The 114,401-nt window shown below is 45.8% G+C and overlaps 1 protein-coding gene across 2 annotated transcripts; it reads right to left on the bottom strand.

The window, feature by feature from the left end:
• Positions 1-36,654: 36,654 nt before the first annotated feature.
• Positions 36,655-112,557, bottom strand: mmut (methylmalonyl CoA mutase). 2 transcript variants are annotated; one of them, XM_072499065.1, is made up of 13 exons: positions 112,135-112,557; positions 104,261-104,308; positions 91,640-92,007; positions 89,578-89,735; positions 82,967-83,138; positions 81,516-81,764; positions 71,215-71,326; positions 60,781-60,896; positions 60,264-60,379; positions 45,884-46,015; positions 43,893-44,040; positions 41,332-41,499; positions 36,655-37,149 (listed from the first exon to the last, which is right to left on the bottom strand). In XM_072499065.1, exons 1-13 carry the CDS (start codon positions 112,484-112,486, stop codon positions 37,021-37,023), a joined length of 2,268 nt encoding a protein of 755 aa, XP_072355166.1. In that variant the 5' UTR covers positions 112,487-112,557; the 3' UTR covers positions 36,655-37,020. The 2 variants fall into 2 exon arrangements, with proteins under 2 accessions (XP_072355166.1, XP_072355167.1); XM_072499066.1 differs by lacking the exon at positions 104,261-104,308 and having other exon boundaries at positions 112,135-112,556.
• Between the last annotated feature and the right edge of the window lie 1,844 nt (positions 112,558-114,401).

The following is a 114,401-nucleotide window of genomic DNA, read 5'->3' as shown; positions in this document are numbered from 1 at the left end:
GATTTATTTGTTCTTAAGGGCAGCACGGTAGCATTGTGCATAGCACAATTGCTTCACAGCTCCATGGTCCCAGGTTCGATTCCGGATTGGGTCATTGTCTGTGCGGAGTCTGCACGTCCTCCCCGTGTCTGCGTGGGTTTCCTCCGGGTGCTCCGGTTTCCTCCCACAGTCCAAAGATGTGCGGGTTAGGTGAATTGGCCAATGATAAATTGCCCTTAATGTCCAAATTGCCCTTGGTGTTGGGTGGAGGTGTTGAGTTTGGGTAGGGTGCTCTTTCCAAGACCCGGTGCAGACTCAAGGGGCCGAATGGCCTCCTTCTGCACTGTAAATTCAATGATAATCTATGATTAATCTAGGACAAAGGTTCGGCACAACATCGTGGGCCAAAGGCCTGTTCTGTGCTGCATTTTCTATGTTCTATGTTCTAAATGTGCATCCAGGATGACTAAAAACATGTGACCCATGAAAGGATCTGCAAAATCCACATGAAGTCTCGACCAAGGACAATCAGGCCACTCCCAAGGATGTAATAGTGCAAGTGCTGCCATCTTCTGGTTAGATTGACATGCAGAGCAGGATTTCACTTTGTTCTCTAAAGATCCTGGTCCATATTAGGAGACCAAACATTGGCTAGGCTTTTTATCTGAGAAGCATCTGGATGTGCCTTATGAATTTCATCCTTTACTTGCAAAGTACCAAGGGGTAGAACAACCACTCTTGAACCCCCCCCCCCAGAAGGACCGTGTTTCTGTAGTGTAGTTATTACATTTGCCTCACGCGAGTGGTCCGATGTTCAAAACAGTGCACTCATCCTGCACACTTAACTCGTCTCTGCGCCTCACATTTGCCTTTCAACCCACCGTTTATGCCAGATGGTCATGCTTGCATATGCAGTCTTTTAACTTGTAACAGAATAAGAACCACTGCTTAATTTGTTTAGCAGTCACTGGAGATTAGGCAAGTCTCTCGGGTAAGAAAATTATTTCAGTGCGACTCAATACCTGGGTTAGCATCGTCCTTCCCTGTCCTGTAACTGATGCTGTATTGATATGCTGACAATGTAAGCACCCAGTGCTGTATTCTTGCTGAGGTCATTGGGGGGGGGGGGGGGGGGGCGGAATACATTCTGACTTGCTATGAAGGCTCATCAACGACTTGTGGCCGGTACATATAGTGAATGAATGACCATAAAGATACTGATGGAATCTTTTTACTGCAAACATGATAGCTAGACCTTCTTTGTCCAACTGTGAATACCGATTTTCAACCTTTGTCAGCCTTCTAGATGCAAAACAAATGGTTTTTTGAGAAAGTATCACCTCCATCCCATAAGGTGAGGCATCATACAACTGAATATGTTCCCTATCTGGATCAAAATGGACCAGCAGATATGTCAATTGCTGCAGTGCTTTCACATCTTTGAAAGTTGTCTTCTGTGCAGATTCCCACTTCCATTTGGTTTCTTTGTGCAGAGGTAGATACACTGGAGCCAACATTGTAGACAGGTCTGGCAAAAACCTTCCACAATAGTTTATCGAACGTATAAATTACCTAAGCTCAGCCACATTTCTGAGCTCCGGATCTTCCTTAAATTGCTCGAACTTACTCTTCCACAGGAGACTCTGTGGCCTAGAAACTCTCCTCACTCTGCGACTGGATCCTGAACTTTCCAACCCATAGGCCACAATCAGTAAGGATAGGCAACAACACCTCCTCCACGACCATCCTCAACACCGGTGCCCCACAAGGCTGTGTCCTCAGCCCCCTACTATACTCCTTGTACACCTATAACTGTGTGGCCAAATTCCCCTCCAACTCTATTTTCAAATTTGCTGATGACACCACCGTAGTGTGTCGGATTTCAAACAATGACGAGACAGAGTACAGTAATGAGATAGAGAATCTGGTGAACTGCTGCAACAACAATAATCTCTCCCTCAATGTCAACAAAACGAAGGAGATTGTCATCGACTTCAGGAAGCGTAGTGGAGAACATGCCCCTTTCTACATCAATGGGAACGAAGTAGAAAGGGTCGAGAGCTTCAAGTTTTTAGGTGTACAGATCACCAACAACCTGTCCTGATCTCCCCATGCCAGCACTATAGTTAAGAAAGCCCACCAATGACTCTATTTTCTCAGAAGACTAAAGGAATTTGGCATGTCAGCTACGACCCTCACCCTCATTCTACGCCTTCTGATCCTATATCACTTCTTGGTATCGATTTAACTTCATTCCTTACAAACAATGCAACCCTGCCCCCTCTACCCATCTGCCTGTCCTTTCGATAGGACACATATCCTTGGATATTTAGATCCCAGCCTGGTCCTCTTGCAGCCATGTCTCTGTGATGCCCACAACATCATACCCGCCAATTTCAATGTGCGCAACAAACTCATTTACCTTGTTCCGTACACTGCGCGCATTTAGGCACAACACCCTCAGTCCTTTCTCATATGCCACGTTTTTTGCTCTGCCTGAGGTTTGTTGCTCTTTTTAGCCTTAGTTTATTAGCTCTGATTATGTCACCTTTGCTCACGAGTCGCCAGGTATCTTTCTGATACCGCCACGTGGTTCAAGCTCGAGTTATGCTTAATAAGTCAGCACACCGCTTAGTAAGAATTAAATCAACGGTCAATTATTATGTACAGCAATCAATACTTACACAATAATCCTACTATCTATATCAAAACCTACCACTACTGGCCAATACTTAACTTTAGGAGATGGCCCACCAGGTCAGGGAAACTAATGGTTTATCGAATTGGATCTGGCCTGCGGGATTCAAAAGGCTGATTGATACTTGTCGGTGGCTAGGAGTCTCTATCGGGTAACGATCGCTGGAGTCAAACTTACGGTTTCTTGTCGATGTTTCTTGCGAAGGTCGCGAGCAGGAGAAGAAGGGAGAGAGAGCGAGATCTGAACTTGGCCCCTCACTTTATAGGGCCCATGGGCTTCCCGCCTCTCGGGGCGGCCCTTGACCCTGAGTCCCAAGTGATTGGACCTGTTCCCAATCACTGGGTTCGAAATGCTCCAATAATGGGGCGATTCCTCGATCGGGGGGTGGTCGTTCACCTGTCTTTGTTTCGGCCACTGCAGGCGCCGACAGGTCTGGCCTGGCATTCAATTGCTAATATGTTGCAATTGTTCCCGGGGATAGCCGATTAAACTGCAGATGTCTGGGTTGATGTGCTGCTAATAGTCTTGAGTATCGATCTGGGCAGACTTCCCCAGAGCCGAATACGCGATTCTGTCTGCAGCTGTCCGTTTGTGTCCTGTTGGCTGCTTTTCCCTTCAGCCTTTTCGGTTAGCCATTTTAAATCGGGTTTTGGCCAAATTAATAGGGAATCAGCCATTTTAGGTGGCTACAGGTTAGATTTCTGCCACCTTCTATACTCTCTGTTCTATGACGGGTCTGGAAACTTTACTGAGCCCTCGGCTCCTTTAACTAGTTCAAAGTCCTCATCATTATCCTGCACTTCTACCCTCTCCTTTAATTTTGATTTTCTAGTTCTCCATACAACTGAACCCCCCTTATTTAGTTTAAAGCCCTATCTATAGCCCTAGTTATACGAATCGCCAGGGCTCTGGTCCCAGCCTGATTCAGATGAAGACCTTTGCATCGGAACAGGTCCGTTCTTCCCCAGTACTGGTGCTAATGTCACATGAATTCAAACCCATTCCTCCCACACCAATCTTTGAGCCACGCATTTACCTCCATAATCTTATTGATCCTGTGCCAATTAGCTTGTGGCTCAGGTAGTAATCCAGAGATTATTACCTTTTTGCTTCTGCTTTTTAATTTAGCTCCTAGCTGTTCGTACTCCGTCAGCAGAACCTCTGTCCATGTTCTACCTATGTCATTGGTACCTACAAGTTCCTCTGCAGCCGTGATGAGATATCCTGAACCCGAGCATCAGGTAGGCAATGCAACCTTTGGGATTCTCGATCCTGGTCACAGAGAACAGTGTCAATGCCCCTAAGTATACTATCCTGAATTACGACTACATTTCTTTTTTCTCCCCCAACTTGATCGGCTCCCTGCACCACGGTGCTCTGGTCAGTTTGCTCATCCTCCCTCCAGTCCCCGTTCCCGTCCACACAGTGGGCAGGATACTCAAACTGTTGGACAGGTTCTGGGACTGAGGCTCCTGCAACCCTACCTCCTGGATCCCTCTACCTGCCTCACTCACAGCCACATCCTCCTGTCCCTGACCACTGGATGAATTCAAGGTATTTAATCTAAGAGGTGTGAATGCCTTCTGGAACACAGCGTTCAGGTACCTCTCCTCCTCCCTGATGTGTCGCAGCATCCGAAGCTCAGAATCCAACTGAACAAGCCGGAGTTCCTCAAGCAACCAACACTTACTACAGACGTGCTGACTGGGAACCACAACAGGGTCAACCAGCTCCCACATCATGCATGAATAATGCATCGCCTGACCCTCCATCACTATTTGATTTAATTTGTTTTTAATTTTTAAAAAATTTACTTTTTATTTATTTTTCTCATTATTACCTCAGTCTCAATGCAATTTCTAACCAGTAATTTAAATGGATATTTAAATTTAGCACGAGGATTTCCGGTGGCGGCCATGGAGAGAGTGGTCGCTTATTTGGTTGCTCCCGCTCGTGGTGGACTCTTGGGACCTTTTTCCTGACTTACGGTGGATTTGATCGACAAAACAGGCAACTGGTGAAGTAGAGGAGAAGGATTCCCCACCAGTGTATGCATTCGTGGACCAGAAATTATCTGAAAAGGAGAGGTGGTTGATCGAAGACGGGAGTGGAGTCTGCAGCACAGGAGAATATGGCGGAGGGTCAGGGACCGAAACTGCCGGCCAAGTGGTCAACGGAGCAGCTGATGGTCTTTCTCCAGGAAAACTTTGCTCAACAAAGAAAGGAATACCTGGATCCATTTAAGACGGGGATTGATCATGTGGAGCAGAGATTGGAAGCCCAGGGCAGGCAATCCAGAAGGTGGAAGAGGCGTTTGCTGAGCACGATGACCTGCTAGCTGCGATGACGGTGGAGATGGAGCTGATGAAGGACCAGCAGAAGAGCCGACAAGGGAAAGTGGAGGATTTGTAGAACAATTCACGGAGGCAGAACCTGAGGATTGTTGGCCCTTTAGAGGGCAGCAAGGGATCGGACTAGGGTCATATGTGGTGCGTATATTCGAGAAGCTGTTGGGGGAAGGAGCGTTTGCTTAACCCTTGGAGGTGGACTGGGTGCACAGAGCGCTTATCAGAAAGCCGCTGAGGAACGAGCCGCTGAGGGCGATGGTGGTACGAATGCACCGGTTCCTGGACAAGGTACAGATCTTGAGATGGGCCAGGCAGATGGGAAGCTGCATATGGGAAGGCAACGAGCTGCGTATTTACCAGGACCTGGGTGCAGAACTGGCCAAAAGAAGGGCGAGTTTCAATAAGGTGAAATCGGCCCTCTTTGAGAAGGGGTGAAGTTCTGCATGCTGCGCGTTTGTGGGTCACTAATGAGGGCCAGGAACTTTATTTTGGATCGCCAGGTGACACGATGAATTTTGTTAAGGACAGCGAACTGGCGACTAATTGAACTTGGGAGTGAGTAGTTGTGTTCTTTATGTGCTGCTAAATTTCTTTTCTCTTTGGGTTTTGTATGTAATGTTTTGCACTAGATTTGGGGCCGTCACTCTGTTTTGTTTGCGGGTTAACTTTGTTCTTAATAGGGGATGGTGGCTGGAATTTTCTTCTTTGTGTTTGTTGGGGATTGTGATGTTTTGCATACGTATGTTTGAGCGGTGGGGAGGGATATCAGTGGGTAGGATGCTTGGCGTCATGGGCGGGGGCTACCAGACTAGCTGGGAGGGCTAGCTCAAGGAAGCACAGTGGGGGGCAAGCAGGTGATCAGTTTGTTGAGGGGGGTTGGGATTGTTATTTTGTTATGGGGAGGGAGGAAGGGGGGGGGGTGTTGATCTGCTGACAGGGGAGGGACCGGTGCTTGGAGACAGACTGGGGCTCGATGACGGTGGGGGCCTGAGGGCGGGCCTTAGGAAGCGCAGGACGTGGGCTGGAGGCTTATGGTTGATCAGCAGAATGGGGAGGGGGGAGCCAGGCTGATCACATGGAACGTGAGAGGGCTGAATGAGCTGGTCAAGAGAGCTTGTGTGTTCGCGCATTTGCAGAGTTTGAAGGTGGAAGTGGTAATGCGACAGGAGACACATCTGTGGGTAGTGGATCAGATTAGGCTGAGGAAGGGGTGGGTTGGACAGGTATTCATTTGGGGCTAGGCTCTAAAACTAAGTGGGGTAGTGATCTGGGGGGTAGGTACGCTATGGTGAGTGGGAAACTGGATGGGATGCCGGTGGTATGAGTGAATATCTATGCACCAAACTGGGACAGCGCGGAGTTTATGAAGTGGGTGTTGGGGAGGATCCCGGACTTGGACGCGCATAGGCTGATCAATACGGTTTTAGATCCGGGGTTGGATCAGTCAAGTTCTAGGGCAGGGAGGGTGCCAGCCGCGGCGAAGGAACTAAAGGAGTTTAATGGAACAGATGGGAGGGGTGGATCCATGGAGCTTCGGACGACCAATAGCGAAGGAGTTTTCGTTTTTCTCCCATGCACATAAAGTGTAATCCCGCATTGATTCTTTTCGTTTTGAACAGGGCTTTGCTGGCGGGGGTGGTGGATGCTGAGTATTCAGCGATTGTTGTGTCGGACCATGCCCCACACTGGGTGGATTTATGGGTGAGAGAGGAGGGGGGTCAGTGCCCGCAATGGAGATTGGATGTTAGCGGCTGAGGAGGTGTACGGGCGGGTGAGGGAGGCCATCCAGAATTATTTGGAGATAAATGACACAGAAGAGGTTTCGGCAGCAATGGTGTGGTAGGCACTGAAGGCAGTAGTTAGGGGGGAGCTGATTTTGGTGCGGGCTCATAGGGAGAAGGTGGAGCGGGTAGAGATGGATCGGCTAGTTAGGGAGATCCTCCAGGTGGATAGAAGTTACTTGGAAGCCCCAGAGGCAGGGTTGTTCAAGGAGCGGCAGAAGCTGCAGATGGACTTTGGTCTGATATCCACAGGGTAGGCCGGTGGGGCAGTTGAGGAAGGCGAAGGGAGCGGTATATAAGTATGGGGAGAAGGCCAGTAGGATGCTAACACACCAGCTCAGGAAAAGGGAGGTGACCAGGGAGATAGGAAGAGGAAGAGTGAAGGATAGAGGAGGGAACACAATTTTGGACCCAATGGGGGTGAACGGGGTGTTCAAGGAATTTTACAGTCAGCTGCATGAGTCGGAGCCCCCAGCTGGGGTGGAGGGGATCAGGCAATTCTTGGAGGGTTCGGACTTTCCGAAGGTGGAGGAAGGGTTGGTGGAGGGACTGGGAGCCCCGATCAGGATTGTGGAAGTAGTACAGAGATTGGAGGCCATGGAGTCGGGCAAAGCCCAGGACCGGACGGATACTCAGTGGAATTTTATAAGAGGTTTTCTGGGGTGCTGGATCTGCTGCTGGTGAGGGCATTTAATGAGACAAGGGAGCGGGGGGTTCTTCCCCCAACAATGTCACAGGCCTCGATTTCATTGAACCTGAAGCGGGAGAAGGACCCTGAACAATGTGGATCATAAAGACTAATCAATCTCCCTACTGAATATTGATGCCAAATTGCTGGCCAAGATTTTGGCCTCTAGAATAGAGGATTGTGTTCCAAGGAGTTTGGGGAGGACCAGACGGGATTTGTCAAAGGTAGGCAGTTAACGGCCAACATTAGAAGGCTCTTGAATGTCATCATGATGCCCTCTGAGGGGAGGGAGGTGGAGGTGGTGGTCGCTATGGACGCGGGGAAGTCCTTCGAACGGTGGAGTGGAAGTATTTGTGGAAGGTCCTGGGGCGGTTTGTGTTTGGGCAGGGCTTTGCAGACTGGGTCCAGTTACTGTACCAGGCGCCGGTGGCGAGTGTGAGGATGAAACGGGTGAGATTGGAATATTTCAGACTGAGCCAGGGGACGAGGCAGTGATGTCCACTGTCCCCACTGTTGTTTGCCTTGGCTATAGAGTAATTGGCGATGGTGCTGAGAGCGTCAAAGGACTGCAAGGGGCTTGTTCGGTGAGGGGGGGGGGGAGCACAAGGTCTCGTTATATGTGGACGACCTACTCCTGTATATTTCTGACCCATTAGGGGGGATGTGGATCATAGGGGAATTTGGCCGCTTCTCGGGGGAGAAACTGAATATGGGGAAAAATTAGGTTCGTGTGATCCAGGGGAGGGGGCAGGAGAGGAGGCTGGAGGAGTTGCCGTTCAAAGTGGTGGGAGGAAGTTTTCGATACTTGGGAATCCAGGTGACACGGGGATGGGAGCAACTACATAAATTTAATCTGGCCCGGTTAGTTGAACAAATGAAGGAGGATTTTCGGAGGTGGGACATGCTCCCGTTATCACTGACGTGGGGGGGTGGGGGTGGGGGTTTACAGACCGTAAAGATGACGGTTCTCCCGAGACTTTTTTTTTTTCCAGTCTCTCCCTATTTTTGTGCCAAAGGCCTTTTTTAAGCGGGTTAATGCGGTGTGGTGGCCATCATGGAAACTTGGATAGAAGAGGGGCAGAAATGGTTGTTGGAGGTTCCTGGTTATGGATGTTTCAATAAGATTAGGGAGGGTGGTAAAAGAGGTGGGGGGGTGGTATTGTTAATTAGAGATAGTATAACAGCTGCAGAAAGGCAGTTCAAGGATTATCTGCCTACTGAGGTAGTATGGGTTGAAGTCAGAAATAGGAAAGGAGCAGTCACCTTGTTGGGAGTTTTCTATAGGCCCCCCAATAGCAGCATAGATGTGGAGGAACAGATTGGGAAACAGATTTTGGAAAGGTGCACAAGTCACAGGGTAATAGTCATGGGTGACTTCAACTTCCTGGGCAGAATTCTCCCACCTCCCCACGCCGGGTGGGAGAATCGCCGGGGCGCCGCACGAGTCCCGCCACGCTGCCCCGAAACTCGCACGCGATTCTCCCAACCCCCCCATCAAACCGGCGGGGCGAGAATCACGGCTGGCAGCTGGGAGAATCGCCGCTTGCCGTTTGGAACGGGCGAGCGTTGATTCTCCGGCCCGGACGGGCCGAGCGGCCTGCCCAACACGACAGGTTCCCACCGGCGCCGTTCACACCTGGTCGCTGCCAGCAGGAACAGCGCAGAACACTGGGGGGGGGGGGAGCGGCCTATGGGGGTGGGGGGGTGGGGAGGGGGGTTCCTGCACCGAGGGGGGGGGGCTCAAAAGGGGTCTGGCCCGCGATCGGTGCCCACCGATCGGCAGGCCGGCCTCTCTGAAGGAGGACCTCCTTTCCTCCGCCACCCCACATGATCCATCCAACATCTACTTGCGGGGCAGCCGTGGGGAGGACGGCAACCGCGCATGCGCGGGTGACGTCATTTACGCGGCGCCGGCCGCGTCATTTAAGCGGCGTCGCTTTTACACGGCGCCAAGGCCCAGCGCGCATAAATGACGCGGCAGCGCTCCTAGTCCCCCGGGGGTGGGAGAATAGGGGGCTGCGAGCGGCCTCCGACGCCGGAGTGAAACGCTCCGGTTTTCACTCCGCGTCGGCACTTAGTCACCCGATGGGAGAATTGCGCCCCTGACCACAATTCTGTGACTTTCACTTTAGTAATGGAGAGGGATAGGGCAAGGTTTACATTTGGGGGAAGGGTAAATACGATGCTGTCAGACAAGAATTGAAGTGCATAAGTTGGGAACATAGGCTGTCGGGGAAGGACACAAGTGAAACGTGGAACTTGTTCAAGGAACAGGTACTACGTGTCCTTGATATGTATGTCCCTGTCAGACAGGGAAGAGATGGTCGAATGAGGGAACCATGGCTGACAAGAGAGGTTGAATGTCTTGTTAAGAGGAAGAAGGACACTTATGTAAGGCTGAGGAAACAAGGTTCAGACAGGGCACTGGAGGGATACAAGATAGCCAGGAGAGAACTGAAGAAAGGGAGAGCTAAGAGAGGGCATGAAAAATATTTGGCGGGTAGGATCAAGGAAAACCCCCAAGGCATTTTACACATATGTAAGAAATATGAGAATGACTAGAGCGAGGGTAGGTCCAATCAAGGACAGTAGCGGGAGATTTGTATTGAGTCTGAAGAGATAGGAGAGGTCTTGAACGAGTACTTTTCTTCAGTATTTACGAATGAGAGGGGCCATATTGTGAAACAACTGGTAAGCTCGAGGAGATACTTGTTAGGAAGGAAGATGTATTGGGCATTTTGAAAAACTTGAGGATAGACATGTCACCTGGGCCTGACAGGATATATCCAAGGATTCTATAGGAAGCAAGAGGTGAAATTGCAGAGCCGTTGGCAATGATCTTTTCGTCCTCACTGTCAACAGAGGTGGTACCAGGGGATTGGAGAGTGGCGAATGTCGTGCCCCTGTTCAAAAAAGGGAATAGGGATAACCCTGGGAATTACAGGCCAGTTAGTCATACTTCGGTGGTAGGCAAAGTAATGGAAAGGGTACTGAGGGATAAGATTGCTGAGCATAAGGTTCCCCATGGTAGGCTTATGCAGAAAGTAAGGAGGCATGGGATAGTGGGAAATTTGGCCAGTTGAATAATGAACTGGCTAACCGATAGAAGTCAGAGAGTGGTGGTGGATGGCAAATATTCAGCCTGAAGCCCAGTTACCAGTGGCGTACCGCAGGGATCAGTTCTGGGTCCTCTGCTGTTTGTGATTTTCATTAATGACTTGGATGAGGGAGTTGAAGGGTGGGTCAGTAAATTTGCAGACGATACAAAGATTGGTGGCGTTGTGGATAGTGAGGAGGGCTGTTGTCGGCTGCAAAGAGACAAAGATAGGATGCAGAGCTGGGCTGAGAAGTGGCAGATGGAGTTTAATCCTGAAAAGTGTGGGGTTGTCCATTTTGGAAGGACAAATATGAATGCGGAATACAGGGTTAACGGTAGAGTTCTTGGCAATGTGGAGGAGCAGAGAGATCTTGGGGTCTATATTCATAGATCTTTGAAAGTTGCCACCTAAGTGGATAGAGCTGTGAAGAAGGCCTATGGTGTGCTAGCGTTCATTAGCAGAGGGATTGAATTTAAGAGCCGTGAGGTGATGTTGAGCTGTACAAAACCTTGGTTTAAGGCCACATTTGGAGTACTGTGTGCAGATCTGGTCGCCTCATTTTAGGAAGGATGTGGAAGCTTTGGAAAAGGTGCAAAGGAGATTTACCAGGATGTTGCCTGGAATGGAGAGTAGGTCTTACGAGGAAAGGTTGAGGGTGCTCGAGGCCTTTTCTCATTAGAACGGAGAAGAACAAAGAACAAAGAACAAAGAAATGTACAGCACAGGAACAGGCCCTTCGGCCCTCCAAGCCCGTGCCGACCATGCTGCCCGACTAAACTACAATCTTCTACACTTCCTGGGTCCGTATCCTTCTATTCCCATCCTATTCATATATTTGTCAAGATGCCCCTTAAATGTCCCTATCGTCCCTGCTTCCACTACCTCCTCCGGTAGCGAGTTCCAGACACCCACTACCCTCTGCGTAATAAACTTGCCTCGTACATCTACTCTAAACCTTGCCCCTCTCACCTTAAACCTATGCCCCCTAGTAATTGACCCCTCTACCCTGGGGAAAAGCCTCTGACTATCCACTCTGTCTATGCCCCTCATAATTTTGTATACCTCTATCAGGTCTCCCCTCAACCTCCTTCGTTCCAGTGAGAACAAACCGAGTTTATTCAATCGCTCCTCATAGCTAATGCCCTCCATACCAGGCAACATTCTGGTAAATCTCTTCTGCACCCTCTCTAAAGCCTCCACATCCTTCTGGTAGTGTGGCGACCAGAATTGAACACTATACTCCAAGTGTGGCCTAACTAAGGTTCTATACAGCTGCAACATGACTTGCCAATTCTTATACTCAATGCCCCGGCCAATGAAGGCAAGCATGCCGTATGCCTTCTTGACTACCTTCTCCACCTGTATTGCCCCTTTCAATGACCTGTGGACCTGTACTCCTAGATCTCTTTGACTTTCAATACTCTTGAGGGTTCTACCATTCACTGTATATTCCCTACCTGCATTAGACCTTCCAAAATGCATTACCTCACATTTGTCCGGATTAAACTCCATCTGCCATCTCTCCGCCCAAGTCTCCAGACAATCTAAATCCTGCTGTATCCTCCGACAGTCCTCATCGCTATCCGCAATTCCACCAACCTTTGTGTCGTCTGGATGAGGGGTGACTTGATAGAGGTTTATAAGATGATCAGGGGAATAGATAGAGTAGACAGTCAGATACTTTTTCCCCGGGTGGAACAAACCATTACAAGGGGACATAAATTTAAGGTGAATGGTGGAAGATATAGGGGGGATGTCAGAGGTAGGTTCCTTACCCAGAGAGTAGTGGGGGCATGGAATGCACTGCCTGTGGAAGTAGTTGAGTCGGAAACATTAGGGACCTTCAAGCGGCTTTTGGATAGGTACATGGATTACGGTAGAATGATGGGGTATAGATTAATTTGTTCTTAATCTAGGACAAAAGTTCGGCACAACATCGTGGGCCGAAGGCCCTGTTCTGTGCTGTATTTTTCTATGTTCTATGTTCTATGATCAGGAAGTGGGTAGTGGGGGAGGGGTTGGTATGGGAGCGGATAGAGGCGGCATCCTGTACGGGCTTAAGTTTAGGAGCTCTGCTAACGGCACCTCTGCCATTCTCGCCAGCTCGGTACTCCACAAGCCCGGTGGCGGCTCTGAGAGTTTTGAGGACAGTGGCGGAAGCATATGGGAGTGGAGGGAGGATCGGTGGGGTCTCCAATTTGTGGTAATCACCGGTTTGTCCCGGGGAGGTTGGATGGGGGTTTCGGAGGCAGAGAGCAGGGATTGAGAGGCTGGGAGATCTGTTTATCGATGGGAGCTTTCCTTGTTTGGAGGATTTGGAGGAGGAGTTTGAATTGCCGTGTAGGAATTGTGTAAAGGTAGGTTTCGACCTTTCTGCTTCTACCGCCACAGGGGATAGAGGACAAGGTAGTTTCTAGAACGGGGGTGGGGGAGGGTAAGGTCTTGGAAATTTATAAAGAACTTATGGAGTGGGAGGGAACACAGATATGGGAAGTGAAGTGCAAGTGGGAAGATGAGCTGGGTAAGGAGCTAGAGGCAGGTCTGTGGGAGGATGCTCTGAGCAGAGTCAATACGTCCTCATCATGTGCCAGACTCAGCCTGATACAGTCCAAGGTGGTTCATCGGGCGCACATGATGGTGGCCCGGATGAGCAGGTTTTTTTGGGTAGAGGGCAGGTGTGTGAGGTGTGCAGGAGGGCCCGCAAATCATGTCCACATGTTTTGGGCATGTCTGAAGCTAAGGGGATTCTGGCAGGGATTTGCCGATGTCATGTCCACGGTGCTAAAAATGAGGGTGGTGCCGAGTCCAGAGGTGGCGATCATTGGAGTGTTGGAAGATCCGGGAGTCCAGGGGGCGAGAGAGGCTGATGTTTTAGCCTTTGCCTCCTTGGTAGCCCAGAGACGGATTTTCTTAGCGTGGAGGGACTCGAAGTGCCTGAAATCGGGGTTATGGGCTAGCGACATGGCTGGGACAGTTCGTCCTGAGAGGATCAATGTCAGGGTTTGTCCGGAGGCCGCAGCCGTTTATTGAACTTCTTCAGGGGAAACTAAACTGTGAGCAGATACAATAAAGAGGGGGGGGGGGGCGGGTAGGGAATGAGGGAGGTAGGGGGAGTTAGTTTTGTTTAGTTTAGGCGGGATTGGGAGAGGAAATGAAGGGGCTTGGGAATTTTGTGTAGAAGCTATGTTGGCAGGTTATGGTTGTTGGTTGGGGGGGGTTACTCTGCTTCTCCTGGTCACCTACCTCTCCCCACACAGCACTCTGCTTCTCCTGGTCACCTACCTCTCCCCACACAGCACTCTGCTTCTCCTGGTCACCTACCGTTCCCCATACAGCACTCTGCTTCTCCTGGTCACCTACCTCTCCCCACACAGCACTCTGCTTCTCCTGGTCACCTACCTTCCCCCATACAGCACTCTGCTTCTCCTGGTCACCTACCTCTCCCCACACAGCACTCTGCTTCTCCTGGTCACCTACCTCCCCCCCCCCCCCCCCCCTCCCCACCGCACTCTGCTTCTCCTGGTCACCTACCTTCCCCCGCACAGCATTCTGCTTCCCCTGGTCACCTACCTCTCCCAACACAGCACTCTGCTTCTCCTGGTCCCCTACCTCTCCCAACACAGCACTCTGCTTCTCCTGGTCACCTACCTCTCCCCACACAGCACTCTGCTTCTCCTGGTCACCTACCTTCCCCCATATAGCACTCTGCTTCTCCTGGTCACCTACCTCTCCCCACACAGCACTCTGCTTCTCCTGGTCACCTACCTCTCCCCACACAGCACTCTGCTTCTCCTGGTCACCTACCTTCCTCCCCCCCCCCCCTCCCCACCGCACTCTGCTTCTCCTGGTCACCTACCTTCCCCCGCACAGCATTCTGCTTCTCCTGGTCACCTACCTTCCGCCACACAGCACTCTGCTTCCCCTGGTCACCTACCTCTCCCAACACAGCACTCTGCTTCTCCTGGTCACTTACCTCTCCCCACACAGCACTCTGCTTCTCCTGGTCACCTACCCCCCCCCCCCCCCCCCCCCCCGCCCCCCCATCCCCCCACCGCACTCTGCTTCTCCTGGTCACCTACCTCTCCCCACACAGCACTCTGCTTCTCCTGGTCACCTACCCCCCCCCCCCCCCCCCCCCCCCCCCGCCCCCCCATCCCCCCACCGCACTCTGCTTCTCCTGGTCACCTACCTCTCCCCACACAGCACTCTGCTTCTCCTGGTCACCTACCTTCCCCCATACAGCACTCTGCTTCTCCTGGTCACCTACCTTCCCCCATACAGCACTCTGCTTCTCCTGGTCACCTACCTTCCCCCATACAGCACTCTGCTTCTCCTGGTCACCTACCTCTCCCCACACAGCACTCTGCTTCTCCTGGTCACCTACCTCTCCCCCCCCCCCCCCCCCCCCCCCCCTCCCCACCGCACTCTGCTTCTCCTGGTCACCTACCTCTCCCCATACAGCACTCTGCTTCTCCTGGTCACCTACCTTCCCCCATACAGCACTCTGCTTCTCCTGGTCACCTACCTTCCCCCATACAGCACTCTGCTTCTCCTGGTCACCTACCCCCCCCCCCATCCCCCCACCGCACTCTGCTTCTCCTGGTCACCTACCTTCCCACACACAGCACTCTGCTTCTCCTGGTCACCTACCTCTCCCCACACAGCACTCTGCTTCTCCTGGTCACCTACCCCCCCCCCCCCATCACCCCACCGCACTCTGCTTCTCCTGGTCACCTACCCCCCTCCCACCCCCCCCCCCCATCCCCCCACCGCACTCTGCTTCTCCTGGTCACCTACCCCCCCCATCCCCCCACCGCACTCTGCTTCTCCTGGTCACCTACCTCCCCCCCCCCCCCCCCCCCACCCTCCCCACCGCACTCTGCTTCTTCTGGTCACCTACCTCTCCCCACACAGCACTCTGCTTCTCCTGGTCACCTACCTCCCCCCCCCCCCTCCCCACCGCACTCTGCTTCTCCTGGTCACCTACCTCTCCCCACACAGCACTCTGCTTCTCCTGGTCACCTACCTTCCCCCATATAGCACTCTGCTTCTCCTGGTCACCTACCTCTCCCCACACAGCACTCTGCTTCTCCTGGTCACCTACCGTTCCCCACACAGCACTCTGCTTCTCCTGGTCACCTACCTCCCCCCCCCCCCTCCCCACCGCACTCTGCTTCTCCTGGTCACCTACCTCTCCCCACACAGCACTCTGCTTCTCCTGGTCACCTACCTTCCCCCATATAGCACTCTGCTTCTCCTGGTCACCTACCTCTCCCCACACAGCACTCTGCTTCTCCTGGTCACCTACCGTTCCCCATACAGCACTCTGCTTCTCCTGGTCACCTACCGTTCCCCATACAGCACTCTGCTTTTCCTGGTCACCTACCTCCCCCCCCCCCCCCCACCCTCCCCACCGCACTCTGCTTCTCCTGGTCACCTACCTTCCCCCACACAGCACTCTGCTTCTCCTGGTCACCTACCTTCCCCCACACAGCACTCTGTTTGTTCTGGTCACAGCTCCTGAAATAAGGTAGGTCTTTATATCACTTACCTTCCCAGGGATGCACACTGGATCTCTCATGCAGATTAACAGTTACAAATCAAGAGGAAAGAAAACAAAACAAAAAGGGAAAAAGCACCTCCTCCTACTGCTCCAAATTACAATGTTTCAATCCCCACTCTGGCTGCCATACTCACTCAGGCTATCTCCCACTTCATGTGCGCAAGGCTTACTGAGTGTGTTTTATGCCTCTGTCTTAAATAGAGCTCAGCTAAGATGAGATGACATTAGTTAGGCTTCAAACCGAAGAATGCAATTTACACCTTTTAGACAATAAGAGCATGAGACATAGGAGCAGAATTAGGCCACTCAGCCCATCGAATCTGCTCCGCCATTCAATCATGGCTAATATTTTCTCATCCACATTCTCCTGCCTCCTCCCCAAAACTTCTGATCCGCTTATTAATCAAGAACCTATCTGACTCTGTCTTAAAGACACTCAGTGATTTGGCCTCCACATCCTTCTGCGGCAAAGAGTTCCACAGATTCACCACCCTCTGGCTGAAGAGATTCCTCCTCATCTCAATCTTTTGCCTCTAATCAGGGCTTCAGGTGATTGACAGATAACTGCCACTCAGTAATTTAGGTGGGGAGGCAGCTCCTTTTTGGCAGCTAACTAAGCCACTAAATTTATAATTGAAAAAGAAACAGGAAAATTAGATTGACCATTTCCCTCTTTAATTACCACACTGCTCCAAATTACCAAGTTTCAGTCCCCACTCTGTCTGCCTCACTCACTCATGCTGTCTCCAACTTTAAGTGTGCAAAGCTTACAATTATACTTGAAAAACCTTTTACAACCCTTTATGCATGTGGATGGTGTCGTACTGCTTTGAATATTCCTCTAGCAAGAGTTATTGCTAGGCCTGGCTTATGTCCATTTTTGAAAAAGTCTTGCTTCCTGCAAGAAAACAGATCCTCTAGCCTCTGCCTCCATGTAGCATAAATAGGCTCTGCACGCTCCTCATTGATATTAAACATGTCATAATAGTTCTCCTCTGCCTGGTCTGAGCTTTCCAAGCAATGTGCCATTGACTGAGGCTTCCTTGCATTTGAAGTTCCCTGCTCAGCCTTCAACATTCACTTCGCACCTCGGCACGTTTTTCCCAAATGTCCCTTCTTGTGGCGCAATGGTTAGCATTGCTGCCTCACGGCGCCAAGGTCCCAGGTTCGATCCTGGCCCTGGATCACTGTCCGTGTGGAGTTTGCACAATCTCCCCGTGTTTGCAAGGGTTTCAGCCCACAACCCAAAAGATGTGCAGGATAGGTGAATTGGCCATGCTAAATTGTCCTTAATTCGAAAAAAATAAATTGGGTACTCTAAATTAATTTTTTTAACGTCCCTTCTTGTGACACTGGTGACAAACAGTGTCTGTAAACTTACAATGATTTACATAGTGACCCACCACACCTAAAACATTCCACTGTTTTCACCTTTTTACTTTGTTTCTTTATCTACTTAATGCAATGCACCTGCCTGCGTTCTGCCATTGTCGTTCTGAATATCTTTTGCATTATTGGCAGCGATTTCCATGCTCTGAAATACTTGAGCCTGCGTAAAAATAATTGTGGCTTCCCCCGGCAAATACCGCTGAATGCTATCCCTGTTAATGCCACCAACTAGTCTGTCCTGTAGCATCTCTTCCAAAAGGGGGCAGCACGGTAGCATTGTGGATAGCACAATTGCTTCACAGCTCCAGGGTCCCAGGTTCGATTCCGGCTTGGGTCACTGTCTGTGCGGAGTCTGCACATCCTCCCCGTGTGTGCGTGGGTTTCCTCCGGGTGTTCTGGTTTCCTCCCACAGTCCAAAGATGTGCAGGTTAGGTGGATTGGCCATGATAAATGGCCCTTAGTGTCCAAAATTGCCCTTAGTGTTGGGTGGGGATACTGTGTATTGGGGATAGGGTAGGGTGCTCTTTCCAAGAGCCGGTGAAGACTCGATGGGCCGAATGGCCTCCTTCTGCACTGTAAATTCTATGATAATCTATGAAAACTGCCCCAAACTCGCAATGTTCAGAGAATGGCGCAATTCAGCAACAAAATTAGCTATAGACTTCCATGTTCCAAAACTTACTATTGGATTGGAAACATTGTACAATTACTGAGAGCTTAGGATGCTGGTGATTCTGAACGAGTGTAACTAAATCTGCAAATGCAATGTATCCCAGTTTCTATGCTGTAGCTAAATTTATCACTAACCTGTAAGTTTTCCCTCCACACACTCTCACACAGGAGAACTGAGTGCTTTCTAGCTTTGACGTAATGCGATATTATTTGCCAAGAAAGTATTCCAACTTTTCCACATATTCAATCTAATTTTCTTCCAGTAACTCATTGATGGACCCAAACATAGCCACGGTGCTCCAAACTAGTCTGGTGTCCGCAAGCGGAGCAAAGCTTTGTATTGAACGTGCTGAAACTCAATTTTTTTTATTCTCGTCATCAAGAATGTGGTAACCTGCCGACTACAAGCTAGCCGAAACGCATTGTGAAAGTTAATCCTTAATATATAAAAATAACAAAGTTTAACAGTATGGACTCAAAAAGGCAGCAGTTAGGTAAACATAAAGTGACAGTAACTGAAGAGAATCAGAACTAGCAGCAGTTAAATGCGAATATACACAGGAAACAACAACAACTAATGACATCACAGCACTTGCTGATGGCATCAGCAATTGATTTAAATAAGATGCATAATAATAACTCTGTAGCAATCTTAGATCGGAAGATCAAAATGTAGTTTCAGTATGGGTTGCGCGAAGAAACAGAGCAAGAAGCAGCAAACATTGATGGGTGTTATTTATAGATCTCAAACAGTAATAGTAATGTGGCGCACAGTATAAATCAGAGAATTAGTGATGCATGTACCATGTAGGACTTCAATCTACATATAGACTGGATAAACCAAGTTAGTACTAATATTGTGAAGGACAAATTTCTGGAGTGTACACAGGATGGTTCCTCAACATACTGTTCGAGAAAACTAACTAGAAAATGGGCTATTTTAGATCTAGTATTGTGTAAAAAGAACAGGATAATTTAGAATCGCATTGTGAAGGAGCCTTTAGGGAAGAGGGACCCTTTAAGGAAGAGAGACCCTTTAAGGAAGAGGGACCATAATGTACTAGAATTGGTAGCAAGCTCCTCCCAGCCATTCAGGTCAATGCTACTGTGCTTCAAGGAGAGCTTCAGTGCACCTTTGAAGCATTTTCTTTGTCTCCCCTTGGAATGTTGGCCACTTGAAAGTTGAGAGAGCAGGACCTGGCGAGGGTAAAATTTTTAAAGACATTTGGACACATTAGCTTGTCAATCGGCAGGGGTTTTGCTTGAATGCCAGTGGAATTGGCTTCAAGATGGACACAAGCGTTTGTTCGACAGTCTTTCCACTGTATCTGGAAGATGTGACACAGACATTGCTCATGGAATTCCACTGCAGGTTTTATGTTATCACTGACCCAGTCCAGGTCTTGCTGAGGTATAGAAGCTGTGATGATAACAACTGCTCTTTACACAAAGACCTTTGTTGGCTTGCAGAGATTTTTGCTGCCAAACACTGTCTGCCGTGGTTTGTTGAAGACTGAAGGTGCAGCTGATCTCTTCATTAAAGGTGGCCTATCGAGGGGTGATGTCAAGGTGTGGGAAGTGCTCAATAGATCCCAGAGCATCTCCTTAAATGGGAGGTGGAATATTTGGATGGCCAGGTTCGAACTGCTCTATGAGCTTTGGTTTGACAATATGCATGGACAAGTAAGCAGAATTTTAGAGATCAAGAGTTGGCTGTTTCAGATCTCCCTCTCAAGACAGTTGCAGTCACATCATCATGAAGCAATAAAGACTGTGGTGAAGATTCTTGGGCATCTAAATTGTTGGAACACAATCCACAGAGCTTTGTGGTTTACTGAGTCAAATGCTTTGGTCAAGTTGATGAATGCAATGAAGGGTTCCCAGTGTTGTTCTTAACATTTTTCTTTCATTTGTCCAGCAAAAAAAGTCAGAAGTTCCTGTGTAAGGACTAAAGTCACACGGTGTCTCAGAAAATTTCCTCAGCCACAAGATGTAGGCAATTCAGGAACATGTATTTTGTCCCATGCATCTGAACACAAAATTTTGCAAAATCTACCATCTCCTTTTACGAATTTTGTTTGAACAGGCTGGGTTCTCCCTGAACTCCAGTGTTGATGAGGAAGCTTCAGATTATGGACAGGGCTGAGGTCAACCCTGACATGGGATTTGCAGCTGCAACTAGCATGCCATCCTTCTTCTGGTCCTCAAATCTACCAACCAGAAATTAGGTACACTCATCAGGGTTTGATTTTTCAACCAGCACATCTAAGATCTTGTGCAAATGATAGGTCTACCCCAAATTGCCGCTTTGGAGTTTATACTGTAAGATTGAATAATTAAGCACTTGGGGGAGGGGTGTGTGTGAAGTATATCAGGTTAATAATAATAGTTTTTATTATTGTCACAAGTAGGCTTACATTAACACTGCAATGAAGTTACTGTGAAAATCCCCAGTCACCATACTACTAATTATGAATTGTTAAAAAGCCGTTATGCAGCTTTATAGAGTTCTTCAAATAATTAACATGATTGAGAAAGGAAAAGGAGAATTGAAACACACGATAAAATTCTACCTAAGGATCTACAGCAATGTTAAATGATGAGGAATATATGTAACAAGTGGTGTGACACAGGAATCCTTGTTGGAGCCTCAACTTTAAAAAAAAAATTTAGCGTACCCAATTCATTTTTTCCAAATTAAGGGACAATTTAGCATGGCCAATCCACCTACCCTGCACATTTTTGGGTTGTGGGGGCGAGACCCATGCAAACACGGGGAGAATGTGCAAACTCTACATGGACAGTGACCCACAGTGGGGATCGGACGTGGGACCTCGGCGCCGTGAGGCAGCACTGCTAACCACTGCGTCACCGTGCTGCCCGGAGCCTCAACTCTTAACAATTTATATGAATGGCTTGGATGAAGGTATGATACACAAAAATAAGTAAGAAAGTAAGTTGTGAAGATGTCATAAGGAAGCTACAAAGGGATACAGATATGCTAAATTAGTGGAGATTTTGCAAATGGAGTATAATGTGGCAAAATGTGAGATTGTCCATTTGGTCAGAAAGAATTAAAAAAGCATATAAATGGTGAGGGAGTACCGAGCTCAGAGATGCAGAGGGAGGTAGGTGTCCTCATGCATGAATTGCAAAAGGCTAGTGTGCAGGTAAAGCAAGTTGTTAGGAAAACTAATAGAATGTTATGTTGTACAGGACATTGGTGAGGCCGTATCTGGAGTACGGTGTACAGTATTCGTCTCCTCATTTAAGGAAGGATGTAAATGTGTTGGAAGCAGTTCATAAAAGGTTTATTATACTAATATCAGGAATGGGTGGATTGCCTCATGAGCTAAGGTTGGACAGACTCGGCTTGTTTCTGCTGGAGTTTAGAAGAGTAAGAGGCAATTCTATTGAAACATACAAGATCCTGAGGAGCCTTGACAGGATGGATGTGGAAAGGATATTTCCTTTTATGGGATAATCTATAACCAGGGGTCACTGTTTAAAAATAAGGGGTTTGCCATTTCAGACAGATAGGTTTTTTACTCCGAGTAATGCTCTTTGGGAGGGTTTAAACTAGTTCAGCAGGGGATTGGGAACCTGAATTGTAGCTCCAGTACACAGGAGGTTGAGAATAGTGAGGTCATGAGTAAGGTTTCAAAGTTGCTGGAGTGTACCGGCAGGCAGGAAGGTGGTTTAAAGTGTGTTTTCTTCAATGCCAGGAGCATCCGGAATAAGGTGGGCGAACTTGTGGCATGGGTTGGTACCTGGGACTTCGATGTTGTGGCCATGGATAGAGCAGGGACAGGAATGGTTGTTGCAGGTGCCGGGGTTCAGTAAGCTCAGGGAAGGTGGTAAAAGAGGGGGAGGGGTGGCATTGTTAGTCAAGGACAGTATTACGGTGGCAGAAAGAACGTTTGAGGAGGACTCGTCTACTGAGGTAGTATGGGCTGGTGTTAGAAACAGGAAAGGAGAGGGCACCCTGTTGGGGTGTTCTATAGACTTCCGAAAAGTTCCAGAGATATAGAGGAAAGGATTGCAAAGATGTTTCCGGATAGGAGCGAAAGCAACAGGGTAGTTGTTATGGGGGACTTTAACTTTCCAAATATTGACTGGAAATGCTATAATTCGAGTATTTTAGATGGGTCTGTTTTTGTCCAATGTGTGCAGGAGGGTTTCCTGACACAGTATGTAGATAGGCCAACGAGAGGCGAGGCCATATTGGATTTGGTACTGGGTAATGAACCAGGACAGGTGTTAGATTTGGAGGGTGGTGATAGTGACCACAATTTGATTACGTTTACTTTAGTGATGGAAAGGGATAGGTATATACCGCAGGGCAAGGGTTATATCTGGGGGAAAGGCAATTATGATGCGGTGAGGCAAGACTTAGGATGCATCGGATGGAGAGGAAAACTGCAGGGGATGGACACAATGGAAATGTGGAGCTTGTTCAAGGAACAGCTACTGGATGTCCTTGATAAGTATGTACCTGTCAGGCAGGGAGGAAGTGATCGAGCGAGGGAACCGTAGTTTACTAAAGCAGTCGAAACACTTGTCAAGAGGACGGAGGCTTATGTAAAGATGAGACATGAAGGTTCAGTTAGGGCACTCGAAAGTTATAAGTTAGCTAGGAAAGACCTAAAGAGAGAGCTAAGAAGAGCCAGGAGGGGACATGAGAAGTCTTTGGCAGGTAGGATCAAGGATAACCCTAAAGCTTTCTATAGATATGTCAGGAATAAAAGAATGAGTAGGGTAAGAGTAGGGCCAGTCAAGGACAGTAGTGGGAAGTTGTGCGTGGAGTCCAAGGAGATAGGAGAGGTGCTAAATTAATATTTTTCATCAGTATTCACACAGGAAAAAGACAATGTTGTCGAGGAGAATTCTGGCTACTAGACTAGAAGGGCTTGAGGTTCATGAGGAGATGTTAGCAATTCTGGAAAATGTGAAAATAGATAAGTCCCCTGGGCTGGATGGGATTTATCCTAGGATTCTCTGGGAAGCTAGGGAGGAAATTGCTGAGCCTTTGGCTTTGATCTTTAAGTCATCTTTGTCTACAGGAATAGTGCCAGAAGACTGGAGGATAGCAAATGTTGTCCCCTTGTTCAAGAAGGGGAGTAGAGACAACCCCAGTAACAATAGACCAGTGAGCCTTACTTCTGTTGTGGGCAAGGTCTTGGAAAGGTTTATAAGAGATAGGATGTATAATCATCTGGAAAAGAATAATTTGATTAGAGACAGTCAACAGGGTTTTGTGAAGGGTAGGTCGTGCCTCACAAACCTTATTGAGTTCTTTGAGAAGTGTTGCTAACTTTTGGTTGCTTCAATTGGCTCTGTTTATAACCTTTGCTCTCGAGTAGCCAGGTATCTTTATGATACTGCCACGAGGTTCAAGTTTAAGTAATGATCAATAACTCAATACACCAATTAGTAAGATTCAAATCAAAGCACATTTATTATACACAGTAATCGCTGCTCATGCATAAATTATACTTCTAAGCTACTTCTACAACTAACAGGCATATACTTAGCTTCAGACTGGCCCACCAGGGGAACAAACGGCCTTTCATTCGGGTTCTGAGTCTACGGGATTCGAAGTTGGTATGGACTGGTAGCTAGGAGCGCCTATCTCGTAGCGAGCGTTGACTTAAGACTTCCTGGATCTCGGCGGCAGCTGAACCGGTCACTGTCAAGGGTTGGTTCGCGTTGCTGAGTGACCCGGTCAAGAAGAACGATTTGAACTTGGGGGCTTAACTTTATAGTCCCCAGGAGCTTCACGCCTTTCGGGGCGGACCCTGTACCTGGTTCCAAGTGATTGGACTTCGTTCCAATGGCTTGGTTCAATTTCTCCAATACTGGAGGGGTTCCCTGATCGATGGGCGGTCTTGAGGTCTCCGTTAACCTCTTTTGTGTTGGCTCCTGCTGGCGCCGGGGAGTCTGGCTTGGCTTTGTTTATCCCAAATGTTTTGATTGTACCCGGGGATCGCTCATTAGTATGTAGATAGCTGCTACATTATTATGTAGATGGCTGCTTGTATCGATGCTGTCTGGGCTTTTGCAGAGTTTAATACACAGTAACTTGCACCTGCTAGTTTCTGCCTCTGTTGCCTGAATTTCCCTGCAGCCTTTGCTGTTCTCCATTTTACGTCGGGAGTTGGCCAACCCAGGTGGCTACACTCCCTCCTTGTGATCCTGACGCGAAGCATGAAGGATCACATAACTGCGTTGTTTTTCATTCCCTGACCTGGCGAGCACTCTTCTATGGCCTCTACACTGACCATAACTATACAAAAAACATTTTTTAACTGACAATTCTGAGGGGCGCTATGTCAAACAGGGACATGCATTACAAAACAAGAAAATCGGAACCTCTAACCACCCTTAATAAACTACACTCACTCAAACATTTCATCACACTAACTTTCTAAACCATACAAACAAAATCATAGCAGTATTATACACATTTTTCTGGCTTGGCAATCAAGCTCAGGATTGTACAATTGCTCATGAACATTTCTTTATTTACAACAAATCACAAACGAATGCTCTTCATTATAGATCGCCGGGGTCGGGGGTCTGGTCATACCCAAAAATAGGGGATCCTATCCTATATACGGGGTGCGAGCGCGGTAGGCTCTCCTTCTCCATTTTCCCACACGAATAGTCTGCACGATGCAGCAGAGTATCGCCAATACTAGTAGGGATTCTATCAAGTAGGACAGGGAGTACCAGGTTATAAACCTGTCACACCAAGATGGTTTTTGTGTCGCTTGTGACTGGGCTCTGGGTACTGTGGGTAAGTGAATCATTAACGGCTGGGGGAAGTTGTGATCAGGGATCTCGTTCGCGCGCAACCAAATGTCCATTAGGGCGATGAACCACGTGGAGGGTGTCCTCATGGTTCTTCTTCTCTTTTTCTTTTCTCTTCCCTTCTCTTCTCTGGTCCTGGAGCTTCTGTGGGATCAAGCATAGTATCTGTACTATCTTGGTTTAATATCTCGTATGATAGCCTGTCTGTCCTTTAGTGCCAATTACTCCCTTTATAATTGGTCACTATGTGTGACTCCCTCATTTTTTTTCCCAAAAACCGAATTTCAGGACAAGACACACTTACAAATACTGAACCAGTGCGAGCCGTCTCGCAGGCTGTGCGGTTTAACATCCAAATGTTTGAGGATGTAAATAGCAGAGGGTTGGCAACCTAAGGGTCACCTGAAAACAAAACAAAACTTTTTGAACAAAACTTGCCGAAATGAGGTGCGTATGGGCCGCGACGGGTAAGATTTGGATGGAATCCCCGGGTAGGACGGCGACCAATGCCGTCTGTGCCCTACCCGAGCGTAGCTGACCAGAGGGGGGTTCCCAGGCAGGGCGGGTCCCAATGCCGTTTCTCCACTGCCTCAGCAACCGACAAGAACGGGCAAGAAATGTAGTCATCGTGGGGGGGTTGCCGTATTGGTTCTTCCTTCGAACCAGAAGGGCAGTTAGGAACGGGGGGTCTGTGTATCTGTCGACAGACTAGTTCCGCTGAACTGGCGCCTGGGACATTAAGAAGTCTCTGCGGACAAGTTCTCAGAGGTTTCGGACGAAAGGGCGTGGGGCTGTGGGATAAAGAAATTCCGGTCTAACATACGACATTTAACAGTATAAGTACAAACAACATCAAACATGCTGCAGGTTCCATCAGAAAGGACACCGTTTTCTCCCAAGCGGTTCCTTTTAAAACATCATCTGGACACCTCAGTTATCGGTTGCGAATAGGGTCGCAAAGGGGTTCTCGTTTTGGGAGTCAGACTCAAAGTCGTCATCTTCTCCCGGATGCCAAACTCTCGAGTGTATCAGGGCTAATAGGGCTGCTTGATGTGATTTTGGATCGCTCTCATTGTTCCGGACGAGTCTGTACGAATGATCTCGGTGCCAAAAGGTGGTGTCTAGTTCTGTGGGGACAGAATCGGGGTCGTCATTGTAGGTCAGTGGTCAGTGGTGGGGTTTGTTTCGAAAAGTGATCATGAAGGGATCACTCGAATCGTGGTCAGATTCGCTGGGTGTGGGTCCTGTTGCATGGGGATAGTAGGGAGGCGTGCTGTGGCCATTGACCGAGTCACAGTCGCTGTCGCTGCTGCTGCTGTCTGTGGGCGTTCGGGGCGGAGTGTATATTTGGGGGTGGAGTCGAGGTTGAGTCCGTGGCTGGGCTGGACGTCTTGGGGGAAGGGAAGGGAGACGTTGGCTGTGGGCGGGGCGTGGTCTGCTGCATCGAGCATGATGTGGTGTGCGTGGTTAGACTGTGTTCCATATGCCTTCAGCTGGTTGATATGGAACCACGCAGTCTTTCCATTGGGGTACTGTATTTTGTAGACGGAAGGGTTTACTTTGTCCGCAATGGAGTACGGACCCGAATACTTCGCTGACAGGAATGTGCTGGGGTTGTATACAGAGAGCATGACTTGCTGTCCTACACTGAACTCAGTCGTATGCACCGTCTTATCGAAACAGGCCTTGCTCTGTTTCTTTCTTGCGGCTGCTAGCTGAGCCATTTTAACATTCGCCACTAATTGTTCTGCTGCTTTCTCGTGTGTGAGGGCCATCACTTTGGGGCTGGTCAAATCTAATCCTAATAAAAAGTCTGTGCCTTTCATGGGGCGTCCGGTCATGAGAGTGTGTGGGGTGTAACCTGTGGATGTGAAAACTGTGTTTTGCAGAAACATCAGCGCAAAAGGGAGGACTGAATCCCAAGTGGTGTTGTTTTGCTGGACTATTTTTCTGAGGGTGGATTTTAGGGTCCTAATCATGCGCTCCACGATATCACTTGACTGAGGGTGGTATGCAATATGGAATTTTTGGGTAATGCCAAATATCGTGAGGACGTTCTTCATGACAGGTCCCGTAAAATGGGAACCTTGGTCGGATTCAGTGCTGCGGGGGAGTCCCCATCTCGTCAAGATGTGGTGGGTCAAAATCTTGGCTGTGGTCTTTGCCGTGTTTGTTCTGGATGGGAATGCTTCCACCCATTTTGTAAACGTGTCTATCACCATGAGTACATATTTATAACTATTCTTGCAAGGGGGCTATGGTCCAATATAATCAATCTGGAGGTTAGTCCAGGGGCCATTAACGGGTCGGGTGTGGCTGAGCTGAGCCTTTTTGGCATATCTGTCCGGATTATTCTGGGCGCAGATAAGTCAATTCTCAATGTAGTGATTTACATCATCCTTTAAACTCGGCCACCAACATAGCTGGCTGAGGTGGGCTGTAGTGGGATCGATTCCCTGATGTCCATGACCGTCATGGAATAAACAAATCAGTTGATTCCTGTCCTGTTCAGGAACCACATAAAGGGTGTCTTTTAACACCACACCGTCATGTGTGGTCAGTGTATTCTTAAATCTCTCATAGGGTGCTGGATAGTTTCCTTTCAAAATCTCCCTGAGATTGCTGTCCTGCTTCTGGGCCTGCACTAAATCCTCGATATTAGTCTGTGAGACCTGAACTGCATTCACTGGTGCGCTTTCGGGAGGTGTCCAAAAATATCCGTGCCTGGAACCTGCTTTAGCCAGTGCGTCGGCTTTTACATTTCCGGGGGGAGGGGGGGGGGGGAGGAACGATGGTGACTTCAAACTTTGACTATTCCAAAGGTCCTGTTCTGTGCTCGCTCTAAAATGTGACGGAACAATGGGGCTGAAGGGAAGGGTTTGCCGTCTGCGGAAACAGATCCTCTTGCTTTCCACAGGGATAGGAATTCCGTATGGTTGTTGCAGACATGGAGGCTGTCCGAATATATGTCTGCTGGGCTGGGGAAGGAATCTGGGTGTTCCACTATTTATGCGATGGCCGCAAATTCTGCTGCCTGCGCGCCTAAGTGTCCTGGAAGTTTTATTGCTATGTCTTCTAGGGCGCGTCCCTGCACGTCCTCGACGTAAATGCCACATCCTGTTATGCGCTTCCCTTCTAATATTGTGGAAGATCCATCCACATATATCCTGATGGGTTCGCACATGTCTGTGTGCTTGGGGCTCTGGGTTGAACTACCTATCTTTCTGGGGGGTGTTTTAGCAATAAAGGGGCCTGTGTTGTGGTGTGGAGAGATAATTTCGCATTCATGGGGGGTTCCGGGGTACTGTAGGTTATCGGCTAAACAAAGTGCGGGTCTTTGTCCTTTTAACAGTGATGTCCCGTCCCTGCAAAAGAAAGGTCCACCTGGCTGCTCTTATCTGACTAACTGTACCGTCCTTAAGTCGTCCGTCCAGTAAAAGTTGGGTGGGGGTGTGTTCCGTGAGTATTGTGATGGCGTTCAGTCCGATAATGTAAGAAAAATACTGTACTGCCGAAAATACTGCGAGCAGGTGCCTTTCACAGGCTGAAAATCCCTGCTCCACACCATCTAAAACTCTGGAGGCGTAAGCTACGGTCCTTAACTGTTCGTGCAGTTCCTGGAGGAGCACGGCCGAAAGGGTGCGGTCTGTGCTTGCTACCTCTATCGCATAGGGGGAAAGCGGGTCTGGAACTTGTAGTGCGGGGGCTGCTATGAGTGCTTGTTTCAAAGAGTCCACAGCATCCGTATGCTGCGGAAGCCATTCCCAGGGGGCTCCTTTCTTTAGGAGGTCTGAGAGGGGTGCTGCCTTGCTGGCGAAACTGTCAATGTGGTTTCGGCAGTAGCCAACCAGTCCTAAAAACTTTTGCACGCTTTTGCCAATGGAATGGACCAGAATCCATTACTGATATCCAAAACCTTAAAGTACCAGGAATTGAGTCCCTGCTTCAGCATGGTCTCGGGACTTGTGGCTACCGTGGGGGCTGCTGCGGGGGTGACTTTGTTGAGTTCCCGATAATCGATGGTCAGTCGCCATGATCCATCGGGCTTTCTCACTGGCCAAATCGGGGCATTATTAGTGGAGGCTACTGATCTAAGTACGCCCTGCTCTAATAAGCTGTCGATTACCTTTGAGATTTCTCCCTCTGCCTCTTGGGGAAATCCATATTGCTTTTGGGGTCGAGGGTCAGGTCCTGTGATTTGTACTGAACCAGTCATCCGGCCACAGTCGTGTTTGTGCGTCGCGAATGCTGTCCTGTTCTTTTGTAACACTGCCCTAACCTGCTTGTCCGTGCTAATTGTCGTCGGGTTAAACCAAAATCCGCCTACTGCGCTAATTTTGTTGGCGTATTCACCTATTGTGAGCGTTGCGGGGGCTCTTGCGGATTTTGCCATTTTCCAGACACATTGGTTAACTGGATCAAAGGTTAGGTTGTGGGAATTCATAAAGTCTATGCCCAAAATGTGTTCTGCTGTGTGGGGCAGGTCAACTAAAACTACGGGGTGCTTGGTGGTGATGGTACCGCTTTGAATTGGTACAGGGGCTGTGATGTGTCCCTGCTTTGAGTGGCCTGTGAAGCCGCTGAGGGTGATAATGGCTGTAGTGGGCCACGTGTCCTTTTGGAACATGGTGGAGGAATTTATTGTGGTGCGGGACCCTCCTGTGTCCCAGGGAAACTCGATGGGCTGTCCCCGTATTTTTGCTGCAACTACCGGTCGTCCGGACCTATCCCAAAGGGTGTCGCAGACCCAACTGGGGGAGCCCAAACACCGTCAGTTCGTTCCGTTCAGGTCCGTCTGATCTGAACGGGTGCTCACACTATGTATGGGCTCTGTCTTATTCTTATTTAGAGTGCCCGTCTGCTGGGCTCTCTGTGGCTTTTGTGGGGCAGTGCACTCTCTTGCAAAGTGTCCCAACTGTCCACAGTTGTAACACTCCTGTGACTTTTGTGGGGGGCTGTTCTTGCTTTCATTTACCCATGCGGGGTTCTGGTGTGTTTTAATTGCTTGTATGTCTGCTTCTGCCTGCTTTCCTTCGGGATTTTTAACTGCAGGTTTATTTTGTACAGACTGCTCCCAGGCTCGGGACAATCTTTTTACGACCCATTTCTCATTATGAGCCTCCTCTGAGGGATCATAATTCGCACAAGCTTTTTGTCCTGTTTCTGTGGCATGGGAGATAAGGGTGCGGGTCCATTTGGCCCTGGTGTCTGGGGACAAATGGGCGTGGTCTAAGTCTCCAAAAACTGCTGCAAAATGGATCCACAGGCGTCCAGCAAACGCTGTGGGGTGCTCGGTTTTCTTTTGCCTGCATTTATTGAGGCCATCTATGGGGTCACCCCTGTTATACCCGATCGCGTCTAGGACCGCGGTATGCTTTTCTGCAAGGGTGCCTCCTCCTACACTCTGTGGGTCGGGAAGGGCTGCTATGCCTGAAGGGTCCAAACTCAAAACTGTGAGCTTTACGTGCTCACGCTCGTCCAGGCCGTAGATGGTCGCCTGCTGCTTTACTCTGGCAAAGAAGTGGTGGGGGTCTGAGGTGGGGAGGAACGGTGTGATTTTCTCGCACGCGTCCCGTAATTTGATCACTGTTAAGGGGGTGGTATACAGAAATTCCGTGTCGTCCGATGTGGCTGTGCGGTGGGTGGTTACACGGTTCATTGGAGCCTGAACTATCTGCTCTGTGGGGGGTTGGGGCGCTTTTCTCTTCTGGGGCTTTCCCTGCGCACATGTTCCCTGAATATATCTCTGCGCTGTCTCATTTAACTCTTCCCAATCAGGGCCGTCTTCCTCATCTAATTTTGCTCTAAAGGTTTCCTGGAATCCTTTTTGAACTGAAAGCAGAGATTGCAGTTCTGCAATCTGCTTCCGGCACGTTGCGTGGTCTAGTGAGCTTTGTCTTTCCTCCGTGGTGGCAGCATGAAGTGCTCTTCACACTGCCTTCAGGTCACTACACTGCCTCTGCAATGCCGCTACCTGCTTCTCGGTTTCCTCTCGTACCAGGACTGCACGTTGCGTGTCCTTTTAGGCCTTTTCGTACTGGGGCTGGAACCTGCTTAAGTGCGCCAGACAAGACTGGTGTGCCCTCTTGGCATCATCCACCTCTCCATCTTTTGCTGCCAACTTCCTCCTTAACTCTACGTTCTCTCTTTCTATCTCACTGACATCGACTTTGCTCATTCGATGTATGCCTTCTATCTCTTTCCGGAGCGTCCAAACAACCTCCTCTGTGCCTCGCAATTGTGCCAAGCAGGACACGATTGCCATCGGCTTGTGAGCTTTTCCTAAGCTCTTCTTGTGAATCTCGCTCAGGTTCTCCCACCAAGTATGTCCTATACTCCCGGGACCTGTTTCTTCATTGTTACAGAATTCACTCCAAAGGGGCCATCCTTTCCCTTTGAGTTACTTCCTGATTTCTTCTTCCCATACGGGACCTTGCCCTACTCTTCTGCTGCTGGTCGCTGCGACCATGAATTCTTCTGTGTTCATGAGGCGTTGCATTGCCTGCATTGCCATCTTTCCTCTCTGAATGCTTTCTTAAATTTGGAACAAGGGGTATTAAGGCGGTGCTGTAATTACAGGTACGGCTTTCGCTATTTTCCAAAATACAAACTCCTGACAGTTTTGTCGCAACAAAAAATCTATCAGTTTACCTTATAGCCCTGTTAGTTACGCATGCATTTAACACACTTCCGAATTATGAGGATTGATCAGAACTGCTTGAACACTTGTGGTTTTCTGTTCCCAGTTGGATCTCTGATTCAAATGTTTGGGTTCTCCCAGAGTGGTTAAGCCACTTCTACATCGGGTCCAGTCAGATGTCGCCAGTAATATGTTGCTAACCTTTGGTTGGTTCAATTGGCTCTGTTTTATAACCTTTGCTCTCGAGTCGCCAGGTATCTTTATGATACCACCACGAGGTTCAAGTTCAAGTAATGATCAATAACTCAATACAACAATTAGTCAGATTCAAATCAAAGCACATTTATTATACACAGTAATCGTTACTCATGCATAAATTCTACTTCTAAGCTACTTCTACAACTAACAGGCCTATACTTAGCTTCGGACTGGCCCACCAGGTCAGGGGAACAAATGGCCTTTAGTTCGGGTTCTGAGTCTGCGGGATTCGAAGTTGGTACGGACTGGTAGCTAGGCGCGCCAATCTCGTAGCGAGCGTTGACTTAAGACTTCCCGGATCTCGGCGGCAGCTGAACCGGTCACTGTCAAGGGTTGGTTCGCGTTGCTGAGTGACCCGGTCAAGAAGAACGATTTGAACTTGGGGGCTTAACTTTATAGTCCCCAGGAGCTTCACGCCTTTCGGGGCGGACCCTGTACCTGGTTCCAAGTGATTGGACTTCGTTCCAATGGCTTGGTTCGATTTCTCCAATACTGGAGGGGTTCCCTGATCGATGGGCCGTCTTGAGGTGTCCATTAACCTCTTGTGTTGGCTCCTGCTGGCGCCGGGGAGTCTGGCTTGGCTTTGTTTATCCCAAAATGTTTTGATTGTACCTGGGGATCGCTCATTAGTATGTAGATGGCTGCTACATTATTATGCAGATGGCTGCTTGTATCGATGCTGTCTGGGCTTTTGCAGAGTTTAATACACAGTAACTTGCACCTGCTAGTTTCTGCCTCTGTTGGCTGAATTTCCTGCAGCCTTTGCTGTTCTCCATTTTACGTCGGGAGTTGGCCAACCCAGGTGGCTACAGAAGGTGACCAAACAGGTGGATGAGGGTAAAGCAGTTGATGTGGTGTATATGGATTTCAGTAAAGCATTTGATAAGGTTCCCCACGGTAGGCTATTGCAGAAAATACGGAGGCATGGGATTCAGGGTGATTTAGCAGTTTGGATCAGAAATTGGCTAGCTCGAAGAAGACAAAGGGTGGTGGTTGATGGGAAATGTTCAGACTGGAGTCCAGTTACTAGTGGTGTACCACAAGGATCTGTTTTGGGGCCACTGCGGTTTGTCATTTTTGTCAATGACCTGGACGAGGGCGTTGAAGGATGGGTGAGTAAATTTGCAGATGATACTAAAGTCGGTGGAGTTGTGGACAGTGCGGAAGGATGTTACAAGTTACAGAGGGATATAGATAAGCTGCAGCACTGGGCTGAGAGGTGGCAAATGGAGTTTAATGCAGAAAAGTGTGAGGTGATTCATTTTGGAAGTAATGACAGGAAGACAGAGTACTGGGCTAATGGTAAGATTCTTGGTAGTGTGGATGAGCAGAGAGATCTCGGTGTCCATGTACATAGATCCCAGAAAGTTGTCACCCAGGTTGAGAGGGTTGTTAAGAAGGTGTACGGTGCATTAGCTTTTATTGGTAGAGGGATTGAGTTTCGGAGCCATGAGGTCATGTTGCAGCTGTACAAAACTCTGGTGCGTCCGCATTTGGAGTATTGCGTGCAATTCTGGTCGCCGCATTATAGGAAGGGTGTGGAAGCATTGGAAAGGGTGCAGAGGAGATTTACCAGAATGTTGCCAGGTATGGAGGGAAGATCTTATGAGGGAAGGCTGAGGGACTTGAGGCTGTTTTCGTTAGAGAGAAGAAGGTTAAGAGGTGACTTAATTGAGGCATACAAGATTAGAGGATTAGATAGGGTGGACAGCGAGAGCCTTTTTCTTCGGATGGTGATGTCTAGCACGAGGGGACATAGCTTTAAATTGGGGGAGATAGATATAGGACAGATGTCAGAGGTTCTTTATTCAGAGTAGTAAGGGCGTGGAATGCCCTGCCTGCAACAGTAGTGGACTCAACATTAAGGACAATCAAATTGTCATTGGATACACATATGGACAATAAGGGAATAATGTAGATGGGCTTTAGAGTGGTTTCACAGGTCGGTGCAACATTGAGGGCCGAAGGGCCTGTACTGCGCTGTAATGTTCTATGTTCTCTGTAGTGAGTCCATGGAACCCTCTTCCTCAAGAGGTGATGGAAGCAGTCTTTGAAGAGGTAGATAGATTCTTGATAAGCAAGGGTGTGAAAGGTTATCAATTGTTGGCAGGGACATGGAGTTGAGGCTACAGTCAGATCAGTCTTGATCTTAGTGAATGGGGGAGCAGGTTCAAGGGCCAAGTGACATACTCCTGCCCTAATACATATGTTAATGTATTATGTACATATGCCTTTGAAAGGCAGATAACTCAATTAGTAGCTGTGTATGCAGTTTCTCAGATTGCAAAGATGGGCCAAAAGGCAGGAGTTGCAGCTACCCTTAATGTACACTAAATAATATGGACTTCTGCATGGAGGGAACAATAATTTACTGATGTCACCAGAGATTGACAGATTGTGAAATATCACAGTAGGGTTTAGACAAGCTAGCAGGATAGGTAGACATTGATAATTCAACAGAGAACACTGCGAATATACGATTTTTGAAAAGAATTACCAAGCAGTTATGGTTTTTAATCTTAGCAGCTATTTATGCTCTCTTAGCAACCACATTGTGTGGAATTGGAGTCACATGCAGACCCAACCAGGTAGGAACAGCAGGAGTCTGGAGGACATTTATGGGCCAGTTAGGTTTCTACCAACATCAGCTTTAATTAACATTTTTATAATCTACAATTTATAACTTTAGTTAATTACTTTTCAAATTTTATTGGAGACAAAGCCTTTGCTTATCACTTTCCCCTTTGTTATACATTTATAACAATCATTTTGCATGCCGTTGCTTTTTAGGGAGTATCATTTTGTGAAAAAAAACTTTTCAGCTGTTAGCTTTCTTTCTTGTCCATTATAAATGAATTAATGGTGTAGGTCCGAGGGCTTCATGCAAATTGCCAGTGTTACTGTGGAGAATAATAACGTAAAAAGATATTTGAATTTCCAGTGAGAGTGGAAGGATCAGATGCTAAGAATTCAAGTTAATAGTTTTACTGTAATAAACAAATTAAAAGCATCATTGTCTAAACACTATTCAGTGGGCAACTGGTATTCTAAACTACAGAAAAGATCCCCTATTTAACTTTTAAAATCATCAACATTCCCCTCCATTTCAATAAAATTGCTTCTTACTCTTCTAAACTCCACAAATATCTGTCCCTTAAAAGGACACTTAATTCTCCAAGGAACCAGTTTAAAGCTATTCTCGGCTCCCCCGATGGCTTGCTTTCCTTCCAGCGGGTAATTTCTAATCTTAAAATGGACTTTCTATTAGAGAGATTGGAGATTCTTCCCTCTAGTTAAAGGTAAGCAAATCTAGCATTGCTTAAATCCTCACAAATCTGGTCTGTTTAATTGGAGCAGGAGGTTCCAGCGAACAATGGAGACGGATTGGCTCCGTCTCTCTGCTTTCTCAGATTGGTGCAGGTTCAGGGATATCTTGAGAAACATGTAAACCATACAATGGTTTGCTATGGACTCCACCCTTTCCTAAACCCATCCTCATGGCTACATGAATCACACAGGCCTTTTATGCAGGTAGAAATGCAAATTAGGTATCTTCTGGACCCCCCAAATCCATTCCATCTTGGAATTGAATAGACAGTTTAAAGTATAACCATTTATAAAGCCTGACATTCCAAATATCTCTTTGAGAGACTTGAAGACTAAAAATATGTCCACTCTAAGGCGAGCTGCTCTGGTCATGGTTGGCAGGCGTGAACATCTTGCACCTTCTTCCCAGTAATACAACCTGTCCATCATCACCTTTAATAACAAAGCCACACGTTGTCAGCAGGATTTAGAGCAGCTCATATGACACTTCTTCATTCCTCTATTCTACCCTTATGTAAAGACAGAGTCACAAAACATAGAAATCTTATAAACTTTGCAGTATTTCCAATATGGCTGAGAGTCATAGAATTAGAATTTACAGTGCAGAAGGAGGCCATTCGGTCCCTCGAGTTTGCATCGGACCTTACAAAGATCACCCTACTCAAGTCCACGTAACTACCCTATCCCCGTAACCCAGCAACGCCCACTTAACCTTTTAGGACACGAAGGGCAATTTAACATGGCCAATCCACCTAACCCGCACATCTTTGGACTGTGGGAGGAAACCGGAGCACCCGGTGGAAACCCACGGAGACACGGGGAGAACGTGCAGACTCCACACAGACAGTGACCCAGCCGGGAATCGAACCTGGGACCCTGGAGCTGTGAAGCAATTGTGCTAACCACTATGCTACCATGCTGCCAGTCAAATCTATACCATCATGCCAATGGTATGCACTTGCTCAGGAATTAGTTTCTCAGACCAAATAAACTAGTTTATATTCCAGTGATGTGCAGAGGTTGCAGAAAGAAATGTACGTAAATTGTTTTGTTCCGGTCAGCACAGACTCAATGGAACAAATAGCCTGCTATTTTCTATATTTTTATAAATAGTTCAAGTTCAGACGATATCAAATTTGTTTTGCTAACTCTGGTCTTTGGGCATACTCTTACTCGTTGACAATCATTTGCAACCATATCCTCAGCCTCTGTAGAATTCCCTCCCTTGACTCATCGCTGAAACTCCCTTTAAGATACTCCTTCAAAACCGTACTCTCAAACTAGTTCATTTCTCCTAATATCTTTTTTGGACATGTCCCAATTTTCCTCATGTCTCTGAAATGTCTTTTTCTGGTAATGATATTTAAAACATGCAAAGTAGAAGTGTGGACCAAAAATAATTAAATATTTTCAGAATTTTATTTGTATAGCTGGACATGAAACTGTAACTGTTTGCTGTCATTAATTATGCAAATTCAATTAAATTCCAAAAATATATTAGGCATTTACCTTAAATTTATACATTTAAGTAACAATATGCCATTTACACAAGAGCTGTTATAACATCTTTGTAAAAGCTTGCAATGTGATCAGAGTTTACAATCAGTAAGTGAACTGAAATACAAATAGTTACAATACATTGATAATCTACAAACTTTCCCAGAAAGTACAGAAGACAAATGTATTTCAAGTTATTTTTGACTGACATCAGTGAAAACAAATTTCATAACATATGTGAAATAAAAAGTATTCACTAGCATCCACAATCACATTAATTGCTGCCTCTTGACCAAATTTCTCTCAATGTCAGCAAGCACCTGTACAGCTGCAACTGGAATTCTGGTACCTGGACCAAAGATGCTGCAAACGCCTGCCTTGTACAAGATGTTATAATCCTAGAGGAATTAGAAAAAAATGTTAGCACTATCCTGCTTCTGTTTCAGATATATCAATTGGACGTACCCAAATTTGTGCATTTTCTTAGTAGAAGCTTTTTCCTTTTTGGGTATGCCACGTTGAGGTATAGAAATAGGGATAGAGAGATAGATGGAGCGAGAGAGAGCGAGAGGGGGTGGGGGAGTAAGAGCGAGAGAGAATCCCTACAACGGAATTATATTCAAATTGGAAAAAACTAGAATTTTGAGTTTTAAAATACTTAATTGATGAGCATTTGGAAAGACTGGGTGATCACAAGGTCAACTCTTAAAGTTTTGCTATGCTTCCAGTTTTAAGTATCAAACAATTCAGAAAAGCTGTTCCTTTTTCCTTTGTGGATCAAGACTGTACCAAATACTGAAAAAGCATATGCCCTGATCCTTTAGTTGATTAAATTTGTTTCTCCAAGTTAGTTAAACTTGCTAAGTTTCTATTCCAGTGGTTTCCAAATATTAGTATGTCCCGCAAAAGTAGGAATCATCAGAAATACTTTTGTTTTGTAATTTCTCACCTGTCTTTCTTCTACCATCATCATATTCACCTTGTGCATTTTTCCTCAATTCCAGTCTCACTTAATTCCGGAGGATATATAACTGCTCTTCCTAATCCTACCTCCTTGCCCAGCCAAGTGATTGCTACCACGATCAATGGTTCAGTTTCCTCAGGCATCGTTCTTCTCCTCTTCAAAACCTCAGTCATGACCCCCATTTTAAAAATATCCACTGGTTCACTCTAACACCATCCCATCTCTAATCTGTGCTTTCTCTCTAAAGTCCTCCAACAGGTTTACATCTCCCATCTCAGAAACTGGTCAAATACCTCCAGTTCAGACTTTGTCTTTCTTAGTACTGAAACATGAGTAACAAATGAAACCCCGTGACATTACCATGGTGCAATCCTTGCTCTCAAGCTTTCAGTAAAATGCACCATTTCGTTATTCTCCAATGCTTCTCTAACATCCAGTTCTATGGGACTGCCTGTGCATTGTTCTACTCTCAACCATCTGAACTCAACTGGTGCTTCTTCAGTAATGGTTTATTTTCCTTTCCCTGTACAGATCATTATTCAGTTAGTCGTGTGATGAATGTAGGAATTTCAGATATATTGTATTATATGTATTTGGTGCAGCAAGGGTTAAAAGCCTGGGTTAGTGTGTGTATGACTGCTGCAGTAGTGTTTTTAAATATCCTGGTTTGTAAGACAGCTAGGCTTGTTAGGCAGTTAGGCTTTTTGGAGCCAGAGGTGCAGTCAAAGCATCATAAACATTTGGGTTAATGGACTTTTATTTTTAAGAGGGTTCCCTGCAAAATAGTTCATTTGAGATGTTGTGTTCAGTTAGTAAGATGATGTAGTTAATGGGAGGACCCAGGGTTTGAAGCAGACAGATGGTGAAGTTCAGGTTAGTTTTTGGCTGGAAAGTGAACTGAGAAGGTCTGAAGAAACACAGCCAAAGATTCTACATTATTCTGACAGGATGTCAGATCTCTTTCTTTAAGCAGTCTCAAAAGATCTCTTTTTCACAAAGTGGAGTGTTCAAGACAGCACGAATTCATGAGTGCTAACTGAATAGTGGATTGGGATCCGAGATGGTTTTGTTATTTGAGTGGAAATAAAGATAGCAGTTAAGGTTGATTGTGTCACTATTGATTAGCATTGTTTATAATTGTAAGATATTTTCTTGTGTGAAGTTAAAGGTATTTTAATACTGTGTTAGTAATAAAGTTGGTTTTAAAATACCATATCCTTATTTTGCGTGAAATCACTCTTGGGAGTGAGGTATCTTTTCCTCACAGTCTTACAAAATTAAAATAAAACATTGGGGTCTCTGTCCTAGTATCCTAGTCACTGTTGGGTTTTGGTCTGGGATCGTAATAATTCGCGGGCGCCGGTGGTGCTCGGGTTCTTTTTACGGCCGCTCGGCCCATTCGGACCGGAGAATCGTGGTGGGGGGCCCGCTCCGGCGCCGCGCTGACCACACTGGCCCCAATGGCGGCGATTCTCTGCAGCGCGGCCCCCCCGGCGATTCTCCGACCCGCCGCGGGGTCGGAGAATGTCGCCCAAGGTTTCTGCCAATAGATTTGCTGAATTTCCGAGGCATATCTCTACCTCTCTACTTCAAGATCTACCTCTTTGACAAAGCATTCAATCACCCCTAACTTTTGGTTCCTGACTCTTTGGTTTGATATTAATCTTCACAGACAAGTCAGTTAAAATCGTAAGATGACAAACCACAACCCAAGCCAGTCACCTTTATGTCAGTGCAAATTTGCCATGCGCATTTCCATCTTTGCAAGACAGAACACTTAATTCACAATTTAAATTGGGCTTCCACAGCTTAGGCTAAGGGGAAAATAAAGGAAACTGCAATGCCGTGTTGCTAATGAATACAAACAAAAACGTTAATTCATACAATTCTTACAATGCAGAAGGCGATTTGGTCCGTCGAGCCTGCACCAACCCTCTGAAAGAGCACCCTACCCAGGGCCACTCCACCATCACATCACCGTAACCCCACCTAAGTTTTTGTGCACTAAGGGGCAATTTAGCATGGCCAACCCACCTAACCTGTATATCTTTGGACTCCAATTAAATAACTTACAGAATCAGGATTGCGAGAACATAGTGATTTTTTGCAAATTGTCCTTCATAACTATAACCTTGATTCATTTGAATTGAACCAGGTATTTGTTACATTTGCCATGGTTTTTATATTCTTCCTACAGTAAGATGCCCAGAACTGTGCACAATAATTCAACTGTAGCCTAACTAATGTCATGTACAAGGTTTACATCAATTACTGGCTTTTATTTCCAGTGTCTCCATGTTTAAAACTCAGAAATCGATTTACATTTTATGGACCTAAATAATATCCTACTATTTTGTGACACCTAGGGCGCGATTCTCTGCTCCCGCGCCGTTTCAGAGAATCGCCTGGGTCGCCACATTTTCCCGTGACGCTGGTCCGATGCCCTCCCGCGATTCACGGAAGCGGCCAGATCGGCACAATCGCGTTTTGCGCGGCGCGGTCCAGTGAATCGCCCGAGACAGCCAAAATGGCAATTCACCGGTACCCCCGCAATTCTCAGTGCCGGATGGGCCAGGCGGCCTGCCCAAAATGGTGGGTTCCCCCAGTGCCGTCCACACCTGATCGCTGCCGCCGGGAACAGCGCGGGAACGCTGGGGGGGGAATCCTGCACCGGTGGGGGGGGGAATCCTGCACCGGTGGGGGGGGGGGGAATCCTGCACCGGTGGGGGGGGGGGGGGGGGGGAATCCTGCACCGGTGGGGGGGGGGCTCAAATGGGGTCTGGCCCACGATCGGTGCCCACCGATCGTCGGGCCGGCCTCTCTGAAGGAGGACCTCCTTTCTTCCGCAGCCCCGCAAGATCCGTCGGACATCTTTTTGCAGGGCGGACTCGGGGAGGACGACAACCACGCATGCGCGGGTTGGTGCTGGCTAACCCGTGCATGCGCGGGTGACGCCAGTTATGCGGCGTCGGCCGCGTCATGTATGCGGCGCCGCCTTTACGCGCCACCAAGGCCTGACTCCTAGCCCATTTTCGGGCCATGAATCGGTCGGGATAGGGGCCGTTTCGCGCCATCGTGAACCTCGACGGCGTTCACGACGGCGCGAACACTCTGTCTCCATTTCAGAGAATCGCACCCCTAATGTGTCAAACTAACATTTTGTGACACCTATCCTCTAGTTAAAATATCTCAAAGCACCATCAAAATTGGCCCAAATCCTCAAAGATTTGCGAATTTTAGATGAAGAAAACTGAATCAGAAAAATCTTGGTCTTTTATGTAGTTAAAATATTAAAGTGGAAATCCAAATGAGAACCAATAAAATTTCTTCCTGTTACAGAATACAATAATTCTGATGATCATCACTACATTTTTCAGGCAGTGATATATTGCAGGCTGTTTTCACAAGTGTTTTCCCCATTTCCTTATGTCTAAATGATTAATATTACAATTACAAACAAAAATGGTTAGCATAACCATACATTTTTTTTCCAATTGCCACCATCGAATGCAATCCTGACAAAAGAAATATGATTATACTACCCACTCAACATCAGCGCATGCATCATTATTCACAGTACAAGAGTGACCCTAAAATTACATCTTAAATATAGTACCTGAGGAGGAATCACACCACCACAGATGACCAAAATGTCAGGGCGCCGAAGATCATAGAGCTCTTTAATCAGTGCTGGAACAAGGGTTTTGTGCCCAGCAGCCAATGAACTGACACCTACACAGTGTACATCTGCATCTACTGCTTGCTGAGCCACCTCTCGCGGAGTCTGGAAATAAAATAGTGTTTGTAGAGGTCTGATGACATTGTAATAATCTTCTAATTAGCATTAAATATGAGTGTATTTCAATGATAATATTTCCATTAACTATTTTAAAACTGAAGCAGGATTTTAGACATCATTATCAACTAATAGCACTCTGGCTATTTTCTGATCTGTAACATCACAATACTTGTGGCAGAGTCTTAGATGCTTGGTCACACGGCATCTGATCTCTGAACTCATTTTAACTTTCTTACTGAATGGTTAAAATAAACATGCACATGCACACAAGACAATTGGTGGCGGGGTGCAAAGGGAATATGGAACAAAATGTAATATCTCCAAATTTGCAGGTGACACCAAGTTGGGTGGGAGGGTGGGTTGTGAACAGGATGCAGAGATCCTTCAGTGTGATTTGGACAAGTTGAATGAGTGGGCAAATGCATGGCAGATGCAGTATAATTTGGAGAAATGTGATGTTATCCACTATGATTGCAAAAGCGAGAAGGCAGATTATCTGAATGGCCATATATTAGGAGAGGGGAATGTGCAACAAGACTTGGGTGTCCTCGTACACAAGTCACTGAAGGTAAGCATGCAGACGGTAAAGAAGGCAAATGGTATGTTGGCCTCATCGCGAGAGGATCCCAGTATAGGAGCAGGGAGATCTTGCTGCAATTATACAGGGTCTTGGTGACACCACACCTGGAATATTGTGTGCAGTTCTGGTCTCCTTATCTGAGGAAGGATAATAATAATAATAATTGCTTATTGCCACAAGTAGGCTTCAATGAAGTTACTGTGAAAAGCCCCTAGTCGCCACATTTCGGCTCCTGTTCGGGGAGGCCAGTACGGGAATTGAACCTGCGCTTCTGGCTTTGTTCTGCTTTACAAGCCAGCTGTTTAGCCCACTGTGTTAAACCAGCGCCTGCATTATTCTTGCACTAGAGGGAATGCAGCGAAGGTTTAACAGATTCCTGGACGGCTGGACTGACGTATGGGGAAAGATTGAATAGGTTGGGATTGTATTCGCTGGAGTTCAAAAGAATGAAGGGTGAATCTCAGAGAAACCTATAAAATGTTAATAGGACAAACAAGGTAGGTGCAGGATGGATGTTTCCAACAGTGGGTGTGTCCAGAACCAGGGATCACAGTCTGAGGATACGGGGTAGACCATTTAGGACAGAGATGAGGATAAATGTCTTCACCCAGAGAGTGGTCAGCCTGTGGAATTTATTATCACAGGAAGTAGTTGAGGCGAAAACATTGTATGTTTTCAAGAAGCAGTTAGATATAGCATTTAGGACGAAGGGGATCAAATGTTATGAGGGAAAGCAGGATTAGGTTATGGAGTTGGGTGATCAACCATGATCATAATGAATGGCGGAGCAGGCTCGTAGGGCCTCCTATTTTCTATGTTTCTGTGTTTCTATACATGGATCATTTGTGTTTAGTTGCTTTTATCAGCAACCCTGTCGTCTTCTTGATTAATACTGATCATTAAAAATAAATAGTAGAATGCAAACTGTGCAAGAGAATTTTAGTACAAAGATATCTCCTATCTGCATATATTTTGAAAAGAATAATTGCTGACAATTTTTAGTTGATTGTGCTCTCAGGGAAGGCTGCAGTTTTGAACTTAGTACTCAGTTTTATTCTAATAAAATGGTTGCTTATCCCACAGTTAACCCATGGAAAACGAAAAGTGACAGTCAAACTTGTTCTGCTATACATCGTCAAACGAATCGTCAGAAATGAAACAAGCTACAGTCAAGGGATGTCATATCCTCAACAGCAAATAATGGAAGTGGAATTGGAAACTTGTCAAATGCAAAGCTTTGCGCTCATTCAGTTTAGGTAATTAATTTCTCCAAACAATCATGTAGATTGTGGCCTCAGCCTTTATCGACACCCTGCAGTAAGTAGTAAGTGCTGAGTAAGAAAGAATTAGTAGTGAGATTGCAACTTTCACAGAGGGATGCAATTTAGAACATCCATTTTCTTGTTTAAAATGTAGGTGGTCATTATGGAAAGGAGAGAGACAGCTGGTGGAAAATTATAACAGAACTAAACTTAACCTTTTGGGTTTTAAGGAAAACAAACAAACAGCAGTGGGTGCCCATCATTTAGAATTAAGAAGGAAACCACAGCTTCAGACAACTGGAACCATGAGTCATTTTATTTTGCATCATCTAAGGTGACCTTTTTAAAAATATGATGCATTTTACTAGCTGATCTAGCTTGAAATGATCCACAGGATGCATACCTGCTTGGCAATATGTAATTGTCAAATCATGTTCTCTGCCCTTACAGGAAACTAAATTGGTAATTTTTTTCTTTATAACTAAATTGGAATTCAAAGAAGTTTCTACCTCAAATTAGAATATCCATTAAACTACCTGAAACAGTGGTCCTATATCCACATCAAAGCCAAGATCAGCAAATCCTGTTGCAATAACCTTTGCTCCTCTGTCGTGCCCATCTTGACCCATTTTTGCAACAAGCAGACGAGGTCGACGGCCTTCAGTCTCTGCAAATTTTTCAATCCTATACATAAAAGGACCAAAGCCAGATTTACTTATCAGCAAACAAATGACAAATTTCAGTTGACACTTCAAACAAACTTAAGAATTAGGAGCAGGAGTAGGCCACTTGGTCCCTCGAGCCTGGTCAGCCATGCAATAAGATAGTGGCTGATCGGATTGTAACCTCAACCCCACAATCACACCTACTAAACCTTCGATGAACATCTTCAAAACATTTGAAGAAAATATATAACTTTGTACATTTATGTTGATTGAATAAACTTGGAGACAGTGCAGTGCTGCAGTGCAAATTTGGCAGAATGTTCGGACTCCAAGGGTTAGATGATGGAGAGAGAGTCAAGATGATAAACCAATCTTGAAAACATATAGGTTTAGGGGCAATTTATTGGAGCATTTTCAAAGTAATTGACATAAGGCGCAATCTAACCAAAATAAAACTGAGTCTGTTCTGGGTGGGATTAGTGGGGTCATTACCAGCACTTGTAGCCACCCCACCCCATGAGGTCGCAAGCAGCGCTATTTCAGGACGATCTCTAAAACCCCCGATGCAACCCCCAGACCACCCCTCCCCCAATGCCTTAACTCACCTGTTGGATGGTCCTCGCCCCCACCCCCACACCATCTAATGCTGACAGGGCACCCCTGGGTGCAATCCCCACTACAGGCACATTGTCAGCTTGCCATCTGGCACTTCCAATCTGTCACCCTGGCAGCGTCACTAGGGTGCTCAGGCTGGCAGTGCCAAGGTGTCCAGGTGGCACTGGTGCCAGGGTGCCACCCTGCCGGGGGCTTCGGATCGCCTGGGAGACCTCCCCAGGTACCTTCCGTGTGGGGACCAGTACTGATTGGTGCCCTGCTGGGGTCTCTGCGGAGGCCGGGAAGCCGATCTATCCGTCATCAGCACGGCTAAGTCGGTTCTTAAACTCACTTAGCCTTGCAAGACTGGGTCCTGCCCATTGTGGCCACATCCCGCCCCGGTTCTGCTAGTGGGGAAGTATATGAAAAGGGCACATAACGTTTGTGCAACCCGAATCCCCCTCCTGGCAAAATTGTTATGATACCCTGGGCTAGTGCGCGGTCAACTCCAGCCCCAATTGACCCAGAGCCACAACACAAGTGAATTAGCCAATAGTTCTTCGAAAAATACCCAAAGTCTTTGGCCCTTGGCAGCCCAATAATTACAGTCATTAGGCTTATAAATGTAAACACAATTACTGTTTATTTACAACAAGGACTATAATGAAACATGCAGCAAATACAACTGGCTAACTATTATCTGATTCCTAATCCCTGCCTTAACTTGCCCCCACCCACAACATGACAGACACACTCGGAGGGGAAGAAAGCTGTAAAATAAAATCATAAAGGAAAAAAGAAGAGTCCAATCACCACCTATTACCGGGCAGAGTAAGGCCTTTTGGACAATCAAATTGAGTCCCACCCCATTTCTCTCTCTGGTGCCAGCCAACAAGTCTAAAGCACTTGTTTAAACCAGCAGAGACTAGCAGAGTGTTCTCTCCTGTAACTTCTGAATTCTGCTGCTCGACTTAAAGATACATGTCCATTATGCATCCATGAATTACAAATAGTATAACTGCAAAATAAAAGGGGAAATAAAGGAATAAACAGGAAGCTTACAAAATGAAAAATAATATTTCTAATAAACTTACTGGCAGTTGGAAAAATTAACTCAAAATAATTGCCACCCATCTTAATTATACATTTGCTGAGGAATAACTGTCTATTAAAATACGTTTTCAGGAATTAAATTAAATGATTTCTTTTTATATGTTAATCAGCCCCTCAAAAAACTATAAATATTATTAACTTAATTTTTAGCTCACCGGTTTATTGCCATAGACATTTCTTCACTGTCACCAAATTCTTGTCGATACGCACCACTCACCATGCGATTATGAGGTTGATGTTCACCAACCACTTTTTTCATTGCATCTGTAATTTCTCCAACTGTACATCTAAATAAATGAGTTAATATAATTAGTCAGTTTGCCAATGATTGTTGTTAAATTAAATAGACACGGTAAAGTGGGATTGGGCAAAAATATATATGTAAGAAAAGTTGGGTGTCTTGACCTCCAAATCCTCGATATTACTTCCCAAAATAGACTATGATGATTGATTTTATATTGTCAATCCTTTCCTCTATTGATGTATGAAAGTGCTCTTTTGATACAATATCATTCTAAAGTGCATCAGCTGATTGATCCAATTTACAACCACGTCTACCACTGATGAACAGTGGCAACCATGTATAAGATTCACCGCATTTCCATACACCGTAGAGCAGCACGGTAGCATAGTGGTTAGCACTATGGCTTCACAGCACCAGGGTCCCAGGTTCGATTCCCACTTGGGTCGCTGTCTGTGTGGTGTCTGCGTGGGTTTCCTCCGGGTGCTCCGGTTTCCTCCCACAGTCCAAAGATGAGCAGGTTAGGTGGATTGGCCATGCTAAATGGTTTAAAGTAATTGAAAACTTGTCAAGAGGAAGATGGAGGCTTATGTAAAGATGAGACGTGAAGGTTCAGTTAGGGCGCTCGAGAGTTACAAGTTAGCTAGGAAGGACCTAAAGAGAGAGCTAAGAATAGCCAGGAGGGGACATGAGAAGTCTTTGGCAGGTAGGATCAAAGATAACCCTAAAGCTTTCTATAGATATGTCAGGAATAAACGAATGACTAGGGTAACAGTAGGGCCAGTCAAGGACAGTAGTGGGAAGTTGTGCGTGGAGTCCGAGGAGATAGGAGAGGTGCTAAATGAATATTTTTCGTCAGTATTCACACAGGAAAAAGACAATGTTGTCGAGGAGAATACCGAGATACAGGCTACTAGACTAGAAGGGCTTGAGGTACATAAGGAGGAAGTGTTAGCAATTCTGGAAAGTGTAGAAATAGATAAGTCCCCTGGGCCAATGTGATTTATCCAAGGATTCTCTGGGAAGCTAGGGTGGAGATAGCTGAGCCTTTGGCTTTGATCTTTATGTCATCATTGCCCTTCGTGTTCAAAATTGCCCTTAGTGCTGGGTGGGGTTACTGGGTTATGGGGATAGGGTGAAGGTGTGGACTTGGGTAGGGTACTCTTTCCAAGAGCCGGTGCAGACTAGATGGGCCGAATGGCCTCCTTCTGCACTGTAAATTCTATGTAATCTATGTGATTTCTGAGCCTGTGGCTTTGATCTTTAAGTCATCTTTGTCGACAGGAATAGTGCCAGAAGACTGGAGGATAGCAAATGTTGTCCCCTTGTTCAAGAAGGGAAGTAGAGACAACCCCGGTAACTATAGACCAGTCAGCCTGACTTCTGTTGTGGGCAAAATCTTGGAAAGGTTTATAAGAGATAGGATGTATAATCATCTGGAAAGGAATAATTTGATTAGAGATAGTCAACATGGTTTTGTGAAGGGTAGGTCGTGCCTCACAAACCTTATTGAGTTCTTTGAGAAGGTGACCAAACAGGTGGATGAGTGTAAAGCAGTTGATGTGGTGTATATGGATTTCAGTAAAGCATTTGATAAGGTTCCCCACGGTAGGCTACTGCAGAAAATACGGAGGCATGGGATTCAGGGTGATTTAGCAGTTTGGATCAGAAATTGGCTAGTTGGAAGAAGACAAAGGGTGGTGGTTGATGGGAAATGTTCAGACTGGAGTCCAGTTACTAGTGGTGTACCACAAGGATCTGTTTTGGGGCCACTGCGGTTTGTCATTTTTATAAATGACCTGGAGGAGGGCGTAGAAGGATGGGTGAGTAAATTTGCAGATGACACTAAAGTCGGTGAAGTTGTGGACAGTGCGGAAGGATGTTACAAGTTAGAGAGGGACATAGATAAGCTGCAGCGCTGGGCTGAGAGGTGGCAAATGGAGTTTATTGCAGAAAAGTGTGAGGTGATTCATTTTGGAAGGAATAACAGGAAGACAGAGTACTGGGCTAATGGTGCTGTAATGTTCTATGTTCTAAATTGCCCTTGGGTTAGATGGGGTTGCTGGGTTAAGGGGATAGGGTGGAGGTGTGGGCTTAAGTAGGATGCTCTTTACAAGAGCCGGTGCAGACTTGATGGGCCGAATTGCCTCCTTCTGCATTGTAAATTTTATGATTCTATGATTCCCCAAAGGGCAGGCAGCAATTTTGATTTTATTTTCATGGGATATGAACGTTGCTGGCAAGGCCAGAGTTTCTTGCCAATGCCCAATTGCCTTCAGGAAGGAGTTTTTGTGCTTTCTTTAAAACTGCAGCAGTAGAAATTGTTCTTGTAAGCAGAGTCGAACATCCTACTTAGTTGAATCAGGTGTGCATTTTCCTCTTTTTGCACACAACCCAGAATCCCAATATCTAGTTCCAAGGAATCCATTAGACTCAGAACATTAAAAAAATTAATTTATGGGACTAGGTGGACATTGCTGGCTAGATCAACATTTGTTTCCCATCCCTAATTGCTCTCAAAAACTGCTGCAATCGCCGAGATGTAGATACACAACAGTGGTGTTAGGGAAGAAATTCCAGGATTGTGACCTAGCGACAGTAAAAGGAGCGGTGGTGAGGTTAGAAGGTGCTGCCTAAGGAAATGCGGTGAGTTCCTGCAGTGTATCTTATACATGGTACACATGGTTGCCACTGTTCATCAGTGGTAGACGGATTGAATAGTTTCTGGAAGAGATAGCAATCAAGTGGGCTGCTTTGTCCTGGATGACATCAAGCTTGAGTGTTGTTGGAGCTGCACTCATCCAGGCAAGTAGAGAGTATTCCATCACACTCATGATTTATGTCCTATGAATGATGGACAGGCTTTGGGGAGTCAGGAGGTGAGTTACTCGCCACAGGATTCCTAGCCTTTGACCTGTTCTGGTAGCCACAGTATTTATATGGGTCGCCCAGTTCAGTTTCTCGTCACCGGTACATCCAAGGATGTTGACAGTGGGGGATTCAGAGATGTTAATGCCAACAGAGATGTTGAATGTCAAGGGGCAGTGGTTGGACCCTCCCTTGTTGGAGATAATGATTGACTGGCACTTATGTGGCACAAAGGTAACTTGCCACTTATCAGCCCAAGCCTGGACATTGTCCAGGTCTTGCTGCATTTGAACATGGACTGCTTTAGTATCTGAGGAATTGTGAATGGTTCTGAACATTGTGCAATCATCCGCAAATATCCCCACTTCTGACCTTATGATGGAAGGAAGGTCATTGATAAAGCAGTTGAAGATGGCTGGGCCGAGGACACTACCCCGAGGAACACCTGCAGTGAAGTCCTGGGGCTGAGATAATTGACCTCCAACCACCACAACCATCTTCCTTTGTGCCAGGCATGATTCCAACCAGTGGCGAGTTTCCCCCCTGATTCCCATAGGCTAGAGTTTTGCTCGGGTTCCTTGATCTGGGTCAAATGCTGCCTTGATGTCAAGAGCAGTCATTCCCATCTCACCTCTGAGTGAGGCAGCCAGAGTGCTTAAGAAACTTGGTAATTTGGAGCAGTGTGGTATAAAGAGATAAGTGGGAAATATAATTTTCCTGTTTTTTTCCCCCCAGTTATAAGGAGCTGCCCCAACCCAAATAGCCGAGTAACAGTTAACTGTCAATCACCTGAAGCCTGATTGGAGGCAATTGCATTCTTCTGTTTAGGCACCAGCCTAACTGGTGTACAAGTCATCTCAACCCAGCTGAGCTCTATGTAAGAGAGAGGCATAAGTGCACTCTCAGTACATGGTGGGAGACAGCCTGAGAGAGGCAGCCACAGTGGGATTGAAACTTGGTAATTTGGAGCAGTGTGATAATTCGGTGAAGAGTGGGAGGAGGTGCTTTTTCCATTTTGTTTTGTTTTCTTTCTTCTTGCTTTGTAACTGTTAATCTGCAGGGAGAGATTCAGAGAGCATCCCGGGAAGGTTAAGTGATAAAAAGACCCACTTCGGGTATCTGCAGCGATAAGTGAAGGCGATAAGTGAAGATAAGAGTTCAATAAATTTTCTTAAATAATTTAATTGGTGATAGAAATGTCAGTCATGGGGTTAAGTGCTACACTTGTGAGATGTGGGAGATCCATGACTCTTCCAGCATCTCGGACGACCACATCTGCAGGAAGTGTATCTAATTGCAGCTCCTCATAGACCTCATGGATAGGTTGGAGCAGCAGTTGGATGCACTTAGGAGCATGAAGGTGGTGGACAGCATCAAAGACAGGAGTTTTAGTGATATGGTGACACCCAAGGTGCAGGCAGATAGATAGGTGACCGCTAGAAGGGGCAGGCAGTCGGTGCAGGAGTCCCCCTCTCTAACAAGTAAACCGTTTTGGATACTGTTGGGGGGGGCGGCACATCAGGTGATAACCGTAGCAGCAGCCAGAGCAGTGGCATCATGGCTGGCTCTGTTGATAAGCACCAGAGCAATAGTTATAGGGGACTCGATAGTTAGGGATAGATTGGCACTTCTGTGGATGTGAAAGAGACTTCAGGATGGTATGTTTCTTCCCTGGTGCCAGGATCCAGGATGTCTCTGAAGGGAGAGAGTGAACATTCAGAAGTCGTGATACATATTCGTACTAACGACATAGGCTGGAAGAGTGATGAGGTCCTGCAGCAGCAGTTTAGGGAGTTAGGTAGAAAGTTAAAAAGCAGGACCTCTAGGGTTGTAATCTTAGGATTACTCTCTGTGCCACTTGCCAGTGAGGCTATCAATAGGAAGATAGTACAGCTCAACACGTGGCTAAACAGCTGATGTAGGAGGGAGGGTTTCAGATACCTGGATCATTGGGATTTCTTCCGGGGCAGATGGGACCTGTACAAGGAGGACGCATTGCATCTAAATTGGAGGGGCATAAATATTCTGGCCGGGAGGTTTGCTAGTGTTACATGGGAGGATTTTAACTAGTTTGGCAGGGTGGTGGGAACTAAAACAAAGGTGAATTAACTGAAGGGGAACTAAAGATTAGGGCCAGTAAGACTCAGAGGAAGAGCAGGCAGGGTGTGGTTGCTGATCAAAGAGGGTCTGGTGGACTGAAGTGCATTTGTTTCAATGAAAGAAGTGTAACAGGCAAGGCAGATGAACCCAAGAGCTTGGATTAGTACTTGGAACTATGATGTTGTTGCCATTACAGAGACTTTGTTAAGGGAAGGACAGGATTATCAGCTTAATGTTCCAGGATGTTTCAGGTGGGATGGAGGGGGATGTAAAAGGGGTGGAGGAGTTGCACTACTGGTTAAGGTGAATATCACAGCTATACTGTGGGAGAACACCTCAAGGGCTCATGCAGCGAGGCAATATGGGGAGAGCTCAGGGATAGGAAGGGTGTAGTCACAATGTTGGGGGTTTACTACAGGCCTCCCAACCGCCAGTGGGAGATAGAGGAACAGATATGTAGGCAAATGTTGACAAGTTCTAAAAGTAACAGGGTTGTTGAGGTGGATGATTTTAAACTTCCCCTATATTGACTTGGACTTACTTAGTGCTAGGGGCATGGATGGGGCAGTTTGTGAGGAACAGATATGTAGGCAGATTTTGACAAGGTGTAAAAGTAACAGGATTGTTGAGGTGGGTGATTTTAAACTTCCCCTATATTGACTTGGACTCACTTAGTGCTAGGGGCATGGATGGGGCAGTTTGTGAGGAGCATCCAGGTGGGTTTCTTGAAACAGTATGTAGATAGTCCAAATAGGGAAGGGGCCGTACCGGACCTGGTATTGGGGAATGAGCCCTGCAAGGTGGTCGACGTTTCAATAGTGGAGCAGTTCGGGAACAGTGACCACAACTCAGTAAGCTTTAAGATACTGATGGATAAAGTTAAGTGTAGTCCTCAGGTGAAGGTGCTGAATTGGGGGAAGGCTAAGTATAACAATAGTAGGCAGGAACTGAATATAGATTGGGGGCAAATGTTTGAGGGCAAATCAACATCTGGCACATGGGAGGCTTTCAAGAGTAAGTTCATAGAAATTCAGGACTGGCATATTCCTGTAAGGATGAAGAATGAGTATGGCAAGTTTCGGGAACCTTGGGTAACGAGAGATATTGTGAACCTGGTCAAAAAGAAAAAGGAAGCATTTGTCAAGGCTCGAAGGCTGGGAACAGACGAAGCAAGTGTGGAATACAAGAAAAGTCGAAAGAAACTTAAGCAAGGAATAAGGAGGGCTAAAAGGGGTCACGAAAAGTAATTGATCAGCAGTATTAAGGAAAATCGCAAGGCTTTTTATACATATATAATGAGCAAGAGGGTAACGAGGGAGAGGATTGGTCCACTCAAGGACAGGCTAGGAAATCTATGCATGAAGCCAGAGGAAATGGGTGAGGTATTAAATGAGTACTTTGTGTCAGTATTCACCAAAGAGAAGGACTTGGTGGATGATGAGTCTGGGAAGGGTGTGTAGATAGTTTGGGTAACATTGAGATAGAAAAGGTGTTATTGGGCGTCTTGAAAAACATTAAGCCAGACAAGTCCCCAGGGCATGATGGGATATACCTCAGAGTACTGAGAGACGCAAGGGAGGAAATTGCTGGGACCTTGAGATAAATCTTTGAATCCTCACTGGTTACAGGGAGGTCCCAGAGGATTGGAGAATAGCCAATGTTGTTCCTTTATTTAAGAAGGGTGGCAAAGGTTAATCCAGGTAATTACAGGCCGGCGAAGCTTACATCAGTGATAGGAAATTATTGGAGAGGAATCTTTGAGACAGGATTTTCTCCCACTTGGAAATAAGTGGATGTATTAGCGAGAGGCAACATGGTTTTGTGAAGGGGAGGTCGTGTCTCACTAACTTGATCGAGTTTTTCGAGCAAGTGACAAAGATGATTGATGAGGGTAGTGCAGTGGATGTTGTCTGCATGCACTTCAGTAAGGCCTTTGACAAGGTCCCTCATGGCAGACTGGTATAGAAGGTGAAGTCGCATGGGATCAGAGGCGAGCTGGCAAGATGGATACAGAACTGGCTCAGTCATAGAAGACAGAGTGTCGCACTGGAAGAGTGCGTTTCTGACTACAGTAGGATATACATCGGTTGGAGATTTGGGTGGAGATGGAGTTTAATCTGGACAAATGTGAAGTAATGCATTTTGGATGGTCTGATACACATGGGAAATGGCATGTAAATAGCAGAACACTTAAGAGTATTGATAGGCAGAGGGATTTGGGTGAACAGGTACACAGGTCACTGGTGGAGAAGGCAGTCAAGAATGCAGTCATGTTTGCCCTCATCGGCTGGGGCACTGAGTTTAAAGATTGGCAAGTCATGTTGCAGCTTTATAGAACCTTAGTTTTGTGAGGGCCACGAAGAATCCAGCACGAGTTTCAAGGATACAAGAAATAACATTTATTTACAATAACATATATATACATAACAGCAGCAACCTCACTTGCTGCTTACTCCTTCCTGCTAGTTCCAAACTGGCCAGCTTTATTTATACAGGGAGTCTGCTAATGATTTCTCCGCCCCCCTCATTGGGGAAGCTCATACTCCCACAGGATTGTGGGATTGCCATTAGTCCCCAGCCAAAGTCCAAAGTCCAAAGATGTGAAGGTTAGGTGGATTGACCATGCTAAATTGCCCTTAGTGTCCAAAATTGCCCATAGTGTTGGGTGGGGTTGCTGGGTTATGGGGATAGGGTGGAGGTGTGGACCTTGGGTAGGTTCCTCTTTCCAAGAGCCGGTGCAGACTCAATGGGCCGAATGGCCTCCTTCTGCACTGTAAATTCTATGAATCTATGAATGGTAAGCAGGCAGGTTATAACACTTAGTTAGGCCGCACTTGGGAATATAGTGTTCAATTCTGGTCGCCACACTACCAGAAGCATGTGGAGGCTTTGGAGAGGGTACAGGAAAGATTTACCAGGATGCTGCGTGGTATTGAGGGCATTTAGCCAAGAGGAGAGGTTGGAGATACTTGGTTTGTTCTCACTGGAACGAAGAAGGTCGAGGGGGCAACCTGATAGAAGTCTTCAAGATTATGAGGGGCATGAACAGAGTGGATAGTCAAAAGCTTTTTCCCTGGGTGGAAGAGTCAATTACTAGGGGCATAGGTTTCAGGTGCGAGGGGCAAGGTTTAAAGGAAATGTACGAGGCAAGTACGAGGGTGGTGGGAGCCTGGAACTTGCTGCTGGGGGACGTAGTGGAAGCAGATACGCTAGTGACTTTTAAGGGGCGTGTTGACAAATACATGAATACGATGGGAATAGAGGGAAATGGTCCCCGAAGCGTAGGGGGCTTTAGGTCAGACGGGCAGCATGATCGTTGTAGGTTTGGAGGGCCGAAGGGCCTGTTCCTGTGCTGTAATTTTCTTTGTTCTTTGGCATTCATCTCTTTTCTTCATTTTTGAACGAAGGCTGTAATGAGGTCCTGACCCTGGCAGAAACCAAACTGAGCCTCTGTGAGCAGGTTATTGCTGAGTAAGTGCCGCTTGATAGCACTGTTGATGACCCCTTTGATCACTTTACTGATGGTCGAACGTAGACTGATGGAGGGGTAATTGGCCGGGTTGGATTTGTCCTGTTTCTTGCGTACAGGACAACCTGCGCAATTTTCCACATTGCTGGGTAGTTGCCATTGTTGGAGCTGTGCTGGGGCAACTTGGCTGGGGTGCGCCGTGTTTTGGAGCATAAGTCTTCAGTACTGTTGTCGAAATATTGTCAGGGCCATAGCTTTTGAAATATTCCATGCCTTCAGCCATTTCTTGATAGCATGTGAAATGAATTTCATTGGCTGAAGACCGACATCTGTGATGCTGGGGAACTCTGGAGGTGGGCAAGATGGATCATTCACTTAGCACTTCTGGCTGAAGAGTGGTGCGAATGCATCAGTCTCATCTTCTGCATAGATGCGCTGGGCTCCTCCATCATTGAGAGTGGGGATATTTGTGGAGCCTTCTCCAGTGAGTTGTTTAATTGTTCACCGCCTTTCAGGGCTGGATATAGCAGGACTGCGGAGCTTAGATCTGATTTGTTGGTTGTGGGATCACTTAGCTCTGTCTATTACTTCTTATTCGTGCTGTTTGGCACACAATTAGTCCTGTGTTGTAGCTTCACCAGTTTGACACCTTATTTTTAGGAATATCTGGTGCTGCTCCTGGCATGCCCTCCTGCATCCTTCATTAAACCAGCGTTGATCCCCTGGCTTGGTTGCAAAGGTAGAATGGGAGATATGTCGGTCCATGAGGTTAGATTGTGGTTGAGTACAATTCTACTTCCTGCTGATGGCCCACTGTCTTCAATTGCTAGATCTGGTCAAAGTCTATCCCATAAAGTGCGATGACACAATGGAGGGTATGCTCAATGTGAAGACGGGTCGATGTCTCCACAAGGTCACTTCTACCATTGCATCTGTGGTAGGCAGGGTGGTGAGGATGAGGTCAAGTATGTTTTTCCCCTCTTGTTGGTTCCCTCACCTCCGACTAGTAGTCCAAGTCTAGCAGCTATGTCCTTTAACTCTTGTTTTTCCCTCCACAGATGCTGCCAGGCCTGCTGAGTTTTACCATCACTTTTGTTTTTACACCAATATCTATATCACCGTTTATCTTAATGAGCCTGCTCCAAATTGTTGATTTTGTCTTTGAAAGATTTATTGGAAAGTTCATGGGCGAAATTCTCCCCCAACGGCGCGATGTCCGCCGACTGGCGCAAAAAACGGCGCCAATCAGACGGGCACCACGCTGACCCAAAGGTGCGGAATGCTCCGCATCTTTGGCGGCCTAGCCCCAACATTGAGGGGCTAGGCCGACGGCGGAGGGATTTCCGCCCCGCCAGCTGGCGGAAATGGCGTTTGTTGCCCCGCCAGCTGGCGCGGAAATGCGGCGCATGCGCGGGAGCGTCAGCGGCCGCTGTCAGTTTCCCGCGCATGCGCAGTGGGGAGAGTCACTTCCGCCTCCGCCATGGTGGAGGCCGTGGCGGAGGCGGAAGGGAAAGAGTGCCCCCACGGCACAGGCCCGCCCATGGATCGGTGGGCCCCGATCACGGGCCAGGCCACTGTGGGGGCACCCCCCGGGGCCAGATTGCCCTGCGCCCCCCCCCCCCCCCCCCCCCCGGACCCCTGAGCCCGCCCACGCCGCCTAGTCCCGCCGGTAAATACCAGGTTTGATTTACGCCGGCGGGACAGGCAACTTCTGGGCGGGACTTCGGCCCATCCGTGCCGGAGAATCCAGCGGGGGGTCCCGCCAACCGGCGCGGCCCGATTCCCGCCCCCGCCCAATCTCCGGTACCGGAGACTTCGGCGGGGGGCGGGATTCACGGCGGCCAACGCCCATTCTCCGACCCGGCGGGGGGTCGGAGAATGACGCCCAGGTTTCTCATTTTTTTCTGGCGGCATATCAGTGATTTAGCACTGTCCTGGAGAACAATTAGTGACCCATTACATTGTCCAGAAAACCCACGTTACAAAAGAAGTATTTGTTAATCCCAGGATCACACCTTGGAACACCAAAGATTCAACCTCTATTATTCAGTCAACAACTCTGTAAATAAGGATAAACATAACTGGTCCATTGACATAAAATCATTATGCTGAAAATGCAGAAAACAGAGCAACTGGAGAAAAGAAATCCTCCTTAGTCAGAAGCTACAACGGCAAGTATACGAGATGAAATACAATGCTGCTGCATTACACTTTCTTCAAATATCCATCAGTCCAAAATTCTTGCAATTATGGGGAAGACCTTTTTGAAGGAGAGCAGCCCCTCATATACTGAAATATTGCACCTAGAATTACGTACTGATTGACTCGCCAGATCATCTTGTGTGGAAATTCCATAGCAATGATACCACTTGATCTCTAACTAATATTCACCTCTAAGCAAAGGGAAAGTGAATCTGTCACAATGCAATCTTAGGAGACATGGTGTTACAGTGGTTAGTACTGCTGCCTCACAATGCCAGGGACCAGAGTTCGATACGAACCTTGGGTAACAGACTGTGTGGAGTTTGTACATTCTCCCAGTGTCTGCGCGGGTTTCCTCCAGATGCTCCGGTTTCCTCCCACAGTCCAAAGATCTGCAGGTTAGGTGGATTGGCCATTCTAAATTGCCCCTTAGGATGGAGTTCCCGGAATAGGGTGGGGGATTGGGCCTAATAGGATGGTCTTTCGAAGGGTCGGTGCAGAATCGGTGAGCCGCATGGCCGCCTTCTGTACTGTAGGAATTCTATGAGATGGTGGTGGAACCTTCTGGGTAGAGGAAGTTAAAAAAAAACTTCAGCTTATTCATTGAGTCACTAAGCTGGAATGATTCAGTCTATGTTAACTGACTTCGAAAAAGATTGAGTTTTCAACTGTAATTAATATATTATTACCAAAGTAGAAAAATAGTGTTACCAAGGTGGAGAGAATAGGGAAGGATATCTCTTTCTACTTTGAAAGACGCAGGTTGACTGTAGCCAGTCTTGGTGCAAAAGAATGACAACAAATTAAAAGAATATGCATCAACATTCTTCTCCAAGAATGAGCAACCAAAGAGACTTAAGTGCATTGCAATCACATGCTTGAGTGATTGGAATACACTTAGTGATTGGCATGCACTTACTTCTCTTTGAAGTGGTTGATGTTTGTAAACATGGGTTTCAACATTTAAGAGTCACTCACGCACGAAGGGAGATGAATGAAGCAAGGCTGCAGCTATTGTGTGGAAGAATGTCACTCACAGCCCACTACCAGAAATGGATGAATGCTTGCAGCTAATGGATCCAAACTGTTTTCTTTCCAGCAATGGACACTTGGTGCCTCCAGGTAAATGTTACAACTGTAATTCCTGTCACTGCCACGGTCTGGACTTCTCTCTAGCTTCCAGACAGGAGCCTTTTATCTTGGGGGGGGGGGGGGGGGGGGAAGAGAGAGGAGGAGGGAAGAGGTGTCTCACTATTTAGGGGGTCCTTTAGTTAGGGGATCCAGGGGTGAGGGGGGGGGGGGGGGGGGGGAAGAGAAGAGATGCTGGCCGGCCGCAGGAGTTTGCTATTAGGCCGCCTGCTCAAAACGACAGCCCAGCAGCGTCGCCATTCATAAAGTACTCAGACTTTTGTATCTCCTGCCCGATGGAGGAAGTTGGTAGAGATAATAACCAGGGTGAGAGGGGCCTTTGATTATGCTGCCCGTTTCCCCAAGGCAGCGGGAGGTGTAGACATGCTATGAGTATTGTGCGGTATTCCACAGATAAATCGAACACTCTATGAACTGGCATTTTTGATTAACCAGAACCATCTATTCACTGCGTATGCCAAATAACAGCAGGGAACAGGGTTCAATTCCAGCCTTGGGTGACTGTGGGGAGTTTGCACATTCTCCCCGTGTCTATGTGGGTTTCCTCCGGGTTCTCCGGTTTCTTCCCACAGTCCAAATATGTGCAGGTTAGGTCGACTGGCCATGCTAAAATTTCCCGTTCGTGTCCAAAGATGGGCAAGTTAGGTTTTGTTACAGGGATACGGTAGGTGAGTGGGCAGAGGTAAGGTACTCTTCTAGAGGGTCGGTGTAGACTCGATGGGCCGAATAGCCTCCATCTGTAGTGATTCTATAATAAAGATTTTATTGTAATCCCTCCCCTCCCATCAAAATAATCCTGTTATTGGATGTTGTTGATGCATTTCATCATGATATAAATTCAGTTTGAGCAAGTCACTCCTGATTAGGTGTCCTGGAGGGGTCCATCTTTTCTAGCTTCAAATGTTCCTGGAGATATAGGTTTGTTCTCAGGAGGTCCATCAGTGATGTTGGGCGCCCATTGAATATGGTACATGGACACAATGGTGGTCTATTCACCATCCAAGTACCGACAGTGCATAACAGCTTAAAACACTTGGGTGCATAATTAATGAGGTCAGGAACAGAGGATCTGATGCACTGTCGTGCCAGCCTCCGGAGTGGAATAAACAACACTTTCCTGCCCAAGCCATGTCACTTAAAACTCAAAATGACAGAAATACGCCTAATATTTCAGTCATGTTACATTATTCCATGACAGTTAAACAAAGACCCTAGTGGATAGCCCAAGAAAAAGAATATAGTGATCTATGCTCAGCATCCTTTTGTCTATTATTGCTTCTCTGTGAGTTGTCAGCCTTACTCAGATATTAGCACGGAGGTCAGAAAATTGTGAGTTTACGGGTGTTTTTCTTTCTCTACTCAAGATTGCAGGCAACTTTCAAAGGCTAGCCACCCTTGTTCAAAAAATGGGTGGTTGACAGTTAAAAATCAGGAACGGGGAAGGGAAGGTGTTCCCTTGGTTACCTTATTAATACAGCCTGGAGCAGTTTTCAGCGGAGCCTGTGAAAGGGGGAGTAGCCCTTCCAGTTTTTGCACAAGGATTGCTTAGCAATGCAAATCACAATCTTTTGCCATTCGTGGACTTGGTTTGCAATTCTCTGGTACAAATAGGCAACACGTGCACCATGCACACTTTGCCCATTGTTACGAGGCATTGAGAATCTTGGGTCAGCAGTCCTTCAAGGGGCCATAGATGATCGCTCAACAAAAAAAAAGCAGAAATACTTTTCTGGGAGTATTTCTATGGGTCCAAGTATGGATAGATAGATTTTTGATCAATAAGGGGATCAGGGGTTATGGGGAGAAGGCAGGAGAATGGGGATGAGAAAAATATCAATCATGATTGAATGGCGGAGCAGACTCAATGGGCCGAGTGGCGTAATTCTGCTCTTATCATAGAATCATAGAGAATCATACCTATCCTCGTATGTCTTATGGGTCCACAGTGAACAAGAGTACTCCTGCTAGCTCAACAAAAATATGCTTATCACTGCAAGCTCTCACCCTCCCACAGCCAGCAAGCTGCATTAATGCTTTTTGTATGTAACATTAGGCTCGAAACGGTCCTGCCATCCTCCCTGCCACTCCAGCTTTGGGCAGCTAACATCATATTCAATTTGGATGGAAATTGAAGATTGGACATCTTGTAAAATGTGGAAGATTCAGAAATAAATGCAAGTCTATTCCTTTTTCCAAATATCAGGTCACTATTATTTATAAAACATATTAAATTACACCTCCAACACCTTATTTGCAAATCCATCAAGTCAAAAGCAAAGTCTAAATCATAAGGAGAGCAAAAAGAATCTCGAAGTATTTGAACATTTTTCTAAAAGGACACTGAAGGAGATAACTAACTTATATACAAGTTTCAAGACAAGAATACACTTTGACTTCACATATGAGTTGACTGACCAAATCTGAAAGCCAAATATAGTCAGCTCTGTGATTAGCAATGCATCAGATCTCAAATATTCATTCTTGGCATTAGGGAGCCTTGCTTTACCTTGCACGAGCAGCTTCCACTGCAAGAGCCAGCAGGTTTTTCTCTCCTGAGCGTGAACATTTGGTGATGGCATCAAGGCATTGTTCTACCTCTGCGCGATTTCTGGATGCTTTAAGCTAAGTTGAAGAAAGATATTCTTTGAATCAAGCACATTGCTTGCTGAACCATAGTATTAATCCAATTAACAGAAATAAAAAAGAGGAAACATTCTTTACTTCTTTCCACCAGTTTTCTACTTGGTCTAAATATGCATTTTACAATTTAGCATTATTGCATAGCCAACAGTAAAATAAAAGTAATATTTCCACAGGGGACTCCTAACCTTCCACAGAAACCTCAGAAAAAATGTATAAACAACCTTTTATTTTGCTTTGGTTTTTGCAGATCTTCCAAACTCTTACCATAATCTTAATTGAAGATCTCCGCAGAAATTAAAGAAACCACAACATTATAATGAGTGTCAGTACAATATTATGTTGTAGCTCTACTGGCTGCAACAACTGTGGAAACAACTTACCTTTTCCAGTTTTGCTATCTGTTGATTACGCACAACAGTGTTATCAATAACCAACACATCAACAGTTTCCTCTTTCTCCAGGCGATACTTATTTACTCCTACGATTACCTTCGCACCTAATAAATAATGGGGGGGGCGGGGGGGAGAAGAAGAGACACCATAATTAGTTACTGCTCAAAAGCACCATTAGTATTTTATTTGAAGATAATATCCCTCATCTGATGTAAAGTTTTAAAAATTATAAAGGGTTCTTACAGCAGATTGCAAAGCCGCAAATGTATCCTATCACAACAGATTTTGAGGCTAAAATTTGGGATTTAAATAGCGTACAAGCAAATTTATTCTCAGGTGACACAGTTTGGCTCTTAGCAGCATTTTAAATTGAAAAGGCACTGAGGCTTCATGATTTCAGACTCCAGCTAGATGAAGTACCAACTGAAATATTTAAATTCAAAGGATTTATTAACCACACCAGTAAATATTGTATCAATGCTAACAAACATCCCCCACATCTCTAGGCTTCCTTTGTATTAACTTTACAGACAGGTTCATACAATTAGTAGCAGTCAAGATACAAATTACAAAAACACTTGAGGGATTAAATATTTTACAATTTACATTTACACAGCACCTTAAATGTAATAAAAAGTTCCAAAGCTCTTCACAAAGGAGTTATCAAACAAAACCTACACAATGAGATATTATGACAGATGACTAAAAGCTTGGTCAAAGAGGTAGGTTTTAAGGAGCATCTTGAAGGAAGACAGAAATTCCAGAACTTAGGGTTTAGGCAGCTGAAAGGGTGGAGAGATTAATATTTGGGATGTGTAAAAGACCAAAATTGGAGGAGCAGGGATCCCAAAGGTTTGTGATGCAGAAATGCAAATAAAAGTATGTTCAGATTAGAGCACAATACTGATTTCAACAGCAAACATGAGATACAAGGAGGAAAAAAGATAAGTTCAAGATCTATTATCCAAAAGTAGGAACCTCATTAGATTATATTTATTGATATAGAAGATTTGAATTTATACATGAAAAGTTTCTGAAAATTAAATTTAGAACAACATTTTAGGGGGCGATGACGTTTGGTATTCTCTGCCAGAATCATAGAATTTTTTTTTTTTTCATAGAATTTACAGTGCAGAAGGAGGCCATTTGGCCCATCGAGTCTGCACCGGCTCTTGGACAGAGCACCCTACCCAAGCCCATACCCCCACCCTATCCCCATAACCCAGTAACCCCACCCAACCCTAAGGGCAATTTTGGACACTAAGGGCAATTTATCATGGCCAATCCACCTAACCTGCACGTCTTTGGACTGTGGGAGGAAACCGGAGCACCCGGAGGAAACCGGAGCACCCGGAGGATACCCACGCACACACGGGGAGGATGTGCAGACTCCGCACAGACAGCGACCCAAGCCGGAATCGAACCTGGGACCCTGGAGCTGTGAAGCAATTGTGCTATCCACAATGCTACCGTGCTGCCAGGCAGGTTGTTAGAGTCTCAAACATTTATATTGGTAGAAATGGAATATTACTGTGCAGGAGCAGTGTACAACAGGAAAGAATTTTGACAAATATCCTTTTTGCACATTTTTCCCCTCTTGGAATCTCTGCCACAGAATCCCAATGTGCTCGCTCTTGTCATTTGGTATTATTCCCACAGCCACATTTATTCTCTTTTTGTCTTATTCTCTGACATGTGCACAAACAGACTTTATCATAAAAATTGGAGAAAGGAAACAAACTCACTACTGGCTACATGTCATCTATGTTACATGCCTCGCAGACGTGAACAACTATTGATAAGCTAATTACATTTGAGATGTGAATATATAGGATATTCTACATAGGAGTGTGTTGAAAATATCTGGAGAGAAGAAGAAATTAGTGCATATCAAAGGAGGTCCCAATACTTCGGCCACATCAATAGAGCAGATAGTGGGCAACCACAATTATTGAAGAGGAAGTTGATGGAAAACATAGCAGAGGAGAAAATGGATGATGGATATATAGCACCGGATGCAGTTGGCTTATGTGGAACATTAAGGAGCAACACATATAGAGGATAGAGGTGGAGATCCATGACAGTCAACTTTCTGGGAAGATAACGACACCAATCAAAGAACACACATGATACTGAGCAGAATCAAATTTAAAATGTCAAACACTAATTCAAATTAAACCACGACTGTCACATTACACAAACTTTAACTTGCCCAAAATTATATTATCCTCATCTTGTCCTGCTTGCCAGTCATCCCAATGCTCCATGTCCTATATAAGATCCCTCAATTCTAATGTCGCAAAACTAAGATCCTGTCATTTACAAACCCTCCGCAGCCAGAGTGTCACTGTAATGTTCTCCACCTATTCGTCCCTTCCATATAAACAGTAACCTTTTGTCCCCCCCACTCCCTTAACTCCATCATCCCAAACCCACAATTTCTACCATTTGGAAGGAAAAAGGCAGCAGATGCATGGGAACACCACCACTTACAAGTTCCTTTCCAAGCCGCACACCATCCTGACTTGGAACCATATCAGCATTCCTTCACTGTTGCTAGATTAAATCCTGGATTTCCCTTCCTAACAGCACAGTGGGTGTTCCTACACACAGAAGAAGGCAGCTGACAACAAGGGCAATTGGGGGTGGACAATAAATATTGGCCAGTAACAGCCACATCCCATGAAAGATTTTTAAAAACTGCAGAAGAGCCTTCAGTTACTTCATCCCTACTTTTAATTCCTCCCTAAACCTCTGTGTCTTTCAAAATTTCGAGATCGTAGCTCTGCCCAAACTGAATGAATATACTCTTTTTTTAAGAAAAGGCCTGGACATCCTCTGAAAGAAATCCACATGTATACAATAAATATATTACAACCAAACCTTATGGAACATTTTTGGAACACTATCATTAATCAATCAGTAAGCTGCTGTTTTAATTCTACAAAGCTGATATACCACCAACAAACCCAGTAGTTATGCCAATAATATTACTTATAACGTTTTGGTATATTTCAAGATTTAATAGAACTCAGCTGATTCGGATCAAGTCATGTGAATGCTTGACAGATTACTGATTTAGTTTATGGGAAGATCTTCATTTTAAATGGCTAAAATGACTTTAATTGATGTGCTTGCACTGGGCTTGGAGTTTGCTTCACGATGTACAATACTGCCTTTTCCTAAGTTGTTAAATGAGAGAATAGGAACTGTTTATTGCTCAGGTTATTCAGTGCCACAGCAAAATCAATGATTAGACCTTAATTTTACCACAACGTAGGCGTGATTCTCCCAAAAGGGAACAAAGTTCCCTAGCGAGCTCATTTAACTAAGTGTTTCCCGGTGCTTAGTGTTGAGAAACACATTGCTATTCAATGCGACTCGCGCTGTATAAAGGGCCTGAATGGGACACGCGGCAAAGGCCGCAGACAGCCCCGTTTTGTATTGGTGAGATGCCTAACTTCCGACAAATCGAGAAATTATAATGTCCTCCAACATCTATATGTTTAGAACACTAAGACTAGAATTTAATCCATCTACTGAACCAAACATGGATTTCAATCCTTGCAATTTGCTGGAGCGACTCGACAGTACACCGAGATGGTCAAGGATCACGGGCGGCATAGTGGTTAGCACTGCTGCCTCACAGTGCCAGGGACCAGAGTTCAATTCCAGATGACTGTCTGTACATTCTCTCCATGTTTGCGTGGGTTTCCTCCGGGTGCTCCGGTTTCCTCCCACAGTCCAAAGATGTACAGGTTAGGTGGTGTGGCCATGATAAATTGCCCCTTAGTGTCCAAAAGGTAAGGCGGGGTTACTGGGGTAGGGTGGGGCTTATGTCCGGATTGATGCTCTTTCGGAGGGTCGGTGCAGGCGCAAAGGGCTGAATGGCCTCCTTGCACTGTAGGAATTCCATGTACACTCTGTTACATGGAATATTGCAAATGGTGAATCTCACTTTTCCAAGTTGATTGAAACCCCCCAAAAAATCAATTGCATTTGCTGTAATAATCAATGTCTACTACATCCAATAAAGTGAAAAATATATAAGAAAATAGCTTTAGCTACAACTTATGTTTTACCTATTCCTAAGTCCTAAACTAAAAAAAAAAATCTCCAGAAACTAAATGTTTTAATAATAATAATCTTTGTCACAAGCAGACTTACATTAACACTGCAATGAAGTTACTGTGAAAAGCCCCTAGTCGCCACATTCCGGCGCCTGTTCTGGTACACAGAATGTCCAATTCACCTAACAGCACGTCTTTTGGGACTTGTGAGAGGAAACCGGAGCACCCGGAGGAAACTCACGCAGACACGGGGAGAATGTGCAGACCCCGCACAGACAGTGACCCAAGACGGGAATTGAACCCGGGACCTTGGCGCTCTGAAGCCATGGTGTGAACAACTGTGCTACCATGCTGCCCTATTTCGTCTCTGAAGAAAACACCTGTGTGACAGATTTGTGTGAACAACAAAGAAAGGTCACGTAGATATACCTGGAAAACATTCAGAGTGGGAACAGAAAAAAACAAAACTTGTGCAGCACATCAGGTGAGTAGAGTTAATTAAGAAGTCCCTGTATCAAGGACGATAGTGCAGAAATAGGAAAATCATGTAAATAAAAATGATAAAGTAATTTAAACATTAGTTAGTGGTTACAAACACTTACTAATGCAGTACATAATTTTAAGGTTTGAGACTGGAGTAGAGAGTTGGCATACTGGCAGTTCACATTCTAGGACCTACAGTTTGAATCAGGATCAAACTGATCTGTTCTCTCCTTGCAGGATCACAGTTATGTCAGGTACTGATCCTTATTTGGAGACCCATTTGACATGGGACCACTAGAATAGCCTGTGCAGGAAAATAAATTTGCCATCAGTTATGGGAGGGATGTCCTCAAGGTTGAAGCTGGGACATTTTGTTAGGGTAGATAAAAATTATACTTTTGCTGGGAGCGCTTGATGCGGACACCCTGGGCGGGATTCTCTGATCTTGGGGCTAAGTGCCGGAGCGTTTTACGACAGCATAATCTGGCCCCTAGGATCAGTGATCCTGCGCCGCACAGGGGGCCAGCACATCACTGGGGAGCTGATTTGGGCATTAGAACGGGTGCCGCAGGTCCGCACATGCGCGCTACGGCCGGCACAGGTTCGCGCACGCGCGCTACAGCCGGCGCGAGTTCACGCACGCGCGTGGATAGCCTTCTCCGCGCCGGCCCCGATGCAACATGGCGGAGAGCTACAGGGGCCCGGCGCAGAGGAACATAGCCCCCCCACTCAGGATAAGCCAGCCCACGGATCGGTAGGCACCGTGGAGGCCCTCCCCCGCGGTCCAATACCCCCTCCCCACCACCAGGCCACCCCTCGCAACATGAACGCCGAGGTCCCGCCAGGTAGGACCATATGAGAACGACGCCGGCGCGACTCGGTCTAACTTGACGGGCACTCGGCTCATCGCGCGGGGAGAATCGCCGGGGGGGGGGGGGGGCCCATTGAGCGGCCCTTGACCGGTGCCACGCTGAATCAGCATCGCGTGAATCCCGCCCCCTATATCCCGAACATGCTCTTATCTCAGTAGAGTAGAAATATCCCTAATCTTAATTTTGAAACGACTTAAGTTTTATGTTAAAGTTTCTTTGTTTATAACAAACAAAAAATCATGGCCTGCTGGAAACCTGCTAAGTTTTAAAATTACAAACCTTTTAAGTTTACTTCAACATTGAATGAGCTGTAGCAGCTAATCAAGGGCAGTGCATGGCATCAAAACCTTGTGATGTGGCTATGGTAAAACTGGCAAATGATGGAGTATTCTTCACAAAAAAAAGCTTTCCTCTTGTGGGTGAGTCCAGAGGGCATAATCTCAAAGTAAGTGATCACCCATTTACGACAGATGAGGAGGAATTTCTTCTCTGAGGGAATCCGTGGAATTTCTTACTGCAGAGACTTGTAGAGGCGAGGTTAATTAAGTTCAAGGCTGAGACAGACATTTTTAATCAGTAAGGGAGTCAAGCGATATGGCGATACGGCAGGAAAGTGGAGTTCAGGATTATATCAGCCATGATCTCATTAAACTGTGGAGCAGACTCAATGGCCTACGTCTGCTCCTGCATCTTATGGTCAAAATCAGATACATTTCTTAAACAGAACAATGTATGTTATTTTATTCCTTTTCCCATGAAAACATTGTTCTCCACTATCTTTTGCTAGGGTAGTTTCACAAGAACTGGAGTACCTCATCCAAGTAGCCATTTCTAATTGCAAACCCAACAAGAGTCAGCAAGGTATTCAACTGTAGAAAGTTTTTCCCACTCACACTCATATGCATGCAGTTTCAGCAGAGGCCACTGCAAAGCATTAAGGGACAGGCAGCCTGGATGATTTCTCAGTTCAAAATAAACAGTAGACTCTCTACTGTTAGCCTTGCTATTATCTATGAGCTTAGCAAAGACGGAACAAACTTTCAGCCTGCCTGATCCGTATGGCTCAGCTACCCAGAAGAACGACATGTTTCTAATTATTTATCTAGCTTCAGTGAGGCATATGCAGCAATGTTCTTCTTATAACATGCAGCTTAACAAGGATGTGTAACTGAAAAGTACTATTCATCAAACGCAAAGTCAGATATTAATATTAATCTTTGAAATTGCAAAGTAAAAATGTTTAAATGCCAAATACTTGTTCTATCACAAATTGTATATACATCACAATTTGATTTTTTTTGTGTGTAATTTAAGTTTGAATGTATTACCAAGATTTCTTATATCATACTTACAATTGCAAAGAAACAACTCAACGTTCCTTCTTTATGTGAATGAGTTGATGGCGCAAATCATTGTGAATGACTATGATTTAGTGGCCATTACTGAAACATGGTTAAAAGATGGGAGTTAAATATCCAAGGGTATCAGACTATACGAAAGGATAGAATGGACAGTAAGGGCGGTGGTGTAGCTTTGTTGTTTAAGGATGGCATCCGGGCAATAGTAAGGGATGATATTGGTGCTATGGAGGACAAGGTTGAATCAATTTGGGTGGAAATTAGGAATAGTAAGGCGAAAAGGTCACTGATAGGAGTAGTCTATAGGCCACAAAATAGTAACAGGATGGTAGGGCAGGCAATTAAGCAAAGAAATAACGGATGCATGTAGAAATGGTACAGCGGTTATCATGGGAGATTTTAATCTGCATATCGATTGGTTTAACCAGGTTGGTAAAGGCAGCCTTGAGGAGGAGTTTATAGAATGTGTCCGGGATAATTTCCTGAAACAGTATGTAATGGAACCTACAAGGGAACAAGCGGTCCTAGATCTGGTCCTGTGTAATGAGGCAGGATTGATTAATGATCTCATAGTTCGGGATCCTCTTGGAAGGAGCGACCACAATATGGTGGAATTTAAAATACAGTTGGAGGATGACAAGGTAAAATCAAACACTAGTGTTTTGTGCTTAAACAAAGGCGATTACAATGGGATGAGAGAAGAACTAGCTAAGGTAGACTTGGAGCAAAGACTTCATGGTGAAGCAGTTGAGGAACAGTGGAGAACCTTCCGAGCGATCTTTCACAGTGTTCAGAAAAGGTTCATACTGACAAAAAAGAAAGACGGTAGAAAGGGGAAAAATCGACCGTGGATATCTAAGGAGGTGAGGGAGAGTATCAAATTGAAGGAAAAAACATACAAAGTGGCAAAAATTAGTGGGAGACTAGAGGACTGGGAAGTCTTTAGGGGACAACAGAAAGCTACTAAAAAAGCTATAAAGAAGAGTAAGGTAGACTATGAAAGTAAACTTGCTCAGATCATAAAAGCAGATAGTAAAAGCTTCTACAAATATATAAAACAAAAAAGAGTGGTTAAGGTAAATATTGGTCCTTTGGAAGATGAGAAGGGAGATTGAATAATAGGAGATGGGGAAATGGCTGAGGAGCTGAACAGGTTTTTTGGGTCAGTCTTCACAGTGGAAGACACAAATAACATGCCAGTGACTGATGGAAATAAAGATATGATAGGTGAGGACCTTGAGATGATTGTAATCACTAAGGAGGCAGTATTGGGCAAGCTAATGGGGCTAAAGGTAGACAAGTCTCCTGGCCCTGATGGGATGCATCCCAGAGTGTTAAAAGAGATGGCTAGGGAAATTGTAAACGCACTAGTGATAATTTATCAAAATTCACTAGACTCTGGGGTGGTCCCAGAGGATTGGAAAGTAGCAAACGTGACACCACTGTTTAAAAAAGGAGGTCGGCAGAAAGCGGGTAATTATAGGCCGGTAAGCTTAACTTCGGTTGTAGAGAAAATGCTGGAATCTATCATTAAGGAGGAAATAGCGGGGCACCTGGAGGGAAATTGTCCCATTGGGCAGACGCAGCATGGGTTCACAAAGGGTAGGTCGTGTCTGACTAATTTGGTAGAATGTTTTGAGGACCTTACCAGTGCAGTAGATAACGGGGAGCCAATGGATGTGGTATATCTGGATTTCCAGAAAACTTTTGACAAGGTGCCACACAAAAGGTTGCTGCATAAACTAAAGATGCATGGCATTGAGGGTAAAGTGGTAGCATGGGTAGAGGATTGGTTAACTAACAGAAAGCAGAGAGTGGGGATAAATAGGTGTTTCTCTGGTATGCAACCTTTAACTAGTGGGGTCCCTCAAGGATCAGTGTTGGGCCCGCAGTTATTTACAATTTACATAGATGATTTGGAGTTGGGGACCAAGTGCAATGTGGCAAAGTTTGCAGACGACACTAAGATGAGTGGTAAAGCAAAAAGTGCAGAGGATACCGGAAGTCTGCAGAAGGATTTGGATAGGTTAGGTGAATGGGCTAGGGTCTGGCAGATGGAATTCAATGTTGCCAAGTGTGAGGCTATCCATTTTGGGAGGAATAACAGCAAAATGGATTATTATTTAAACGGTAAGATGTTAAAACATGCTGCTGTGCAGAGGGACCTGGGTGTGCTGGTGCACGAGTCGTAAAAAGTTAGTGTGCAGGTGCAACAGGTGATTAAGAAGGCTAATCGAGTTTTGTCTTTCATTGCTAGAGGGATGGAGTTCAAGACTAGGGAAGTTATGCTGCAATTGTATAAGGTGTTGGTGAGGCCACATCTGGAGTATTGTGTTCAGTTTTGGTCTCCTTACCTGAGAAAGGACATATTGGCACTGGAGGGAGTGCAGAGGACCGAGTTTAGGAGGAACTTCTTCACCCAAAGGGTTGTGAATCTCTGGAATTCCTTGCCCAGTGAAGCAGTTGAGGCTCCTTCTTTAAATGTTTTTAAGAAAAAGATAGATACCTTTCTAAAGAATAAAGGGATTCGGGGATATGGTGTACGGGCCGGAGAGTGGAGCTGAGTCCACAAAGATCAGCCATGATCTCATTGAATGGTGGAGCAGGCTCGAGGGGCCAGATGGCCGACTCCTGTTCCTAGTTCTTATGTTTATAATGTTATGTATGGAAATTCAGTTAACTTTGTTCAATATTAATTAATGTAGAGGCTAAATGTGTCATAAGTCCTGTCCATTCAGCCCACGTAGGGGTCCCTCCTGTGCTTGGGAAACTCATGCCTAACAGAGATAGCTGCCTGAGGCAGGGGCCTTCCATGGGTAAAGATCATGCCTGCCCTAAAAACCAACACCCCTCCCTGTTTCCCCACTCCCGCTAATGCCACCCTCACAGTCCCCGGCAAACCCACCTCACTTGCCTTACTCCTGGGGCTCAATCACCGATCTTCTGTGTGGGCTTTCTGTCGTACCAGCAGTGGCCAACGTTTCCAATAGCAATGAGTAGTAATTTCAGTACTGGAATACTGCGGGCTTTGGATTGGCCAGCTGCTCTCTGGGGCAGGAACTTCCTCCAGGGGATGAAAAGGACTCTGATTCCGACTAGATTAAGTACCTGAATTGGCACTAACGCAGGTCGGGATGCAGGGATGGAGAGGGGTGGGGGGTGCAGACTTGCACCAGCAGGGTTCCCAACTGCTCTCTGGCCAGTGTACAAGTCCACTGCTGCAAGCATTAATTCCCATCCTGCATTTCAATGCAGCAGAAATTGGAGAAATTGGTGTGATGTGCAAGTAATGCATATTACAAACACTGAAGTGTAATACTTTTTTTGTTCACAGAATCCAATCCAAAATAGCATTAAACCGAACTTATAGTTACAAGATTATTAGTACTAATCATTTCCTATCATTTAATACGGTGTCCATTTCTTTCCATTGAAACAATTTAATAAAAACTATGATGATATGGCACAATTTATAACTCAATTACTTTGAGTTTGTGCTGTTACCAAAAATTCTAGAACTAAAAATTGATCTTTTTTAAAAGACAAAAACAATGTCCGGTCTATTGTAATAAAGCTAATTTTTATTCTTTCATTCACCCTTTACTTTCAGCACCAATTAACGGTTGTTGTTTTGTTTACCAGAATCAATCCTTGCTTGGTTTCTAGCTGCACACTCTTCAATACGAAGTTTTGGGATACCATCGGCTACCGCTTTAGCCATACCACCCATTTCTTCAATCTCATTAATAAGCTAAAATTAAACATAATTACATTTTAGTCTAGATTGCAGTAAACAATATTTTCATTTAACTGTAATGCTGCACTGGATTCAATTGTTGATAGAAAGTAGGTTAGGTTAAGGAGGCAATGTGAAGGGAGGGGGAAACTGGTAAATGGTTATGTAACCTCAGCTTTACTTAATGAATAGTTGAAGAGAAAAAAAGAATCAAAGTTAAAAAGATGTTGGACTGGAAATCAGCCACCTTTATTGGGATGAAAAGAGACCCAGCTCAGGCTGACTGGTTGGAAAACAAAAGGTAGATCAAAAAGCAGATCACCAAGGATATATTTAAATCAGAGATGAAGAAGGAACAGTTAAATGTATTTGAAAAAGACCAATGTTTCATGAGTGAAGAAATGAGAAATATTTTGAATAAAGATATAAGTTAGCTAGGGACATAATACAGAAAGGGGATAGCAGAGGTGATGACCATAAATCTTTAAAAACACTTCAGAATCGGGAATTGTCCCAAAGGACTGGAAGGTGACAAATGGCTTTTCATCATTGTTCAAGAAAGTAATGTCTGGAAATTATTGACCAATAAGTCTATCCCTGTTGTGGGTAATGTTTTTTTTTATCATATTAGAAGTTAGTGAACACTTAGAAAAGATTAATCAGGGATATTCAGCACACATTTGTTAAGAACAGACTGATTGATTAGTATGGAGCCATGTTTCCCACCTCTATTTGCAACACCTCTGTTGACCTTTTCAAAGCCACCGTAGACTCCTTGTATAACATCCAACATGAACAACTTGCTTGTCGTACCTTCAACAAAGTAACTTCCCAAAACCCTTCACACAAGTATGAGACAAAGCCACAGAAGATGATATTAGGATCAGTGCCCAAAAGCTGAGTCATTGGCTAAAAGCAACATCTTAAAAAAAGAGAATGGTGCAGAGACACAGAAATTTAGGGTGGTAATTCAGACTTTAAGGCCCAGGCAGCTGAAGGTTCAGTGATCAATGGTCAAAGAAAATAAACTTGGTATATGCAAGATGTCAGAATTGGAGGAGTGCTAGATCTTGTTAGGGGGGCAGGGGTAGGGGGGGGGGGGGAGGGGGGGGGAAGGAGAGGAGGCATGCTGTGCGTGGAAGGGTTTTAGAGCTAAAAAGGGTTTCACAGATAGGGAGGGAGACTAGTTACTTATATAAATTGAGATCGAGTATATACAGGTAGAAGGCATTAATTGGAGGGTTACTTGGGCACATACAGAGAGACACTGACACAGGGGTGGAGTGAAGCCAGGAAGTATGTACCTGTAGTTTCAATTTATAAATAAATCTATTTCAAGTAAAGACTGGTTCTGGTTTCTTTCTTCATTAACTGGCAATCAGAAATATATAAAATCCTTGGAGAAGCATTTATCAGAATTTTAAAATCAAGGTGTTGTTTGCTGGACCAGGAGACAACACAGATCAGTAAGTTTGGGTAAGTTCAAATTTACAAAGTGACAAGGTGGGAGGCTAGGCAATACAGTGATGCCTTGAAGTAACAAAGGCTTTAAGCAATAGATGGCAGAGGTACAAAGAACAAAGAAAAGTACAGCACAAGAACAGGCCCTTCGGCCCTCCAAGCCTGCGCCGACCATGCTGCCCGTATAAACTAAAATCTTCTTCACTTCCGGGGTCCGTATCCCTCTATTCCCATCCTATTCATGTATTTGTCAAGATGCCCCTTAAACGTCACTATCGTCCCTGCTTCCACCACCTCCTCCGGCACCCACTACTCTCTGTGTAAAAAAGACTTACCTCGTACATCTCCTCTAAACCTTGCCCCTCGCACCTTAAACCTTTGCCCCTAGTAATTGACCCCTCTACCCTGGGAAAAAGTCGCTGATTATTCACTCGGTCTATGCCTCTCATAATTTTGTAGACTTCTATCAGGTCACCCCTCAACCTCCTTCGTTCCAGTGAGAACAAACCAAGTTTATTCAACCTCTCCTCATAGCTAATGCCCTCCATACCATTACCTCCAACATCCTGGTAAATCTCTTCTGCAACCTCTCTAAAACCTCCACATCCTTCTGGTAGTGTGGCGACCAGAATTGGACACTTAACTCCAAGTGTGGCCTAACTAAGGTTCTATACAGCTGCAACATGACTTGTCAATTTTTATACTCAATGCCCCGGCCAATGAAGGCAAGCATGCCGTATGCCTTCTTGACTACCTTCTCCACCTGTGTTGCCCCTTTCAGTGACCTGTACACCAAGATCTCTCTGACTGTCAATACTCTTTGAGGGTTCTACCATTTAGTGTATATTCCCTACCTGTATTAGACCTTCCAATATGCATTACCTCACATTTGTCCAGATTAAACTCCATCTGCCATCTCGCCGCCCAAGTCTCCAAACGATCTAAATCTTGCTGTAGCCTCCGACAGTCCTCATCGCTATCCGCAATTCCACCAACCTTTGTGTCATCCGCAAACTTATTAATCAGACCAGTTACATTTCCTCCAAATCATTTATATACTATGAACAGCAAAGGTCCACCACTGATCCCTGCGGAACACCACTAGTCACAGCCCTCCAATCAGAAAAGCGCCCTTCAATTGCTACTCTCTGCCTTCTATGACCTAGCCAGTTCTGTATCCATCTTGCCAACTTACCTCTGATCCCATGTGACTTCACCTTTTGTACCAGTCTGCCATGAGGGACCTTGTCAAAGGCCTTACTGAAGTCCATATAGACAACATCCACTGCCCTACCTGCATCAATCATCTTTGTGACCTCCTCAAAAAACACTACCAAGTTAGTGAGGCACGACTTCCCCTTCCCAAAACTGTGCTGCCTCTCGCTAATACGTCCACTTGCTTCCAAATGGGAGTAGTTCATGTCTTGAAGAATTCTCTCCAGTAATTTCCCTACCACTGATGTAAGTCTCACCGGCCTGTAGTTCCCTGGATTATCCTGCTACCCTTCTTAAACACAGGAACAACATCACCTGAAGACAGTGAGGATCCAAGACAGTCAAGGCCTCAGCAATTTCCTCTCTTGCCTCCCTCAGTATTCTGGGGTAGATCCCATCAGGCCCTGGAGACTTATCCAACGTAATATTTTTTTCAAGACACCCAACACCTCGTCTTTTTGGATCTCAATGTGGCCCAGGCTATCTACCCACCCTTCTCCAGACTCAACATCCATCAATTCCTTCTCTTTGGTGAATACTGATGCAAAGTATTAATTTAGTACCTCGCCCATTTCCTCTGACTCCACACATAGATTCCCTCCCATCCTTCAGTGGGCCAACCCTTTCCCTGGCTACCCTCTTGCTTTTTATGTACGTGTAAAAAGCCTTGGGATTTTCCTTAACCCTGTTTGCCAATTACTTTTCGTGACCCCTTTTAGCCCTCCTGACTCCTTGCTTAAGTTCTTGCTTAAGTTAAGGTAGTATTACAGAAGTTTAAAACGTCAGTCTTTGTGATGGTGAGAATATTGGATTTAGCTCAGAGTCTATCAGGATGCCATAGTTAGAATGGTTTGGCCTAGCTTCAGATAATAGTATGGGAGACAGATACCTAGGGAATGGATGCTGTAGTGATCTTCAGTCTTCCCAATTTTTAAATGAGGGGAAATTGCTACTCAGTTACTAATTAACAAGCAATGTGGCAACTCAAGAGGCAGTGGAGGGTCAGTAGTGGTGGTAGTAGTGAGGTACACCTGGGTTTTGTCAACCTACATCCAGCTTCAAATAAGTTTTTAAACTTTCTTCACATAAGCATGGGTATATCAAAAGTACTACGTCTTGTTTGGGCTGAACGTCTAACACCTCTAATACAAAAGACTGCCTACTTCCACTATTTTTTTACCTTCATCTCAGCTCATAGACCACTGCAATGTTCATTTATACCTTCTTCACTCAATGACTCCAGTGATCTGCTGGCCAGCCTCAAATATTCTAGCCCTCATAAACGTCACTTACCAAACCTCTGTTATCGGTGTCTATTCTGCTCCACCTTATGCCTGCCCATCATCCGTGCCCTCACTAATGTTCAAATATTGCAAATTCAAAATGTTCAGTTTTGCATTTAAATCATTCCATTTCCTTGTCCCTAGCCATATCATTTCTCCAGTCCTACCATCCCATGCTTCTGCAGAACTTGGGCAGCATGGTAACATAGTGGCTAGCACAGTTGTTTCACAGATCCAGGGTCCCAGGTTCAATTCCCCGCTGGATCACTGTCTGTGCGGAGTCTGCACATTCTCCCTGTGTCTGCGTGGGTTTCCTCCGGGTGCTCCGGTTTCCTCCCACAGTCCAAAGATGTGTGGGTTAGGTGGATTGGCCATACTAAATTGCCCTTTGTGTCCAAAACAGGTTAAGTGGGGGTTACTGGGTTATGGGGATAGGGTAGATATGTGGGCTTGAGTAGGGTGCTGTTTGTAAGGGCCGGTGCAGACTCAATGGGCCGAATGACCTCCTTCTGCATTGTAAATTCTATTATTCTATGAACTCTATTACTACACTTTCTTGAGTATCTTGCCTTCACCCACATCGTTGTGCCCTTTTTCTATTGGATAATGGTTAGACTAGGCAAGTGAAAACAATATTAAAACAGATGCCTTATCCCATATTTTGAGTCTTCATTACCAAAATGAATAGCAGGAAGGCTGAAATGAATCAATGTTTGGGAAAAAAATGGAATCAACTGTTGAAATAAGGTACTTATTACTGTTGTAAATGTCATGATTTTAAAAATGTAATTCAAGGGATGTAGCTTCGCTGGCCAGCCCAGCATTTATTGCCTATCACTATTGCCCTCGAAAAGATGGTGGTGAGCTGCCTTCTAACTGCTGCAGTTCATGTACACCAGCAGTGTCGGGAGGGAGTTCCAGGATTTTGACCCAGCAAACAGTGAAAGAACAACAATATGTCTGTTTCCAAGTCAGGATGGTGAGTGGCTCAGAGGGGAGCCTCCAAGTAGTGGTGTTCCTATGTATCTGCTGCCTTTGTCCTTCTTGATGGTAGTTGTCGTGGATTTGTAAGGTCCTGTCTCAGGAGCCTTGATAAATTCCTGCAGTGTATCTGGAAGAGGCTACACACTGCTGCTACTGTGCATCAGTGGTAGAGGGAGTGAATATTTGTGGATGGGATGCAGGCTTAGGATGACAATGTTTTCCAGAGTACTGTACTTGGAAAAGAATATACAAACAGAATATACTAAACTAATGTGAGGGCTTGTCTGAATCAGAGTGATATAGCATGTCAATGCAATTGATATAATGAACCGGTTTGAGGAATTGAGTCTTCTTTAGTGTAGTGAAAGATGCTCACCATGGTTGTCATGGCATTATTGCCTGAGTTAGAAGGTTGTGGGTTAAACAAAGAACATACAGTGCAGAAGGAGGCAATTCGGTTCATCGGGTCTGCACCGACCCACTTAAGCCCTCACTTCCACCCTATCCCCGTAACCCAATAACCCCTCCTAACCTTTTTTTGGGTCACTAAGGGCAATTTATCATGGCCAATCCACCTCACCTGCACGTCTTTGGACTGTGGGAGGAAACCGGAGCATCCAGAGGAAACCCACGCAGACACAGGGAGAACGTGCAGACTCCGGACAGACAGTGACCCAGCGGGGAATCGAACCTGGGACCCTGGCGCTGTTGAAGCCACAGTGCTATCCACTTGTGCTACCGTGCTGCCCTGAAAGACACACCATAAGACCATAAGACATAGGAGCGGATGTAAGGCCATTCGGCCCATCGAGTCCACTCCAACATTCAATCATGGCTGATTTCAACTCCATTTACCCACTCTCTCTCCATAACCCTTAATTCCTCGAAAAATCAAGAATTTATCAACTTCTGTCTTAAAGACAAGCAACTTCCCGGCCTCCACCGCCCTCTGTGACAATGAATTCCACAGACAATCCACTCTCTGGCTGAAGAAATTTCTCCTCATCTCTGTTCTAAAGTGACTCCCTTTTATTCTAAGGCTGTGCCCCCGGGTCCTGGTCTCCCCTGCTAATGTAAACAACTTCCCTACGTCCACCCTATCTAAGCCATTCATTATCTTGTAAGTTTCTATTAGATCTCCCCTCAACCTCCTAAACTCCAATGAATATAATCCCAGGATCCTCAGATGTTCATCGTACGTTAGGCCTACCATTCCTGGGATCGTCCGTGTCAATCTCCGCTGGACCCGCTCCAGTGCCAGTATGTCCTTCCTGAGGTGTGGGGCCCAAAATTGCTCACAGTATTCTAAATGGGGCCTAGCTAGTGCTTTATAAAGCTTCAGAAGTACATCCCTGCTTTTATATTCCAAGCCTCTTGAGATAAATGACAACATTGCATTTGCTTTCTTAATTACGGATTCAACCTGCAAGTTTACCTTTAGAGAATCCTGGACTAGGACTCCCAAGTCCCTTTGCACTTCAGCATTATGAATTTTGTCACCGTTTAGAAAATAGTCCATGCCTCTATTCTTTTTTCCAAAGTACAAGACCTCGCACTTGCCCACGTTGAATTTCATCAGCCATTTCTTGGACCACTCTCCTAAACTATCTAATTCTTTCTGCAGCCTCCCCACCTCCTCAATACTACCTGCCCCTCCACCTATCTTTGTGTCATCGGCAAACTTAGCCAGAATGCCCCCAGTCCCTTCATCTAGATCGTTAATATATAAAGAGAACAGCTGTGGCCCCAACACTGAACCCTGCGGGACACCACTCGTAACCGGTTGCCATTCCGAAAAAGAACCTTTTATCCCAACTCTCTGCCTTCTGCCTGACAGCCAATCGTCAATCCATGCTAGTACCTTGCCTCGAATACCATGGGCCCTTATTTTACTCAGCAGTCTCCCGTGAGGCACCTTATCAAAGGCCTTTTGGAAGTCAAGATAGATAACATCCATTGGCTCTCCTTGGTCTAACCTATTTGTTACCTCTTCAAAGAACTCTAACAGGTTTGTCAGGCACGACCTCCCCTTACTAAATCCATGCTGACTTGTCCTAATCCGACCCTGCACTTCCAAGAATTTAGAAATCTCATCCTTAACGATGGATTCTAAAATCTTGCCAACAACCAAGGTTAGGCTAATTGGCCTATAATTTTCCATCTTTTTTCTTGTTCCCTTCTTGAACAGTTACAACAGCGATTTTCCAATCCTCTGGGACTTTCCCTGACTCCAGTGACTTTTGAAAGATCATAACTAACGCCTCCACTATTTCTTCAGCTATCTCCTTTAGAACTCTAGGATGTAGCCCATCTGGGCCCGGAGATTTATCAATTATTAGACCTCTTAGTTTCTCAAGCACTTTCTCTTTTGTGATGGCTACCATATTCAACTCTGCCTCCTGACTCTCCTGAATTGTTGGGATATTACTCATGTCTTCTACTGTGAAGACTGACTCAAAGTGCTTATTTAGTTCCTCAGCTATTTCCTTGTCTCCCATCACTAGATTACCAGCGTCATTTTGGAGTGGCCCAAAGTCTACTTTTGTCTCCCGTTTGTTTTTAATGTATTTAAAGAAACTTTTACTATCATTCCTAATGTTACTGGCTAGCCTACCTTCATATTTGATCCTCTCTTTCCTTATTTCTCTCTTTGTTATCCTCTGTTTGTTTTTGTAGCCTTCCCAATCTTCTGACTTCCCACTACACTTTGCCACATTATAGGCTTTCTCTTTTGCTTTGATGCATTCCCTGACTTCCTTTGTCAGCCATGGCTGCCTAATCCCCCCTCTGATAACCTTTCTTTTCTTTGGGATGAACCTCTGGACTGTGTCCTCAATTACTCCCAGAAACTCCTGCCATTGCTGTTCTACTGGCTTTCCCACTAGGCTCTGCTCCCAGTCGATTTTCGTCAGTTCCTCCCTCATGCCCCTGTAGTTAACTTTACATCTGATTCTACCTTCTTTCTTTCAAATTGCAGACTGAATTCTACCATATTATGATCACTGCCTCCCAAGTGTTCCCTTACTTTAAGATCTTTTATCAAGTCTTGGCTCATTACATAACATTTAGTCCAGAATGGCCTGTTCCCTCGTGGGCTCCATCACAAGCTGTTCCAAAAAGCCCTCCTGTAAACAGTCAATGAATTCCCTTTCTTTGGATCCACTGGCAACATTATTTACCCAGTCCACCTGCATATTTAAGTCCCCCATGATCACTGTGACCTTGCCTTTCTGACATGCCCTTTCTATTTCGTGGTGCAATTTGTGCCCCTGGTCCTGACCACTGTTAGGAGGCCTGTACATAACTCCCATTATGGTTTTTATGCCTTTGGGGTTCCTCAACTCTACCCACACAGACTCCACATCATATGACCCTATGTCGTTTAGTGCTATTGATTTAATTTCATTCCTAATTAACAAGGCAACCCCGCCCCCTCTGCCCACCTCTGTCTTTTCGATAGGTTGTGAATCCCTGGATGTTTAAATGCCAGACCTGAACCCCCTGCAACCACGTCTCTGTGATGCCTACCACATCATACCTGCCAGTCACAATCTGGGCCACAAGCACCAAATCAATACTGATATTTGAATTCTAAGGGCGTGCTGCACTGTTGAAGGTGTTCTGTGCGATTTACTGGCCATGCTGCACCTGAAAGGCAGCGTGCCATGGGGCAATGATGGGAAACCATCTCCCGGGATCTAGACGGTTCGCCACGCCGTGCAAGATTTAACACGATCTCGCGAAACGTTGTGATGTGGGCAGGATCTCTTTTCGGCAAATCTGCATATTAGAGCGAGACAGCTAGTCTCATTCTAAAATGCAATTTCCTGAGGTAACTAAGGCATTGGGATCTATCCCCTTCACCTTGGAGACCTCAGGCGATACCGTTCAGCACTGGTCTCCACAAATGGTGACCAAACAGATTGGCATTGGTGGGAATCTCCCAGAGGATTGGAGGGCCCCATGATGCATGTCCTCTGGGCAGGGTGGTACCCTGGCACTGCTGGTGCCACCTGGACACCTTGACAGTGCTAGTCTAACATTGGCCATCCCAAGGTGGCACTGCCAGCTGGCATGGGGCACTGCCAAGATGCCAGGCTGGCACTGCCCAAATACCAAGCTGGCATTTCTTGTGTGGCGATCAGGCGTGGGGGTGCCCGAAAACCCTTTAGTGATTTGTGGCTGGTGATTTGGGACCACAGCCGCATGTTCCACGCTGAGGCCCCGTATCTAACCGGAGTCACATTAGATAGCGCTGTGTTTCTCGGCGCTGTGAGCACCAGGAAATGCGGCTAAACATGCTCGCTATGGGGCATAGTTCCCATTTGGTTAAATCATGCCCGTTATCTTTCATATGGGACATAAAGTGTGCCTTTCTTCTCAAGTGGATGCAAAAGACGCGGAAGTCAGACAGAGCAAAAGTTTACCGTTGATTAGTTTCAGATAAATTTCTAGTCAATAAGCCTGCTAAATCAGGATAGCATGGTGTAATTTATTAATTTATGTTAGAAAAGCATTGCAAAACAGATTAAAATTGTAAATATTCACAAATTAAACATAAATCAGCAGTTTTGTTTGTATTTTGTCTTATCTAACATTTGTGTGTTGCATTTGTCATCCTGGAATATAGGAGACATGTATGTGATTGCGAAGGGGGAATTATGAGACCACAGTATCCAGTTCACTTAATAAGAGGTGGTTAACAATCCTTGGTCCTGCCACTGCATGACTAGAAATTGGACAGCAAAGAAATTGTGTGTAAGAGATGTGTGACTCTTTTACAAGAGAAATTAGTGATATTGAACAATATATTGTGCAGATCTGAAAGTTCATAAGGGTAAGGGAAAAAGAATGGAGAATTGGGATTTAAAATTAAAAGAAAATCGCGGTGCCTAATAAATCGCTTTGTTCCAAATGGCTTGGTCTTGTTTTCAAATTTAAGTGACGTAGGTCAGTTTCAGAATACAGCAAAGGTAACTGAAGGAACAAAAACAGTCAGGCATTTAAAGCCAAGTTAAAAACCGTACTTTAAAAAGCTAAACCATCCCCCAAACCAACTAAATCTAAAAAATGCTTTCTAGACACGTTGGCTGAAGATTTCCATCTGTAAAAGAACTGTAACATGAATGCTTCCTTCAAAATATTATTTCAGTGGTCTACATCTCCAATTATCATCCTATAAAAGTATAATTTCATAGATTATGCACCATGTAATTTACCATAATCAGTGTCTGTTGACATTGATGCTTAGATGCACTGACCTCTAAAGCAGCATTATACACCTCATTAGTAAGAGACTCCATCATAAATGAACCTGCCCAAGGATCTACCACTTTGGGGATTCCAGATTCCTCTTGTATGATGATTTGAGTATTTCTGGCAATCCGGGAGCTCTGTAATGTGGGTAGACTTAATGCCTCATCAAAGGAATTAGTATGTAATGACTGAGTTCCACCAAACACAGCTGCCATTGCTTCAATCACTGTGCGAACAATATTATTATGTGGATCCTGAAATTGAAAGATTACATTAACATTTGAACAAAATAATTTTAAAAACTGATTATTTTACTTAATATTCTCAAAGTGAAAAGGAATCGTTACAGAAACTAGAAAAGCACACTCTGGAGAAAAAAAACTATTTAGAATATTTGTATTCTTGTTTCCCCCATGAATAGGGAGATTCCATCTATTTTTTAAATGAATTTGAAGTGCCCATGTCATTTGTTTTCCAATTAAGGGACAATTTACCATGCCCAACCCACATACCCCTAACTTGGGTTGTGGGTCTGAGACCCACGCAGACACGAGGAGGATGTACAAACTCCACACGGACAGTGACCCGGGGCTACGATCGAACCCAGGACCTTGGCGTTGTGAGGAAGCAGTTCTAACCACTGCGCCACCGTGCCACCCAGGGAGATTCCATATTTAAAATGCGCAATTCACCAATGAGGTTGTTGTATGTTTGGGTGTGATTCTATCTGAAAAATGAATGTAAAAACTATGTCCCAGCAAAGAGAAATGAGGACTGTTCATCATTCTCTCCCTTCCCTTTTGATTAAGAATTTGAGTATTTACTTCCAAGGTCATATCAAATGAAATAGTATCAACTTTTATTCCTCAGGCTAAAGACAATTGGATCAAAGTCCCTGCATAACAATGTATTTCAAAACAGTGAACCAGGAAATAAAAGAAACACCCATTATCCTTCACATTTTAATCATTTTACTGACAGCAAAAGAAAGATGGAGCATACACACGAGATTGAGGTAGCATAAGCTTTAAAAGGAAACCTAAACAAATCTATGAAATTTTCTCATTGGAGAAATTGGATGCTCCACAAATTATAAAATTAGATTTTTAGGGCCAGTGAGGTTGTTCAATTATAATTGTGAACTTAGTATACCATTGAAAACTCATTCAACAAGTCAAGACTTTTACAAGGATTTTTACAATGAGATTAAAAAGGTGAACGTTCGCAATAATGCAAATGATTTTTAAAGATATCCATCTGTGGGAATTTCAAGAATGCATCACTGATCACCACTTCTGAATTTCCCCTTTAACTGCACATTAATATCAAAAGTTGCTTTCAGTTTCACAGTTGTGATGGCCAAACTGTTTACACTTTGTTCTCGTCATGACAAACATAAAAGCGTGGGTCTTTATGTTGATACTTTCAATATTAGATTTCTATTATATATACTAACCTGCTCAGTGAGGGACCAACCAGAAGTCTGGCAATGAGCTCGCAGCAGCAAAGATTTAGGCTGTTTAGCATTAAATTGCTCTTTCATTAAATGAGCCCAAAGCCGTCTAGCTGCTCTCAGCTTTGCTATTTCCATGTAAAAATTCATACCTATTCCCCAAAAGAAAGAAAGTCTGTAATATAAAGGTGACAAAGTTAATATTTGAAATATTGGAATATCTTCAAATTTCTCACTATTATTTAGAATTACTTTTCACATTATCAATTATGTTTTCTGTTGGATACATACGGTTGTAAATTGAATGATCTAGTTAATTGTACAAACTTGCTTCAATTATCAGTATAATTGTCTTGAGTTAAGAGAAACATAAAATGAGCTTATGACTTTATGGTCATTAAAATGTTAAATATTTTTCAACTAAGGAAATGCAAGTTGCCAGAATTTGCACATCTGCAACATGGTGATTTTCAATGAAGATTCAATTAGAACTAGACTTGCTAATGTGAAAGCTTTAGTCACCAGCTATGCTCTGAATAAACATAATAATAATCGCTTATTATTACAAGTAGGCTTCAATGAAGTTACTGTGAAAAGCCCCTAATCGCCACATTCCGGCGCCTGTTCGGGGAAGACGGTACAGGAATTGAACCCGCGCTGCTGGCCTTGTTCTGCATTACAAGCCAGCTGTTTAGCCCGCTGTGCTAAACCAGCCCCTATATTCATTCAAGTTGTGTTGGAAATGTAGCTCCGATCTACATTTCTACAACATGGGTAGTAGAACTTGAAATGGGGTCTTGTTTTTCATCCTCTCTCAAATTTGATGTGGCTCAATAGCAACTCGCATCTCAGTCAGAAAGTTTTGTATTCAACTCCCTCTCTAGAGATGCACAAAATTATAGTACAAAAGTGAGAGACTGCTGTACTGCTGAAGGTGCCATTTTTCAGATGAGACATGAAACAGAAGCCTAATTTGTCATATCAGCAGGATGTAAAAGATCCTGTGGCATTAAAAGAGGAGACAGGGAGATTGCCTTGCCCCAGGTCCAATATTTGTCCTTCTCAAGCATTAATAAAACAGGCACTGGTCATTATCTCATTGCTTTTTTTGTGGACCTTGCTGTTCAAAATTGGGTTACCATATTTCCTACATTTTAAACTTTTAGTTACTGTTGTAACATTTCATTGTCTTTTTCATGCATTTTGTGATGTCTTACAGTCGTGAAAAGCACTGTATAAATTTTCTTTCTTCAATGGTAGAAAACAGAAAGGTAATTTCTTATACAAAATTTTTTATAATGAAGTACAAAAATGATGCAAGGCCACATCTCATTGTGCACTTTGGAAGCAGCAGGAATAAAGGTACAGCTGAACAACAGCCTTATTAGAGAAGTTGAAGCAGGGCCCTGTTATTTTCTACAATACAAGAGATGGGGTGAAGAACATCTTCAGATATTCAATATAATAATAATCTTTATTAACGTCACAAGTAGGCTTACATTAACACTGCAATGAAGTACTGTGAAAATTCCCGAGTCGCCACACTCAGATCCAAGAGGCCAAAGGGCTCAGCATTTTAGTTGACAGTGTTAACTTAATTCACCAAACGAATGCACAAATATACATTAATGTACTAGATACTACCAAAAGCACGTTGAAGATTCAATCCCATATTGGCTTCATTCAGACCCAGCTAGCTTAGCGCAAGTGCAATTGGAGGCTGCCTCTTGTCAATCTAAAACTCTGCCTGATCTATTGTACTCCTCCATTCCTTTTTCAGTGAGACACTTTTCTCAAACCCTGTCGTTAAGGCAGTCATTTACGATGTGGGCCCCATTCATAACACACTTTGGGCTACAAGCTCTCTTATTATATGGCCTTTTGATGTAAAACATTATTTCCGCATTCATTAGATGACTTTGCCCTTCACGTCTGGCATGCAACAAGTGTCAATACCCCTTGCTAACTTATATATTGATGATACTTTGCTTCTTTTGACTTTATGTCGGAAATATGGGACGCAATCCACCAGCCGAGTGCAACCGGTAGATCCTGGAGGGAGCCTCCCGCAAGCTTCCCAGCAGTATTTACGCTTCGCAGGATGTAATGATATCATGGTTGTGTTGTAATTCACTGACTGACCACTAGGAGTCTCATTAGTATTTAAGTTAATGTGTGAGTCAGGTGACCTCAGACTCACTCGGGAGCCGGGGGTGGTTGCTTGTGGATGTTAATACTGTTATTCATCTGTTGTTTTGTATATAGTTGACTTAGTAAATGTTAATAAATCATTTATAGCTTTAGCTGCAAGTGTTCTTGTAATATAAATCAGGCCATCCGACAAGAACATTACACGGGATCTACCCAAGTCCCGCGAGGGGTCAAAATCAGAATCCCGCCCAAATGTCACGTCTAAGTAGGTTTTGTAGCCACCTGGGTTGGCCAATTCCCGATGTAAAATGGAGGACAGCAAAGGCTGAAGGGAAATTCAGCCAACACAGGCAGAAACTGGCAGGTGCAAGTTACTGTGTATTAAACTCTGCAAAAGCCCAGACAGCATCGATACCAGCAACCATCTGCACAATAATGTAGCGGCCATCTACATACTATTGAGCGATCCCCGGGAAAAATCGAAACATTTGAGATAAACAAGGCCAAGTCAGACTCCTCGGCGCCAGCAGGAGCCAACACAAAAGAAGTTAACGGATACCTAAAGACCGCCCATCAATCAGGGAACCGCTCTAGTATTGGAGAAATCGAACCAAGCGATGGGAACGAAGTCCAATCACTTGAAACCAGGTACGGGGTCCGCCCCGAAGGGCGAGAAGCCCCTGGGGACTATAAAGTAAAGACCCCAAGTTCAAATTGTCCTTCTTGACAGGGTCACTCAGCAATGCGAACCAACCCTTGACAGTGACCTGTCCAGCTGCTTCCAAAGAACGTAAGTCTCAAATCAACGCTCACTAAGAGATAGGCGCTCCTAGTTACCAGTCCATACCAGCTTTGAATCCCGCAGACTCAGAACCCGAACGAAAGGCCATTTGTTTCCCTGACCTGGTGGGCTAGTCCGAAGCTAAGTATTGGCCTGTTAGTGATAGAAATAGCTTAGAAAGTAGAGTTTATGCATGAGTAGCGATTTACTGTGTATAATAAATGTGCCTTGATTTGAATCTTACTAATTGGTGTGTTGAGTTATTGATCAGTACTTGAACTTGAACCTCGTGGCGGTATCATAAAGATACCTGGCGACTCTGGAGCAAAGGTTATAAAATAGAGCCAATTGAACCAACCAAAAGTTAGCAACAGTTTTAAACCTACAGGCAAGCATACTCAGGATCTACCAGCCTCCCCAGCAAGGCTGCAGCCGAGCGCCGTCGTTCAGTACTGGTCTACACAAAAATGCACCAGGCAGAACGGCACTTGGGGAGGTCTCCCGGCCATTGGAGGCCCCCGAGTGGTCAGGGATAGGGCAGGTTGGCCCCCCCTAGCGCTCCCCCTGGAACGCAGGGACCTTGGCACTGCCCAGCAGGGACCTTGGCACTGTCAAGGTGCCCAGATGGCACTGGCAAGTTGGCAGCAGCATTGCCTGGGTGCCAGGGTGACACTGCCAAGGGTTAAGGCCCAAGCGGGGCAATGCCCATTAAAGGAGGGTGGACTTGAAGGGGTGGGGGGGGGGGGTTGCCAGGCTGGTAAGTAGAGGCCTCTGGGATGTTTTTGGGGTGGGGGGGGGGGCTGATGGGTGGGGTTGTGTAAATGGGCATGCGGGAGGGGGGGGGGGGGGGGGGAGAGAAGAGGAGGCCTGAAGAGGGAAGCCCTCAGGGATCCCATTGAAGGGTGTCCTCACTTGGGGTTGGGGGGGGGGGGGGGAAAGAGTCATGCCATGTGTGTGGGGGTGTCATTGCCCAGGGGTGGAGGCGTGGGGGACCCACAAGCTCACTTAGAGATGGTGGCCCAACCTCGGAGTTCAGCTCCCCACTGCTGCAAAAAATTCTATGTGTGGGCTAAACCGGTGAGAAACTCCCCAGGACCCAAAAAGATGACGAAGCGGTGTTAGATAACGGTGGGGAACTCGCCAACAGAGCCAGCAGGAAACTCCCTGTAAAACCTGCCACAAATGTACTTCGAAATCTTTCCATTAAATTGCCCCATGATCTGTCTCCCATACATTTCATTTGTTACATACAAATCTGAAATTGCGTGTGTAAAAAAACTTTTGTTTGGGGAATTGAAAGGGAGTCTTTTCCAAATTATATTCTCTAATCTTTTCACTCCACTATTCTTCACTTTCTACCTGGAAAACTCTTTGGGGGCAAGATTTTGATTCACTTAGCAGAAGCTAACTGGAAGTCTATTCCCTCGCGTGCAATTCCCACATCTCAATGTACAAAGGGATGGGTTGCTACAAATTAAAATCTTACATCATGTCCATCTATTCAAAGTTAAATTATCCAAATTTTGATCCAACCTGTGATAAATGCCATACTGCCCCGTCCTCTCTAATTCAAATGTACTGGTTGCCTCCTAAGCTGACTGTGTTTTGAATAACATTTTGCACCACTCTCATAATTTTATTGGTAACATTGAACCTTCTTCTATTACCAAACTCTTTTGGAGTGGAACCAAATGGCAAAAAATTCAGATTAATGCCTTTTTAACAATATTGGGTAGGTGCATTATTCTGTTAAATTGAAAGCAGTCTGCCCCAAGTGATCTTTTGCACAATCTTACATTTGAGAAAATAAAGTACATTATAAGAGACTCACTGATGGATTTTATGTAGCTTGGCAACCTTTCCTAGATTATTTTGAGAACTACAGCTCTCTACATTCATATAACTGATCCTAATTAAGTAGCACAGTGGTTAGCACTGTTGCTTCACAGCACCAGAGTCCCAGGTTCGTTTAACGCCTTGGGTCACTGCCTGTGCGGAGTCTGCACGTTCTCCCAGTGTCTGCGTTGGTTTCCTCCGGGTGCTCCGGTTTCCTCCCAGATTATTTCATCAACATCCTCCGAAACCTCCACAACAAGATGTTTGCGACAGTCCACACCAACGGAAATAAGACAGAAATCTTCAAGGTCAAGACTGGAGTCAAGCACTGATACGTCATCACTCCCACCCTTTTCGCCATCTTCATCGTCACCATGCTTCACCTCGCCAAGAACAAGAAACTTCTCAGTGAAGTAGACATTGTCTACCGGATGGAAGGAAAACATTTCAACCTCAACCAGTTGAACTCTAGAAAACAACACTGACATCGCTCGTGGAACTTCAGCATGTGGATGACTTCGACATCGCCACTCTCTCAGAAGAGAATCTCCAAGCCATATATGACATCTTCGCTGAAGCAGGTCTTCGCGGTCTCAGTCTCAACCTCAAGAAGACTCAAGTCCTTTACCAAAGTGCCCCAGTCTCTCCCTCCATCAAGATCCATGGAAAGATCCTCCCAAATGTGGAACATTTCCCCTACCTGGGGAGCCGCATCTCATCTAAGGCTGACAATACCATATCCAATCTGTGAGCACCTCCTTCGCACACCAAAGGGCAAGAGTCTTTGACGATCATGATATCTATGCTAAAACCAAGATCATCCCAATTCTTCTATACGGGTCAGAAAATTCGACTTTGTATAAGACGCTGGCGGAGATGGATTCTCCACTTCATCCGAGAGGACAGGCGTACTAACATCAGCATCCTTGAAGGAGCCAAGAGCACCAGCATCGAGGCCATGAATATCAGAAACCAACTCCGCTGAGCCAGCCATGTGCTTAGGATGTCAGACTCCCAACTGCCAAAGCAAATTTTTTTCACCCAGCTCAAGGAAGGCTCCTGGAAAAAAGGAGGACAAAGGAAGTGCTTCAAAGGCACCCTGAAGGCTTACCTCAAGAAATGCTACATAGACCTCAACACCTGGGAGAGCCTTGCTCAGTAGAGACCTAATGGAGGAACCTCCTAATTGAAGGGACACAATTCTTCGAGGACACCCGACGGCAAGAGGAGTCTTAGAAAAGGAGCCTGGAAAAGGAATACCAACAATCTAGAGTCCCAAGGGCCAACCCCACCTTCCAGAAACATCTGCCATGTGTGTGGTCAAACATGCGGCTCTAGGATTGGGTTCATCAGCCATGCAAGGACCCACAAAACCCATGACCAGTAACGGAGTTTCTTAAGTGGACGATCATACTCTTCAGCAAATGGTCACCAAAAAAGATTACACAACCAAGAGGGGAGTCTATTATTCACTAACATTAAAATGTCAATTGCTGTATTAACAGGCATCAATCAATGCAGTAAGATCACATCCCAGAATATTACATTTTTGAAAACGGGAGAATTTAACTCTGCGCAAAAATCATTTCTATTTTCTAAAACAATTTGTGTCAATTATTGTGCTTCATGTACTTCTCAATAGTTGGCATCTTTCTTCCATATGTTAACTGATTGTCCCATTAAAACATTTCTGAAATCTAAAGGTAACTAAAGTATCTTATACACTATATTGCATCAACTAAGTGCATGATTTTAAAAAGTTTGATAAAATCACATTAACGAGTTATTTTTTAATAGACAAGTTGCTTTTGTTTCATCAAAAATGCAAAGTTGTGTTCTTAATTACCGTGGTGCAAAGTCATCAATATTAAGTCCAACTTGTATACCAGTCCTGCAGTATTCTAAACCATTTGCTATGGTATAAGCTAATTCCAAAACAGCACCAGCACCAGCTTCTTGGAGGTGGTATCCACTGATAGAAATAGAGTTAAATCGAGGCATATACTGTGGAGGAAGAAACAGATTTTTAAAATCAAACCATTTAGCAACAAGGCTTCTATCAAGGTAGATTAAAACAGAACGAGAGAGAAAATGTTTCTTTACCAGTATAGAAATTGAACGTGAAGAACTCGTCTTATTCAATTTTATAGCAGAGAATTATATTCCAGTCTAACTTGATTATGCACTAGATTCTTTCCTTCACTAGTTAAGCACTTTTTCCTTCTGTATCTTTCATGGTCAAGCAGATAGTGAGGTTTTTATGGTTTAAAAGTAGTCCTGTTCTTATTTATTTTTTGTGCTCCAAGTAGTATTTCTCACTGCAGATTTATAATTCAGTTTGTTCTCTATGTTAACATCAGAAATGTACTAATACTTTACACCATCAGGCCACCCTGATTATTTTTTTTAAGGATGTTTTTGTAATTATCTTTTCCACCAATGTACTACTGAATCCCTATTCAGGGTGTTACTCAGCATGACTACCTATTCCAGTCAATGAAACACCAGCAACATTTTCAACAGATTAAAAAGCCAATTTTGAAAATATTTCCACCATGCTTAATAGTTGTTTGATGAAGCATGTTTTTAACAAACCGCTAAACTATCCTTTTCTTTATTCAGGTGCCAATAGACTTGCATTTCCAGTTTGATTTTTTTTAGATGTTTAATACCTACTGAGAAAATGCTCATACTGGTGACTCCTATAAAAATTCAAACAATATTCAACAGCACACATAACAATGGAAACCAATAGTTACATAAAATTCAGGTTAGGCCATATATATTCAGTTCTGGATACATCTCAGGAAGGATACCTATTTGTTTTAGAGGAATGCAGTGAGGATTCACCAGGTTGATTTCAGGGATGAAAAGGATTAAATTATGAGGACAGATTGAATAGATTAGGTTTGTATTCCCTCGGACATAGGAGATTAAAGGATGCTCTAATTAAAATGTTGAAGATGATTAAAAGAGTTGATACGGTAGATAGAAACAATTTCCTTCAGAGGGAAGTCCTTAACAAAAGGGGATAACTGCAAAATTAGAATCAGACCATTGATGGGTGATGCCACAAAGGGTGGTGGAAATCAGGAACTCTTATCTCCAAATTGCTTTTGAGACTAGGTCAATTGAAAATTTCAAAAGGCCTGACTGATTTTTATTCGGCAAGGATTGTGGAACCAAGGTAGGAGAAGAGGGACGCAAATCAATCATGATCTACATGAATGGTGGGCCGACTTGAGGGGGAGAATGGCCTATCCTCGGTCATTTGGTCAGTGTATCTATCTCAAGGGCTTTCCTACTGAATAAATGACATGCAATATTTTTCATGCTTAAGATCTGAATGTGCTGTCTAAGGGTGTGGTGGAGACAGGTTCAATCGAGGGATTCAAGAGAGAATTGGATTATCTGAAAAAGGAAGAATGTGCAGTGTTATGGGAAGAAGATATGGGAAGGTAGGGTGCATTACTCATTTAGAGCATTGGTGTGGACATAGCCAAATTCAGGAACACCAAATTCTACCAAAAAGGAATAGACATCCACCACAGACTGTCATTTAGAAATTACATATCAGGGATCCGTTATATAAATGTTAATTGTTGTACTAATAAACTAAAGAGGGTTGGGTGTTATATATCTGGGAATAGGTATAGCTCTTGGGGCTAAAGGGATCAAGGGATATGGGGGGAGGGAAGGCAGGATCAGGGCACTGAACTCGAAGATCAGCCATGATCTTAATGAATGGTGGAGCAGACTCGAAGTGTCGAATGGCCTGTTTCTATTTTCTAGTTTCCTTCTTATGTAACAATTCTGTCATAAATGATTTTTAGAAAAACATATCGACATTCCTAGGTAGTAGCAATTGAACAAAACATTTTTGGTATACAAACCAAAAATATACTAACTTTAGCAGTATACTGGAATATATCAGCTATAATCTTCATGGAAGGTTCAGGTGGGAAAATGAAAGTGTTCCTGACCATGAATTCTTTCAGTATGTCATTCTGAATGGTGCCTGTTAACTTCTCTGAAGGAACACCTTGTTCTTGACCCGTCACAATGAACATAGCCAGGATTGGCAGCACCGCACCATTCATAGTCATGGAAACAGACATCTTATCCAAAGGAATTGATTCAAACAACAAGATCATATCTTCAACACTGTCTATTGCAACTCCTGCCATTCCAACGTCTCCAAAAACACGAGGGTTATCCGAATCATATCCTCTGTGAGTGGCAAGATCAAAAGCCACCGAAAGTCCCTGTTGGCCAGCTTTAGAAGAATAAATGAATCAGCATTATCATACGCCAGAATTATGTTACAATACACATTGAAACACACAAAATTACTTTAACATCAAAAAGCACCATAGTATTGAGCTGTAAACTGATAACATAATGGGCTAGATCTTGTTGGAGCAGAGCATCTTCTGCACGCAGAGTGTCCACATTTGGAAACTAAATGTCTCAGGCATTTAATTAGCTTTTAGGAGAGACGGTAAAAGTGGAATGGGAGAAAGACACGTAAAAATGGAATGGGAGAATGGGTTTCCTTTACAATAAAGGATGGACAAAGACAATAAAGAGAAAGGATCTTAAGTCAGAAAATAAAGTACACTTGGTTCAGAAGGAACTAAGAAGTAGCCTGGGGCAGAAAACATTGAATTGTATATAGGATGCCGTCATCAAGGGAAGAGATTCAGGCAAGAAATCAGGGATACCTGTAATAAGAATAATAGTTATCATAGATTAATCTTCATGTAGCTGGGCAAACCAAATTTACAGCAATAGTACGGAGGACAAGTTCACAGAAAAGTTTTCTAAAGCACTATGTTGAAGCAACAACTAGGGATCAAGCTATTCTGCAATTAGAATTGTGTAACGAGAAAGGGTTATTTATTAATCTTGCCATAAGGGGGCCTCCTCCAGGGAAGAGTGACGGTAATATGATAGTGTGAGTTTGAAACTGATTTATTGAATTCAAAAATAAGTTATTACATTTAAGCAAAGCAAACAATGTAGGTACGAGGGGTAAGTTGGATGATGTAGATTGGGAAAATACATGTCAAGATATGGTGGTAAACAAGAAATAAACACCATTTAAAAAATATATACATAATTTACAACAAAAATATATTTCTTTAAGGCATAAAAAAACAGAGAAAAAGTGGTTCAACCGAGGCTAAGTTTAAAATATTAGATCAAAAGAAGCTTATAATGATGTTCATAGAAGTTGTAAGCATGATTGAAAGATTTCCGAATTTAGTCATGGGAGACAAAGAAATCACTGAGGAAAGAGAATATGAGAGTAGACTAGCAAGAGACATAGAAACTGTGGCGAATGCAGGATTTTAGATATATTGGATTATAAACATTTGGCAATTTAAGGGTTAATAACCTGGGTTAGTGTGTGTGTTTGACTGCAGTTTTTGACTCATGTTTTTAAAAAGAATCTTGTTTTGCAAGACCAGGAGCCAGAGTTGAAATTGAAAAGAGTAAAAAGTCTGGGCTAGTGCACTGTTGTTTGGCGAGAGTGGGGCCCTGGGGAGTTAATGTGTTTTCAGCCTGGGGAGATTATGTAATTGCTGAGTGGAGCTAGAATATTCAAACATCATTTTTAAAAATTAATTTACAGTACCCAATTCCTCCCCCCCCCCCCCCACCAAGGGGCAATTTAGTGTGGCCATTCCACTTATCCTGCACATCTTTGGGCTTGTGGGGATGAGACCCACACAGACACGGGGAGAATGTGCACACTCCACACAGACGGTGACCAGGGCCGGGTCCGAACACGGATCCTCCGCGCCGTGATACAGCAGTGCTAGCCACTGTGCCACTAGGTATTCAGAAATTTTGAGAAAGCTTTGGAGTCGAGTTCTGATCTGGCTAACCCTTTAGATCATAATAATGCTATTTTGTCCTCACTGTTAAGTAATGGGTTAAGAGACATTCCAGTTAGTTGTCTCATTTATGTTAAGCATCCAATAATTGACACTGATATGTAAAGGGGCTTCAGGTGGCCCTTGTGTCAGGTGATGTGATGTTAAGAGTTTTGTGCAAAGTCTGTTGAATGAAATTAAAGGTGTTTTGTGGAAAAGCAGCAGAACCGTTGACTCTTTATACTACAGCAGCTAAACGTCTAACAAATGGTAGCAGAGGATGGTTGCTGTGCAAGTGTGAAGGGTTGAAAGATACAACTTTTCCAGACCAAACCAAGGAGTGAGTGAGAAAAAAAATATATGGCTGAACCCAGGATAAAGATGGCTGGATATGACTACCGCCCCTTATTTTCTGAAAGGGGATTGTACGATCAATGGAGAAGTGCAGTAGTTATGTGGACTAAGGTAACTGCCTTGGGAAAGAGAAAACAAGGTACGGCATTGTGTTTCTTTACCGTATGACAGTAAAATCTGAAGCAAACTGTTTTCTGAGCTGGAATTGGAAGAGTTTGACTCAGAAGAAGGTCTGGAGACTCTATTACGTTATATGGATAAGATTTATAAAAAGGATGACTTGTTAAGTGCGTAAGAAGCATGGTCGGATTTTGATAGGTTCCAGAAAATAGAGGAATTCTCCATGGAAGACTATATAATGGAATTTGGCAGACTATATAAAAGGCTGCAGAAACACAACCTGGAATTTCCAGTCTGTATTGGCCTTTAAATTACTTGACTGTGCTAGAGTGAGCAACATGGATAGGCTCCTGGGTTTGACAGGAGTTCAGTTTGGGGACAAGGATACCTTATTTGATCAGATGACAGAAGCTTTATAAAAGTTTCTGGGGAAACATTCGATTCCGATGGCTCTGGTGACCAACATAGGTCAATCTGCAATAAAGCAGAATATAGAAGGCACACTATTAACAGGATGGCGAAATCGCATGGCTACGAACAGGTTCCAAGACTATATAGGGAGATCGGGACCCGGAAAGTGTGAAGACAGAAACCCAGTTAGAACCTACAATAGGAAGATCAACCCCAGAAATGCCCGGAGTATGATAAATCGATGTTTTCGATGTGACTCGCAATACCATTATGCTTTCAACTGCCCAACACCTTATAGTTGTAATACAGTGTTTGAGCGATACATAACACGGAAGAGTCAGAAGAGGAAAAATATAGTGAACAGAAAGAAGGCATTGTCCTATTAACAAGCAGTTTTACACCGGTAATGAGGGTGTTGGTTGCAGAATCGTTCAATTGTACTGTATTGGACAGTGGCTGCACATCTACTGTGTGTGGAATTGACTGGTTAAAATGTTACCTGGACTCCTTGAATGCTAAAAATCGTAACAAGGTTAAGTAATTTGAAAGTTCCACAAGTTTCAGGTTTGGGGATGATAATACTCTGAAGTCGCTGAAAAGAGTGGTGATCCCTTGCAATATTGCCGGAGTGAATCATTTCATTAGCACGGATGTTGTATCAAGTGAGATACCTTTGCTTCTGAGCAGACCGTCGATGAAGAAAGCACACATGAAACTGGATATGGAACAGGATAAGGTAGCAGTTTTTGGAAAGACAGTGGACTTACAATTTACAAAGTCGGGACACTATTGTATTCCACTACTGACAAATAATATTTCAAGTACAGTTGCTAAGGATGTGTTAATGGCAGTTGAAAATGGGACTTTAGCTGATAAAATGCTTCTTGCAATTTGCACATCCGTCTCCTCGGAGGCTGAAAATTTTATTAAAGGATGCAGGGGTAAGGGATGAAGACAATACTAAACTGATAGAACAGGTTACTGATCGATGTGAAGTTTGTAGGAAGTACAGAAGGACACCAGCACGACCGATAGTAACCTTACCTTTGGCCAAGGATTTTAACAACATTGTGGCCATGGACCTTAAGATCTGGGATAAAGCCAATAATATATTTATTTTGCATTTTGTAGATTTAGCAACCAGATTTAGTCAATCAACGATTGTACAAAGTAAAGAAAAGAGCGTAATTCTGGATCAAATCGTGGAAAAATGGATAGGGCCAGGAATGGGCCCACCAGCAATATTCCTTACGGACAATGGGGGAGAATTTGCTAATGGTGAGTTTAGGGATGCGTGTGAAAATGTGAATATCACAGTTATGAATGCGGCTGTGGAAAGCCCATTTAGTAATGGTGTGTGTGAAAGAAACCACGCGGTAATAGATGACATGCTCTGGAAAATTTTGGCGGATAGACCAAATTGCAAGTTAAATTCAGCTTTAGCATGGGCGGTACATGCAAAGAATTCAATGCAGATGGTTGGGGGCTATAGTCCCTATCAATTAGTGTTTGGTAGAAACCCTAAAATTCTATCCATCTTAGATGACCAGCCTCCAGCTTGGGAAGGGACTACAATTAGCTCTGCTTTTGCTGGGCATTTAAATGCATTACATAGCAGTAGAAAAGCTTTTTTGGAAGCAGAAGTCTCTGAAAGAACTCGCAGAGCTTTAAGACATAATGTACAGCCATCAGATACCGTTTTTCAGCAAGGAGACATGGTATACTATAAGAGAGACAATTCTAATGAATGGAAAGGCCCAGGGAAGATCATAGGCATAGATGGCAAAACAATTATTGTGCAACGTGGTAATCAAACTGTTAGGGTACATTCACCAAGGATAATGGGTACAGATTACAAATTTTCAAATTTAGACAGAGCAGACAGCCATGACGAGGAACCAGAGCCATCTGGTACGCACATGTTACAGAACTATGAGGACCAGTTAACTGATATAGACAGGGTTTCTGTAGAGGAACACAACACTTCTGATGAATTAGAACAGGCCATTTTTCCGAAAGGGCAAATGCCAAAAGTTGGTACAAAAGTGACACACTTGCCTGAAGGGTCTAGTCAATGGAAGGATGCAACTGTTATTAGTAGAGTAGGGAAGGCCACTGGAAAGTATAAACATCGGTTGAATGTACAGCATTCAGGGGAGGGAGTCAAGACAATGGATTGGGAAAACGAAGTTCAAAAATGGAGGGCACAGAAACGAAGTGCCAGTTATGATAGTACATCGGATAGTGAACAGGTCCACAGGAAAAGGTAGAGAACTATTGAAAGGACATCCCACAGCAGAAGGGAAAGATCTAGCAGTACAGAACGAGATACCAGGCGGGAGAGGGAACATAGTTTAGGGATGCGTGTGAAAATGTGAATATCACAGTTATGAATGTGGCTGCGGAAAGCCCATTTAGTAATGGTGTGTGTGAAAGAAACCACGCGGTAATAGATGACATGCTCTGGAAAATTTTGGCGGATAGACCAAATTGCAAGTTAAATTCAGCTTTAGCATGGGCGGTACATGCAAAGAATTCAATGCAGATGGTTGGGGGCTATAGTACCTATCAATTAGTGTTTGGTAGAAACCCTAAAATTCCATCCATCTTAGATGACCAGCCTCCAGCTTGGGAAGGGACTACAATTAGCTCTGCTTTTGCTGGGCATTTAAATGCATTACATAGCAGTAGAAAAGCTTTTTTGGAAGCAGAAGTCTCTGAAAGAACTCGCAGAGCTTTAAGACATAATGTACAGCCATCAGATACCGTTTTTCAGCAAGGAGACATGGTATACTATAAGAGAGACAATTCTAATGAATGGAAAGGCCCAGGGAAGATCATAGGCATAGGTGGCAAAACAATTATTGTGCAACGTGGTAATCAAACTGTTAGGGTACATTCACCAAGGATAATGGGTACAGATTACAAATTTTCAAATTTAGACAGAGCTGTGGAGCTTTGGAGGGCTGTTGTCGGCTGCAAAGAGACATAGATAGGATGCAGAGCTGGGCTGAGAAGTGGCAGATGGAGTTTAACCCTGAAAAGTGTGAGGTTGTCCATTTTGGAAGGACAAATATGAATGCGGAATATAGGGTTAACGGTAGAGTTCTTGGCAATGTGGAGGAGCAGAGAGATCTTGGGGTCGATGTTCATACATCTTTGAAAGTTGCCACTCAAGTGGATAGAGCTGTGAAGAAGGCCTATGGTGTGCTCGCGTTCATTAACAGAGGGATTGAATTTAAGAGCCGTGAGGTGATGATGCAGCTGTACAAAACTTTGGTAAGGCCACATTTGGAGTACTGTGTACAGTTCTGTTCGCCTCATTTTAGAAAGGATGTGGAAGCTCTGGAAAAGGTGCAAAGAAGATTTACCAGGATGTTGCCTGGAATGGAGAGTAGGTCTTACGAGGAAAGGTTGAGGGTGCTAGGCCTTTTCTCATTAGAGCGGAGAAGGATGAGGGGCGACTTGATAGAGGTTTATAAGATGATCAGGGGAATAGATAGAGTAGACAGTCAGAGACTTTTTCCCCGGGTGGAACACATCATTACAAGGGGACATAAATTTAAGGTGAAAGGTGGAAGATATAGGAGGGATATCAGAGGTAGGTTCTTTACCCAGAGAGTAGTGGGGGCATGGAATGCACTGCCTGTGGAAGTAGTTGAGTCGGAAACATTAGGGACCTTCAAGCAGCTATTGGATAGGTACATGGATGACGGTAAAATGATATAGTGTAGATTTATTTGTTCTTAAGGGCAGCACGGTAGCATTGTGGATAGCGCAATTGCTTCACAGCTCCATGGTCCCAGGTTCGATTCCGGCTTGGGTCATTGTCTGTGCGGAGTCTGCACGTCCTCCCCGTGTCTGCGTGGGTTTCCTCCGGGTGCTCCGGTTTCCTCCCACAGTCCAAAGATGTGCGGGTTAGGTGAATTGGCCAATGATAAATTGCCCTTAATGTCCAAATTGCCCTTGGTGTTGGGTGGAGGTGTTGAGTTTGGGTATGGTGCTCTTTCCAAGAGCCGGTGCAGACTCAAAGGGCCAAACGGCCTCCTTCTGCACTGTAAATTCAATGATAATCTATGATTAATCTAGGACAAAGGTTCGGCACAACATCGTGGGCCGAAGGGCCTGTTCTGTGCTGTATTTTCTATGCTAAGTTCATCAAGATCTCGGAACAGGAGAAAGACTACGAATATTAACAGGAGTAGAAGCTCACATGCACGTGAAATTTTGGTGGCTTCCAATAAATTAGATCACCTACGGCAGGAAAGGTTATTTTAAAGATCTTCTTGGCTCTATTAGCCACAAAGGCATGGGAATGCAAATCTATAGATATAAGAGCTGCCTTTTTTGCAGGGGCATCAGCTCCAAAGAGACATTTTTCTCCGTCCTCCGAAAGAGGCAGCGATCACAGATGGGGTACTCTGGAAGTTGAACAAATGTGTATATGGATTGAATGATGCATCTAGAGTCTGGTACTTTTCGGTAAGGTCAGTTTTGTTAAAGTTAGGCTGTTGCCAGTTGAAAGCAGATCCGGCAATGTTTTACTGGTACTATAAAGGAAATCTTTCTGGCATCTTTATGATGCATGTCGATGATTTTTTGTGGGGTGGGACTAGTGATTTTGCAGTTTTTGTAATCTATGGTTTGAGGAAAGAATTCAGGGTTGGAAGTCAGGCTTCTGGTGCATTTAAATACATTGGACTAGAAATCGGACACAGACTAAGTTTGGGGCAACTTTATGTCAGCAATCTTATTTGGAAAGCATCAGCCCAATAGCAATTAGTCATGACTGGGTTTCACAAAAAGACGCAATGGTTTCAAAGATGGAAAAAGAGCAACTGCGAAGTTTAATTGGGCAACTGAAGTGGTTAGGTAGACAGACTAGACCGGACGTGAGTTTTGATGTCTTAGAGTCGAGTACAAAAATGAATGATCCCAAAGTGGAAGACATAATAAGAGCAAATAAAGCGTTGGTCAAACTAAAAATGCAGGAGTGTGTTTTGAGGTTCCCGGTTTTAGGTGACCGTAGGCACATAAAACTCATAGTTTATAGTGATGCGTCCTACGCAAATTTATGAGTTGGGGTTTCAAGCGCAGGAGATTTTATAATTTTCCTTTTGGGGAACAATGGTAAATGTTGCCCTCTTGTGTGGGAAACAAAGAAAATAAGGAGAGTGGTCAAAAGCACTCTGGCTGCTGAGACGTTAAGCCTTGTAGAGGCGGTGGATATGGCCTTTTATATATTTCAGATATTGACAGAAATTTTGGGATTATGGGATTTGGGAAATATACCTATTGAATGTCACATTGACAATAAATCCCCATGGGAAAATGTGCACTCTACAAAAAGTGTAAATGAAAAAAAGGTTAAGGATAGACATCGCAAGTTTGAAGCAGATGTTGGACAGAGGGGAGATAGCAAAAATGAAATGGGTTGACAGTGGCTATCAATTGTCAGACTGTTTTACAAAAAGAGGGGCTAGCTCACAGAAACATTTGGATATTGTTAATGAAGGGTGCCTGTTTCTTGACTTTTTTTTCTTCTTCCAAAAATGAGGGAAAAAAGGGGGGAAATTGCATGTGTTTTTGACTTTCTTGTAACTTTGTTTTACCTAATTATTTTTTTCCACCAAGGAAGGGGAGACTGTTAAGTAATGGGTTAAGAGACATTCCAATTAGTTGTCTCATTTATGTTAAGCATCCAATAATTGACACTATGTAAAGGGGCTTCAGGTGGCCCTCGTGTCAGGTGATGTGATGTTAGAGTTTTGTGCAAAGTCTGCTGAATGAAACTAAAGGTGTCTTGTGGAAAAGTAGCAGAACCTTTGACTCTTTATACTACAGCAGCTAAACGTCTAACACTCACAGTACGATAGGTAACAAAAGATTAATAATATTTAAAGCAGTACAGACTTGTCTGAGGACAAGGGGGGGATGCTGAAACAAACCAGCTGAAATAGCTTTTCGAAGACATCCAGCCAGAATCTGCGGGGGTTCTAACAGGAGCCAAATTTGTTCTGGAAAGCAAGTAGTATTCTGTACCATTAGGATGGATTGAGAACTGTATGTTACTTTCCTGTTGTTTAATTCAGAATAGAGGTAGTAATTATCGGTATTGCATTTACTGTATTGAGTGGTATTGTTTAAGGGGTAATTGTAAACTATTTTCGGGTGTGCATTTAAAGAGTTTAATATAGTGTTAACAATAAAGATTTTGTTTTCAAATACCAAATCCCTATTTCTTAGTGTTATCACTCCAGGAATGAAGTATTCTTTCAAAAATAAAATATTGGGGGTTCGGTCCAGTATCCAAGCCACTGTTGGGGTCTGGTCTGGGACCATAATAAAACAGATTGTAAATGTTTATCTAAGCATATAGTAAATAGGAAGAGGTTAGTGAAAGCAAATATAGTCCAGAGGCAGATACATTTGTAAGAATAGCGAGGAACTGGCAGAGTTACTAAACAACTGCTTTATATGTCTTCACATTGGAAGACACAAACACTCCAGAAATAATAGTAACCAATGGTTTAGTAAGAGTGAGAAACTTAAAGGAATCATTATAAAGAACTAGTAGCACTTGAGAGATTCATGAAACAAAATGGCAACAAATTCCCCAGCATCTGATGCCACGCATCTTCGGGTTTTAAGACGTATCGGGAGAAATATTGGATGCATTGGCGTTGATATCCAGAATTCCTTAGATTCAAGAATAATTCCCAAACATCATCCTGGCATTTATGAAAGGAAGAGAGAAAATGGGGAACGATAGGCCAGTTAGCTCAGTTGTTCAGTGTACATAAGACAGAGGTTGATATGTTTGTGCGACTACGGAATTAGGGACATGGCAATAGTGAAAAAAATGAAATTGAGGTTCAACCGCAATCTGACTAAATGACTGAAGAGGCTCGAAGGGGCAAACATAAGAACAAGGAGCAGGAGTAGGCCATCTGGCCCCTCGAGCCTGCTCCACCATTCAATGAGATTATGGCTGATCTTTTGTGGACTCAGCTCCACTTTCCGGCCCGAACATCATAACCCTTAATCCCTTTATTCTTCAAAAAACTATCTTTATCTTAAAAATATTTAATGAAGGAGCCTCTACTGCTTCACTAGGCAAGGAATTCCATAGATTCACAACCCTTTGGGTGAAGAAGTTCCTCCTAAACTCAGTCCGAAATCTACTTCCCCTTATTTTGAGGCTATGCCCCCTAGTTCTGCTTTCACCCGCCAGTGGAAACAACCTGCCCGCATCTATCCTATCTATTCCCTTCATAATCTTATATGTTTCTGTAAGATCCCCCCTCATCCTTCTAAATTCCAACGAGTACAGTCCCGGTCTACTCAACCTCTCCTCGTAATCCAACCCCTTCAGCTCTGGGATTAACCTAGTGAATCTCCTCTGCACACCCTCCAGTACCAGTACGTCCTTTCTCAAGTCAGGAGACCAAAACTGAACACAATACTCCAGGTGTGGCCTCACTAACACCTTATACAATTGCAGCATAACCTCCCTAGTCTTAAACTCCATCCCTCTGGCAATGAAGGACAAAATTCCATTTGCCTTCTTAATCACCTGTTGCACCTGTAAACCAACTTTTTGCGACTCATGCACTAGCACACCCAGGTCTCTTTGCACAGCAGCATGTTTTAATATTTTATCATTTAAATAATAATCCCTTTTGCTGTTATTTATACCAAAATGGATAACCTCACATTTGTCAACATTGTATTCCATCTGCCAGACCCTAGCCCATTCACTTAGCCTATCCAAATCCCTCTGCAGACTTCCAGTATCCTCTGCACTTTTTGCTTTACCACTCATGTTAGTGTCGTCTGCAAACTTGGACACATTGCCCTTGGTCCCCAACTCCAAATCATCTATGTAAATTGTGAACAATTGTGGACCCAACACTGATCCCTGATGGACACCACTAGCTACTGATTGCCAACCAGAGAAACGCCCATTAATCCCCACTCTTTGCTTTCTATTAATTAACCAATCCTCTATCCATGCTACTACGTTCCCCTTAATGCCATGCATCTTTATCTTATGCAGCAATCTTTTGTGTGGCACCTTGCCAAAGGCTTTCTGGAAATCCAGATATACCACATCCATTGGCTCCCCGTTATCTACCGCATTGGTAATGTCCTCATAAAATTCCACTAAATTAGTTAGGCACGACCTGCCCTTTATGAATCCATGCTGCGTCTGCCCAATGGGACAATTTCCATCCAGATGCCTCGCTATTTCTTCCTTGATGATAGATTCCAGCATCTTCCCTACTACCGAGGTTAAGCTCACTGGCCTATAATTACCCGCTTTCTGCCTACCTCCTTTTTTTAAAGTGGTGTCACGTTTGCTAATTTCCAATCCGCCGGGACCACCCCAGAGTCTAGTTAATTTTGGTAAATTATCACTAGTGCATTTGCAATTTCCCTAGCCATCTCTTTTAGCACTCTGGGATGCATTCCATCAGGGCCAGGAGACTTGTCTACCTTTAGTCCCATTAGCTTGCCCATCACTACCTCCTTGGTGATAACAATCCTCTCAAGGTCCTCACCTGTCATAGCCTCATTTCCATCAGTCACTGGCATGTTACTTGTGTCTTCCACTGTGAAGACCGACCCAAAAAACCTGTTCAGTTCCTCAGCCATTTCCTCATCTCCCATTATTAAATCTCCCTTCTCATCCTCTAAAGGACCAATATTTACCTTAGCCACTCTTTTTTGTTTTACTCCAGCTTCTATTTCTTATGTGGACTGTTAGCTGGACTTTCTCATCCACCCTTCAGCTTGAAAATAATTTGTGTTGTAACTTCTTGAACGTGCAAATTGATTACAGCACAGCGAGAGTAAAAGAGCATCGGAATTTAGTGAACTGCAGGACAAATGGTGCATCTCCACAATAGTAGATATTACCCATTTTGATTTCCAAAAAGCCCTGATAAGTTACCATAGTAGACTACAGTCAGAGCCTGTGGAGTCATGGGATAAGTAGAAGAATGGATAGCAAGCTGGCTACAAAACAGAAAACAGATGAAGGGTTAAAGGCCTCAGCTTGGCAAATGGTGGAAGTGGTATTCCACAAAGATCAGCGTTGGGATCATTGTTGTTCACAATTTACATCAGCGGTAGACATCCCAGGCTGGTGAGTGGGCCGCAAGAATGAAATGGGGTATGTTCACTAACCATGACCCTATTAATAAGAATGGATACATTTTAAGAAATGCCAAATATTTAATACTGATTTATCGGAAATGCATAATCATTTGTATATTAATATAACTATCAACTTTAAATGGTAAAAACAAAATAAATATTTACGCTGTGATTGGACAGAGGGAGCGCACAGCTCACACAGTCATTGTTGTCTGCTATCAGCACACACCTCACTTCATGTGCCCTTTACATGCGCAAACCACTTCAATCATACCATTAGGGGAAAAAAACTACATGGATGGAAACCAGTGGAATGTGGCAACCCTGCACTTGGGTAACAGTCAACAAAATGATTTGTGGGCCACACTCAGAACCCTGATGGGAAACATGTAGTCCCTTGGCTGCAGGTTGCCCACCACTGATTTACATCAAATGGTCTGGACTTGGGAATTAGAAGTACAATTTCAAATCTACAAATAAAAACAAATTGGGAAGCGATGAGAGGAGGATGTGACTAAATACTGGAAAGAGATTGGGAACTTGTAAAACGGGTCTGTAATAGCAAAATAAACTTCAACACAGATAGGTGCAAGTTGGTACCTTTTGATTGGAAGAACAAGGAGGTAACATACTCTTTGAAATACGTGTCTAAATGGGATAGATGAACAGCAGACCTGAGGTTAATTTCTAGGATAGACTGAAAAGCAGAAAGCTTTTGTTAAACTTGTATTTAACCTTGGTTGGATACAATCAACAGCTCTGATCTCGATATTATAAAAAAGGACATAGAAACATTGGAGAAGGTATGAAAACACATTTACTGGAATGATACCAGAACTGAGAAATTAGTTACATCTACCAAATAAGATCAAATATATTGAGGGATCTGTATAGAAAAGAAAGCTGAACAGTGGTGACCTGATGGAAATCTTAGATTATAAAATGGTTTGATACGGCAGATGTAGAGTAGATTTAGGGATATTTATAATTTTAGTCTCAAATGCAAATATGACATGATAGTTGTAAAGAACTGACTAGGAAACTCAGAGGAAACATCTTTACCCTGAGAGTGGTTAAAAATTGGAACTCACTACAGTATCTGAAGCAAATAACCATTGATGCATTTAATTAGAAGCTAGATGATGGGATTAGATGAAGAAGGGGGAAAGCAGGCCTGCGTGGAGCATAAAGACATTGGGCCAAATGGCCTGTTTTTGTGCTGTAAATGCTTTGCTACCAATGAGAGTGTTGCTGAAAAAAAGACACGTTAATCTTTTCATCTTGCACTCATCAGGACAACTCTCAAGAAATTACCAACAGTAAAACGGGAACAATAATTTAGACTGCATGAGAAAAGAGTGCAATTGTTGGTTGGCAAGCACACTCCAATTGGTGGAGATTTGCCATTGGGAATGCAGCATAGAACAGTTAACTGCCCAGCTTTGTTCAAATTTAAACTAGCAGGTTGACTGCTCAGTTGAAAATAAAAGGCACAATGTGTGGACGTGTTACTTCTGTCTACAAAAGGAGATGGCCCTGTATCTGAATATATGTGGCTTCTGGCATACTCACAGAAAGCTGATCATCATTTAAAATATTTATGGTGTCAGCCTGACATCGGTGGTGGGAAAAATGCTGGAGTCAATTATTAATTATGAAATAACCGAGCATTTGGAAAGAGGGGACAGGATAGGTCCAAGTCAGCATGGTTTCACTAAAGTGAAATTAATGCTTGACAAATCTTCTGAAATTTTTTGAGGATGTGACCAGTAGAGTGGACAAGGGTGAACCAGTGGATGTTGTGTATCTGGACTTTCAAAAGGCTTTTGGCAAGGTCCCACACAAGATATTAGTGAGCAAAATTAAAGCTCATGGTATTGGGGGTAATGTATTGACGTGGATAGAGAACTGGTTGGCAGACAGGAAGCAGAGTCTGGGAATAAATGGGTCCTTTTCAGAGTGGCAGGCAGTGACTAGTGAGGTACCGCAGGGTTCAGTGCTGGGGCTCCAGCTGTTCACAACATACATTAATGATTTGGACGAAGGAGTTGCATGCAATATCTCCAAATTTGCAGATGACACTAAGCTGGGTGGCAATATGTGCTGGGAGGAGGATGCAAAGAGGTTGCCGGGTGACTTGGGACAGGCTGGCTGCATGGGCAAATGCAATATAATGTGGGTAAATGTGAGGTTACCCACTCTGGTGGCAAAAACAGGAAGGCAGATTATTTGAATGGTGGTAGTTTAGGAAAAGGGGAAGTGCAACAAGACCTGGGTGTCATGGTGGAACAGTTGCTGAAGGTTGGTCTGCATGTTCAGTAGGCGGTGAGAAAAGCTCATGGCATGCTAGCCTTCACAGCGACAAGATTTGAGTATAGGAGTAGGGATGTCTTGCTGCATTTATACAGGGCTTTGGTGAGGCCACACCTTGAATATTGAATGCAGTTTTGGTCTACTAGTTTGAAGGACATTCTTGCTATTGAGGGTGTCCAGAAGGTTCACCAGACTAATTCCCGGGATGACAGGACTGACATCGGAAGAATGGATTGACAGGGCTTGTACTCACTGGAGTTTAGAAAAATGAGGGAATCTCATGGAAACATATAAAATCCTGATGGGACTGGACAGGCTAGATGCGGAAGAATGCTCCCGATGTTGGGGACGTCCAGAACTAGGGGTCACAGCCTCAGAATAAATGGTACGGCATTCAGAACTAAGATGAGGAAGAACTTGGGGAATTCTCTACCACAGAAAGCTGTTCGGGACAGGTTGTTGGGATATATTAATGAGAGAGCAGGAAATGGACCTTGCGGCTAAAGGGATCAAGGGTATGAAGAGAAAGCGGGAGTGGATGACGAATTTGCATGATCAGCCATGATCATATTGAATGGTGGTGCAGGCTCTAAGGGTCAAATGGCCTACTCCTGCATCTATTTTCTATGTTCCTAAATTAAAGCTATTATTTTCCAAAAGATGCCTGGTCAGCTCTCAACAACTTTTTAAAGTTTTAAGACGATGCAGAAAGCTCTATTTGTTCCAGGGGTGATAATATAAGAAACAGGGCTTGGTTATTTTATAAACAAATTTTATTAACACAAAAGAAAAAACATTTAAACTCCAACACTAACAATTCACTTGCAGATTATTAACCTTATCACACACGAGTGGGCAGCACGGTAGCACACTGGTTAGCACAGTTCCTTCACAGCGCCAGGGTCCCATGTTCGATTAGCGGCTTGGGTCACTGTTACCAGCTTGGGTCACTGCCTGTGCAGAGTCTGCATGTTCTCCCCGTGTCTGCATGGGTTTCCTCCGGGTGCTCTGGTTTCCTCCCACAAGTCTCGAAAGACATGCTGTTAGGTGAACTAAACATTCTGAATTCTCCCTCTGTGTACCCAAATAGGTGCCAGAATGTGGCGAATAAGGGCCTTTCACAGTAACTTCATTGCAGTGTTAATATAAGCCTACTTGTGACAATAAAGATTATTATTAGTAGTTCCCATTAAACAGCACTTTAACAGAACATGCAGCTCTCACGTTACTTATATACAGGCACACAAAGACAATGCTTGCATTTACGAAGCAATTTTTCTTCTGTTAGGGACATTCGTTCATAACCATTTTCCAAAGCCAGCCTCGGTGGCAACTTTCGTGACCTCTCTTGGTCGATTTCCAAAGTCTTCTTCTGAACCTGTTCAAAACAGGATACTTTTTCTCTCTTTCTCCAAGCTCTGCCCAGCCCCCTCAAAGAAAGGTTATCTGGGGTTTCCAGACTTGAACATATCTTCGTTATCTTGGGACATTGTTATCTTGGGCCAAGAGGCCATCAGACTCTGTAGTAGGCTAATAGCTGGTCAGACAGGAGTGTCTCAAAGGACAATGGATCTAGGGCATCCTGTGTATTCCCACTAGCGAGTTTAAATCTGATAGGAAAAATGTAACTAAGCCAGTTGTGGGCATATGCCATGAAAGCAGGTTTGTCCCCCCTCAGTCCGATCCTGCCACTATTTTCGAAATGCTTTGCTGTAAAATCTTTGATAATGGATTCTAGAATTTTCCCTACTCCCGACATCTTTAATTACTGGTCTATAATTCCCTGTTTTCTCTCTACCTCTCTTTTTAAACAGTGGAGTTACATTAGCTACCTTCCAATCTGCTGGAATTGTTTAGAGTCAAAAGAATCATCTACTGTATTGTGGCTATTTTAATTTCCCAATCTACATGCAGATTAAAATCACCCATAATTGCAGATGTTCCTTTATCGCATGCGTCTCTAATTTTCTGTTTAATATCATTCCCAAAATCACCACTGCAGTTTGGGGCTCTATATAATAATCTTTATTAGTGTCACAAGTAGGCTCAGTTCCCATCCCGACTGTATCCTACCCGCTTACGTCTATTTGTGGGATTAGTTCAGCCGTTTTATTGCGAACTCTCCACACATTAAGGCACAAAGCCTTTAAGCTTGTCTTTTTAACTTGTCTTGGTGCAAGGCCACCAGCCCGGCAGCTCCACAGCTATATCTGCCACGCCCTGCTTGGTGTAAATGTGTTTCATGGCGATCCCCTCCGGCGTTTCCTCTGGGTGCTCCGGTTTCCTCCCGCGGTCCAGGTTGGGTGGATTGGCCATGCTAAATTGCTCCTAGTGTCCAAACAAAAAGGTTAGGTGGGGTTACTGGTTACAGGGATACAGTGGAGGTGTGGTTTAGGAAGGATGCTCTTTCCAAGCGCCGGTGCAGACACGATGGGCCGAATGGCCTCCTTCTGCACTGTAAATTCTATGATCCTATGATACAAGTACTTCACTAACTTGTGCCTTTAAGATGGTGGACAATCAGGTGAGTTACTTGCTGCAGGATTCCTCATCTCCGATGTATGTGTAAAACAGCTGGGTTATAGTTTGGATAGGATACTTTTAAATCTATGGATGCATGGAATCCCTACAGTGTAGAAGGAGGCCATTTGTCCCTTCGGGTTTGCACCGACCCTTGGAAAGAGCACCCTTCCTAAACCACACCTCCTGGGCCCACTCACTCACCCTATCTAACCTGCACATCTTTGGACTCTGGGAGGAAACCAAAGCACACGACGGAAACCCACAGACAGGAGGAGAATATGCAAACCCCAGTCACCCAAGACCAGAATCAAATCCGAGTCCCTAGGGAGTGAGGCAAGCAGTGCCAACCAATGTGCTACAGAATGTTCACCCCAGCCACCTCCAGAATTTTACCCCCCGCGCAATTTCCCTCCCCCCGCCCAGCAAGTTAACCAGCAGCTACAGGTTCGCCCGATGGCACGTGACGTCAGATTGGTGACGCCAGGTCCCTGGCCCGACACCCCGGGAGACCCCGCCCCTGGGAGACCACGCCCCTGACCCCCCCTGGGAGACCACGCCCCTGGCCCCACCCCCCCCGGGAGATCACGCACCCCCCCACGCCCACGGCCCCAACCCCCCCCCGCCCCTGGCCACACACCCCTGCCCCCCCCACACGCATCTGCCACCCCCCACACGCCACTGGCCCCCCCCACACGCCCCTGCCCCCCCCCCACGCGCCCCTGGCCCCCCCCCCATGCGCCCCTGGCCCCCCCCCCCCACACGCCCCTGGCCACCCCCCCCCACACGCCCCTGGCCCTGGCCACCCCACACACGCCCCTGCCCCCCCCACACACACGCCCCTGCCCCCCCCACACACGCGCCCCTGGCCCCCCCCCCCACGCGCCCCTGGCCACCCCCCCCCACACGCCCCTGGCCCTGGCCACCCCACACACGCCCCTGCCCCCCCCACACACACGCCCCTGCCCCCCCCACACACACGCCCCTGCCCCCCCCCACACGCGCCCCTGCCCCCCCCCACACGCGCCCCTGCCCCCCCCCACACGCGCCCCTGCCCCCCCCCACACGCGCCCCTGCCCCCCCCCCACACGCGCCCCTGCCCCCCCCCACACGCGCCCCTGCCCCCCACGCGCCCCTGCCCCCCCCCACACGCGCCCCTGCCCCCCCCCACACGCGCCCCTGCCCCCCCCACACGCGCCCCTGCCCCCCCCCACACGCGCCCCTGCCCCCCCCACACGCGCCCCTGCCCCCCCCCACACGCGCCCCTGCCCCCCCCCACACGCGCCCCTGCCCCCCCCCCACACGCGCCCCTGCCCCCCCCACACGCGCCCCTGCCCCCCCCCACACGCGCCCCTGCCCCCCCCCACACGCGCCCCTGCCCCCCCCCACACGCGCCCCTGCCCCCCCCCACACGCGCCCCTGCCCCCCCCCACACGCGCCCCTGCCCCCCCCCACACGCGCCCCTGCCCCCCCACACGCGCCCTGCCCCCCCCCACACGCGCCCCTGCCCCCCCCACACGCGCCCTGCCCCCCCCCACACGCGCCCCTGCCCCCCCCCACACGCGCCCCTGCCCCCCCCACACGCGCCCCTGCCCCCCCCCACACGCGCCCCTGCCCCCCCCACACACGCCCCTGCCCCCCCCACACACGCCCCTGCCCCCCCCACACACGCCCCTGCCCCCCCCCACACACGCCCCTGCCCCCCCCACACACGCCCCTGCCCCCCCCCACACACGCCCCTGCTCCCCCCCACACACACGCCCCTGCCCCCCCCACACACACGCCCCTGCCCCCCCCACACACACGCCCCTGCTCCCCCCCACACACACGCCCCTGCCCCCCCCCACACACACGCCCCTGCCCCCCCCACACACACGCCCCTGCCCCCCCCCACACACACGCCCCTGCCCCCCCCCCACACACACGCCCCTGCCCCCCCACACACACGCCCCTGCCCCCCCACACACACGCCCCTGCCCCCCCCACACACACGCCCCTGCCCCCCCCACACACACGCCCCTGCCCCCCCCACACACACGCCCCTGCCCCCCCCACACACACGCCCCTGCCCCCCCACACACACGCCCCTGCCCCCCCCACACACACGCCCCTGCCCCCCCCACACACACGCCCCTGCCCCCCCCACACACACGCCCTGCCCCCCCCACACACACGCCCCTGCCCCCCCCACACACACGCCCCTGCCCCCCCCACACACACGCCCCTGCTCCCCCCACACACACGCCCCTGCCCCCCCCACACACACGCCCCTGCCCCCCCCCACACACGCCCCTGCCCCCCCCCACACACGCCCCTGCCCCCCCCACACACGCCCCTGCCCCCCCCACACACGCCCCTGCCCCCCACACACACGCCCCTGCCCCCCACACACACGCCCCTGCCCCCCCCACACGCCCCTGCCCCCCCCACACGCCCCTGCCCCCCCCACACGCCCCTGCCCCCCCCACACGCCCCTGCCCCCCCCCACACACGCCCCTGCCCCCCCCCACACACGCCCCTGCCTCCCCCACACATGCCCCTGCCCCCCCACACACGCCCCTGCCCCCCCCACACACGCCCCTGCCCCCCCCACACACGCCCCTGCCCCCCCCACACACGCCCCTGCCCCCCCCACACACGCCCCTGCCCCCCCCACACACGCCCCTGCCCCCCCCACACACGCCCCTGCCCCCCCACACACGCCCCTGCCCCCCGCGCTCCCACACGCTCCTGGCCCCGCCCCCCCACACACACGCCCCTGGCCCCCGCCCCCACACGCCCCTGGCCCCCGCCCCCACACGCCCCTGGCCCCCACCTGCGCCCCCACACGCCCCTGGCCCCAGCCCCCACATGCCCCTGGCCCCGCGCACCACCACACGCTCCTGGCCCTGGCCCCGCGCACCCACACGCTCCTGGCCCTGGCCCCGCCCCCCACATGCTCCTGGCCCCGCCCCCCACACGCTCCTGGCCCCGCCCCCCACACGCTCCTGGCCCGCCCCCCACACGCTCCTGGCCCCGCCCCCACACGCTCCTGGCCCCGCCCCCCACACGCTCCTGGCCCCGCCCCCCACACGCTCCTGCCCGCCACCACACGCTCCTGGCCCCGCCACCCACACGCTCCTGGCCCCGCCACCCACACGCTCCTGGCCCCGCCACCCACACGCTCCTGGCCCGCCACCCCACACACCCCGGCCCGACCCTACCCCCCCCACACACCCTACCCCCCCACACACCCTACCCCCCCACACCCCCCGGCCCTGCCCACCCCCCCCCCCCCTCGCCCCCCACCTCACGCCCCTGGCCCCGCCCCCCCCCACACGCCCCTGGCCCCGCCCCCCCACACGCCCCTGGCCCCGCCCCCCCACACGCCCCTGGCCCGGCCCCCACCTCACGCCCCTGGCCCCGCCCCCCCCCACACGCCCCTGGCCCCGCCCCCCCACACGCCCCTGGCCCCGCCCCCCCACACGCCCCTGGCCCCGCCCCCCCACACGCCCCTGGCCCGGCCCCCACCTCACGCCCCTGGCCCCGCCCCCCCCACACGCCCTGGCCCCGCCCCCCCCACACGCCCCTGGCCCCGCCCCCCGGCAGACAAAACAATGCAGTGGTTTCCGCAGTGCCCCCCCCCGGCGGCCCAAGCTGACCTTTGATGTTATCGCGGTAAAACCGGTTGCTCTCCTCCACCGTGCTGAAACCGGCGTACTGCCGGATGGTCCAGGGCCTGTACGTGTACATGGTCGGGTAGGGGCCCCTGGTGTAAGGCCACCTGCCGGGCAGCTCCTCGGCCATATCCGCCACGTCCCGCTTGGTGTAAACGGGTTTGATGGAGATCCCCTCCGGCGTCTCCCAGACCAGATCCTTGGCTTTCTTCCCCTTCAGCTGTTTCTCCGCCAAAGCGACCCACTCCGGGTGTAAGAGGTGCTTGCCGCGGCGCAGCACCTCACCGGAGGCCCGCGGCTTGAGAAAGTGACAGAGCACTGGCCGTGCCCGTAACATGGCTCCGAGTCAGATCCACCCCCGGCCTGGCCTGTTTCTCCTTCCCCGGGGCAGGCTTCAGTCCCTCACTGACGGCCCGGAGATTGAGTGACAGCAACACCGACCAATCGGAGCCTTGATAAATCGCACGTGCTCACAATGGAGCTTGGCATCGGCCAATGAGCGCAAGGGGTGGGGGTGGGGGTGGGTCATGTGACTTTCAAGGTGTCAGAGCTGGGGACAAAGGGAAATACTGCAAATGTTCAGCAGGTCAAGCAGCATATGTGCAGAGGAATAGTAACCCAGATACAGGGCGCAGAGTCTTCAAGGGAATTACCCAGGATCGCCAACTTGCCCTGCTCCCCAGGAACCTCCGTGGAAGTGTCCAATTCTGAATTCGAGTGGGAGGCATTGCACAGTAGGGACATACTTGCCTGGATAGTTACACAGATGTTAGACTGAAAAACCCTAGTCCAAAAACGTGCAAGTTAGGTGGCTAGACCATGCTAAATTGCCCCTTAGTAGTCAAGAGGTTAAGTGAGATTACGGGGATAGGGTCAGAGTGTGGGCCTAGGCCAAGGGAGGGTGCTCTTTCCAAGGGTCGGTGCAGACTTGATGGTCCAAATGGCCTCCATCTGCACAGTGGAGATTTTATACCATTCTATGATTCTTACTCCTGGGTTACACCGTAGTGGCACAGTGCTGCCTCACATGCCATGGCTCGGGTTCGATTCCGGCATTGGGTGACTGTGGAGTTTGCATGTTCTCTCTGTGTGGTTTCCTCTGGGTGCTCCGGTTTCCTCATACAGTTCGACGATGAGCTTGTGGGTGGATTGGCTTTGCTAAAATTGTCCCTTAGTACCGAAGGATGTGCAGGTTGGGTGGGATTACAGGGATAGGGCAGCGCAGTGGGCCTGGGTAGGGTGCTCTTTCAGAGGGTCGATGCTGACACAATCGGCTGAGCAGCCCTTCTGCACTGTAGTGATTCAATGACTGACAACCCCCGCAACCGCTCAAACCTACAACTCCCCTTCACTAGACCTGACAACAACTCATAATCCTACCATCCCCAATCTAACTAGCCCCTGACCTGGTAGCCCCTCCTAATCTACCTACTCGCCCACCTTGCCATCTGAAAGCAAAGGATGTCATGGAATGGTAAAAGCTGAAGGAAGTCATTTGGCTGGGTTTTATCAAGACAACGCACCTTGTTCCATTCTGCCTTTGTTGCAATTTATTTCTCTTCAAAAATAAGAAATGAGTGAGCCATAAATAAATGTCTGAGTGAGCCAAACCAAATAGAGCTCAGTGGACAAAATATTAATCAAAAATAATAATCTTTATTATCACAAGGAGGCATACATTAACACTGCACTGCGCCAAGGTCCCAGGTTCGATCCTGGCTCTGGCTTACTGTCCGTGTGGAGTTTGCATGTTCTCCCCGTGTTTGCTTCGGTTTCGCCCCCACAACCCAAAGATGTGCAGGATAGGTGGGTTGGCCATGCTAAATTGCCCCTCAATTGGAAAAAATGAATTGGGTACTCTAAATCTTTTTTTTAAAACACTGCAAGAGGTTACTGTGAAAAGCTTCTAGTCGCTACATTCCGGCACCTGTTCGGGTACACAGAGAGAATTCAGGATGCCCAATTCACCTAACAAGCACCTCTTTTGGGACTTGTGGGAGGAAACCAGGAAACCCACGCAGGCACAGGGAGAACGTGCAGACTTCGCACAGACAGTGACCCATGCCGGTAATCGAATCCGGGATCCTGGCGCTGTGAAGCAACAGTGCTAACCACTGTGCTACTGTGCATGTTGTAATCATTACAAGAACAAAAAGTCCAACTGACCGAGTGATTTGAGGATGAAAGAAACTTGTACCCGGTTCTCCTTCCTGTGTATTTGAATTGGTCTGTTTCCATAGAATCGCTACAGT

Source organism: Scyliorhinus torazame, chromosome 4 (genome assembly GCF_047496885.1).
Source record: "Scyliorhinus torazame isolate Kashiwa2021f chromosome 4, sScyTor2.1, whole genome shotgun sequence".
In the NCBI taxonomy this organism is placed as follows: Eukaryota; Metazoa; Chordata; class Chondrichthyes; order Carcharhiniformes; family Scyliorhinidae; genus Scyliorhinus; species Scyliorhinus torazame.
The sequence above is the reverse complement of the archived record's forward strand: the minus strand, read 5'-3'. Positions and strand labels throughout refer to the sequence as shown.

Coding starts and splice junctions, on each gene's coding strand:
- mmut (XM_072499065.1), bottom strand. CDS start 112,486: ATGTTACGGGCACGGCCAGTGCTCTGTCACTTTCTCAAGCCGCGGGCC. Junction 83,139..89,577: donor ATTGATGACTTTGCACCACG/GTAATTAAGAAC, acceptor TTTATATTACAG/ACTTTCTTTCTTTTGGGGAA. Junction 41,500..43,892: donor ATATAGGACCACTGTTTCAG/GTAGTTTAATGG, acceptor TTTTATTTCCAG/ACTCCGCGAGAGGTGGCTCA.